This window comes from Ursus arctos, unplaced genomic scaffold (genome assembly GCF_023065955.2).
Source record: "Ursus arctos isolate Adak ecotype North America unplaced genomic scaffold, UrsArc2.0 scaffold_22, whole genome shotgun sequence".
Taxonomy (NCBI): Eukaryota; Metazoa; Chordata; class Mammalia; order Carnivora; family Ursidae; genus Ursus; species Ursus arctos.
The window spans coordinates 13,500,031-13,617,511 of record NW_026622897.1 but is presented as its reverse complement, the minus strand read 5'-3'; the positions used below and the strand labels follow the sequence as shown (position 1 = coordinate 13,617,511).

The window sequence follows — 117,481 nt, the reverse complement described above, 5'->3', positions numbered from 1 at the left end:
AAGCACCTTCTCCAAAGGGACGCATGTTATCATATTTTATCCCGCTGTATAGATGCATCCATTTACTTCATCTGTCAGTGGACATCTCAGTAGGGGTAGTTTCCAGGGTTTGCTTTATAAACACATTGCCATGAATTTCTTTGGGCATGCTTCATTCTGAAGCCGTGATCTTCTAAGAGTAAATTTCAATAAGTAGGATGGTTTACATTTCTATTCCAAATGCTGAACTGTTTTTCAGAAGAGTTGAATTAACGTCTATACCTCAAACAATGTCCAAACAGTGTCTGCTGCCTTTTTCTGCAAAGAATGCTGAGGGAAGACGTGAGAGAGCGCACGTGAATGTATTCTCGTGTGAATACCTGTGTGTACGTGTGAGCTGCGCACATGTGTGGGGGTTTGTTTATTCATTCAACAAATGTTTCTGAGCATCTACCATGAGGCAGATGCGCAGGTAGGGATGTAACTGTGAGAAACTCTGCATGATCCTGTCTCTCCTGGGGTCAAACATACTTTTTTTTGAGAGAGAGCGAGTGAGCGGGAGTGCCCGCATGCACATGTGGGGTGGGGTGGGGCAGACAGAGAGAATCTCAAGCAGGCTCCATGGCCAGCGTGGAGCCTGATGTGGGGGTCCCCCTGGGACCATGACCTGATCTGATATCAGGAGTTGGATGCTTAACTGACTAAGCCACCCAAGGGCCCCTGAGACATACATTTTTTTTTAAACCTGCCATAACCACATAACGAAAAATTATATGAAGATATGGCCACTTAAAACTGGGCTCGGCCTTGGTCTAGTGATGGTGGCCAGGGTAGTAGAGGAAATCAGAGAAGGCTTCCTTGGAAAAGGGCTATTAGAGCTAAGGTCTGAGGGCTAAGGAGGCACTAACCAGACAAAGATTAGCAGGATGCGTGTTTCATTGGAGAGAAAGCTTTACAACTCTTTTTCTACCCTCAGTGGGAATCATCTAGCCAGGAGAATCTCCTGCCATTCCCCACATTCCTGCCTTTCCACCTCAATTCACTCTTCTCCCACCTCTTTTCCCTCCTGAGGGAGGAGGAGCACAGCTTGAAGCAGGAGGAGCACAGCTTGAAGAATGCAAAGAAGATGGGAGAGGTTGGAGCCCAGAGAGCGAGGCAGGAGAATGGGGCCCAAGGGTGCTGAAGAGGAGGCAGGACCTTGTGTCTGGTCGCATATATCCAAATGTGTCCGTGCCTTTGAGCACATGTGTGATGATATGAGAGCTGTTGGCGGTTGTATGAGGGTCCTGGTTCTCAAAGTGTGGACCCTTGACCAGAAGCATCGGCATCCCCCAGGGGGGTGGGGCCCGGCAGTGTGTGATTTACCCCCGGTGGTTGCGATTTGCACGTCACTTTGAGAAGTGCTCCTGGAGGATGTTTGTCTGAACGCACCTGTGTGAGAGAGGCTTTGGGGTATTTGACTTGCAGGTGGCGGTTTGCATGGAGGCATCCTCGTGGCAGAAAACTCACCCCGTCCTCTCAAAGCACTCCCAAGTCTAGGGCAGGCCCTCGGGGGCGCTTAGCAGGTAGTAAATGATGGTGATGATGATGATAGGCAGGTATGTCTCCAGCTGAGCCCCTATCCCTTACCAGCCCCTGGGCAGAGCAGCCACGAGGCGCCCTTCTTTTATCACAGACAGAAGTCTAATCTCAATGGTGCAGAAAGCAGGAAATTCACAATGGGAGAGCAAGAGAAATGGCCTATTCCGAGTGGAAAAATACCTCCTTGCACGGCCCCTAAGCAGATTGCCAGGGTGAACAGAACAATTTCCCGCCTGTCCTTGGCTAATGGCTCTGGTGTGTAGGGAGAGACAGAGAGGGCAGGTCAGGTGCCAGGGCCTTGGCCCCACACAGGGCAGGGGGTTGCGGGTGGCTGATGGCTGTGAGAGGGTGTCCTTGTGTCACAGGATCACGCATGGTGGTAGCCGTGGGGAGCAAGATCTCCTCGTGGGAAGAAGGGGCCAGAACGCCTGAAAGCCAAGCACTAAAGTTGCAACTTCACCAAAGGAAACCCCAAACGTGTACCCGATTTGCACCCAGATTTGTGTCCTGGCTCTGCCGCTTATCAACTCAGCGACTCTGGGGAAGTTGCTTCAGTTCTTTTGGGCTCAGTTTCACCTTCTCGGAAATGGGCATGATCGTAGGACCTGCATCGCAGGGCTGCTGTTTGGATTAAGTGAGGTGATGTATGTGGACTCATTAGCACCGTGCCAAGCACACAGGAAATGTTCACTTCACGTTGGCAGTGGCATTTGTGTTACTGGCTTGAAATGCAGTTCCTTGGCTCCACAACCTGGGCCAGCTCACTGAGTTCAACTGGGGTGATCAGGGTCCACCAGACACGGGGTGGGGGTGGGTCCGGTGGTGCTTGCTTCCCTCCTGGAGCACCCAGGGTCCTGATGATCTGTGAAGGTGTGGAGGTCAGAAGCAGGGGGCGTGTTACTTGGACCCTGGTGTTGCCACTGCATTGTGTCTCTGCACTCACTCTGACCCTCGGTCACTGTGGTCTGCTACAGGGTGGAGTTCACCATGAGGAGGGCCTCAGGGAAATGGGGGTAAGTAGCACCCGGTGCTCAAGGTGGTTGTGTGGTGATGGGTAACATTGCAACCTGCCTCATTCCATGCCTGGCATGTGGTAGGTCCGTAGTGGGTGTCTGTTAAAGATGAGAGTCTCTCCTGGGGCTGGTCAAAGTGGGTTTAGTTAGGACAGGGAAGTCAAGAAGGGAATATTGACTGAACGATTGCCATTGCTAGGCAGTGTGTACTTTCCGAGTGTTGGCTTGATCGGTCCCCACAAGGACCCTATGGAATTGAGAGTAGCATTAATACCATCTTCCCAGAGTGGAAACGGACACTCAGAGAAGTCAGTGACTCGTTCAAGACCAGCAGTCCTGGATTCTAATTCACCACTCCCCAGGCTCATCCTACCAGCCTCTTACTCCTTTTCCAAAGAACCTGTTCTTCAGGGCGGAAACTGCAGACAACCTTATCGATCTGTCGCTGAGCGAGAATTATTTGTCAAAGAAATAAATTTACCAACCTCACTCATTTCACCCACTCTGACCACAACGGTAGTTCTTCTGTCTGCTCAACCTTGACCTCTCCTACTACAAGCAAAATCCCTTCACTTTTGTTCAATCCTCAGCACAGAGCAGCTGGGAACACTTCAGTTACGTGCTCTGTGCAGCTCTTAGGAAAGAATGAGAAGCTAAAAATAAACTCGCTTGGGTTGTGTTTCTGGGGCCTCCTCTTGTGATAAAGGGGGGCTGGACTTCGAGAGGAGAAGGGGGGGAGAGCAGAATCCTGACCCCAGGTTCAGAAGCCTTAGCCTCACAGATAGAGTTTCTGGGGCCCGTTGTCTCCCAGGCCCCGGTCAGCTTTCTTAGCAGCCCAGGGGGGTGGGTGGGGGCTCAGGAAGTCTGTGTCATGGGCCCTCCCCTTTGGGCAGCTGCCAGTCCTGTCTCCCCTTTGCGGGTGGAGGAACCAGATAAGAAAACAGACCCTAGACGGAATCTTATAAATCGCTGTTCCTTCCCAGCAGGCCTTTCTGAACCTGCCAAGTAGATCACGCAGTTCCTCCTACATGTCTCATTCCAACCTCTGTGCCCGGGTTTGCTCCATTCCTGCTCTAGTCCTGCCCATCCTCTTCCTTCAAAGGTCAACTCTTTTAGGAAGGCAGCCCAGATTGTTTCCACCTCTTATTCTGATCTTTCTCTTACTCTGGATACTCTTGGTATGTCCACATTAATTGGGACATTAATAATTGGTACTCACGCGTACATGGCTTAGTTAATATTTTAAGATATTTCCCATGCATTTAAGAAAGTGTCTGCTTTTGTCCCTCTTCAGGACACAGACATCTTGAGAGATAGTTGGGCAGGGGAAAGAGTGGACCAGTACTCAGGAGACCTTGCTCTGGTCCGAGTAGGCCGTGAATAAGCTAGGTGACTTTGAGTCAGTCAGTTCCCTTCTCTGGGCCGTGGGCTCCCAATTTGCAAAACGCCCTCTAAGGCCTCATCCAGTTCAGATATCCCATGGGTCTGTTTAGGGCTCTGCACACAGAACTCTCTGGTGCCCTGTTCCTGCCAAGATGTGGCCTTATCTCTCTCACCACGTGTGTCCCTGGCCGGGTTCTTGCAGCTCAGATCACTTTGTGCTCTAGGGCTTCAGACCCACTGAGTCTGCGAGCCACGAATGAAACCGTCCACAGGAGAGGTCACTAGGAGGCTCAGCTCTTTCCCTGTCCCAGGCAGGTTCTGTTAAAAAGCTGATGCCCAGGTCCTATTCCTGGAGAATCAGATTCATGGGTCCGGGGTGGGGCCCAGTTACCTTGCTTGAGTCATTTGTGGTTGCGAAACAAAATGCTCCCAAACTTAATGGCTTAAAAAACAACCACCATTTTATTTACTCAAGATCTGAAGAGTAGGAGCTTGGCTGGAATGGGAATGTCCAGGGTGGCTTCAGTCCTTTCTCCACGTTTCTCTCTCTCTCTCCCTCTCCAGCAGGGTAGTCTGACTTCTTCTAAGGTGGCTGGCTTCCAAGCGGTGGTGTTCCAAACATGAACGGCAGAAGCTCCAACCCTTTTAAGGCCCCACCTAAAAAGTTATATGGTGATTGTTCTGCCTCTTTCTATCGCTCAAACTAAGGCCCATGGCCAGCCCGGACTGCGGGGAGGAGAGACGGTGCCATCTCGCAGTGGTAGGTGCTGCAGAAGAGCCCAGGAGATACGGCGAGGCCATCTTTGAAACACAACTTACCATCCTTTAAGAGCAGCCTCCGGGTGCCTCTGCTGTGGCCCATGTCCCCGGAAGCCGGCTTTCCATCTCTCCCTTTCTCTCGCCGGTCAGACAAGGCAGCTCGGACCTCACGGCGCTGGTCTGTGGGGACTTGTTCTTGATGCACATTGGTTTTCTCTGTCAATGTCACTCTGCTCTTTTGCATTATAAATACTGATCATCCACCGGTTGGCAAGTGTTGGGGAACAGGGGTTAAAAGCATAACAGAAGAAGAAAAAACTTAAAAACACCCCCGAACAAAACAAACAAAAAACGTAGACTAGATATTCTTCCTGTCTTCAAGTTACTCACCATCCAAGAGCACCCAACCCAGGTGATTGCCTGGGTCAAATCATGGCAACCCTCCTGTTGATGCCGGAGCTGAAGGTTCAGTTAAACTTAAGAAGACAATTATGGACTCCCTTTTAAACAATGTGTGGGGAAGGAGTTGTGTCAAGGACTATATAAATGTGTAATATTAGAGTGAATGGCCAGAATGGTGAGTGTTTTACGCCCATCGCCTCCCACCAGCCACATCTAAGGTTCCATGCAAGGCCTGAAAAATGAAAATCGATAGAGATAATGCTTTCAGTGGTGGACATCAAACATACCTTTGGTCTGAGAGGCAATTACATGAACAACAACATCAAAGAGAACGGAATGGTAGGAGGGTTTAGAGAGATGGAGAAGTCAATGAACCCAAGAGTCCATTATAAACAGACAAGAGAGGGAGTTTCCCACAACCACAAGTGGTCTGCTGACCTGCCTGGAGTCCGTCTTGGAAGCCCACTGCCATCAGACATGAGCCCCCTTCCCAAGCCAGGCCAGGCACAGCCCAAGGATGCCAAGCTTCTGGCTGTTGCTGTCTGCTCTTTGAGAGAAATGCAGCTTTACCTACAGGCGCTGAGTTTGCCCCGCATGGAATTGCCCTCCCCTCGTGGCAATTAGGCTTCAGCTTTCACACAAGACTCTCCGATGAAGTTCAGCCACCAGCCAGCCCCAAATCATTTTTGTCACTTCCCTCAACTCTAGCTTGGGCTTTGGGGTGGGGGGTGCAAAAGAGAAAAAGTGGATTCAAGTCTTTCTTGCCTGGAAGCTGACTGGGCTGGTGGGTTACTGTCTGGTTGCAGGGCTGGTCAAAAGACTGAACAGAGGTGCTTGCTGGGTCCCTATGGTTCCTGGTGGCTCAAACACTCAGCTACAGCCTCTGTTCTGAGCTGGATCCAGTGGGCTGGAAGAAAAGTATATGATGATAAACAGGTGCCTCTCCCCACAAACATTGGCTCCAGGCACTGTGGGAGGGGTGGGGAGTTCAGACGCCTGCTTATGCTAACAGGCTGTCAGCTTCTCTGTGCATGGGAAAAGCAGAAACACGAAGCTATTCTGGTCTTGTCTAGGGAGCCATTATGTATTGCATTTCCAGCATCATTATCTCCAAAGGGCAACCTTTCTCGTTTCTCCCATTTGCATTCACTGGGAAAAGGCAAATGGGTGCGTATTTGCGGAGTGGAAAGGCTGGGGGGAGGAGTGGTCATGTGCTCAATTTGGACAAGCAGCAGCTCTGGAAGAGGCGTGCTCATAATTAGAGATTGGCACCTTGAGGTGACACTTCACGCTTACACGGCAAGTTTAAGTTAATCAGGCAGAATTAGTTCTCCAGACTAATGGGACTGGGGTGGATTTTTCACTTAGAAACAAATCTCATGCATGCTCGGGCATGCCTTGTTTCCTGACATATGCTACAGTTTTCCTGTGGGAAGACAGGGTGAAATTTTATTTCAGACCTCCCCCACTTGGCCTGCCTTTGCTTTCCTCCCTTCTCAAAATCCAGATCCGCTATAAAGGTGGCTAAGGAAGGGGGACCCTGGGGGACTGGCTCCAGGAAGGGAGGTGCTGGGGTTGGCGTGTGTCAGGTGTGCGCTCATGTAAATGGCAGGGAGAGGTCTTCTAGGCGGGGAAGCTTTGCTCGTGCTGAATTTCTGCTTTCTCATGATGCAAGGCTGTCCTGCCTAGCTCTTCCACCCTATTGGAACCAGTGAGGAGTGTGTTGGCTGCGTGGTAGAGAAAACCAGCTACGGTTTCTGTAACGGGAGCTGAATTTTCTCAGGTGACAAGAACTCTGGAATGCAAGATGGCTGCTTTGCCTCCAGGCATCACATTCATATTTCTGACAAAAAAAAGGATGAGGAGGAAGAGGAGGGGAAGTAGGAGGAAGAAGAGGAGGGGAAGGAAAGAGAGGAGGGGTAGCAAAGGAGGGGGAGGAGGAGGAAGAAGAGGGAGAAGAAAAGTGCAAAGGGCAAAAGTCACATGTCTTTCTTAGAATTCTTACTCAATAGAATTCTGTTGCCATCGTCTTGGCCAGAACTGGGTCACATGGACACCCCTAGTAAGTCTGGAGAATGAGTAGTTTGAGCACATTGCAGCTCTGTTAGTAAAAAGTGCCAGAAAGGGAAAAGAAAACCGAGCAAATCTAGGGAACCAGTGGTGCCTGCCACCACCTAGTCCCCGCAGCTCCCTACACTGTCGAAGAGGTCCTGCTTTTCAACGCCCAACGTCGTGTCAGGGTCTCCTGCTCTTCCTCTGCAGGTGATCTGGCCCCGGAGCCCCCGGGAGGCTCACCACTCATCTCACCTCTCCCTGTGACCTCAGCAACACTGCTACTTCATCCTTTCATCTTGGGAAGAGAGAACAAAGCAGATGCATCACGCACAGGTATGCAGGCCCCGGGGTACGGGTGCATGAGATTGCTGAGAGAGCAAGGAAGAAAGTGCTCAAGAGGAGTCTGGGAAGGTTCGCTGGGACACGGCCACGCAGGGTCTTGTGAGCTACAATCCCCTTGAATTCAAGTAGTTATAGACGGGTCACCAGGCAAGACACTGGGGTTTACAAACGGAGTGAGAGGCCAGGCTGCCCCCAGAGACATCCCATTCCATTAAGGCCGCACGCAGGCAGTTATATGTAGTAAAGACCAGACGATGATACACACCGTTATAAATGTCGAGGCACCACACCGTTCATGACAGCACGGACAAGACAGCCTTAATTTCAATAAGGTGATGTTTGAATTTAGCTTTGCAGAGTAGGCAGGACTCTCACAAGGGGAGAAGGGAAAGAGGGGATGTTTTAAGCAGAGAAACTCTTTGAACAAAGATTGGAGGAAGGCAAGCAGGCAACATATTCGGATCATTGTGAGTGGCCCTCTTGGGCTGGGGGACAGCATTTGCAAGGATTGGGGTGACAGGGGTGGGGATGGGATGGGGAAGGCAGAACAAAGAGTGGGGTCAGATGAAGCACAGAAGGTGGGTGGGTACTAGCTTGTAAAGACTGAACGTTGTATAAAGAAGTCGGACTCTAGTGTCTGAAGGTTTGAGTCACATCTGAGCTGCGGAAAATACCAGAGTTGATAGCTGGGGGTGGGGAGACCGAGGCCGAGTCTCCAGCAGGAGTCTGGCAGCAGAGAGCCTGATCTAGAACAGAAGTGGTGGGGGGAGAAGGGTGAGGACGGTACACGCTTTCCCGGGGTGAGTGACGGGGTGGGGGCAGTGTCATTAGGGCTTCAAGAAAGACACAAGAGGGGAAGCGCCTTTGGGGTGTGGGAAGGGTTGGATGATGGATTTGGCATGGGCGGTGCTGGGTCCCTGGGCATTACTCCTCTGGGTCTCTGGTGGTGAGGACCAGGCTGGAAAGTGTGGGGCCATCAGCCCTAAGTGGATGGTAAAAGCATGGTTCTGGATTGGATGGTCCAGGAACTGTGTAAAGCGACAAAGGGCCCCACCCAAGCTGTTTGAGGGAGAAGACAGGGGTTCAAGAAAGACAGGCCAGGGAGGGCGGAAGGAACCAGGTTCAAGGAGCAGGTTTGGAAGTGAGCAAGCTCTTTCAGACAAGGAGTTAGGAAACGGTTCTGTCCTGGGGTTTGGGGGCTCAGCATTCGGCTGGGGGACAGGGAGGAAGTACATTCACAAAGCAAAGTGAGGGTGAATGGGTTGAAAGCAGCAGTTGGTGGCCAGGAGCGGCTCTGACTCTTCAGTCTGCACCCCCAGATGAAATGGTACCCCGCAAGCCACCTTGGAGGGTTATCTGCTGGGAGAGGTAGGGGTTTCTCCCCAAAACTCCTGGTCTTGCCCCTTTAATTTTCTCTGCTGGCCCCCCACTTCTAGTCAGTCGGGCTGCAGCGCTGTGCCCTGGGGCGCTGACCTGCCGGAAAGGCTATTTTTGCTGCAGTGCCTGGGGCCGAGAAAGTGCTATCCACATGGGGCTTTAGTATTTAGTAGCACAGTAGTAACAAAGTAGTTACTTTAGCTCAGCACAAGCTTTACAGCATGGGGCCGTCCCTTGTGCTCCCAACAGTTAGGCTGTCCTTCTAAGCCCTAGGTCTTTTCATAGCTCCGATTCTGGATGCGTGGGGAGTGTTTTAGAAACGGTTTCTGGCCTTTCTTGTCCTATTTCCGCCATGGCTGGGCACCCCCGCCCCAGCTCGCTCTCTCTTTGCTCCCAGGGCCTTTAGAGAAGCCACGCTCTCTTCATTTGGGGGCCAGGCCCATTTCGCAGCTTCACATGAGCACTGCTCTCCTCACAGCCCCTGACCCCTCACTGTGGGGTCCCCCTACATCCCAAGCCAGCCACTCCCCAGTTCTTGCTTGCAACAGTTTTCCTAATGCCCTTCAGTGGCTTCCCATTGTCCTGAGGATAAAAGCTGGATTCCCCCAGGAACTACCAGGCTTGTCTTGTCTGGCATCTGTTTCCTACCCCAGCCTGTCTCCCCTGCTCAAGGGCCACAGTGGCTTCTTCCATGCCATGCTCCTTCTACCTCAGGGCCTTTGCATGTGTGGCTTCTCTTCCTACATCGGAATCATTTTCCAATCCTACCTGTCACTCCAATTCCTGGCTCCTTCACCTCATCCCTTTAACACCTCCTGACCCTTTGGCTCGCTTTTCAAATGCTACATCCTCAGGGCTCTGAACCAGGTTTTAATTACACACGTCTTTGTAGGACTAGTTGATAAATATCCGTCTTGCTTGTTAGCCATAAGGGACTATGTCTTTCTTTTCACTGTTGTACCCTTTAGCTTGGCCCAGGGCTCAGTGCAGAGGGGCTCCTCACATCAGTAAATGTACTGAAAGAATAAGGAGCAGCTAGCGACCTTTTCTTACCCACACCCACATTTCATGGGGGCTAGGTGCGCTGCTTCTCCCCCGAGAAGGGAGATGCCACTCTCCCCAGAACAAGCTTGTGTGGACTTCATGGCGGTGCCAACCCCAGACTTCTTCATCGGTGCTCCTGGGGGAGCTGTGAAGAAGCACAGTTCGAGAGGCGAGTCATGGGTCTCCCTCTAGTGATCGTAGCTCCTGTTCTCCCTTTGCAGCCCTTATGCTGGTCTGCAGAGCCCGCAGCTGCTCCCGGGAAGTAATTTCGTCAAACACCGTGGAATTCTCTGACAGGAAAGGGGCTGCTACTCCGGGTGACTCGGCTTTGGAGTTCCTTTTTTCACAAACAGGCTAGCAAAGCCTGGGTTTGATGTGTCCCCAACTAGGAGGAACTCCAAAGAGCAGCACAGAGAAATGGCCCAAAGGCAACACTCAAGGTCATCTGGGAGGGATTAATCTGCTTGCCCAAGGATGTGGGCCTACCAAGTCATATGGTTTCATCTCTCTGATGCCTAGCTCAAAAGAAGAGGGAGGACAGCTGTCACCAAGTCTTCACTTGTGGAGGAAAAGGCAGGGACAGAAAGGTGACTCGGTTTGGGACTGGCAAGATTGGAGCCAGGCGTAGAGCTTTCACTTTCAGAGGCACCCACAGAACCATGTCCAACTTTGTGCGAGGTCCTGTGCTCAAGGGGTCAGAACTGTCGTCCCCGTTGGTCTCCCCTAGACGGGGCTACCCACTTGTTCTCAGGAGCCACTTATGGCTTCCAAATCTGTGCAAAGCCTTTTTGAATTCATGACTATTTCCTGCCTTGGGGTTTTGAGACCTGATCATTTGTTAAAATAATCAAATCATCTCGGGTTAGAGCTAGAAGTGGCCTTAGGATTATCTAGTCTCCTTCTTTTTGCAAATAAATACTGAGGCTGAGGGGTGGGGGTGTTAGAAATAGGGCTGGGTCTCTTCCTGGCGGTACCCCTCGTCCTGTCTGCCCCCATCCTGGCTCAGGCTGGGCAGCCTGTGGCAGGCAGCATGGCTTCCTGGCTATGAACCCACTGGCCGGCCTTTGCTGTGTTTTTGTGGTCTCTGCCAGGCCCTGATTCGGCCCCTTCCCGCAAGCCCTGCTTCATTCCGTGGCAGCCGGTTTGTTGAGCACTCACTCTGAACTCCTGGGCTCAGCCTCCCAGGAGGTGAGTGTTCCACAGCCATTGTCACCTGTGAGGAAACTGAGGCTCAAGAGCGTCCTTTAGCCATTGGCTCAAGGTTACATCCCAGGTAGAGGTGCAGAGCTAGGATTTACATCTTGAAATTCAGCTGTCATCTTAAATTTGGAGGCTGAGGTTGGGGTGGCAGCAGGATCGTGGCCCGGCAGGGCCAGGAAAGGGGGTTCGGGGCAGCACACCTGCCAGTCGAGGGAGTGCCCCGCCGCGCGCCCCTCACCAGGCTCTAGCTGGAAACGACAACTTCAACCAGAGCGCGCTCACGCGCCCACGACACAGCCATTCATGCTTCGGGTACACATTCCCCTTAATTGCCAAGCCTCCCAATTAACGTGGGTTGCTGTGTCTGGTGCTGGGTTATTTTCCCGTTCCCCTCCGTTTACTATTTCAGAGAGACACTAGCTCTGTCACTGTGTGTGTCTCGCTGCCTTCCCACCCTCCCCAGAGGAAAACCAAAAGGCAGCAGCTGGTGGCAAAGCCCGAGCGCGGGCCCGCCCCCTCGGCGGGCTCCTGTTGCTCCTGGCGCGCGCCCGCCCTTGGAGAGGCGCCCTCCCTCACCCCCCAGGAGCCGGGAGCCGAGGGGCTGCGCGCGCGACGCGGGCCGGTGACACCGCGGCCGCCTGGGCCCCCCCTTCCCGCCCCAGCTCGGCCCGGCCGAGCCCCGCCCCCCTCTCCCACACGCGCCGGCCGCGCAGCTCCCGCCCGCCCGCGCGCCCCAGCCCTGCGCAGGAGGGGAGGCGGGAAACACGCGAGAGCCTCGCCCACCGCCCTGCCCCCAGCCCCGCCACTCCCAGGCTCCTCGGACTCGGCGCGTCCTCTGGGGATTGTCTCCGAGGGGCCCGCGCTGCGCAGGTAAGCGGCGGCGCGGGGCGGGGGGTGGGCAAAGTTGGGCTCCTCTTCCGAGGAGGGCGCGAGGCCGGGGTGGGGACCGGTCGCCGCGCCCGGAGCGGCCGGGTTTTGTTTGTTTCTGTAGGTGTGAGCGGCCCTCGCGGACTCGCGGCGGCCTGGGGGCGGCGGAAACGCGCGGGGGCCCGTAAACACCGAGGTGGTCGTCGGAAGAGGAGCGCGGCCTCCTTGGGGAGGATGGTCGTGGCGGTAGGGGCGAAGCTGGTGGCCGGCAGCGCACTCGCCGCTGCCTGAAGCTTGGGGCTTCGGTGTTTGGGAGAAAGGGAAGGGGCAGCTCCCACCCTGTATCCAGCGGGAGTTTCCCCTTTGTTACTGGGAGGCTGTGGACACTTGAGTGGAGCGTGGGCATGTGAAGACGGGGAGGTGGCTGGATGCGAGCGTAGACACACCAGCAACACAAAATGGGGCGGCTGGTTTGGTGCTTGGGGGGGCATGGGGGCTGGGGCTGGGCGGTGGACAAGAGGATGGGGGGAAAGGTAAAGAAGGGCTGGGGTTCCAGAGCATGGGATTCATGACAGTGTCTGCATTGGTGTTTTTTTTTTTTTTTTTTCCTCCTTCTTGTTTATCCAGCCCTGTTTTCTTCCAGGGGGCCTTCCTCATCCCCCATTCTCCCCTTTCCTCATGCCCAGCCCCTTTCCCCAGCAGGGCTGGCCCTGGCAGAACCTCCCCCATTGTGTCTCCCTGGGCTTCTGTGGACAGTTGGAAGAGTGGCCGGGCTCCTGGCGCTTGTTTCTGGCTCTTACAAGTGGTGGCTGGTTAGAGAAAGCATCCGAGGGTGGGAGCAGCCACGCTGGAGAAATGGGCCTGGTCAGGCCCCTGCTGCCAACCCTCAGACATGGGGGGCTGGCTGCTGTGCCTTCTGTCCACCAACTTGGCCTCTGTCTCCACTTTCTTTGTCTCCTGGGCGTTGTGCTCTCTAGCTGGGCCTGGGTTTCCAGGTTTGGAGATGGATCAGTGGGCAGCCCATGTCCTCTATGCAAGGACCCCCACCCCGGGGGTCCAGCGCCCTCATATTGTGTATGTGTGGATGTGTGTGTCTGTTTCTGCAACTTAGCCTTTTGCACGTGACCTCCCTGGTAGTTGCCATGGAAACTCCTCTTCAATTCCCAGCCTCCCTTCCTTTTTCCTGCCCATTCCTCACCTCCATATCTCCTCCCCTCCCCCAACATGGTTGCCTGGATACTGGTTATCCTTGGCTTCTCTGGTGGGAGACCCTGGACAGCTAGCTCCCACGTGGGACTGAGGTGGCTGCGTACCCCCTCCAGTCCTCCTGACTGCACGTCACAAACTGCCCCTAACACCGAGACACATATACACGCATACCATGTTACACACGCTCCCACACACACACACAGCACGCATTCTGTTGTGCCACACACTCCATCAGCACGCTGCACATACATGTATATCCTACCAGGTACACTACATGCACGCCAAATTCACTGCACACAGACCACAAGGGAACATAGCACGCTCAGTGCCACGCACACCGCCCCACCATCCCGCTGTGTGCGCTCTCACACACACCAACCATAACACACACACACACACACACACGACTTCTAAATAGGTCTCGAGCTGGAAGAGAGGGCGGTTTTCTCCCTCATGTAGCTCTGTGCTGGCGAGTGTGTGTAGGGAAAAGCTCAGGAGGGCCAGAAGGAAGACATCTCCCCAGGAACCCTGTGGAAGCAGGTAGAGAGAAATGCACTTCCAGATTCCCTCAAAGAGGAGTCCCTCTCCTAGGTCCTCGACTCAAGAGGCTCAACACAGACCAGAAATTCAACCCCTCCTCTGCTGCTTTCTCCCGGCCCTGACCCCGAGAAAGCCTGAGTCTCCTGGCCCGAGCTGGCCATCTCCTCTCAGCCCCCGAGTCTTCCTGGTTAACAGGATCTGGCAGCTCCGGGACCAGCAGAAGGCTCAGAGCCACCACACGGGAGGGAGGACAGGTTGTGGCTGAGCAAGAGAGCAAAGAGGGTGGGAGAGGGCAGGGAGAGGACAGAGTAGAGACGCCACTGGGAGGAGAGGGAAGCCAGGAAGAGCGGGAAGGAGAGGAGCTAGGCAGTAAGACGGTATGAGTTGGGTGATCTGCTCCTGTTGGGGGTCCGGCACCCCTTTCTCCTTTAGGCACATTTTCCTGCTTCCTGTGCATCTAGGAGAGGAAGCCGGTTTGCAAAGGGCTCCTGCATTTCTAGGGCTTTCCAAGACCCGTGGCTTCTGTGGTGTTCGGGTGGTAGACGCCAGAGGGTGGACTCACCTTCCTGGCCTCTGTGTGCTTTTTGGACTGATGGAGGGTGCATTTCACCCAATCATCCAATGAATTGTTCTAAGTACCTGCCAGGTGTTAATTGCTGGGGACACTCGGGCAAGGAAGAAGAGAATCCTAGGTTTCTCAGAGCCCAAGAGGCCTGGAGGGAACGTCCACTCAGGACATCGTGTAGCTGAGAAGACAGGCTCAGAAGTGATCATGCACCCAGTGGTGGCTGAGGCCTTCTGGCAGCTCAGCCAGGATTGGTGACACACACTCCCATCCCACGTCTCTTGTCTTCTTTTCTCTCTTGCCAGCAGTCCTCTGGGGACTGAGATGTCCCTTCCAAACGGGTGGGTGCCCAAGGTGGGTACCCTAGTGAGCAAAGAGCCTGCTCCATTATATTGACTGGGAGGGTGTGGGAAGGAGAGGGAGGGGAGAAAGAGCAGTTCCTTAGGCGCTGGAAGCTTCCCTCAGCCTCAGGTAAGCCAGCCCACCTGCATTGAGAGCACAGGCTCCCCTGCCCCCGAGCCCTGTCGGGCTTAGCTGTCTGCCATCTGGAGGGCAGACTGTGCCAGGCAGCCCCTAGGACTCACTGTCTAACAAATCACCCACCTGCCTCTGTCCCAGCGCCTGAGCGCCCCGGAGGAAGCAAAGCAGTCTTGACAGGCACCCCCCGGAGGCAGAGAGCCGGTGGCATAAAGGCTACAAGCCCGGAGGCACAGACCCAGGTTCTAGTCCTGGCTCTGCCCCGAGGGCAAGTGCATTCATTCCACACATATCCTTTTGGACGCAAACAGGGCTTTTCGGGGACGTCAGAAATGGTTTAGATTGATTTCAAGCAGGTGAAAGCCTCCACAATCTTAGACCTGCTGTTTCCACATCTGTCAATAAGGGGGTTAGATTCCATGATTTCTAAGGCAATTCTTCCTCTAATTTTTGTAGCTTATACAGTCTTGAAAGAGAGCCCTTTTCTCTCCAGGTGCCAAATGGTACTCATTATTTCGTAATGCAGGGCTGCCACTGAGCTGAGCAGGAAAGGGGCTGGTCTCTGGTTCCTTTGGAGAAAGCCTCCTGCTCCAGCCAGTCGGACAGGAGGTGCTCCAGAAGCTGAAACCTGGTTTTCTTCCTTCCGGCTGCGGGAGCCGGCCCCTCGTAGACACTGGTCTACCTGTCCTGTTGTGCCAGGATAAAAACAGGCTGGGAAGAGTGTTGAAAGAGCTGGCCTCTGGAGAGGAGGAGATCCAGGGTGACCAGTCATGGGTCTGTGAAGTGCTGGGGAGAGAGAGCCTTTGGCCAGCTAGTCAGTGGCCAGAGTTGCTGAGCGCGGCCCTCTGTCCATGATGAACAGCAGAGTGTCTCACGCCCAGACAAAAGCCTGGAACCAGGTTGGCAGTATCCTCTCGGCTCTGGAATAGGAGGGAGGAGGGAGGACCTTGACCTGGGGAAGTACGGAGTCAGCTTGGAGCCCGCACAGGAACATATTTGTTACAAAGATATTCAGGGCGGAAAGCCGGCAGGGGAAGGGACCATGTAGTCCAGGAAGGTGGCTAGGGCTCTGGGGACCAGGCTGGGCCATGGGAATGTGGCTGTTCCCGCTGCTCAGAATATCTGACTTGGGCCAGAGGGGGCTGAGAAGGAGGGATTTGGAATGAGAGTGACCCCCACACAGCCAGAGGGCAAAGCCAGGCCTTTGAAGAGACCAGAGGCCAAGGTCTTAAATTCATTCACGGCCTCCTTTTAACAAACGTCCACTGAGTCCCTGGAACGCATTGGGCTGGGTGGGCTTCTCAGGGCCCAGCGGGGCTGAGCCCTGCTGCTCAGCGGGACCGGCTGCTTTGCCCTGTCCCTTCCTCCCACCTAGACGGCACTCAGCAGGAAGGGCCTGGCACTCATGCACACGTGGGCTCACACACGCACATGCTTTCCCTTTCTGACACATACCTAACCTTCCATCCCTCGCCCACACACCCTCTCACCTCGCCCAGCCGCAGTCTCGCACCCAGGCCATTGTGACGGCCCCTTTCCTTGCTCTGTCAGCCCCGATCCACTTCCCCAGTGATCCTGCAGATGGGGTCCCGCTACATCACACCTCCCTCGGCTCTCCCTTGTCCATTAACAAGGACAGGTGCCGGGCACTGGTGCTCAGGCTCTCATAACCTGGCCAGAGCCATGCTCCCAGCACTGTCCCCAGATGGTCATCCCTGGCCTTGTATTTGCCTCCAGTCTGCCTGCACTCAGGCCCTGCCCGGAATGAGCCCTCACTCTGGCCCTGCTGAGCAGGGGCTGGTGGCCTTGGGAGACACACAGACTTGGGTTTTAATCTGGATTCTGATGCTTCCTACTTTTCTTAACTTTCTGAGCCTCGGTTTCCGTATCTGTCAGATGAGCGTGAGGATAATCAGGGTTGGCTCTGTAAGGTGCTTCGCGTGGTCCTGGCGTTTAGTGAACAGTAGATATTAGCTGCTCTGATGATAACGATGAGAGTAATGACATTATTATCATGAGACTGGAGTAACTATTATTACATCAGCCTTCGAGGCTCCTCTCAAGTGCTCATTCTTTCAAATAGTTTTTCCGAATTCCCAGCAAACAGAAATGCTTTCCTCCTGCCTGGCCTGCTGAACGCCCTGGTGATTCTTTCCCGAGAGTGCGCAGCTCACCGTGCGTGCATTTTACTGACTTGCACACGTGCCTTCTCCCCCCAACCTTCCTGACGTCTTCAAAGGCAAGGTCTGTCCCCCCCACGGTGCCCGGCATGGCGCTGGACACATGGAGAAAGTCCAATGGGCATGTGTGAACTGAGCATATGGGAAAAAGTCCTCACCCACCAGGAGGTGTGGAAAGCCCACTCGTCCCTCGGAGCTGTCACCCTGCCTGTCCCTCACACCCAGGTGCACACCACATGCTCCTAAGGCGTGTGCTCCTTTATGCCCGTGTGTCATCTCCGCGTGCCCAGTTTCTTTGGTAGAGTCCAGAAGACAAGAATTTGCCCCCATCTGAGGGCTGGAGGATAGGAAAGGTCTGACGTCAGTGGAGGGAAGGAAGCTGTTTCATCATACCATTTTGGTGACAGAGCCCCAGAGAGCCGAAATGAGGCAGTAGAAGAGAGCAGGGCGCTGAGGGAGGTTTTAAATTCTTTAAAAATCCTATGTAGAAGTTCAGGTTGTTCAGAGCTTGGATTGGCTTATAACTACAAGGGGAATGATCCCGCACGTCCATTCCCTGCATCCTTGACATTTCTTGAACAGCTACTGTGCTAAGTGTTAGAGCTCCAGAGATGCCTAGAATGTGCCTCTGCCCCCAAGGAGTTCATAGTCTGATGGGGGAGACACAGGCTAGTGATGGCAGGGCAGGACGTGGGAAGAGGTGGGGGCCTTGGCTCAGGGGGAGCAGGGGAAGGAGGGTGTGTGGCAGGAGGGAGGGACGGTGTGTTTCCTGCAGTGAAGGCAAACAAGGTTGGGTCCATCCTCCCTACGCGCACATGCACCCACCTTCACCGTCTGGAGCTAGGGCCAGTTCTAGGTGTGCAGGCCCGTGGGTCAGGGTTTGTCCCCAGGCCACTGCCACCGTGAAGCAAGACAGTGTGAATATATGCAAAGCACTCCGTGGGCTCAAACACGCAGGCCAGAGCTGTGCTGTCTAGGAGCCGTGCAAGGGGGCTGGCCAAGCAGCCTGGTCCTGTGGTCTGACTGTGGGTGGGGTGACGTGGGCCTGGCCCCAGGCCTCCGGCCCTGGCAGCTGCTCCGAGTTTCTGTTTCTGCCTCTGGGACTGCTTGTCTGGCCTCCCTTGAAGGGGCCTTTGTCAGCAGCCATGCGGAGTAGGTGATCCCGTGGCTGGCCTGACTCACTCACGTCTGCCCAGCCGGCTGGGGCTCTGGCCCGGGGCTTCTGTGCAGATTCCCCGGAACTGGATGGCGTTTCCCAGGGGGATGAGGCCCGGGCCCCCATGCTTGCCAGCAGCAGGCAGCAGCCCCGCTCCCTGACTCACTCTGGGCAGCGTGTGTCATCGGGCTGCGCCGGAGCCAGCCACACGGTCCTGCTGTGCCCACCTGCCTCGGAGGGCTGTTCGGAGCAGCCCGCGGGGTGAGGGCTGGCGTGGCGCCCCGAAGACCCCCGGCTAGCACTGACGGTGGGCTGACAGCAGGGCACCGTGCCCCCCGCTGGTGGATCAGCTTGGGGTCTTTCCAGAGAAACTTTTAGAAACTAGGCCTATGTGTGTGACTTATGAACTCTGTGTCTCCCTTTCTAAGGAAAGGGCCTTGTTTCTTTTCATGGTTGCTCCTTTTCATTTGACCACGTTCCTCTTCCACAGAAGGAACTCCACGTTAAAGACAAGGTGCCTCTGGGTTAAAAGAATAAGTCCTCTCTGCATGATAGAGGAGCTTTGTCCCTCCCACGCGCCCTGGGCAGCCAGACTGGATTGGGTCTGGGCTCTAGAGAAACAGCTTTGAGGCCTGGGGACCTGTGGAGCCACCAGCCTCCCAGCTGTGGGGGCACCGTCCTTCTCCATGAGAGAAGGAGGGTGGGGGGCAGACCGAGAGCTGGCGCCCCTCGGGGAGGCCCGCCTGAGGGCCCTGCAACGCAATGAGGGGGACCCAGTAGGAAGGAGCCACCCCGGGAGGGGTCAGCCTGATGGTCTGGGCCCGAGGTCCCTGCCACGCATGTAGGCTGTACAGCTGCCCTGGGGCAGTGCAGCGAACTCAGTAACATGTCGCAGCCCTGTGAGCCCCCTCGGGCCTGCTCCAGCATTGCCACCCTCTGCTCTCTCCTCGGTCCCAGGCTTTGAGTCCTCTTTGTTCATCAGCCCCTCTTTGGAACTTCGTAAAGGGGCCAGTCTTCCCAAGCTAGGTTATTCAACAGAGTAATTGGTGTTTAATGTTTATTTGAAGGGCACTTAAAATGCAAATCAAGGGAGAAGGTTGCGATTTTCTCTGGAGGCCACAGAGCCATCAGTGACCTCTGGCTGGACTCAAAGCACGTGCTTTAAATGCAGCTTTAAAAGCCTTTGCTGGATTTTGGCTCTGTGGTTCTGAACCGTGAAAGCCTAGCTCCTATTACAGGAGCGTTAGACGCCATGAACAGGGCACAGGGCTCCACACTGCTTGCCAGGAAGGTGAGCAGATGTGGGAGCAATGGGATGGGTCTGGGGGCTGTTTTGCTTTTAACCGAACTTAAAATTTTGTATTATTTTTTTTAACAGATTTGATTTTTGGGGGAACAGGGTTAGGGTTAGGGGTGCAGAACAATTATAGATTTGCAGAAGTATTGAGCAGATCGTACAGAGGGAGCCAACATAATCCCCCCTTTGCCCACCGGCTCTGGCTCCTTCTCTCTTTCTCTTCCCCATTTCCCACGAGAAGGAAGAGCATGAAGGGGCAGCTGAGGAAGGAGTTGGGGGGTGATAAAAGTCATAATAGCAACAGTTGATGCTTAAAGAGTAGTCCTGTTTGCCCGGCACAGAGCTCAGCTCTGACACGACAGCTCTTTTCTTTCTTTTCTATTCTTTTTTAAAAGATTTTATTTATTTATTTGACAGAGAGAGAGAGAGAGAGAGGGGGCACAAACAGGGGGAGGGGCAGAGGGAGAGGGAGAAGCACACCCCCGCCCGCCGAGCAGGGAGCCTGACATGGGGCTGGATCCTAGGAACCTGGGATCATGACCCTAGCGGAAGGCAGATGCTTAACAGACTGAGCCACCAAGGTGCCCCGTGACAGCTCTTTTCATTGCAAGCAGCAGAAACCCAACTCCATCTTGGTTAGACAAGGCAGGTATCCTATTCAGAGCCAAACTGCAGGATGGGCAGTGCTGGTGTGGGAGCTGGTAGGCCAGAGCACACCCAGCACCGACCCGCTCCCTTCTCCACACACCTCGTTCCCTGCCAGCTCTTCCCCTGTGGGCAGCTGGCTGACACCCCCACAGCCTCCCTGACCCCCACACCTCATGGCTTGGCAGCTTTGACCCTTCCTTCCTTGGTTCCTGTGATGGGATGGCCCCTGGAGGAACACTTGAAGTCTCAGACCCACTCCTTCTCACTAGGACACCTAGAGGGTTGGGGTGGGGGAGGGTCCCTCTCCCCTCCAGAAGGAGATGACCTTCTCAGAAAGGAAGGGTGTCGGCAGACTGGCCATAATCGTCCATGCACAAAAGTGATTTCTCCTCATCCTCACGGCTCCTGAGATGCATATAATTATTCTTGTTCTATGCTTCAGAAGCAAAGGCTCCAAGACGTAGAGTAACTTGTTCAAGGCCACAAAACCACTGAGTGGCAGAGTGGCAGGATAGTAGAGTGGTTTAGAGCAAGGACTCTGGAGCCAGATTGCTTGGGTTTAAATCCAGGCTCTGCTGCTTTCCAGCTCTGGGACTTTGGGCCAGTTACTTCACGTTCCTGGCCTCAGTTTCTCCATCTGTCTAATGGGGATGATCCTCATCATGGCCACTTTCTAGAACTGCTGTAAGGGTTAAATGAGTTAGGATATTTAAACCACTGAGAGGAGTTCTTGGCGCAACACAAATGCACCCTAATCAGCTGTGAAATTCTGTAATCTGTTGAAAAAATCACCCTCCTGAGTAAACAGCTCTCTATCCAACAAGGGACTATAAATTCTCCCTCAAGGGCGAGCTGGCAGGCAGTGTCTACTCGCTGTATGAATATGGATGAAGCTCACGATGCTGGGGAGCTTGGTTGGTGGCGTTCACTCAGAGGCCCTCTGTTGAGGCCTCCTGTGCAGAGCTCAGCCCACTGGGCCAGGGTAGCAGCAAAGAACAGGGTGGCCGCTGCCTGGGGAGGTGGGCCCCCTTCTCCCTGGGCAGCTGCAGTGCAGGTGGCCCCCCGAGAGGATGTGAACCCTCCCCTGGGATGAGTCCTGGGTTTCCAGGAGGAAGCGGACCCTTCCGCCACCAGCAGGGAGGCTGACAAAGCTGAGTTGGAGTCTAGAATCCTGTCACTTGCCAGGGGATCACTCTTTCTCCACCTTAGATTCTTGGCCTTTAAAATGGGTTTGATGGTAATACATACCTCATAGGCTATTTGTCATGATTATTATTACCCCCTCTTATGCCAGTCCAGGCCCCTAGATTGGGCGTCAGATATGGGGTTCCCATCTCAGACTTTTTAGTTCCTCACATTTCCTTCGATGGAATTTATAGAAGGACTCCTATGTTCCAGGCACACCTTTGTCCCCAGCGCCAAACTCCCAGTTGCCAGCACCCTGCTCATTCCTACCATCGAGTTCACTGCTTATTACCACCTAGAAGACTCCCTTGTCTCCTCCACCTTCCCTTTCACACTCTGGTCAAGGCCGTGCTCCAGGGGATGTGCAGTGTGAGCGGGGCCTGGGCTGTGTATGTGCTTTAAGAAACTCCAGCCCTGAGCGTCCATCTTCAGGAGGTCCGTGTTCTGCAGCCCTCAGCTCCGGGCCCCCCTGGCTCGTGTGCGTGGACCCGGGGTAGAGGCCAACTGGCCTGGGACGGGGGGTGGGCCGGGCTGCACAGAGGCGTCTGGGCAGGGAGGCTGCAGTTAGCCTTGTAGGAGGAAGCCTCGTGGCCATAGGAGGAAGGGGGTTCTGAGCAGCTTTCCAGAAGGGGCCGAAGAGAATCAAGAATGCAGCATGTGTTTTACAGAAGCAGATGATGAAATTCATGGCTCTGGGTCACTGTGGTTGGGGAGCTTCAAGGTCAGAGTTCAGGGCATCCATTTGGGGGTTTGAGGCCACCGTGTGGTCCTGGCCTGTTCCCAGGTCACTGGTCCCAGGGGACATGAGATGAGGGGCAAACACCCCATCCTAAAAACAGAGAAGGAGCCAGAGCTGGGTTCAGCAGGAAGGAGTGCTGAAAAGTGCCCTCTGAGCTCTTCCAGACACAGCTGTCAAGCAGGTGATGACCATCCTTTTGCTCTTTGCTTTCTCTTTATTCTGGTACATAAAACCCCAAGCAAAGGGAGCTTTAGGCCAAAGCATCCAAGGCGGGAAGCAGGAAGGTGATGAGCAGTCAGACAGGAAAGGGTCTCTGTGTGTGAGGGGAGGCGGTGGTTTGTCTGGGGGCTGAGGATGCCTGGTTACCCCGGCGTGGATGGGGAAGCAGGGAGACATTGGCTGTGGAAGGGGGTGCCAGAGAAGATCAAGAACATTCCAGCCTTTCCAGCTGAGGCATTATCATACCTAACTTCTCATAAAGGTACAGCACATTCCAGAGCCAAACCCCAGACTTAGGCAATATCTGCTGGCTTGTGTCGGCCACTTCCCCAGCCCCATTCATCAGCACGTGTAACCCGGAAATAGTGGTCCCACTCGTGAGTGCACGCACGGCCCTTTCAGAGTCCCAGGCTGGGGAGGCCTGGAAAGGCTGCCGGGGCCTGTCCCCTGTCTCCAAAAGGATCTTGACACAAAAAGACCAGACAACCTGGTCCTGTTTTCCTGCCAAATGGTAAGACTTAGGAATCAGTGTCTTAGGCACATGGAGAACCCATGTCTCCATCAGTAAATCAGACCGATTTGTTGGTGATGTTTTTTAGTCCTAGACCTTTTCTCTTTTTAGTCCATAGCTGGCCTCAGACTATTCAGATCTATGCCACCTGTACCAAGCTCAGCCACATGGCATGGCCAGCATAATTGGAAAGGACTTTCTGTTGCTGTTTTTCTCTTTTTTTTTTTTTTTGCCCTCCTGTTTTTTGCCCTCCCATTGAGAGACTAAGAGTTGGGCTCCGAGCCTTCTGTAGGTCCTCTCTGGATTGATGTCACTGCTCGCCTTCCAGAAGCCACCAGGGACCCCCTGAATGTCTCTGGTCAAAGGTGGTCTTCCACTGGAGAGCCGAGGAGCCTGTCAGGTGCTTTCCTCCTACCCCCTCATTGCCCTGGTTGCCCCCATTCCCGCCGGTGCCCTGTCTTCTTCCCTGCTGCCTTCATGGCCTCCCGTCCTGCAAGCCTGGCCTGCCCACCTCCCAGTCCCGCACACCAGAGCCCCAGACAGCTGTGTGCCCTGACAAGCTGCGTGAATCGGCTGTTGGGCCCTCAGTCTCCTCAAATAAAAAGTAAGAGCTTTCATCTCCCATCATTCCAACCCTGGCGTGCTGTGATTCCAGCTCCATCTGGTAAACCTCACATCTTGGTTTTATCCTATTTATACACAGAGCAGTCTTCTTTTACCGGGTTTCTTTATTGCAGATTTGGATACATCCCAGGCTGAATCTTTGTCCCCGGGCATACAGTAACAGTCAAGGGTAACCAGTGCCGAAACAATGGGGCCCAGGCGTTCTGTGACCCCATCAAGGGTCCCTTCCCTCATGTCCTGTCTGGAGAGGGTGGAGGGAGGGGCTCGTCTTTCTTTGGGGATCCTGCCAGGACCCAGGGCTTGGTGAGCCCCCTGGGCCTGTTTTCGATGGGCTGAGCCTGAAGGAAGGCGAGCAGGTGAGATGCACGGGATGGATGGGGTGCGAGGCTTGAAGGGCGGAGGGACAGAGGGATGAGCATGAGATAATCAAGCCCCACTGTAATTTGGAACCCGTGCCCTTGAGGGAGGTTGTTTCGGAGTTATTTTCACAATAGAACTGGGTTTCTGATCTACCTCACGGCTGCATAGAATCCAAACTAATAGAGCGTGTGGTTATATCATCAACTAGTGGCTGCTTTTTCTGAGCAGCTTTTACCCAGCAATTATGCAAAATTATGTGACTCAGAATGGAAAGATCATCGCCAGAGAGACTCTTCTGATTGCTTTCTCCCGCACATGCAGATAGCAACTGTGCAAAAGGCAGGAAGCTCGGGGAACACAGCTAACATGGAAGGGCTGCTGCCACCGGAAATGCCAGCCGTTGACCAATGTAGAGATAACAGAACATGGAGAGGAGGGGAAGAGAAACGAGTGGGAACCTGAGTTCTTTCTCATGCGATGCCACAGAGGAAGCAAACTGTGGCTGGTCCCATTTTTCTGCTGGGAAGGATGGCCTAAAGGATCTAGAATTTCGGAGCTGGGGAGCGGCAGAGCGATGAGGCTCCGGAGCCTCACGATGAGGACGTCTCCCGAGCCCTGGTCCGGAGAGCCAGGTCCTCAGGCACCCCCACACCGGGGCCTGGGGCCTCCCGTGCACATGGAGTCTCATGTGGCTTCCTGAACCCCCTCTTCCAGAGATCCCTCTCTCCTCTCTTCCATTTACTGCTTAGACTCTGTGGCCTGGAAACAAGACTTGTCACTTCTGTAGCCTCTTAACCTCCCCTCCTAGGGCACCCACCCTTAGCTAGTCCCAGGCAGCCCTGCTTCCTTTCTGGGACAGAGGAATGTGTGGTAACTGGGAGGGCTGGGGAGGCTGTGGGACACCAGGGACGATTGTGTGGGAGGGAGGGGAGGCCCAGATGCGGTTTCTTGGTGCAGCAGTGAGAGGAGAACATTGTGTGTCTTTTCAGAGGCTCCGTATGTGTGTTTGGCCACTTGACTCAGGGGCAATGCCACTGGTACCAACACGACTTTCAAAAATGGGTGTAGGGGCCAAGAGGCACCGTGAGGAGGCCTGTGCCGAGGTGTGGCTGGCGTAGGCCAGGCCTGGGCAGCAGCTTGGACGAGCAGGGAGTTGGTGACTTTCCAAATCTGTAACAGTATTTCTTTGAGCACACTGTAACTCGATCAGAAATGCTTTCTTCAGAACACAAAGACTGGTCTTTACTCTTCAGCTTGGCATTCGAGATCCTCCACCATCTGACTCATCAGAATTCTCACCATCCACCCCTCATGCTTTGCTCAACAGGATTGGTCAGTGTTTGGAAGGTAGCTTACTCTAGAAATGGCAAATACTTGGCAGATTGCTGTCCCAGCCCCCTCCTGTGCTGCACAAGCATTACTAATGGCTGAGGCCCTCTCTCCCGATGGACCTCATTCAGAGCCCTTCTGAGGTAGCCCCTTCAGGCCGCCACCATGGAATGAAGTGCCTTGAGGGTCAGCTTGAACTGATCTTAGAACTTGAACTGAGTACGATTTGTTTTCCCTGCCTCCCGTTTTCCCTTCTCACTGCCTTGGCTCATGCTATTTCCTCTGCCAGAAAGCCTTCAGGTTCCTCTATTCTTGCCCCTGTCCACCAAAAATCCCATCCTCCTTTCAAGGTCCAACTGAAATGGTCAGCTCCTCCATGGGAACGTCCCATGTTCCCTGTTGTATTCCCTGCTTCCCCTTTCCCTGCCCCCACGGACTCTCCTTTGTAGTCTCTATCTCTCCATCTCCCTCTTGTGAAGCTCTCTCTACTTTTGCCGATGTACCAGAGTGCATCGCTCTTCCGGTCGTTGGAAGCTGAGGCTGTGTCTTGTTTACCTATTTATCCCTTGCAGAGCCCAGAAGAGTGTGGCCCTTTCTAGGATTCGGTGTGTTTGACTAGTGCCCTGGAATCCTTGACATATCTTTCCTGCTCCAAGGAGGGGCCAAAAACCCCTCTCCTGGCTAGCAGCCAGTCCCCGCTGCTGTCCCCGTTCAAGGGGAGGGCATTACACTAGGGCTGGGATACTAGAGGTGGGTCAAAATTACTAGGATCACCCCTGAGTCGGTCCACCGGAAGAGTGAAATGAAAACATTTTCAGATACACAAAAACCGAGTTTGTAACTAATAAGATTTTCATTAAGGAAAATTCTGGAAAGATGTTCTTCAAGAAAGAAAATGATAAATGGCTAAGATTCAAAAAGAATCATGAAGAAATCAGTAAGTACGTTGTATTAGATACTTCACGCGGCATAACAAATGAGCCCCAAACGAGAGCATTCGTTATCTAGTACAGTTTCCGAGGTCAGGAATGAGGGAGCAGCTTGGCTGCGTGGTTCTGCTCTGAGTCACTAACGAGGCTGTCAGCCAGGGGGGCAATCATGTGGAAGCTGGAGGATCTGCCTCGGAGCTCACTTACGTGGTTCGTGGCAGGTCTGCTTCCTAGCAGGCTTTTGAGCTGGGGTCCTCAGTTCTCTGCCACGTGGGCCTCTCCACAGGGATGCCTGAGTATCCTTAAGGCATGGCAGGTGATTTTTCCCTAAGAACAAGCAATCCGAGAGAGAGAGAGAGAGAGAGAAGAGAGAGAGGGTAAAGAAAGCCATGGTGCCTTTTGTAATCCAATATTGGAAGTGACGTTTCAATCCCACTGTGTTTTATTGGCCGCGCGGTGCAGTGTGGAAGGGGACAACACAAGGCTCTCAATACGGGGGGTGCCGGGGACCATACTGGAGGCTGGCTACCACACACGTGGGTAAATCTACACAAACGTGTTTCCATGAAACGTACATACTAATACCTATGTCATAGAATTTTAAAAAGACTGAAAGTTTTGTAATAATAGCATACATATTAGGAGGAAGGTGATTTGTATTTTTGTATTTTTCAGGAAGGGTATTTTGCCTAGTAACTCTAATACCTTTTTAACGTTAGACTTTTTAAGCCTTTGTTAAGTCAAATACTGTCTTAGTCAGCTTGGACTGCTGTAACAGGGTATCATAGACGAGATGACTTATAAATAACAGAAATTTATTTCTCACAGTTCTAGAGGCTGGAAGTCTAAGGTCAAGGAAGTCCAAGACCAAGTCCAGTTTGCTGGCAAATTTAGTGTCTGATGAGAGCCTGCTTCCTGATTCACAGATGACCATCTCCTCACCGAGGCCCTGCTTGGTGGGAGAGGTGAGAGAGCTCTCTTTTATAAGGGCACTAATGCCATTCATGGGGGCTCCCCCTCATGACCTAATCACCTCCCAAAGGCCCATCTCTAAATACATCACATTGCAGATTAGGTTTCAATACCTGAATCTGGGGGACACAAACATTCAGTCTATAGCAAACACACATGATACAATTCCAAAGGTAACCATTAAACGACTAGAAATAGCTTGTATCATTTCTCAGCCAGGAGAGGGAGATAGTGAATAAGAAAAAAAAATCAAAAAGTAAAAAGAAAAACAAATCAGACCAAATGTATCAGTAGTCACAATAAAATTAAATGGGATAAACTTGGCAGTTAATAGAAGTTATCAGGTGGAATTTAAAAAAATGTAGGTTTTTGCTGTTTATAAGATGATAAAATGCACATACATCACATAAGGACACAGGAAGGTAGAAAGTGAAACCGAATTTAAAACAGAGAGAGGATCACTATATAATCCTAAAAGATCCAACTCACAGGACAATATAACAATTTTAAACTCTGTTAGAATAGTATCAGATTGTAAGAAACACAGGGATAAAGATATAAAGCCTTCCTCACAGAGGTAGCTTTTAAAGCACGTAGCTCCATTTTTGATAGCCCAAACAGTCAAAAAGAATAAGAAAATATATAGAAACTGAAACAATACAGTTAATCTTAATATAATGGGCACATAGAACTTTCTTCCCAAGAATGAATTCACAGTCATCTAATAAATGGAATATAATTTTAAAAATAACTAACCATATAATAGGTTGATAAATTTTGAGGCATCTGTATCCTCAGACCATATTCTCTGTCCACAGTGCACTTTAGTTAGAAGTCGATTACAAAAGTAAACCAAAAAATCACTATGCTTTTGGGCTTTTAACATACATACTGCTTAGTAATGCTTGGATCAAATAAGAAATTATAGTACAAATTTAAAATACTAAAACCTATATGATAATCCAAAAACCACATTTCAAAGCTCATGTGTTGGGGTGAAAGTGACACTTCAAGGTTTATAGGCTTCGATAACAAGAAAGGCTCATTATTTATGATTAATTAGGTATCCATCGTAAGAAGATAAATATAAAGAAAGAATAAATAATACAATAAAGTCAAAGAACCCATAAGGGCAAAATGAAGGACAATTTTAAAACACAGTAAAGAGGATCAGCAAAACCAAGAGCAGTTTCTTTTTTTTTTTTTAATTTTTTATTATGTTAGTCACCATACAGTACATCCTAAGTTTTTGATGTAAAGTTCCATGATTCATTACTTGCGTATAACACCCAGTGCACCATACAATACGTGCCCTCCTTACTACCCATCACCAGTCTATCCCATTCCCCTACCCCCTCCCCTCTGAAGCCTTCAGTTTGTTTCTCAGAGTCCATAGTCTCTCATGGTTCATTCCCCCTTCTTTTTACCCCCCCTTCTTCCCTTTCTTCTCCTACCGATCTTCCTAGTTCTTATGTTCCATAAATGAGTGAAACCATATGATAATTGTCTTTCTCTGCTTGACTTATTTCACTTAGCATTATCTCCTCCAGTCCCGTCCATGTTGCTGCAAATGTTGTGAAATCGTTCTTTTTGATGGCTGAGTAATATTCCATTGTATATATGGACCACAGCTTCTTAATCCAGTCATCTGTTGAAGGGCATCTCGGCTCCTTCCATGATTTGGCAGTTGTGGACAATGCTGCTATGAACATTGGGGTGCATATGGCCCTTCTCTTCACTACGTCTGTATCTTTGGGGTAAATACGCAGTAGTGCAATGGCTGGGTCATAGGGGAGCCCAAGAGCAGGCTCTTGAAAAGACACAACATAGGTGTGCCTCTAGTGGGGATGATGATGGAGAGAGAGTCGTCACAAATGGACGATGTTAGGAATGCAAAAATAGACATAACCACAGATCCAACAGAAATTAGTGGTTTCTAAGGATAAATAGAAAATATAAACAACTTTATGGCAATAAGTTTGAAAGAAGAGAAGAGTAAATTGCTATAAAAAGTATACTCACTAAATATGTTCAAGAAGAGAAATCTGAGGAGTGTCATGGCCATTAATGAATTGAAAAGGCAATTGAAAATCCTCCCGCGAAGGAAAGAGTAAGACGATTTCACAGTTTAGTTCTACCAGACGTTCAAAGCACAGATTATTTTAGTCTTCTGCAAACTCATCCAGGGAATAGCAACAGAGGAAATACTTGTTCTGTGAGGCCAGGACCACCATGCTACCTAAACCAGGCAAGGCCGATACAATAAAATAAAAATTGCAGCCCAGTTTTACTCACGCACATAAATGCAAAAATCCTAAACAAAATCTCAGCAAACCAAATCCATCAATTTACTAAGAAGACAATACATTGGTTTTATCCCAACAGTGCAGGGAGGATTTGACATTAGATAATCCATGCACGTAATTTATTTTCGTTGATAGATTAAAGGTTAAAAGCTATCGATGTGGAACACTCATTTGTAATTAATGTAAAACAGAAACATCTTGGAAAACCAGGATTAGAGGGGAAGTTAAAAACATTAGAAGAAATCTCTTTAAAATCCGTAATTCCCTTCTTTTGATGGTCGAATAACATTTCGTTGTACATACGCCACATTTCCCTTATCATTCCTCACCATGCACACTACAGGTAATCATGTGAGGTGGTGAAGGTGCTAACTCCCCTTATTGTGGCAATATTTTGCGGCATAAACATGCACTAAATAAATCATTGCACCTTAAACCTGACACATTGTTAGGTGTTACATCACAGTAAAGCTGGGAAAAATTAAAAATAAACACACACAAAAATGAAGTACAAGTAAAAAATAAAACCAGTGACAAGACTGCATGTGTGTGATTGTATGTGACCAGTGTTCCTGCTTTTATTCTACATTTTACGTGAAGGCCTGGCAGGACATAAGACGAGAAATAAAAATCAACAGGGTAAGCGTCGGCAAAGAGGAAACAGCACCGTATCATTTACAGATGATATGTCGGCAGAGAAAACCCAAAGAAATCTGCAGGTAAATTATTGGAAATAATAAGAGCGTTTAGTGAGATTATTGGATTTAAGATCAATATGTACAAATCAATTGCCTTTCTCTGTACCAGCAAAAATTAGAAAACACACGCAAGGGATAGCATTTAAAATAGCAAGAAGTAGAAGGCACCCGGGAATAGATCTAATAGATGGTGTGCAAGACCGATACGAAAGCATTTATAAAACCGTTAAAAGACATTAAAAAGGACGTGAACCGGCGAGAAGATGTGTTTATCGGTGAGGAGACTCAAGATTACACAAATACCGTTTCTCCCTGGGTGTTTCTACACATAGATCCCTTGCCATGGCAATGAGAACCCCAGCAGCATTAGATGGATTTGACAGGCTGATTCTAAAATTTCTATCTAAGAGCAAAAGACCAAAAATAGGATATTCCTGAAGGAAGAGGGGAAGAGGAAGAGAAGGAAGAGGAAAACGAAGAGAGGAATTTCTTCTACCACGTGGGAAGATTCCTATCAGGCTGTACCAGTTGAGACACGGACTGTCATGCAGGAGCAGACAAACGGACCAATAGCAGAGACAGACAGACCTGAGTAGAAACCGGGTATGTGAGGAAGTGGCAGGACACATGCGGAGGAAAGGGGGGATGGATTGCCAACAAAGAGTGCCAGGACAGCTGGTAAAAACCAGATCCCTACCTCATGCCTTATGTGGACACCAGTTCTGGGTGGAATAAAGATTTCCATGTAAAAGACAAAGCTGTAAAACATCAGAAGAAAATTCTTCCTGACTCAGGCAAAGAATATCTTCCACTAGACACACACACACACACAAATCATCGCATTCAGTTACATTAGAATGAAGACATTCTGGGCGTGGAAAGACAGCAACCAAAGATGAAAAGACAAGCCGCTAATGGGGAGGAGACATTTGCAGTCCTTAATGATAAAGATCTTGTACCCAGAATAATAAACAGATAATACTAATCATGTCAACCCACTTGAAAAAATGAGCCAAGGACGTGAAAGACACATGGAAGAAAGAGGAATGGCAAATAGAAGCCCAGCTCTGTTACTCAGTGATCAAATTACGACCATACTTTGCCCCTCTAGATTGGCGGAAATCATGCAGTCTGGCAACGTCAAGTATTGTAGGAATGCAGAGTAGTAGGGACAGTCGTGCAGCTGGTGGGATGTGGACACGGGCATGACCACTTGGGAAAACAGTTTGCAAGTATTCCGTAAGCTGGACGATTTGCGTACTGTATAGTCCAATGACCTCACTCCTCAGCCTGTCTCTAGAGCATACATCTTCCTACTGAAGAGGGACCCCCACACGGGCCTAACCATTTTATTTTAAAAAGGGAAACTATAGGGACACCTGGGTGGCTCAGTTGGTGAAGCGACAGCCTTCAGCTCAGATCATGATCCCAGGGTCCTGGGATGGAGTCCTGCGTTGGGCTCCCTGCTCAGCGGGGAGTCTGCTTCTCCCTCTCCCTCTGCTGTTCCCCCTGCTTGTGTGCACTCTCTCTCTGTCAAAAAAAATAAAGTCTTTTTAAAAAATTAAAATTAAATAAACAGGGAAACTACAGAAAATATCAGCGGTCATCATTCAACATAAGGTTAAGTATTGTTTTGTGGTGGTGTTGCTGGTATATGTGAATATATATTTTCACCAGGTTCCAACGTAGAAAGTATTTCATATGAAAATGATGGCCCCGGGGTGCGTGCAGAAAAATGTTCATGGCTGGATTATTTACAATCACACAAAATGGGAAAAAGGAAAAAAGATATCAACTGACAGGAACACGGACAGGATAATTAACCTGCATAATGGGGAACTACACAACTTCGGAAATGCATAGACTATGGTTACATGTCATAATGGATGAATCTTAGAAACACGATGTGAACCAAAAAAGCCAGTCCCGGAAGACTGTAAACAACATAATGCCATAATTACAAAGCTCAAAACAGCTCCTGTAAGCACCATCTTTTTACCCCGTGCACAATAAGTAGGTTTTTAAGGAGAAGAGCAGGACGGATAGCCGTACGATGGAATATTACTCAGCCGTAAAAAGGAATGAAGTTCTGACACACGCCGCCACATCGATGAACCTTGGAAACCTGATGCTCAGTGAAAGAAGCCAGACGCCGAAGGCCACATATTGTACGATTCTTTTACATGAAGTATCCAGAATAGGCGAATCCACAGAGACAGAGAGTAGATCAGGGGTTGTCGGAGCCTGGTGCGGGGCGTGGGAAGGGCAGAATGGGAGTGACTGCTGACGGGGAGGGGGTTTCTTTTTGGGGTGATGAACGTGTTCTGGAGTTAGTGATGGTGGTTGTGCAATTTTGTGAATATACTAAAAAGCACTGAAGTGTAATGAGTTTCATGGTATGTGAATTATATGTTAATTTTTTAAAATGTCTTTGGGGCACCTGGGTGATTAAGCGTCCGACTCTTGGTTTTGGCTCAGGTCATGATCTCAGGATCCTGGGATTGAACCCCATGTGGGGCTCTGCGCTCAGCGGGGAGTCTGCTTCTCCCTCTCCCTCTGCCCCTCCCCCTGCTTGCATGCTTTCTCTCTCTCAAATAAATACATAAATAAATCTTTTTTAAAAAATGTCTTTGAAGGAGAATAAAGGAGTGATGACAAATGTATGGGTGTCTGTTGTCCAGGATACTGCTCACCTGTGGGAGTGAGGCAGGGGAATGGGCTGGAGGAAAGTACAGGTGTACTGTTGGAGGAAATGTAGCAGGTGTTTGTAAAGGTCTTGTTCTTACGTGTGGGTGTTCTTCTTATTACTATGCTTCATTAGGTGTGTGCTTCATATATTTTTATACCTATAAAATCTGTAAAATGGAAAAGAGTTACAAATATTAGATGAGATGGCATTAGAAGCAATGTACTGCCTTTTGATACACACTTCCCGATCGGCCCTCTCCGTTCCAGCCTGTGCCTCAGCAGGGCTCTGTCTGCAGCAAATTCTGACCTCTGGTGGCTGAGAGGTGCACTGCACCTGGGGCTGCTTGCGTGGGGCTGGAGAAAGTCAAGGGGCGATCCCTCAGAGCAAGCATGGTCCTGGCCTCTTGATACTGGTCCAGGGGTCAGGCCACTGCCAGTGTCACCCCCTGGATAAAGGGCGGACAGCCTTGTGCTTTCCCGGTTTCAGTTTTTACCCCGCTTTTCCTTGCTGGCCCTTCACCCCCCTTCCTTAAGCCCAGTCATGAGGTGTGTGTAACTCCACTGAAATCTATCTCCGGAAGGGACCACCTGGCCATCTTCTGCCTCCATCCAGATGGCCCATCCTGGAGCCCCTGGCCCCAGAGACAGGGGCGTGATGAGCTCATGAGCAGAAGTCCAGGGAAGGAGAGGTCAGGATGCTGAGGCTCTGAGAGCCAGTGTCCGTGCTGCCTTTGTTTGACCAAACCGTCTTTCTGGAGGGTTAGGACCTGAAGCCTGTGGGAAGAGTTGACTTGGGCACTTTAGAGGTGAGGGTGTCAGGGGTAACTGACGGGAGAGCTGTCAGATTCTCAGGGTTTACCATATGGAGACCAGTAAGCTGTAAGACTCCCGCCCCGTGGGCTGGCTGGGCTAGAGACGCATTCGCTTACCTGCCCCACTTAATCTCACGGCAGAAGGACTTCTGCGGGTGGGTGTTGGCTGTGGGGAACCGGGCCAGAAAGTCCCAGACATCTTAGTGGACTGGAGGTGGCCACAGAATGATGGCCTGGAGAGGAGGGCGCAGTGGAGTCATTACCAAAGCCCTTGGGGTTTTCTGGCTTCCGCGTCAGAGAAGCAGTGTGGTGGAGGGCTTCCCGAGCTGGGCGAGGGCCTGGCCTCTGCTGTCACTGTCATCAGTGTCATTTATCCTCTGTAGGCTCAGGTTCTTCACTTCAAAACGGGTCGGTCCTTGAGCCTGTTGATGGCGTGGTTCCGTTGTAGTCATTGAACTAATGCACGCAGGGCTCTGTGTAAGTTCAGTAAATCACAGCTGCTCCCGCTCTGCTGCTTGGACTCTCACCGTGGGGGAGTACTCAGAGCTGGGAACGCGACTGAGCCCCCGGTCAGGAGGACGGCTGGGGCCGGGAGTCTCCTGGGCAGAGAATGACTCTTCCTCCCCCGTCCCCAGACACCATGGAGGTGGTGCTGATCTTTCTCTGCAGCCTGCTGGCTCCCACCGCCCTGGCTGGTGGTAAGTACCCCTCTGGGTCCTGGCCCTTGGGACCGTAGGGCTGGGGAGCTCTCAGAGTCTACATGTCTGGTCAGTGGCTCCCGCGTCCTCACTTCAGTCAGCAGAGAAGGTGCTGGAAGGCAGCAGGCATTCACAGACCCTACACCAGCCTGCCCACCTCTCCCTACAGGGCCCAGCAGGCTCTGCTTTAAGCCGTCAAGCCCTCCAGGTCCCTGCAGACTTTTGGCCTGAACCTTGGGAGCCAGTCCTCTAGATTCTGGCCTGGTGCAAGTCATGTGTCCTTCCTTCCTTCTCAGCTTCCCTGCGTGTAAGGAGAGGGTGACAGACCTTGCCTTGGGGGATGTTGTGACCGTACAAAGGGTGTGGATGTGCTGTGGTGGCAGAATCTCACTGGGGCTCTGACAGTATCCCCTTGGGCTCTCAGGCTGGCCCTCGCAGGCCGGCCCACCCCTCCGTGCTTCCCCAGGCACCTCTGCCTAATGGGCTGTCCTCCCCAGGAGTCCCTTTATGGGAAGTGAGGCTTGTGACGCTTGGGGAAGATTCGGGAACCAGAGGTGTCGCTGTCTCTCTCTTGCCCACACTTGTTTATTTTTTCAGCAGCTGAGCAGGAGAAAGAAAAGGACCCTTTTCATTATGGTGAGCAGTGATGGGAACCCCGGGTGGGGAGGGGGAGGTGCAGCCCCGCCCCGGGGAGGGCAAGCCACTTTCCTCCCCACCTTCCTTCCCTTCCATCTCTGCCCCTTGCTCCTTTGGCAGACTACCAGACGCTGAGGATTGGGGGATTGGTGTTTGCCGTGGTGCTCTTCTCGGTGGGGATTCTCCTGATCCTGAGTAAGTTTGTCTGTTCCCTGTCCGCTCTGTAAGAGGGGTATCTGCGGCTGCTAAGCAGGAGGAGAACGGTGTCAGAGCCCAGCCATGCTCTCCCCGGGAGAGGGAAGGAGACTGTCCGTCTCCCTGTTATCTCTACGACCTAATGCAGCACGGGGCACATCGTAAGTGCTCAGTAAAACGGTGAAGAATGAACAAAAGAAATGCGTGATGGAAAGCAGCGGGTAATAAGAAGGGGCAGGGTGGCTCTCCCGGTGCTGTGTCCAGGAGGCGTAAGTGAGGGAGTCCCAGGAGACAGGGGCTGTCCCCAGAGTGGTCCCAGAGCTGTGCCCTGTGTTTGTTTTTCCCACATGAGCCTGGGCTGCATGGAGCCCTGTGCATTTGTCTGATCAAGCAGACTGTGGTAGGGGTGTCATCGAAGCCATCAAATGTTGAACCTTGGCCTCAGAAGAACCCTACTCCGACAGAGGATTGCTGCACATAGCTGGGCTTTTTATGTAGTCCCACGTGGCAGCTGTGCTGTGGTCAAGCCGGGAGCATGACCTTGAGCTCCAGCCGGGAGCATGACCTTGGATGGTTTCTTTGCCTTTCAGGTCGCAGGTGCAAGTGCAGCTTCAATCAGAAGCCCCGGTAAGGGTGCCGTGTCTGTGGACATCTGGGGTGACACTGGGAGGGGACAGGGAGGGCCCCCTGGTGTGTGAGCCCCAGTGAGTGTTCTTTTGGATTCTTATGCCGGAAAGAGGCCGTGTGTGTTGGGAGTAGAGGAGATGTTTTGAGGATTGCCAGGCACATCCTGGGGCAAAGGAGAGGTCAGAATGTCAAGGGTTAACCCCTCCTCTCCTCTGATGTGTATAGGGGAGGGGATGTAGGCAAGAAGGTGCTGGACCCTTGTCTGGAGGCCCTTGAGACAGTTGGGCTTGGGAGAGGGGAAGCAGAGGGCCTCAGAGCCTCTCGGGAAGTCCATCTCCTCTCCATAGGACCTGGGACACTGTCCCTGCTTGTCACCTGTTCATGGGGCTCTTTGGCTGAGTAGAAGCTTGGGCTCCCTGTCATTCACCCTGCCACCCATAAAGGACATACCCCATTAGTCCACTACAAAAATCAGGGGTAGCACTGGACCTTAGAAGTCCAAAGTCTGGCAGGACACACCCCAAGCCCCCAGGCGGCCCTAAGCCACTCCTTCCAAGCAATCCGCTGTCTCGCTGTCTCGGAGGCCAGCACTGAAGGGTGCCTGTAAGTTCCCCTGACACTGCACCCTTCCATCCCAACTTCTACCCCTGCCCCATGCGCCCCTTGGTGGAGAGAGCTTCAGCCCTCCAGTGACTCGGAGGGGACGGACCCTGCCGTGCGCAGCGAGGAGAGTGGGTTTGCCCTGCAGACCTCTAATGGAAGGGCTGTGTCTCTTCCTCTTGCAGGGCTCCGGGGGATGAGGAGGCCCAGGTGGAGAACCTCATCACTGCAAATGGTAACTGTCATGACCGCCAGCCCGGGTGGAATAGAAGTAATTGGGCAGGGGTGTCCTTGTATAGCTCAGGGAGGGGTGGCTGCCAGACACCATGGCCTCCCTAGAGCTCACCAGATGTGCTCCGTGTCTGTGCCAGGAAAGAGGTCTCCAGGGCCTCTGCTCTGCCTTGCTCCCTCCCCTCCACCAAACAGGCCACGGCTGGTGACGGCCACGGTGAATAGGGCACGCCGCTTTATGTTGGGCATGACCCCAGGTGCTTCGTAGACCCCACTTCATGTGCACACAGCCTGGTGGTGTAGACATCGCTAACCGCATTTTAGAGCTGAGCGACCCAGAAAAGTTAAGGAATGTGCCAAATTCCTATAACCAGCGAGTAGCGGGGCAAGGAGTCGCGCCTGCGTCTGTCTGACTCGAAATCCTGCCGGGTCGCCTCTTGGCTGCGCGGTTCAGACTCCGCCTGCCGTCAGGCCTGGCGCGGACGCTGCAGGGGCTGGCTCGCCGGGCCGAGGGGTCCGTTCATCACACTGTTCTGTTTCTTTCTAGCAACGGAGCCCCAGAAAGCAGAGAACTGAAGTGTAGCCCTCAGGTAGGAGGTAAGATTCTGTGTGGCCCCGTCACGGTTCCTTCCTCAGAGAAGAGCAGCGGGCACAGCTTTTATGAGGAGCCACGCTCTGAGGGCAGTGAGACAGATGGACCGACAGCCGAGATGCCCCGCACATGCGCAGGAAACGGTTGGGAAATGGGGCCTCTGCACACCCCGGTGGTCAAGTGAATGGGGTGTCATCTTTGCCATCATGTGGGCGGGACTTGGGAGCGAATTACAGTCCGTGAAATGCTCCCGAAATCCAAGTAGCATAAAGAGAATGGCTTGTAGTGATGATTCAGAAAGGATCTTAGGGCCCCGTTAAAAAAAATGAACATTTATAGTGAACTTCCGAAGGTACACAGCACGAGGGAGAACAGTGTCTCACCCCCCCCAGGCCCGGCGGCCTCCGTGCACAGCCTGTACGGGCGCTGTGTTTCGCATTGGCTCCCGTCGTTCTTTGCAGGGACACGGGAGAGTCGCAACTGTCGAATGCCTTCCTTTCCCAAAATGCTGCCACACACAGACTCGCTCGCGCCTGCCCGAAGAGGCAGGGCAGGTGGGGTTGAGCCCCATTTCATAGATAAAGAAACTGAGGTCACGGAGAACAGCCAGACCGATAGTGAGCGACTGGCGGAACTTGAAGCTGGCCCTTTAGCTTCTGGCCGTTTCCACCACACCCCTCTGTGTCTGTGCCTGGGTCCCTTTATGGCCTCTCCGGAATACACTGGGACCTGGGGGGCACGGGGGTCAGTCTCCTGTCACTCACGTCTGCCTCACGTAAGGCATGGTGGACAGGTCTATGACTCTATCCTAAATTGTGAGTGAAGAGATTCCTGGTACCGAAGTGCCTGGTACACCAGCTTTCACCGTGAGCGCAATTACACGGCGTACTTGCGTAGCATGTGAATTTTTTCCTAAGCGCTGTGTTGTCATCACGACAGCCCCATGGGTGGGCGGAACAGGGCTCATCAGTCCATCTTCTAGATGGGGCTCAGAAAGGTCAGTGACTGCCCACGCGCGAGGTGGCTGGAGACGCCAATCCAGGAGGCAGGTGTCCAGGCTGGTGGCTTGGTGGTCTGTCCGTTCGTGGAGGCTGCCAGGTCCCATCTTGGGAGAGATGTGGGGAGGCTCAAGGGGAGGCATGAGCTAGCAGTTGTCGTGTCTCTTTTTTTTTTAACTTGGACTTCCTCAGAAACCTTGTTCTCTTAGCTCTTGGGACTGTGAGCCATGACTGGGGGTGTCCTGACACAGAAACCCTGGGTTTAACAATTTTCTTTCCACGTCTCCCAGGTTCCAGCCCCGCTCACAGAAGCACTCCCCTGAGGGCCCCCTATTCTGCTGTCCCCACCTCCTTTCCCTGCATCTCGGGCTCGTCCTCCTCGTGTCCCCAGGAACGTGGTGCTCAGAGCGGGTCCCATCCTGCAGGCTTCAGGGGGAATGGGGGCTGCCCTAAAGGCAGGGAGACCGAGGGAAAGATTCCTGGAAGGAACCCAAGTTGTGTTGTTTTTTTTTTTAAGATTTTATTTATTTATTCGACAGAGACAGAGACAGCCAGCGAGAGAGGGAACACAAGCAGGGGGAGTGGGAGAGAAAGAAGCAGGCTCCTAGCGGAGGAGCCTGATGTGGGGCTCGATCCCGTAACGCTGGGATCACGCCCTGAGCCGAAGGCAGACGCTTAACCGCTGTGCCACCCAGGCGCCCCCCAAGTTGTGTTTTAATTTAAATTCTCTCCCCCTTTAGCCTCCAGAATCTGAAGGGAGCTGCTCGAACCTTTAGATGCAAATGTTGATGCTTAAGAACGCCGGCCACCTCGGCAGCACATCTTTCCCCAGGAGAAGCCAAGAACCTGTGTGTCCCCTGCTCCCTCCCTGTCCCCGGAACACGGTCCACAACTTACTGATGCAACTAACACCCGCCTCCCTGCCCCCAGCCTGCGGTCTCGTCCACCTCCTGTGACGTGTCTGTGTGTGTGATGACTGTGGTCTCTGTGGCTGCTTGTTTGTGGGTGATGTTGTACTTTAGTGACCCCGGACTCACTTTCCCCGGCAGGGGCTGAGTCATGGCACCGTCGGCCCCTCCTTGCTCCCCTGTGCCCCCCCCATCATCTCCCACTCCCGGGAGTCTGCTTTTTCCCTTGAGAGACCAGTCCCTTCTCTTGATTGAGGGGTGGGTGTAGGTGGGGGTAGGGGGCATGGGTGGGGGTCGCCTGTTGTCTCGGGACTTGGGAAGGTTTACATCACCTTTGTGCTCATTCATGGCCTCTCTTCACTTCCTTCACAAGAGCCTGGCTTCTGTATTCTAGCCCTGACCCAGGTCTGATCTGGGGTCTCTTGGCAACGGGAGGTTCACAGCAAGGAGCTGGTGAGCCCAGCTTTGCCTCCAGGCAGGCTCTGCCCCGTCCATGGCCATTTCCTCTTGGGGCTTCCAGCACGGAGTCCTCATCTGCCCCGCACCATGGCAGAGCAGCCCGGGATTCCGGGCCCGGGGCTTCTACTCTGCCCCTTGGGGAATGTGCCCCTTGCATATCTTCTCAGCAATAACCCCATGGGCTCTGGAACCCTGCTCCTCTGCCCCTTCTTCCCTGCTTCTGAAACTCCCAGCTACAGCCCAGCTCTTCTGGACTCAGACTCCTGTCCCTGAATGAGGTCTCTGGGAGGCGAGGGCTGAGGGGACCCATTCCGTTGGGGCCAGCACTGTGGGGAGGGGCAGCCGGGAGTGCAGGGCTCCTTTGCTTCTCTGCCGCCGTGCCCTTGGTCAGGCAGCAGCGATGGCTCCCACACCCTTCGCTCCGCCTGTCGCTGGTTAGACGGCAGGTGCAGCAGCTGGCTGCGGGTTAGAGACCGGGCAGGTGCGCACAGCCCTCTGCGGAGGGAACAGCAAGAGGTCGAGGGTCATAAAGAATGGAGAGTCCAGCCAGACCCCGCCCGTCCCACCCATCGTGTTCTTGTGGAAACTACAAACCGCGCCGCTGTGACTGGGACTGCTGTTCTCCATGTTGTGATCTGTCCTCTACCAGCAAAAGGAATAAAACACATTTGTTTCCTAGTGGCTCTGAAGTGCTTTCCTTTGTGTCAAGGAGCTGGAGTATTTGTAGGGCCTGTGGTGCTTGTAGGGCCAAAGGGACTCTGTCCTTGCCACCGAGAGGTGGCAGCTGAAGAGGCAGTCAGGTGTGTGTGTGGGCAGCGGCTCCTCCCCTTCCTCCTCCCCTTCCTCCTCCCGCCTCCCCCTGCTCCTGGGGCCTTGGGCCCAGCTCTGCCCCATGGCAGGCCCTGTACTTTATACATGGCCTACACAGAAGCAGAGAGTCCTCGTGGCCCCACTGAGGGCATGCTGGCCTAGAACCAAAGGTTCTAACCTCTCCTTTGGTCAATTCTGGGACCGCTACCTAAGGACTTGGCAAAGAGGGTGTGGGTGTGTCACTTGGGTTATGATCGGAGCCCTTACTTACCCTTTCATCTCTCTCCAAACCCAAATACCCCCTCCTCTGTGCAGCCTTCCTGGACTTCAGGTAGAATGAGTCTCTTGTTTTCTGTGCTCCGGTCACACGGGGTCCTGCCGGTAGCTTCACATTTAACGCTGCGTACCTCGGCTCCGAACTCTGGAGGCCGGGTAGATAATGTCCATCGGTGAACCCGCTGTCATCACATGAGAGATGGCGCATAGGGGCCAGGGGTCACCGGCAGTGTCCTCCCAAAGACTTTCTGGTTCAGTCTTTGGGCAAGGACTGTTGGCCAAATGAGCCCGGCTGCGAGCTGATCCTCGGGCAGGTCGGTGTGCGCCCCCTTCTCTCTGCATCTTGGGTGTTTTTATCGTGAGACACCGTTCCGGGGGCAAGGCTAAGTCCTGTTCTCACGTAACTTCATGGCCCGCCCCCCAAATCTTCAAAGAGTCTGTCTAGGTTCTGTGAATTGTTTAGACTGCAGAATGGGCCAGTGCCGGTCCTGAGGGTCTTGGGTTTCCAAGTACCCCCGGCCACCCCGGGGACATGCAGGGCGCCCGTCCTACTTCTGCAACTGCCCTGCCCTCTGTCCCCCAGGTCTTTGAGAAAACGGAGGCTTGTCATCGAGATCTAGCTCAGTACTGTCAGCTCCATGATTGTGGGGGTTAAAAAATCTCTGGTCGCTCCTCAAGCTTGTGAGTAGAGCTACTGACCACCGTCGGGACACTCGCGGGTCAGGGGCTTTGCAAGGCTGGCGGCAGTTTCCGAGCGTGGCCAGCAGAAGACCCTCAGAGGCCCCAGGAATGCAAAAGATTGGGGGTACTTCCCTATATTCGTTATTAAAAATAAAGCATTAAACTCTAAAGTAAGTGCGAGGAAATCTAAAGGGGGAGATCTTGAGTTTTCTCGTAGTGATCATGTTCATAATAGAGAATGATGTGACCAGCTCCAGCACAGACAGAAGAGTTTTCCCTCCTGTGAACCTCGGCACCCACTTCTGCCTCCTGCTAACCCAGCCTTATCTCTGAGGTAGCTAGCATAGTCACACTTCTGATAAATTTGTGGCTGGTCTAGGTCGCACAGCTGCCTGCTGGAGGGGCTAGGAACCGGGCCCAGGCTGTCTGTCTCCACAGTTCCCTCTGGCACGGCCGTGTGGCCTGGTTTCCCTCTGCAGGGGAGCGCTGGCGTCCAGACGAAGGGAGAGGATCCCCTGGCTTGGTGTGACCACATCTGGAGCCTGGCTGGCCCTTCAGGACATACATGGTGAGACTATGCTCTGGCTCTTGTGGCCTGGAGATAGGCCACCTAATGAGGAGTCACTGATGATCAAAATTATGGCAATATTATTATTATTTATTAATATTATTATTAATATTAATCACTATTAATAGCTAAATAAAGCAGCTAATCTGTGCCAAACCCTGGGCTGACCACATCCCGCAGATCAACCTATTCAGAACTCACAACACTGCCTGATGGTATCTCAATTTTACAGATAAGGAAACCATGGCTCGGTGGGACTGGCCCGAGTTTGCACTCTTGGGGACAAAGCCAAGGTCCAGCCCAGGCCCATCCAGCTCCAAGCCTGTCTCCCTCTGCACAGCAGAGGAAAGGACGTAGACCCATCAAGTGCACGTAAGAGGAGGCAGAATTTGGCCTCGTTTGGGGGAGTCCTTGGTTCCCACAGCTGTGATAATCCCAAATTGGAGTGAGCTCCCCATCACTGGAAGTATTCAAGCTGATGGGACCCTCTGGCCAAGATGGACTATGAGAATCTACCCAGGTCCAAGCTCAAATTGAGGAACAACCCCCCCCACTCCACCCCACTACCCCCACACATAATGGGCAAGCTCCTTATCCCTCTCTGGTCTAGGGCTGTAGAGCCAGGGAAGAAGAATCCAGAATCCAGGCACGGATTGCTCTTTAATGCGTGTCTTCCCTCTGGACCAGCACTTCATGCTGGGTGGGACCATGTCCGTCCACCCCCGGCCCCCCCGCAGGTGACTGCTATCTGTAATGTGGTTGGATGTAGGACCTGTAAGTTGGTTATGTAGGAAAGCTGGTATGTCCTGCCACTTCCCGGAAGGGAATGCTGAGTCCCCGGGTCTCAGACAGCGATCCCAGGTGCCCTGCGCACTTTACCTTCCAACTCCTGCCCCCTCCCCATGAATCCCCCTCCGGAGACTTCCAAGTCTATCTGCATGGAGGTGTTTGTGTTTACTTAACGCCACATAAAAATAGGTCAATCTACCTTCTGGGCCCCTGGGCTGGGGCCCTCCCACCACTCTGGGTTTTTTTGCAGGTTGTGGATTGGAACTTGCCAAATTGTTCTTGGAAGAGAGTCAGAGGCAGAGCACAAGCAGCAGGGAAGGTGGGGTGCGTGAGGGGGCTGCCAGGCTGAGGCACACGCCAAGGTCACCCGGCTCTTTTCTTTCCTTCCTCTGGGGAGGAGGGCTCTGCCCTCCCAGTGACCGTGGGCTGGCAGGGATGGCCGGGCTGGGGTGGGGGGCTGTCCGGCTCTATCTGGTTCACCCCACCTTGTCCTTGGCTGCTCTGCCTCACTCTGGGTCCAGAGAGAGAGAGAGAGAGATCAGGTGTGTTCGCCTGAGCCAGGGGAGGAGCTTTGGGAATACCTGTCTCCAGGCCACAGAGAGGAGGAATGCCACCTCCCCCATCAGTGTGATTCACTGCTGTCACAGCGGAACTCCAGGGGGGCCGCCTCGGCCAGCTCAAGCCAACCGGCGGTTGATTTTACGGAGTCGGCCCCAGCCTGGGGCCCGCTTGCACAATCACGGGGCGCGTGCCAAGGCAGCGACGCAGAGCAGGTGATGCTGGATCGGATGTCGTGGAAGACGTGGGCTGGTAGGGGGAGGGCTCCCTGCACCGTCCGGGGCAGTGGGCTCCTGCCTCAGAGCCAGGCTTGGAGGGAGGCTGGTGGAGGAGAAGGAGGCTTGGGACATTTGCTGGTCTCCCCTTCTCTCTAGCTGTGCGAGCTCAGGCACACCCCAGCATCTCTGTCACTTTCTTGGCAAAATGTAGTCCTTCCTAGCCATAGGGTGAGCTGGGCTCCCGTGTAACCCTAGGAAAGCCACTTAAGCCTCAGTTTCCTTACCTGTGCGATGGGTCCATCGAAACCTTTCCTGTTCCTTCACAAGGTCAAAGTGATACAGTGGATGTGAAAACACTGACACTTCTACATGCAGATGTTATGTTATTAATGTTTATATTACCATTCATTTCCTTATGCGTCCTTCCTTTGAGAGCGGGGTGCCCCTTCTGTCTGTCAGACCTGGGTTCAAGTTCTGCCTCACCTATGTCACAGTGCGGTTCCCTCCCCTGGAAGATGGGTATCACAACGCCGGCTTGGCCGCATCCCTGGAAGGAACGAAGCAGCTCAAGGAAGCCAAAGCTATTTGGAACTCTCGAGAACCATGAAATGGATGGAACTGTTAGCAAGCGAGGATTTCTGGGTACCGGACTTTGAGCAGACACAGACATTTACCAGACACCCTGAGCTGAGTTCTTGCGATAGGCCAGACTCGGCCATCTGTGAAATGACAAAGACGGTTATAAAGTCAGAAGTGAGCCATTTGGGCCACACCAGTATCATCCAGAAGGTCACCGAGGAAAGGCAGGGGCAGAGAGGGCGGGCTTGCTCCTGGAGGGGGCGGGGCCTGGAGCGGCTTTTCAGAGGTGAGGGGCACGTGGGTGCTAGGAGGTGAAGGCCCACAGCTGGAGAGAATAGCCCCCCTTCTGGTTCAAGCTCAGACAGGAGTTCTGAGAAAAGTCAAGAATGCATTTCTCTCCAGGGTATTCACTGGGGGAGAGGTGGGTCAAACAGGTTCGCCCTTGTCAGCAGCTGTAGAAACAGAAGAGGACGTCCCCATCCCCTGCCAGCTCAGGGAGCAGAAAGCCTCGGTGACCTTGACTCTCGCAGTACATTGCCCTTTGGCAGCTCCCAGGACCTGTGTGCCCCACGGCTCAGGTCATCTTGAAGCCAACACTTAAGGAACGGACCCTCCAGGACCCACCTCCCCTGGCCTCGCCTTATAAGACCCCGGTGACCCTGGCATTGGTAGCGACAGCAGGAGACAGGAGCCAACACTCCTTGGGGTTTGGGACCTCTGGGCAGCACAGATGGGCTCTGGGAGCTGCCCCCTTCCCTGCTGAGGGGCCATGCATGCCATGCAGCTGCAGGCCGACCCCGGCCAGGAATCAGGGCTTTCTAGGGGCTTCTGGCTTCTTCCCAGCTGCAAGCCAACACCCCAGGAGGCTTGTGGGGGACCTGGAGTCCAAGTCTGTGGGTGCTGACGTGCAGCCCCAGACCCGCAGGGCTGGCGGAGCTGGAGCACCCCCTCCTGGGAGGGCTGCAGGTGAGGGCCTTGGCCTCGTGGATAACTTTCGAGCACCGAGCAGACAGTGCGTAGCTGATGTTCCAGCATGCCGTCCCCCGATCCCAGCAACCCCAAAGCGACCACCCAGACCATTGCCCTGAGACTGAAGATTCAGGGGACAAGTGGAATGCTGCTCGGGGAAGACAGGGGAGACTGAGGCATGGCAATTGAGGACAGTGTCCCACTGGGTATGACAGTGCTGGAAGAGGGACTGGGATTGGGGCTACCTCTCCATACGTCCCAAAGGTCTCCTTGGTCTGTGGGTCTTGGGAGGAAACCAGTGGATGGCTGGGTGGTCCTCTTTGGCTCCAGCCTGGAATACTCAGACAAAGGGAGGACGGCTGGGGGTGGGGGGTGTCTTTCCCTGCCCTATAGCCTTTCTGGGACAGCAGAGTAACACCCCGACCCCATTTGGCCCCAGATCCTGAGAAAGACTAAAAGAATCACAGCCAGACCCCAGCAGTGCCCACAGTGCTGCGCAGATGTGGGGTGGGGGGAGAGGAGGGCTGGGGGTGTGGGGTGGGTGGGTGGGAGGCTGGCAGACATTGTGCTGAGTGTCGGGGAGGAGAAGATGCTCTGGGAGCCTGTTTTAGAGATCACCTTGGCAAGGGACCGAGCCCAGGGAAGGGATTACAGTGAGGGTCCTTGCCTTCTAAAAGGCCATCTCAGGTGAGGATAATGAAGTCAACATTTATTAGGACCTTCTTTGGCCAGGCTTTTTACCTACATCATCTCAGTTCCCACGAGAACCACGCAAGGTAGGTGCTTCATTCCATTTACAGATGGAAGAAGGAGACCCAGAGAGGTGACCTTCCCCAGCATCACAGCGTCCACAGCGAAGAGTCGGGGCGCAAAGGAGCTTTAGTGTGGCACGTCGGTCCCACAGGGTGCCCCCGCATGGAGGGACACATGGGAGGAGAGGCTCTCCTGGGTGGCTCGCTGGGCATCGTGGGCTGCAGGCTGAAGGAGCCGGGGCCTCTCTGTTGGAGAGCAGGGCATCTCTGAGACAGGGGCTCTCTTGTCCCCAGCGTCAGCCAGGCTGATGACCTCAGCTGGAGGTAGACAATAAGGGGTCTGAGGGAGGACTTGGGTGTGAGCAAGAGAGAGTAGACCTTCTTGACTCTTAGCCCCAGGCTTCCCCTGAAAGGAGGAATAAATGCTTTCATGAAAATTGCCGCAGGTCTCTGGGTGAAGGGCCGGCGGGGCGTAGAGGGTGGAGATGGGGAACTCCTCAAGAAGGGCTCTGGGGGAGCCGTTGTCGACCACCCACTCTCTCCGTGGGGGCAATCTAGTTCCTGCTACCTATTATAGGGCAGGGGATTTCAGGGGAAGAGGATACATTAGGCAGATTCTGGGCCTCCCTGTGCCACTAGAGAAATGACTTCACTTCTAGGATGCATTCATTTGTTTAACAAAACTGGGGGTCCACCATGGGCCAGGTCCTGTTCTAGACACTGGGAATCTACGAATGAACGCAACGAAAATCCTTGCTTTCCTGGAGAAAAAACCAAAACAAAAAACAAACCGAGAAGGGATTTGAAACATTGCAGAAAGTGGGTGTGAACATTGGGGTGCCAGGAAGGGTCTTGTGAGTCAATCAATGAAGAGAGACGTGAGCAAGTTTAGCCAGGAAGTTCTCTGGAGGAAGTGTTTGGGAAGAGGGAAGAGCCAGTGCAAAGGTCCTGAGGCAGGAACATGCCTGGAAGGTTAGAAGACCATCAGGGAGACCAGTATGGCTGGAGCAGAGAGAAGGGGCAGGAAGGTTGGAGACAAGGTCAAAGATGTCATTGGGCCGGATTAAGAAGTGTCATATAGGACACAGAAAGGACTTTGGTTTATACTCTGAGCCCTCAAAGGTTTGGAGCAGGAGAGTGAACCCTTTATAAGCGATGGGGATGGGTAGGATAACTTTGGACGCCCTTTCCAGTTAACCAGTCCATGACACAGGGTCTCCATTTGGGATCAAGATGCCCTCCTTTGCAGCAATAGGGGCTGGTGGGGAACAGAATGTGTGTGGATGTGTGTGTTTGCAGGAGGCTGTGAGGGGGGTTTTGGCTGAGATCTTCACCTTTCTGAACCACTGATATGTTTGGACCAGGTAACTTCTAAAGTGTCACCGAGCCCCAAGATTTCCGAATCTCTTCATTGGAGAATTTCTGCTCGGCAGCCCTGAGCTGTCTGAACGTGCAGGTTTCCGCTTGGCAACATGTGACCAGGCCGCGTGGTGTGAGCAGCTTGGCCACCGGGCAGGGCCTTCAGGACAGACCCCAGCCCCTCCAGGCCTGCCCTTCTACATTTCCAGAGCGTCTTCCAGCCAGAAGGTGGCTCTTGGGGGTGTCATTAGTCATCCCCGCGGGGCAGGAGATTCTGCTAAGGAGGGACGGAGAGGCAAGTTGTCCCCTGACTGGAGCTGGAGGTCAGAGACTGGGGCCCGAACCAGCACCTCCCAAAACCTGCTTTTCAGTGTGCATTCCAGGGTGGCCGAGCAGGGCGGCCCGCCAAGTCATGGAGGGAGATCCTGTGCTCCGGAGTGAACCACACCCAGCCTGCGTGTTGCGACCTTGCTCCAGGCTGTCAGAGGCCCCAGTGTCTGGGGAACAGAGACTTGGCTGAGCCAAGGCAGGAGGCCGCACCTCCCCGGAACCCAAGCGCTGTCTTCCGGCCGGCCCCCTCTGGCACCAACCAGCAGCCCTCAGAGGCCTCGTTAGGCCGCTCCTGTCTCCGGCTGGGCTGCTGAGCTGCCCGAGGTAAGTCACTGGGGGCTGCGGGAGGGGTCCCAGGTGAGGGTGGGTTGGCTGCCATGGAGCTGCTCCACACCAGTGCCCCCTCCTGGCCCCCAGCTGCTTCCCATCTCGGCGCTACCACCTGCAGCAGCTGCCTCGGGCTCCCTGCCAGGCCTGAAAAGCACCCCTGCCCCGCCCAGGGCAGCTGCGGGGGGGGGGGGTGTTTGTGTGTGTGTGTGTGCTGTCATTCTGTCCCATCTCAGGGGACACCTGTGACAGATGAGACCTGGAGGCAGGGATACATCAGGGCGGAGGCCCTACTGGGCTAGGTGATGGAGGTACAGCTGAGTAAAGGCTTGAGGGGGCCACAAATGGCCCTCAGCATCTCCCTCCATCACCCTTAGGGTGACCTTTGCAGGCGCCCCCGGAGGACACTGGCTGTGGCATCTCTCCAGTGGCTGTGGCTTGCTTTGCTGTGGCTCCCAACTTCCCCAGTCCTCCGGTGGAAGTCAGAGATTCTCTGACGTGGACCCTGGCTCCAGCCCATCCCTGCTGGCAGGCAGGCACGAGGTGAGGGCTCCCTCCCCGGCCCCTCCTCCCCGACTCTGTCCCTTCCTGCCGGCTGAGGTGTGGAGGGAGGTAGTCTGCACTTTCCAGCCGGGCCCTTGGCAATCAGTGCCTCGCCGCTCTCTGCCTCCGAGGACACAGCCAGCGGCTCCTGCCATGGACAGGTGGTACCTGGGTGAGTCTCCCGACACCCATGCCCCCATCTGCTCACACTCGGACTCGGGTGTGGACCTCCTCACTTTCAGGCACACGCACCTGCCCCCCAGAAGTGCAGGGAACGCCGAAGCAAGGGCAGGCAGGATTTCGAAACAAGGGCGTCTCAAGGTGGAGTCCTGGACGTGTGGTGATCTCTGCCCTGAGCACCTCTGAGCTGCAGGGGCCAGGAAGACAGCTTGTCCCACAGCCGCCTTTTCTGTCTGTCCGTCTATCCACCTGTCCATCTGCAGGAATTCCAAAGCCAGGCTGCTGGGTTCAAATCTTGTTTTCCCTACTCCCTCGCTGCCTGAGAGCTGGCAAGCTGTTGAACTTCTCTGTGCCTCCGTGTCCCCATCTATAAAACGGGGGTGCTGATGACGGCTTGCTTATGTCAGGATTGTTGTGATGATTACGTGGCTTAATTTTGGTTAGGTGCTCAGAGCAGGGCCTTGCATGTAGAGTGAAAAGGGCAGATAACAACTTGTTTTTCCTATTTACCCTTTTGTCTGCCACCATCTCTCCCTCTCCCGCCATCTATCTATCATCTGTCTATCCTCTATCTAAATGTCCCACCTGTTTTTATATCCATTATTGCAGGTAGCATCCCACAGTAGCTTACAAAGAGAGACAAAATGCACTAAGATAGCAAGAGAATGAGTAGTAGGGGCTCCCGTGTCCTGTGTGGAGAGTGACGGGAACACAGCTTTGGGGGTCTGGCTTTCCAGCCCTGGTTTCGTCACTAACAGGGTGTTGCAGGCAAATCCCTCAAGCTCCTTGGCCTCAATCTTCTTGCTCTGCCCAGCGGGGCTCATGGCCCTGCCCGGCGCCTCCAGGGGTCATTGTGGGGGCAACCGGTCAGCCTCAGCTTCTTCACCTGTAGAATGGAGCAAACACGGGTTCAGCGGGACCGCGCGGATAAAGAACCCGACAAGGGGCACCTGGACGGTGCAGTCAGTGAAGCGTCTGACTCTTGGTTTCTGCTCAGGTAGTGACCTCAGGGTTGTGGGATCGGGCCCTGCGTGGGCTCCGTGCTCACAGGGAGTCTGCTTGGGATTCTCTCTCCCTCTCCCTCTGCCCCTGGCTCACACACGCTTGCTTTCTCTCTCTCAAAAGAAATAAATAAATCTTAAAAATAAATAAAGACCCTGATCCACGGCCAGCCCCTACTAAGCATTAGCTGTGTTATAATGGTCTCATGAATATTCATCGCTCGGCTCTGAAAGCAGAGAGTGGAATGGGTGTCACGGCTCCTGGTCTGCAGGGCCACGGCCATGACATTCTCTCTCCATCTCACCCCCAAGCTGATTTTTGCTGGAGGGTGGTTGGCTTTCCTGTGTCCAACAGTTAATGTTCAACAAAAGGTTAATGCCCTTTGCCAGCCGAGACATATAGGACATTAACAATAGTGACACCTGCCGTGTGCCAGGCCGCGTGCCCTACCCTTCACGTGCATTACCTCCCTTCTCTGCACAGCTCCCTGAGGTGGGGAGTGGTCCCATTTTACAGACAAGAAGACTGAGGCACAGGGAGGTTCAGTAACTCGACAGAGGCCATCGACGTAGCAAATGGAGGAGCCAGGAAATTAACTCAAACCTTGATCCCCTGCAGCCACTCCAGGGGGATTAACAGATGGATTCGTGCCCTTTGGAAGCACCAGCCCATCCTTGGTGGACACTGACTGCTGGCTGTGGGCCCTTGGCTACCATTGAGCAGTAGCGTCTTCTGAGTTCTGCTCAGCCAGGAATATGAGCACCCATGGAGCACCCAGCCCGGGGGTCCCTGAGGCGAAAGAGGCCACCGCAGAGTGGGGAGGCAGCCTCGGAGGTGTGGGAAAGCACCTGACTCCTAAAGCCGAAAGCCTGCCCGTCCAGCCTCCACCTTGCCCCTCGCCGGCTGTGTGACCTGGGGACTGGGCCCTTCCCTCTCTGTGCCTCGGATGCCGCATCTATAAAATGGGAAATAACACAAGGCACAAGGGGATACTTGGTAGGAAAGCGCTTTGTGAGTCAGAAAAGCTAGCCCGTCTCCGGGTGGTAGGCTTGGCCCCTTCCTGATGGCGCCGACAGCGCAGCGCGGCAGACTGGCACGGGAGCCGCTAGGCTGTAGAAGGAAAATGCCAGAGGCAGCAGGGAAAGAGAGATTCGTCAGGGATGACTGGAGCCTTTCTGACAGAGGTGTGAGCTGCTGGATGCAGCCCCGATGGATGGAGGAAACGACAGGAACGGGGCAGCTCAGGCCTGGAGGCGTGAACGCGCACGGTGGGCTCGGGGTGGGCGGTGAGATGGCAGCGGGGCAGGCGCCTGGGGATGGCCTCAGGGAAGTCCTGGGTGCCAGGTGGGCAGCTGCTGGGGTTGGGAGCGTCTGTGGGACCCCCGACCCGGCTCCTAAGCTCTGGTAGACACTGAATGTATTTTGAAAGTCCCGCTTCCCCCGTGCCCCAGCCCCAGCCACGGCTTCTCCGGCTGGTGGAAGAACACTGTGGCCTACCCGTCCCCAAACCTTCTCTGGAAATTTCCTTCGGGAGGGTTTGGAAACTCAGCCAGCTCCTCCCTGCCCCTGCCTGCCCGCGTACCTCCCCCTGCCTCCGAGGGAGCCCCTCTGCTCACACTAGGGCTTCTCTTGTGACTGGGGTAAATATTACCTGGCACTGTTAATGTTTAATGCCCCCACCTCATCCCCGGCCACCCCGCGGCCAGGCACTCTCCCCGGAGCAGAGGCAGGAGAGGGCAGTGGAGACCAGCCCAGGCTGCTGGGGGAATGGCAGGGTTGTCGACGGACGACGGTGAGTGTGTGTGTACGTGTGCGAAGCAGGAGGTGGCCTCTCCGTGGACCTCAAGCTGGACCCCTGGCACCCCTGCCTTCCAGAGACCGCAGCACCCCTCCACCAACCTTGCCAGCCTCCTAAGAGGATTTAAAACAAATGCTTTGGAAAGGGGATCCTGCCTTAAGTCTGAAGGAATATGGCTTGGATGGCAGGCCTGGGGTGCCGGGTAGGAGCTGGGGGATGGGGGGGATGAGCTCCCGTCTTGACTTTCTGGCATGCACCTATCCTAGTTCAATGTATCTTTGCAGACTAGCTAAGCTCAGAGAAGGAGGTGGAGCGGGTCAGGCTGGCTTTGGGGTCAGAGCCCCCAAGTTTGGGACACCCCTCAGAAAGATCTTGTGATGGGGGTGACTCGGGCCTGGAGGCCAACAGGGGCCTCTGTTGACTATGTGAGCTTTGAGCCAGACCTAGACAAGATGAGGGCTTTGGGTGGGGGTGGGTTCAGCGAATGGCTCAAGACAAGGGACGAGGGAGGAGGTGGTTTCCTGGTGTGGTGAGGGGAGCTGCGAGTCTTGTCATGGCTCTGGGGCTAACTGCCCTTGTGACCTTGAACAAGACCTGAACTGCATCCGGGAGACAGCGCTGATGGGCTTCCACATGGGGAGAGGTTCCTGGGTCCCCATGGCCTCCCCCCACATAGGCCCAGGCACTGTCCCTTCCTGGCCAGGGAGGCTGCACTGGGGACAACTGGGCTCCCCAGGCCCCCACACCCCCCAGCACCCAGGGCACGGCTCAGCACAGCCTGGGAAGTGCCGACTTGTGCACTCCTTCTACCCCAGGCTCTGCCTCCTTAGTGCCGAGAAGGGGCCCTAGCAGGGCAGGAAAGAGGGGCCAGCCTCCACCATGGGAGCAAAACTCTGGCCAGGTGCCCTCGGGCCGCCCAAAGGCAAGTGTGCTCCGTTTCCAGGGCTGGAGGGCAGAGCGGTGACCTCTGGTGCCGAGCAGCAACGCCCTGGGTGGGCTAACGCCGCAGGAGGCAGGGGACTGCACCACACGTGGCCTTGAATGTCTCGCGCCTTCTGACCATCTGAGAGGCAATGTAGCAAAGGGATTAGGCACGTACATTCTTAGCAACGTATTGCCTGGGTTCAAATCCCAGCTCTCCCCTTTATGCTGTGTGACTGTGGGGGCGTTACCTAACCCCTCTGAGCCTCCAGCTTCTAGGGATTGTACTGGAATCATATTAATGCTTCATGGGGGTGCTTATGATGGTTAAATGAGCTAATGTTTTGTTACCCTTCACCTGGCATGTGGTAAACACTATATATTAATGTTTCTTAAAAGAATTTCCTTCCCCTTGAGGATGGAAACATAAGAGAGAAGAGTCTAGAAACCTGAGTCCAAGACCCAGTTCTGCCGGCAGCTATCCTAGGGGACTTTACACAGGTTCAGTTTTCTCCTTGGGTTCAGTGGAAGTGAAGGGCCTCCGCACTCTTTCATTCCACAAGCATTTCGATGCATCTTGCGGTTGATTAGTCACATGGAGAGAGGCCACCGATGAGTCCAATGGGGGAAATGTCTCCCATGGCCTTGCTTACGGTTGTAGGAGGCGAAGAAAGGACAGATCCAACCCTCCCAGAGTTGCCGGAGGCCCCCACAGGCAGCACAGCGCCCTCTTTGAATGCTTGGTGTTTGGTCCCAAGTTGACTGCATCCGAGGCGGCCCAGGACAGATGCCTCCCCCCCCCCCAGTGGTCTTAGCAGGCACCCCAGCCTCCTTTTGCCCACTTGGACCCTTGGGGCTGCTGGGAAGGGAAGGATGGGAGTTCCACTGTTTCCCTGGCTGGCTCACCCTGCCTCTGGCTCTCTCCTCAGGTGGCAGCCCCAAGGGGGATGTGGACCCGTTCTACTACGGTAAGGCTGGTGGGCCCCCGTCCCCACCCTTCCTGAGCCTGCCACCCACCCACAGACCCCTGGTTCCTGGCATCTCCTGGTTACATCCGCCATCTTCCCCTGGTAGCCTGGGGCTGCTGCTGGGGTGGGCTGTGGGAGCGGTGCCTGGGACCACCCATCCCACCTCCTTGCCCTCTCCTTCCTCAGACTATGAGACTGTCCGCAACGGGGGCCTCATCTTTGCTGCCCTGGCCTTCGTCGTGGGGCTCATTATCATCCTCAGTAAGTGGGGCTGTCGGAAGGGGCTGCTGCATGGGGCCACATCTCTTCTCAAAGCCACTGAGCACGGGTTCCCCAGGCGGGGGTGGGGGAAAGCCCTCTGACCCCCTTCCCAGATCCCAGAAGGGAAGTGAGTCTCTCTGCTCCCCTCCATTCCCCCAGGCAGGATGTGGGAACTGACGAACACCCTGAGGGACACAGGCTTCTTGGGACACCTCCCTGCTTGGCCCTTGGATGGCACACAAGTTCCCTTTTCCTCCAGTGCGCCCTCTGGTGGCCCTCGGAGGAGCTGCTGAGAGGGGAGCGCTGGCTGTGTCCAGCCCCCCCGGGACACCCCGGTGTACATGGGGTTCAGGCGAGGGGAGGGAACCAGCCTCCACCAGATACCTCCCTTGGCCAGATCCGGGCACTTTCCTTTCTTGGCACGAGCTACATCTCAGTCCATTTAATCGTCTCGGCAACACTGAGGGATGGCCACTGCTTGTCACAATTTACAGAGGGAAAGCGACCCACCGTGACAGGAGCCCGGGGGTCCACAGCCAATCAGAAGCAGATCTGAGTTCAGCTGGACCCAGGGGTGTCCACCGTCCCACCCCACCCCACCGACTGCTGGAAAGCGGGTGTGGCTGGGAGCCAGGGGCATTCGACCCCGCTGCTAGTTTACCGGGTGCGGCTCCCTAACTCCCTGGGCCTCGGTTTGCTTATCTGTTAAACAGGATGATCCTACTTACCTCATTAAGTCAGGGCTAACATCCAAATGGCAGCCAAGGAAGCACTCAGTACAGGCCTAGAGCGTTCTGGAGGAGAGAAGGGTCCTTGTGTCCCCCAGGCCGGCCGGCACACAGCAGGGCTGAGTGAACGCTTATTGACTTGGTTTGGTGCAACCAGAAGAAAAATACACAGAAACACAGCCACCTCTGCGTCCTGTGATTCTAACCCGTCCACGGTTGGTGCCGTTCCGTCCGCAGACACGGCTGCTCTCCCAGCCCAGCGGGAAGTGTCTCGCGGGCGGCACTGGGTGGTGGTCGAGCACGCAGGTGTGGGACGCACACAGGCCTGAGCAGCGATCGTGGCGCTGCACTTACAGTCCTCTTTGTCCAAGAGCGCACCGAGCAGCTAGTAGGTGCTCGGCCCTGTGCCGGGGGCACCACCATGGCCCAGGCTCGGCCACTGCTCTCCGTGTGCTCGCAGTCTACCAGGGAGCCACGGCAGTAAGAGTTTGCTGACTGACTGATGGATGGACTGACTGACCTAACACTTACGGCCTAGCCCCATATAAGGACAGAAAGGGGCAACTGTGGCTCTGGCGGGAGGGAGGGAGTAGAGGCTACAGGGCTGCGTCCTTCAGGGCAGAGAGGCTCTCCCCGAAAGCAAGAGGTTGCTGGAAACTCATCTCCTTTCTCTCTTCAAGGCAAAAGACTCCGCTGTGGGGGCAAAAAGAAGCACCGGTGAGTGCCTGCCCAGGGTCCCTGAGTGTGGTGGGGACACTGGGGGGAAAGGACATGGGTAAGCCAAGGATTTTGGTCTCCGAAGCTTGTGAGGAGGGGTCCTCAACCTCGGGGACCCTGAGACTCGCCACCTTCCCCTCTGACTTCTTCCCTGTCTTTTTCCCTCTCCCACCCCAGGCAAGTCGATGATGATGATCTGTAAGGACTGGTACGCTGGGGAGGCACAGGTGAGGGGGGAGCCAGGGGTGGCTGTGGAGAAATCAGGGAGAGCTTGGGACGGAGCCGGGAAGGATTTCAGCGTCTTCCAGCCACCAGCAAGGTGGTCTGTCCCCCAGCCTGGCTTTTCAAATGACGGCCAAGCGCCTGGTGTGGCGTGTGTGGCCAAGGGAGGGGGCAAAGAGAAAGGTGAGATGAATAAGGAATAAAAGAAAAATCCCTACTCTTGCCCCCACTGCAACCCAGATCCCTTCTTTGTCTTTTCAGAGTCAGCGGTGCCCCTGTTGCAGGGGGGCGTTGGGAAGCCTTCCCTGAGCGGTAGACCTTTGTCCCCAGCACTGCCAGGCCCTCAGGCTGAAGGAAGCACCAGGCTCCATGTGACTCCCGGGTTTGCATGGCCTCCTCCTATTCCCAGGCCGCCTCGTGTTAATAATAAAGCCAGCCTCAGAGACAGCTCCTTCCCTGGCCTGCCTTCCTCCCTCCTTCGCTCCCATCCCTGCCTTGACCCATTCGCCCTTCCGAGCGGGAGTACAATTCAGCCTGGTCTCTGGGTTTTTGATGAGTTGCTTGGGTGCCCGTGCGGACTGAAGCAGGAAGTTCAGTATCTCCACCTGTAGGCCTCTCCTTGCCCCCTGAATTGCCAGGAGCCCCGAGGACAGAGAACTCAGCCTGCCTTCCGAACGCCAGGCAGAGAAAGCCGGGAAGTGTGAAGGTCAATGACAATTGGGAGCTGCTTGGGTATCTGCTCGGGCCCTGGGTGCTGCTACTGGAGCTCTTTGCTGGGAGTTTCTGCACACGTGCCCTGAACAGCCAAAGTTGTTTGTGACCACATGTGCTCTGCCACCGCCCATGAGTGCCGGCGTGCTAGGATGGGTGGGTCCCGGGGCCTTGTGTGCACGTCAGCACGCACTCTCTCCTTACCCACCTCCTGATCCTGGTGCTAAGCTCAGGCCACTCCCTTTCCAGTCTTGGGGCTTGGGGACCCCCACTGCACCTGATCTCATCCACCTGTCTGGGCGCTGCCTTGGTTAATCCCAGGGCCAGGGAGTGGACAGGGAGGGTGCGGGCCTTGGTACCCTTTCCTCCAGCCCCGTCCACTCTGGCAGGCACCCACCCAATGGCAGCTGGAGCCACGACGGTGTCGGGCTGCCTCTCCACCCAGTGCCTGACTTTCTGAAGCCTGTGGCCCCCTTGCAGCGCCCTGGGAGCCCATCTTCCCTCTCCTGCTCTTCCCTGCGAAGGGATGGAGTGGCTGGATCATGGCGCCACCTAGTGTTCATGTTCCTCATCTGGGTCTGTAAGCCTGCCTGGGCAGGGAGGGGAGAACTTGGCAGGAGAACCCAGACAGCAGCAAGTTAGTGGAGGTTACAATGAACAGGAGAGGTCATGAGTTCAAGCCCCACGTTAGGTGTGGAGCCTACTTAGAATAAAAGTTTAAAAAAAATTTTTTTAAATTTAAAATGAATAGGGTATGTTTGGGGGCCAGAGGCAGAGTAGGCCACCGGTTCACTTGCAAATTCAGTTCTTTGTCTAAATCCACTGCCCCCAGGTCCTGAAGACCGCCAGCCCTCACAGAATCACAGAAGTCTCCAACACAGAATGTCCTTAGGGAGCAAAATAGACATGCTTCACTTCTCAGAAAGGGAAACTGAGACCCTGAGAAAGGCAGGGTCCAGGTGACACAGCTGGCCTGTATTAGGGCCAGAGCTAGAAACCAGGTCTTCAGCTCCCATTCCAGCATTCTTCTCACTGACACCTGGGGGTGGTGGGCAGATTCCCACTGACCCCCTGTGGGCTTGGGAAGTGGAGGGAAGAGAGAGAGGGCCTGGCTACTTACCTTGGGGCCAAGGTCTTTGCGACATCCTGCTCCAGACGTGGGCTCACCAAAGACAAGTAAAATGTGACAGGCCACACCCCTAAATAGAATTCAGTATTTCCACACACAAGATGAAGTGTGAACTTGACCTGTGATGGTGGGAGTAATGAACGGGAATGGGGTGGGTCCTACGAAGGCATTTTCCAGAGGACGTTCTCTCCTGAAGCTTCTTGGATGTAGCAGCAAGACAGACAGGAGGAGGGAGTGTTTCAGGTCTGTGGCCCAGAGTAGTGGAGAGGAGTTACAGTTCTAGAATGTTCTATACACAGACCTCTGAGGGTGCCAACGAGGAGGGGCATTCTAGCTGCCCCACAGGGGCAATGGGCCCAGGTGAACGACTCTGCTCTCCACCCCCGCTGCAAAGCCTCCACCTTGTGAAATGTGAGGCTCCATTGGGTCCCAGGTTACACACCCCAGAGAACCCAGGGTGCTGTTTGAACCAACAGACGCCCAGCATTCCCTCCAGACCTACTGAATGTGATTCTTGGGGTGGGTCCCAGGAAAGCTGATGCTTAACAAGCTCCCAGGTGGCCTGGGAGAGAAGCCAGGGCTGAGAACCACGGATCTAAGCGACATTCCGGGGTCTGTGACCTGTTTGTGGTTCAGGGCCTTTCTGAATACTTTCCCTTCCCTCCCCACAAATGTCACATGGACTGGGCACTACTGAACTTTCACTTCACTCTGGGATTTTTCACAATTCAGACACGAACTGGGTCATGAAGAACAACCAAGCCTGGGAATAATTGGATGAATGACTTTTGATCCCCCAAAAGCAACAACAAAAATCCCTTGTCCAAGGGACTCAATCCCCCTTCTCAACACCAGAGGGAGCATGTGCCTTAGTCTGATGCTTCTTTGTAATTTGGTGTTTTCAACTCCTTGTTTCCAGGGCCTGGGGCCCTTTGCGGACAGTAGGGCCTCTGGAATGGTCTGCTCGGTGCCCTGGTTTCCTGGGAAAGCTTTGAACTCTTCTCAGTCCGTTTGCACATCCCTCAGGCATATCGCTTGCCCTATTCTGGTGTGATTCTGGGCTGTGGCTCTCGAGCCCCCCCTCCTTCTGGCAGGCAGTGATCACATGCGGTCTGCACACCTTCCCCAGTGCTTGGGGTAACCACGAATAGTTGGAGCTAATCAATGTCATTGGCAGCACCTGGGAGCACCGATGTCCGTGGGGTGGCAGGTGGGAGAGGCGGGTTGATTGTACGAGCAGCTGTGCCCAATAGAGACTGGGCTTAACTGACGAGATGCTGGTCGTTTCACGCCACCCCCAGAAATTCGTTCTGGAGGCAAAGTTGCAAGTTATCGGCCCACTAGGTGGGCGCAGCTGGCTGTGATGAGGAGAGTGGGAGGCAGAGGGAGCAGATAGGCAGTGGAGACTCAGAGGGCCCCAGAAAACTTGACCTGCCTCACGGTCTGGGGAGAGGAGCGGACAGCGCCACCCTGCCCCAGTGGTGGCCTCGCCCCCGCTCCCTCAAGAGGATGCTTTCAGGGCATAAAAGGTATGTGCTGGCTTTGGATACTAGGGCATGGGGGTCTTCTCCTGAGCTCGCCCTACCCTGGCCTTTCCTCACAGCCCCCAAGCACGGGAAGAGCTGGGCACAAGGTCAGAGTGGGGCAGTATTAGCTGGTGACCCCTTCAGTTCGTGTCGCCCCTGTCCCAGGCTGGAGCGCCCGCTGCCTGATCTCCCCCAGCTTCTGTATACTCGGGTGTGGGGAGCTCACGTATGTGTGGGGTGGAGGGGCAGGAGAACCCCTCTTGGACACTCTGGCTGGGTGGGCTGTGGGGGGAAGCTCTTCTCCCTGCCCTTGGTTTCCCCAACAGAAGCACTGGAGGCTTGGACTGGATGGTCCCAGGATCCTACAGGTGTTGATCTCCTTTCCAGAGTGAGGACGCCCCTGCCACGGGCCTCTGATTTTTCTAAACTTTGGGAACTTGGGAGACTCTGTGTCATCCCCAGCAATCCCAAACTCTCCCGGGTTGAGCAAGGAGGGGGTGCTCTGGTCCTACCTCTATCAGAGAGAGTGGGGTCTCTGGGTGAACAGGGATGGAATGGGGGTGGGGGGCCCCTGTGAGGAGGGCCCGGAGCAGAGAGGAGAGCTGAGTCTTCCCCCAGAGGCTCCCCCTCCTCCTCCTGGCTCGGACCAGAGCTGCTCCTGGAGAAATGAATGGCCTCCCTGTTGCTCTGCGGCCCCAGGCAGCTGAGCTCTGAGCTGCAATTCAGCAGAGGGCTCAGGCGGCAGCGGCATGCCGGTTCTCCATCCTCCGCCTGACACACACAGGGCCAGGGGAGACCGGAGGCAGATGCCACCGCCGCCAGACCCTGTCCTGTCGTGGTGGTGAGTCCCTGGCTGGGAAGATGGATCAGGTTGGGCCTGGGAGCCAGGAGTGCCGCAGCCTCCATCCAGGGCCGCGAAAGGGCGGTACTGAGCCCTGGACTGGCCTGCGAGAGCCAGAGGGGCCCCCAAGTAACCCAGCCATGGAAGAACCCCCCCCACACACACACACCGCCTGGCTCAGCCTCAGTGCCCCCCTCCCAGACTGGGGACACTTACACTGAACGACTGAGGGCTTGGGAAGCCATCTGACTTAGAACTTGGAACCTGGGTGCCCAGGGCTTCAGCCCCGACACTGGAGGGGTTAGGGGAGTGGCAGGGGAGACCCGAGTAGGGGTTGTCCCCCCCAGTTGTGGATGGGCTTCGTGCCTGGATGGAGCTGCCTAGGGTGGGGTGGGGGGCAGCCCCCAAGCTCTGATTTGGTGGCTTATGTTTCCAGCTGGTTGGCCTGCCTGTTCCCACCCTGTGTGACCTCCCATAGTCCTGCTCCCCCAACCCCCAGAGGCGCCCAGGTTCTCCTGGCTGCTGTTTGCCTCTAGAGCTCTAAACTTGGTTCCCTTTCCAAGAAATTCTGTCACTTCCCCAAAGGGCTTCTTTGGTGTCGCTAGGAGGAATTCCCCAGGTGAGCGAGGCAGAGGAAGGGGAGAAGGGGTGGAAGTTCCGAGCTGGGGCGGCAGTTTGTGGGCCCAGGACACCCCCAGTGGTTCCGTGTAGCTGGAGCAGGAGAAGGTAGAGAATTGGCTTCACTGCCAGCTTTGCCCTCGGCCTGCTGTGTGACCTTGAGAAGGCCCTGGTCTGTCTCTGGGCTTGGCGAAACATTCCAGGTGTTGGCTTCCAGGTCAAGGGGCTGAGGGAAAGGGTCGGGGGGAGCTGTAGCTGATCCCTTGTTCCTTCCCGCCCCCAGGAGAAAGCGGGGTGTGTGTGCATGTGTGTGCACGTACACACACACACCGCAAACGCACACTTGCCTGGTAGTGAAGGCAGACAAAAAGACACACTCGACAAAGCATAGGAGAGGAGGCTGGCTTGGCCCCGAGCCAGGAGCATGTTGAATTCTCTCGTGGTCTTTGTTTCCTGAAAGGCCTATCAATCAGAAACAGAGTCGTGCCAAACCCAGCCTGCCTGGGAGTTAGCGGAGTGTCCTCTACTCTGAAGTAAATAATATTTCGGGTCTCCTGTCCATGGACCATATGCTCCCCACACCGTTAATAACATCATCAGGGAGTGGCCTCAGCCCTTATGCACCTGCCCAGGGCGTGAGTGGGATAGGCCTGGCTGGGCCTCAGCTACACCTGGACCCTTCCTGCCGGGTCCTCCCCAGCACCCCTGGAGACCTGCCGGGGGAACCCCCCCATCTCTCTGGATTCTGACCATCCCTTCATGTCTGCCTGCCCTACAGCCCCTGTCTGATGGGTCACCCACTGACCCCCAGAGCCCAGCCTGTCCCTGGCACATAGTAGGTGCTCAGTAAGTGTTTGCTGAAGGATCAGAGGAATGAATGAGCGGCAAGCGATGACCCGCAGCTGCCCACCCTCCCACCTCCCAAGGGGCAAGGAGAGCTGCTGGGCGTTGCCGTCTGTCTGGGTAGGTGGTGTGTGTGCGCTCGCTCAGGATGCCGTCCTGGGGACCTGCCCCGGGGACGGCCAGCATTTCTTCCTTGACATCGTGGTAAAGATCGTAGGCTTTGGAATCAGCCGGCCTGGCTTTGAGTCCTGGCTTCACTAATGGTGAACTGTTCGGGACTGGGGGCAAGTCCCTCCTGAGCCTCAGTTTCCCCAGTGGAGAGACAATTCCTCAGCCTTGGTGGTCCTTGCTCCCGACCAGTCCGTAATGAGCCGAGGTTCCTGCTGATGGTCCCTAAGGCTCTTTTAGCGCCAACACTCGATGCCGAGGCCCCTTCTTGGACCCCTCCAGGTCCCTCAGCCCCTTCCCTTTACTGCTTCAATGTTTGTTCTTCAGTGCAGTCTTCTCAGGACACTACGGGGGATCAAGAGGCAGGGGCCTCTGAGTCCACCCTCAGACCTGCCAGGTCCCAAGGAGAGGCGGGCAAACCAGAGGTCCCAGACCCAGACACCCCTTAGTGCCGCGTAGACCTGTCATGGCCCATTCTCGAGGATCTCCCACCCCCGGGCCCATGGCCAGCTCAGTGTGGGCTCCCCAGTTCCCCGAGACCAGCGGAGGGTGGTCTATGGCTCTGGCGCTGAGACCAGGGAGGGTTTGTGGAAAAAAGTGTCTGGGTTATAGGTTTTTCCCTTCGTGTGTGTGTTGTGTGTGTGAGGGTGTGTGCATGTGAGGGAGGCAGTGTGTTCCTAGTCCGTGTTGGAACTGGGGAGGAGCCCAGCGGGCCAGGAGGCGGGGAGGGACGGAGCAGAGGGTACAAGGATGTGGCCCCAGCATCCGGAGACCTGGGTAATGGGTTGGCTCCACCCTCCTCCCTGCAGGCCCCTCAGCTGAGTCAGGCCCCCGATGGGAGGACATCATTTGCTCATCCCTTCCAGTGATTCTTAGAGACCAACATGGAAACAGCTGGGGGCGGAGAGTGAGCCCAGGCTCCAGCTCGGCCTGTGAGGCACTGCCTGGGGTGAAGCAGGGCCAGCGGGGTGCGGGGGGAGCCCGGGCTGTGTCGGGGAGCACAGCATCCTGCAGCACCCCATGCCCTCCCATGGCACTAGGGGGAGGCAGATATCCAGATTCCCTGCGCGGAGGCTTGCAGATGAGGGGTCTGCAGGGCAGGGGAGACCACCCCGCGCTGGGAAGGCAGCCAGACGCCCCTCCAGAGAGCAGAGCCACACCCCAGAGGCCAGACAGAGGCGGGGGAGGCAGGCTCCATCCTTCCCAAAGTGCCCTCTCCAGGGAGTGGAGGGCCGATATTCTGGGCCACCTGGGTGGGACCCGTCTGCCCTCCCTGGAGCTCCGAGCAGAGCCCCTTCAGCCGATGAGGCAGGATTTCTCCTGACCCTGGGGACTCTGGGACAGACTCCTGATGTCGCCTCTCCCCAAATTTGAGGTAATTCCTGACAGTTTAGGAAGACTCACTCCCTTCTAGATCTGAGGTTTTCCCTCCTCCCAAACCGTGCAGTGAAAATGCTACGAAGCAGGAACAGTGCCGCGGAAGGGGCACCGGAAGTGAGGCCGCACGGTCTCGGGTTCGAAGCTTCCCTCTGCCGCTGACTAGCTGGGCGGCACTGTGCGAGCCCCTTCGTGCCTCTGAACCTCCCCTTCCTCTTCTGTAGAATGGGATTACAATTCTCAACTCATTAAAGAGATAGAATGAGATCATGTGTATAAACAAGCCATAAAGTACCTACGAAAATGCAGTGTGGGTTTGAGGGATGGAGCAAATGTCAACCAAGCCTTTCACGGAGTCGGGGCATACTTTTTCAGTCGTTCATTCAGCAAAATAGTGAAGTATTTGAACATCAGGTGATGGGCCAGGCACTGTGTTAGGCGTTTCGACAAGCTCAAGTGAAAGTTGCTTATGAAACCACAGAACCTAAAACCATTGAAGATTCTTCTAGTCCGGTGTTTCCCAGGTGACAGTCGCTGGTCCCATGCTAGGCTGCTTACATACACATTACCTGGGACCTGTAGAATCGAGATCCCTGGTTCTGTAGCCTGGGATTTCTCCGTCTCCTGGCCCCGCCTGTGTGCGTGTGCACACGCACGTGTGTGCAGTTGTGTACTTGAGCTTGGGAGCCCTTGATCTAGTTCAGCCCCTCGCTGAACAGTGGAATCTGAGCCCCACAGAGGGCAGATGTGCTCAGAGGACAGCATCCATCATTTTGTAGCTATATCACCTTTAGCAAGTCATTTGCTCCTTGAAGCCTCAGTGTCCTCGTCTGTAAAATGGGGTTATTGATGCCTGTCTCACTGTGGGGTCTTCTATGAGCATGCTTTGAAAGAGGCACAGTTCTGCTTTTTAACTCTGGGTACCTCCAGACTGACTTTTCTAAGGAGAAATCCCACAGGCTAAACTTTCTTCCACTTCCCCCAAGTCCAACTGGCTCTAATAGGGGAAAGATCATCCTCTCAACGGAGCAGCCCCCAACCTGCCTCCCTCCACTGTTTAAGGAGCTGGTCTTTGGGTGACACCTGCTGGCCATGGCAGGTACTGCACCCTTCCCTAGCCACAGATAAAACTTGCCCATCTCTTTATTTTTTATTTTTTAAATTTTAAAAAAGCTTTTCTAACTGATTTATGTAATCTCTACAGCCATGTAGGACTCGAAATCATGACCCTGAGATCAACACCCACACACTCTTCTGATGGAGCCAGCCAGGTGCCCCTTCCCCATCTCTTCGGACATTCATAGCCACACTGCCAGGTAGGTGTTTTGCTCCCGTTTTACAGATGAGGGAAGTGAGGCATGATACTCCCAGTTCATGAGAGGCACAGCGAATCTCTGACTGCGGACTGAATCCAGGTGCTCCAGCTACAACTCCTCCATACCTCTTGCTCTTAGTCTGGGTGGGGTGGAGAATCATTCCCTCTTAGGCAGAGGAGAGCACCTTGAATCATCTTGAAATAGGGACTGGGTTTAGGGGAATGGCCGGGGTTGGGGGTCAGATCTAGGCTGGCCAAGAAAGACTTGTTTTTGTGGTAACAACCCCACTAGGCAGGAGACCACCACATCCAGCTGTTTTCCATCTCCAAAGGAGCTAGACTGCTGGCAGGGGCTTCAGCTGTAGCAAGACAGTCTGAGGAGGGCCAGAAGGCCACTTGGCCAGGCTGTGAGGTGAGGGCTTTGGGACCGGCTGCCCAGTGAGCTGGTTGCATCTGTGCTCAGAGGGCGCAAGTTCAGCTGTTTTAGGCAGCGGCTGGCCTGAAGTCCAGTGCGTGTACATATACGTGGGTGGGGGGATAGGGGCTACCCGGCCTAAGCTACTTCTCCATAGGAACACATGCAGTGTAGTGATAATGAGGATTCAGCCTTATTTTTTAGAGATGCACGCTAAAAGATCTACAGATGAAATTACATAATCCATGCAATTTGCTTAAAAAAATCCTCGGTGTTGGGAAATGGTGGGAGGGGGTATGGGAATAAAAATGAAACAAGATTGGCCATGAGTCAACAATTGTAGCAGCGAGAAGATGGGTACGTGGCGATTCATTATACTATTCTCTCTACTTTGGATATGAAATTTTCTATATAAAAATCTTTTTAAAAATGTGACAGCAGAAACACTACCAACCACCTCCAGTGGCAATAGAACAGGATGAAGCCTCTGAAATCAGACTGTCCCGCTCAAGGCTTGGGCATCTGATGTTTACCAGCTGGGTGTGTTGGACAAGTTACTTAATTTCTCTGTGGCTCAGTCTCATTATCTGTGAAATGGGGATGATGAAAATTATACTGGTCGTATAGGATTTTTTCGAGGGTTAACTGAGATGACGCATCTACAGTACTTAGCATAGGGCTGGACCCGCAGCAAGTGTTCGATTATAATAATCATTATTATCAGGAGTTTGTGGCTCTGGTTATAATTTGCCAAAAGAGAAAGCTACCTTGGCTGACCCAGACAAGCAACTGACCAATTAAGTTCAGCTCCTAAGTTCTAACCAGTGAGTCTGGAAAGACACAGCCCTGGTCCCCTTGTGCTGGGTGTCTCAGATGGGTGGATGCACACCACAGAGACGGGCTCTCCTGAAACCCCACAGGGAGGCCCTCCTCCCAATGCCTGCTGTGTCCCTCTCCCTCCAGCTGGGCCCATCCAGGGTCTTCCCAACATCCCATCATGCGGGGTGCAAGCCCACCCACATTGTGCCTTGGTTTTCTCGACCACACCTTTCTCTGACCTTAAGGAGATCTTTTTACAGACTCATCAAATCTCAGCCCCAGAGGAGATGTTAGAAGTCGTCCAGCCCAATCCGTCTGACCCGGACCATGAACACCAGGGTAGACAAAGTACAGGACCTGGGAGTCAGGAGCCCAGGGGTTAAGCCCCGCCCGAGCCCTCAGGCCATGCGGCCAGGGATGTCCTTCATCCGCCTGGCCACCGTTTCCTCCTTTGTGACACAAGGTGCTTGTGGTAGAAGGTCTCCAGGCCCCTTCCCGCTCTGACCTTTTGACTTGGCGTGTGGACCCCCCTTTGTTGCTCTCTGCGGGTCGCCCCACTGGAGTGGAGCTCCCCCAGGGCAGCGGTTCCGTGTTGGGATTTCTAGAAACTCTGGGAGCTGCCTGGACGGGTACATGAGGCACAAACTTGCTGAAAGAATAAATAGACGGACAAGATGTGGGCGGTGGCCAGTGACGGGACAGAAGGGGGATGTGGGAAACAGATCTCCAAATACCTCATCCTGTGTCCATCCCTTGGAGGTTTGCCATGCCCGTTAGTGTTCCCAAGGCGCGGGGCACCTGTTTACCTTGGGTTATCCCAGGGTTTTCCAAACCTATTTGACCATAATTTAGTTTTTGCATATGACCTATTTCCTTCTCACGACACACTTGGGGGATGTGGTGTTAGATCTATTTGCCTTTTCAGCTGGTTTGTTTAAAATAAAGTCAAGTTCAGGAGCACCTGGGTGGCTCAGTGGGTTAAGTGCCAACTCTTGATTTTGGCTCAGGTCATGATCTTGGGGTTGTGGGATCGAACCCCACGTGGGGTTCTGTGCTCAGTGGGGAGTCTGCTTGAGATTCTCTCTCTCCCTCCGCCCCCGCTCTCTCTCTAAAATAAAATAAAATAAAATAAATAAAATAAAATAAAATAAAATCCAGTTTGGCAAAGATACTAAGCTCTCAATGCCATATGGCTGGAATTTGGGACCTTTTGCTCCCAATTCCTGCGTTCACAGCTGAAGTCGGCCAGCCTCTCTGGGGCTGAGTGAGGGCTTCAGGGGCAGGGATAGTCTTCACCAGTGGGTGTGTAAGTGGCACCATTTGACCCACGAGGTATTTCAGCCCCCAACATTCAGCAAGTGTGTCTAATCACACTCACCCCCCAGATCGTGCACATCAGGGCGGTGGGGCTGGGGAGACCGGCTCAGCCGTGATTCATGGCAAAGAGGCCCAGCTTTTGGCATGGCAGCCAAAAAAGCCGCCAAAGGCTCGGGCAACGCGAAAGCAGTTTAGAGACTTCTCAAGGGGGGTGATAGTTCCTGTCCTCCAGGCCGCTCACACTTCATCTGGAGTGTTGGGTCCATTTTGTTTTTAAGAGAGCTGTCGTCAAAGTTGAATATGTGTAAAAAGGGAGACCACGAGAGTGAAGGATCTGGAAATTATGTCGGAAAAGAGGAGGTTGACAGAACTGGGCTATTTAGCCTGGTGGAGGGAAGGCTTGGGGGGAGCCTGGGGTCGCTGTTCTCAGATATTTGAAAAGCTGTCATCGGGCAGAGATTGGGCGCATCCTGGGAACCCCAGAGGGCTAGGGCAGATCGGGTTGATAAAAGAGTGTGTACGTGGTCACAGGTAGTAAAATGAGCATGTACTTCTGTGTGGGGAGGGAGCCCCTTGTCTCTGGCGGCATTCAAGCAGGGACTGCATTAGCACCTGTCTGGTGTAAGGAGAGCCCATGAGTGTGAGATGGGCCTGGGTGAGGTGAGCTCTGAGGCACTGATGACCCCTTGCCGAGTCTATGGCTGTTGGGCTGATGTAACCTGCTGTCCCCACACAATGTCCTCGTTTACCTTCGCCATCCCAGACAGCCTCCCACCCACCGCTACGTCACCCTGGCTCTGTGACTTTGACCTCCTGCAAGTGGATTTCCCTCTTCAGAGTCTGGAGGGGCTCACTCGTGTCTTCCCCGGCTCTTGGGCTATGAGAGCTCTTGGGCTCAGTCCTCCATGTTGACGAGCCCCATCATGGCGACAGGAAGGATGTTGTCCACAGAGAGGGCGTAGAGGGGATTTGGGCAGCCCTAAGCAGTCTTCCATCCCCGGGATCCTCTGCTTTGTGGACTGACAGGTTGGGGCTGTCGTGAAATGGCCAGATTTCCCAGGAAGAGGACTTTCATCAAGTCAAGGTCATTGCCCTGGGCCCAGCCTTGGCTTCCCCTTCACCATGCAGGACCATCTCCTTGGGGACCTGTGGTGTTTTTGAGGACCTTCTGTGTGCATAGCACTGTAGAAACACATGAATTACTGTCTTATGTCTCTGAGGCAAAGGATTGTGGTGGGAAGAGCCCTAGGCCAGAGTCCAGAAAACCTGGTCCTAGGCCCAGCTCCACCTCCACTGTGTGGCCCGAGGGGAGCTCCTGGAATGGGTTCAGGTGTCAGGGGACCCACAACTTAGACCACTTGGTAGGACTTCTTGAAGGAAAACAGGACAAGATTATGGAACCCAAAATTAGGCACAAATGCGACTATTTCTTGAGAACAATAAAAAGAAATCGCAACAGATTACCAATCTTGAAACCACTCACAAATACTGCAAACATCACAAAACCTGGACAAATAGTAGTGTTACCTGCCCAACACACCTGTATAGTGCTTTTTTTAAAAAAATATTACTTATCACAATTTTACACAGACTAGCTTCTGGCTCGGTCCAAACATTTTGACCCTTTTTGGTGGAAAAGGGCCACCAGACCCTCGAGAAGGAAGGAGTGAGGAGCACAGCTCGCTTTCCAGGACGGAAAGTGCTCAACTACAAGTCGATGAACACATCTGTGTCTCGTGGGTCAGAAGAACAGTAGTAACTTGGTGCCAGCAAAGTTCACTCCCACTCACAGAATTTTCCTCCTTCATTTCCTCTTAGTTTGGATTCCTCCCCACCCCGCCCCGCCCCCACCCCCAGAGAGAAATGGGACCGTGAGCTTCAGCTCCACAGAATCTGGACTTCGGGGAATCCCTCTGGCTTCTCAGCCAGCCTGGGAGTCTCGAGCTGAGGGAGAACAGCAGGAGGGAGGCTGTGGTTATTTGGGGGACTCCAGGCTTGCTGGGGCTTCTGCAGCCCCTGACCAACCCTCCAGAGACAGTGACCTGAACGAGGGCAGTGGGACCCCAGAGACCCCAGCTGTGGGGGAGAAGGCTCTGGGCTTTGAGCTGTTTGTTCCAGTGAGCTTTGAACTATGACGTTACAAGCCAAACTGTCAAGACAGTGAGTGGTGCAACAGACCTGGACTTTCCCCTAGATCAGCGCATAGAATTTTGGTTTAAGGAAAGCCTGGGTAATTTAAGGACACATACTACCTTCTTATATAGACATCATTATTTATGAATTGCAATGATTCATCCCATCTCAAGAAGATAGAAATATTTTAGAGATATGTGCATGCATTTGAAGAAAAAACTGTTCATTTTGTGTGAGTTTTTTTGTGTTTGCTTCTGAGTATCTGGGTCTGAAAATTTGTATCTCTGTTTCTTTGCCTGCTTTTGTATGTGCGTACGCACACACCTCCCTACGTAGGATAGGTCTGCGGCAAGTGCGTATCTGTGCTCGCCTCATCCCTGGTGTTAGGAAGGGACCCTGGTCATCATTCCAGCTCAGTTCATTTGGTGAGAAAACTGAGGCCCAGAAAGCTAAAGTGACGTGCCCAAGATCACACAGCTGGCTAAGGCGGCAGGGATGGGATCAGAGCCCAGGATTTCTGATTCGTAGTCCAGGATTCTTTCTATAGCGTTAAAATCAATTACAAAAAAAAAGGGGGGGGAGATCCACATTTGTTTTTTCTCCTCTAGTCAATGAATTAGTACTAAGAAGGTCAATCCTGAATTAGCTATATAACCCCAAATGTTAAATTTTTAACACCGATCTGATTCAATATTGATTTCTTTTCTAAAAACCATATTTATAATGAAGTTGTTAAAGAATTTCAGAGCACATAGGAAGGCTTCGCTAAAATAATTATATGCCTTTGTTTTTGAAGAAAAGTATCCAAAATATATAAGCTGTTGTCTGAATTAAATAATAAACGCATCTGCTGTTTCTCATGATGGCTCTAGTCCTAATGTAACGTGGCAAAATAATACCCCCCAAATATCCATGATTGACCTGAATTGGAGAGGGTTCTCCTCCCAGTGCCTTCAGATAGCTGCTGCAGCGAGCATTGGTCACACACACACACACACACACACACACACTATCACCCAGTATCCTGATGTAACAAAATAGTGAAATTAATCACTGTTTTTAAATGGGTGGTGTATCCTTACTGGAAATGAATCCCACGCATTTGAGGCTTTTGTAAAAAAAAAAAAATAATAATAAAATTAAAGGCATCTGCATAGGTGCCAATGCAGAATTTTGGATTACATTCAAATTGCATTTGAGCACAGGTGTGCCTGCCGTGAAGTGTTTACGTTTACCTGTACACATGGATGTTCGCCCAGGCAACTGTGTTTGTTCTCACTTCGGTGTACATACATTTGTGTGTGGGTGCGAGGGCTTCTATTTAATTGGGGACCGTGAAGGAGTCGTCTCTTTTATCAAAATAAAAAAATAGTTCCTCCAAAATGTCAGCTGTGGGAGGAGAGTCCCAGGGTTCAAGGTGGGCGTGGGTGAGACGAGCTGCCCACTCTCCGTCCCCAAGATTCACTTTTTTCTTGGGCTCCCCTTGCTGGGACTCTTGCTGGCTCTGCCACACTAGTTCCGGATACACCTCCAGTGAAGAGGGGACTTCTGAACACGTTTGAGCCGGGCTGTCATTTCCAAAGATATTTTCCTAAATGCTAAAGAGGAACAAAAGCTAGACAATGGTCCTTCCCTTGCTGGTGACCTCCCCACACCCTTCCAGCCTCAAATGCACTTTCCTTCCATGTTCCTGTGACATCTGGCCGTGTCGTAGCATGGGATACAGGGTGTCATCCCGACATCTCCCCAATCAAGTGATTCTCTCCCCCACCCCTGAGCAGAGCCAGGAGCATTAGTGACAGGTGCTTATGATGTGGGGGCCACTGGGTTTGTCTTACTTCGTCCTCACACCAGCTCCCTCGGGTAGATGCTGGGGTGGTCCCCACTTTCCAGGTGAGGGAACCGTGGCTTGGCACAGGTCATTTCCCCGGGGGAACACAGCTAGTAAATGGCCGAGTTGGGCTGGGAACTCAGCTCTGAGTCCAAAGCCACATTCCTAACCATGACATTATAAAGCCTCCTTGTGCTAGAGAGCATCACTGAGTCTGCCCCACACCTGCCCACCCCCTGTTCCCACATCCATGCCTCCTTTTCAGGGGACAGCCAGACTGTAGTCACTGGCACAGTGAATGACCTCCTCCTGCAGGTAACACCTGGCCCTCTGTGCAGTGTTGTGGCCCCTTAAAGGTGGGCAGGTGTAACCAGCATAGAAGAAACATCCAGGTTATAGGACGCACTTCAGTAAATGGCAAAAGGAGGATCCCCTTCTCTCCTTCCAGCATGGGGGGCATAGGCAGCTCTGGTACAGCCCTGGGCCCACTTGGGACCTGTCCCCTTCCAGCAGATGGCAGCCCCTTTCATCCTGTCTGACCGAGCAGGTTATTTTAGGCCTGGCCTGGGCAGGTGCTCTGGGGCAATAGGCTTAGTTTTAAATAACTGGATTCTTCTCAGCGACTGTCTCCTTTAGAAGGGAAGGGACATGACAGAAGAATGAGCCCAGCAGGCTGGGGGCAGTGAGGGAAGGAAGCTAAGCCAGAAGAGTGGAGACATCTGGGCTCTGTCACTGCCTGCGTGACCTCAGGCAGCTCCATTGCTTCCCAGCTCTGGGCCTCAGTTGCTCTTCTATAAGGCCGTGGGTTAGCCTGGGTCATTTCAAACACCTGTTGCAGTTGGCCCCGTGTCTCTGTTCTCTGCCTGTTCACAGAGGGTGAAATCCCCCAGGAAAAAGCGTCCACTTCAGGGGGGTGACTGACATCATGAGGCTGAGAACCAGGGAGGCATCTGCTCCCGAGCCAGGAGACGTGGGTTCGAGGGTCGCTCACTTGTGATACCAACTGGGTGACCTTGAACAAGCTAAGCATCGATTTTCTCACCTGTTTTCATTTTTTTTAAATATATCACTACACATAGCATTATTAATTTCTTTTTTTTTTTAAGATTTATTTATTTGACAGAGAGAGAGAGACAGCGAGAGAGGGAACACAAGCAGGGGGAGTGGGAGAGGAAGAAGCAGGCTCCAGCGGAGCAGGGAGCCCGATGTGGGGCTCGATCCCAGCACCCTGGGATCACGCCCTGAGCCGAAGGCAGACGCTTAACGACTGAGCTACCCAGGCACCCCTTCTCACCTGTTTTCAAAGGGGCCCAAAACTTCAAAGGATAGTGTGAAGTTTATGCATAGTAATCGCAGGTGAGAGTCCTTTAAATTCTTAAAGCACGCTACAGGAAAAGTGAATGTACCTGGCAGTTCCTCCAAAAGTTAAAAAAAAAACACAAAAAAAACAAGGACCATATGACCCAGCCGTTCCACTATCAGGTATAAATCCAGAAGAGTTGAAAGCAGGGTCTCCAAGAGATATTTTTGCATGCCCGTGTTCATTGCAGTGTTAGTCACCATAGCCAAAAGGTGGAAACAACCCAAATGTCCATTGACAAATAAATGGATAAATAGAATGTGGTCTGTGCCTGCAATGAAATATTATTCAGCCAAGAAAAGGAAGGAAGGGCACAGGCGACAACATGGATGAACCTTGAAGACATCACGCTAAGTGAAATAAGCCAGACACAAAAGGACAGATTTTGTCTGATCCCACTTACATGAGGTACCTGGGAGAGGCAAATTCAGAGAGAAAACTAGTGATTACCATGGGTTGGGGGGAGGGGAGAGTGGGACTTGTTGTTTAGTGGATACAAAGTTTCTGTTTGGATGATGAAAAAGTTCTGGAAAGGGGTAGTGGTGATGGTTGTACAACATGGTGAAGGCCCGTGATGCTGCTGAACCAAATACTCAAAAATGATTAAAATGGTACATTTGTTATGTATATTTTAACATTAAAAAAAGCAAATGTACACTTTAATAAAAATTTTAGTTAAGATGTCTGGAGCTATCTTGGCAAAACTGGGAACGAGGAGTCCTACTTCTTCGGTCTGAACTTAAGTAAGACATTTTGAGGAAGTACATTTTCTTCCTCAGTCATAGGGAGCTAACAGTGTTCTCTCTACCTCCCTCGCTCCCTCATGCTCCCCCTCTCCCTGCACACCCCTGAGAAGCGGGCCAAAGCCAAGTGGCCAGAGCAATTGAGGTGACCTCCATTATCCTTGAAGAGAGGAGGTCCCGCCCTGACTCCTATTCCATTCTCCGGGCTACTGTGGACCCCGTCTCTGAATCCTGGGTGGGCCCTTTTTCAGGAATTACCAGCATAAGGAGAGCTTTCTAACCATAGCAACCTTGTCACAGCAGACCTGACTGCCGTGCCTTTGTCCCCAGGGCCAAACCTGTGCCTGGCACACAGCAGGTCGTCAGCATTCATTTTGTCACTGAGATGCCCTCGCTTGAGCCCTGTTCAAGTCCACGCCAACTTTGTGCAGGTTGGTATAAGGAATAAACCAATTTCTGCTTGGTGAGAAAGCTGTGGGGGTGGGGTAGGTGAAGATAAAGGAGGAAGACCCATGAGGTAGAGCAGATATTAAACTCTTTATTGTAAATAATTGTTTAACTCAGCACAATGTGCCAAGTGCTGAAGACAACCCGCCGGGGAGCTGGGGGTGGCTGGACTCAGCTGAGGCTCCCCAGGTGGCAGGCTTGCAGAACTAGGGGGGGTTGGGGCATGCAGCTTTGAGCTTTGGGGTGGGGAGTAGCTCGGGGGGCTGCCAAAGGCGCTTGATCTGGATTTTATTAGGAGCGTCCATGGGTAAACTGAGTCAGAAAGCGTCAGGAAGCATTGGCCCCAGGTGACCGAGCCAGCTGGGGGACACAGGGCCTCCATGGCCCGAGCATGGCGGGCTCTTGGCACACGTATGACACATGTCTGTGTGCGACCACAGGCTCCGAGCCGGCGGGTGGCAGGGACCCCTCGCTTTTTGGACGGCGAACCCCGGGCCAGGGCCGGATGGCCCGGATCCCCGGCCCTGTCCCTGGGCTCGTGGGGCTGGGGGCCGGCTGCGCTCCGGGCTGGCGCTGGCGCTCACCACCCGGGGTGCCGCGGGGGGGCGGGGAGAAAGGCCGCCTAGCCCAGCCCCGCGGATGACAGGAGCCAGGGAGCCGAGGAGGGAGGAGCCGCCGCCGCCGAGCGCTGGGCTGAGGAGCAGAAAGAGCGGGGCGCGGAGTGCGGGCGGCTGGGAGCGCGCTGATCGGGGGAGAGGCGCTGCCGCACGGCCGGCCACAGGACCACCTCCCCGGAGAATAGGGCCTCTTTATGGCATGTGGCTGGTAACTTTCCTCCTGCTCCTGGACTCTTTACACAAAGGTGAGCCCCGCGCGGGCGTCAGGGCGGCGGAGGCGGCGGGGCCGGGGTGCGCTCGGGTGGCGGTGAGGCGGGGTGCCCGGCGGGCTCCGGGTGCCCGGCGGGCTCCGGGTGCCCGGGGGACCGACCTCGGTGCCTGGCCCCGGGTGGGGCGCAGCGGGGGCGGGGCAGGCGCTCGGAGAGAGGTCAGGTGAGAGTGTGCCCTGGACCGCTCGGCCGGTCACCCGCGCCGGCCGTGTTGGGGCGCGCCCGAAGAGGTGGTGGTGGACTAACCCCTCGTCTCCCCGCCCCCGGCCCGGCCGCAGCTCTGCCCCGGACCCCTCCCCCAGCCCCTTGCCCGCTTCTTGCGGCTTGGCGGCGCTGGGACCCCGGGGTGCCCTCCTAGTGGAGGGGTCCTCAGGCCGTGACTGTTCTCCCGGGAGTCCTCGCCTATTCGGGCCTCGGACTCCGCGGCGTACTCCTCCTCCGCCGCCCTGCGCCCCTCCGCCGCCTTGGACCCCCCGCGCCGCACCGCATGGCGCTCATCCGCGCCTTGGCTGGAGGCAGGGCGAGGAGAGCAGGGGGTTCCGGGAGCTGGGGTCCCTCGAATGGCAAGTTTGTTCTCCAGACCCAGAGGTCGCCTCCCCCCTCCCCAGCCCCGCCTCACTCCCCCCCCCCCCCGCCCCGGGCACTAGCCCCGGCTTCGCTGCGCCGCCCGGGCCACCTCGGGCAGCGCGCCCCAAGGTGCGAGACTCTCCGCTTCCGCGCCGGGTCAGCCGGACATGGGGACCGTCTTCAGTTTGTGGGGGGAGGCGTGTCGCTTTCCCCGGAGAGAAGGCGTTGCTAGGGGTGGGTCCAGGTGTCCAGCATGTCCAGACCTGCTGCTGGGGCGCTGCGCGCCTGATCCTCGAGGTAGCCGGGACTGGGGGGTGGTGGTGGAAGGGGGCAGACATTTCCGACCAGAGTCACCTGGCCATTGAGTCGGGACCAGGCTGTCGCTGGCGTTAGGGCTTCCAGACTATCGCAGAGGACGTGCCCCCGGGCGCGCAGATGGCGGGAGATGAGGCGGCCGAACTCCGAGCCCTTGCGCAGCGGAGCACACACGCTCGTACCAGCTCAGCTTTACCTGTTCAGCCCTCTAACTTTTCTCCTTCGCGCCCTGGGGGCGGCTTCTCCCCCCCCTTGCCCCGCCGGTGGCCCTGGCCGAGCCTCAGCTCTTGACCCCTAGGCGATGGGGGAAGGGCAATCCAGCGGAGGGTTGGCGCTCGGGGAGGGGTCTAGTTTTTCCGGGCCGATGCCCCCAGGGGTCTGGAGTCTGCAACCTGCCGGAGCTGACTGCAGTATCTCGAGGCTTGGGGTGGGGGAGGAGGGTGACCCTTATTTTATTTGTAAATATCTCCCGGTTAAGGCCGGACTGAAGGCCAAGATACAGCTGGGGTTTGCCTAGAGATCGGGGTGCGGGGCGAGAGGTGGCCTCTGAATCGTGGACAAAGTAGTTGAGTTTCTCAGACCCAATGGGGCCAACTGGGTGACAGGCCAAGGCTGGTCTAGGTTGGTTAACCCCTTGTCCCCTTCACAGCACCCTCTCCTCCCACTTTAGCGGAGCAGGAAGGCTGTCTCCTCTTCAAACCTCCCACCCCCCTCCCCACACCCCAGTCTCCCTCTCCCCAGGCTCTTCCTGCCTCCCTCCGCCCCCGCAGGCTGGCTCGACTCGCAGCTTTAATTACATTAATATTAAAAATACATAAGGTGAGGAGCGGCAGCTTTCTCTCTCGCTAGTTCTCTCTCCGCCCCCCACCCCCTTTCCATTTTGTCAGGCGAGAAAGCGCAGGCCGGAGCTTCTGCTATACTCTTGCCCAGCTTTGTCCTCGGGCCCTGCACTCCCCACAGTCCCCCTCCTTGCAGAGTAGCCCATTCCCCAGGAGTGGCTGTCCCTTAGCAAATACCTGAAGGACACAGCCCTCCCCCTTCCAGAAGCCAGGCATTAATAAATGAAGCCCACGCTATTTGATAGGGAGGAAGCAGATGGGGGGGCGCCGGGTGGAGAAAGGCCCAGAAGGCGACAGGACAGCCTGAGGGGCAAAACCCTTTCCAACTTGAGAAGGAAGTTGCCACTGGCCTGGGGCCTGTGGGTAGCCTGCAGGTGCCAGGTGAGGCGGTGTCTCGGTGGCCTTTTGGTCTGCAGAGCCCTCGCGGCCCTGCCATTCAGAGGCTCCAGCATCTGTGTTGGGCGCCAGGGCGACTCGCCAGACAGGCCTTTCTTTTCCTTCGTGCCTTAATTGGGTCTTAGGTGCCAGGCTAGTCCCCGGGGCCTGTTCTGCTTGGGGTGGCATGGAGGTGGGGGCTGACAGAGGCAGCTGGGGGAAGATGTGACGCGGGGAGCGTGGGGACGATGGGGTTTGGTGTATTTTCTCTCTCGTTGCCAGTCACCCCCACGGCACCAAGGAAAATGTAAATGTGAATGTTCGAGCCTGTTACAGAAAACAATATCCTCTTGCAATAATTTGTACGTCCATCTGTGAGGAGCGGGAGGAGGCAGAGAGAAGAAAACAAGATGGGTAGAGCGTCCTCTGGATGGAATTAAGCAGTTATTGAATGTGTTTTAAGCTTCTGTTATTTCCATTCCTCTCGAAATACCTTTTTTTTTTTTTTTTTTTTTTTGATGAAGCCTGAGCTCAGACCGATTCCCCAGAACTGAACTGGGAAGGTGTTTTAACAATCGGTTATCGAGTCTCCAATAACTGGCTTATTATTGCCAAACCCATCCAGGTTCGGGCAGCTGGACGGACCCCAGTGAGGCTCTCTCCGTTGCTGCATCCAGCGGGCCAGCATCTGTGTTGCCTGCATTTGCATTTTTACTGTGTAAAAGAACAAGCTTCCGCGGCACTAAAATTCCTGTTTTCTAAAAGCCAAAATAATGGGTTACATTGATTTTTTCGTTTCCCACCCCAGCCTCTCGGACGGGGACTCATGGTTCTTCTCTCTTGAGAAGACCGAATTAAAAGGCTTCGTCAAGCCATTAAGAAAATCTCTAACACTCCGTTTGGTGTCTAATTAGAAGTGAGGGGGGGAGACAGTGGGGGAAGGTGTGTTGAAAATCTTGAAATGGCAGACACAACTTCGGGGAAGCAGGTGAAGGACCTGTGAGCCTGGGGAGGGGTAGGTGGGCAGGGAGGCCCCGGCTGCTAGAATAACGTGGGGGAGAATGGAATTGCCATCATGACCGACAAACCTTTCAGATGCTTCGTATTTCTGGGCATCAAAGTCAGCTGCCTCTAATATATCTCTGCCGCAGCACGGGGAGCTCAATTAGACACAAAAAGCAAGTAAGCAGTTGACCCAAAGGCAGCGCTTAAGTTGAGCAGATCCCAGGAGACTGGCTGGAGAGGCTTGTTTTTCTTAGACTGAGGAACGGGGAGGAGGTGGGCAAGGGAATGGGCGTTTGGCCCAGCAATGCTTTGCTAAACAAGCCAGGCCCCACACAGGCAGACTGGGAGCCCCCAGACGGCGGGTGGGAGTCTGCCGAGAGCACCTCTTGGACTGTTGGCCTTTGACAGAGGGGTGCAGACCTCAAGCCCCATTGGCCGTCTCCGTGTCTTCAGGAACTCCACCCCTGTCACTTGCTCGGTCCCCTACTCGGCCTGGTGAAGGTAGATTTTATTTGTGGATGAACTGAAGGGGAGGGTGGATGTTCAGAGAGCTTTTCTTTTCAGGGGCGGGGATACCAGGCTGAGAGATTCTTCCCTCCCACGTGATCTTGGAAGAGGTGTTTCTTGGAGACATTTGAAGCAGTCAAGAGGAAGAACCCCCAGCTCTCAATGTGCTTTCTCAGCCCTTACCCAGTAGATCTAGCCGGGACCCAGGTGCCTGAATGGGGTGAGCCACAGGCAGCAGCGGTGGCAGGGTGCCAGGAACCCAAGGGCAGGCCCTAGATTTGCATATGATTTGCATACAGATTTGCATGCTGACCTAGCCAGGCCAAGAGCCTGGCCCTCTCTGTGTGAGTAGCCTCTTGATTTCTGCCTCAGTAGCCGCCACTTTTTCCTTGCATGGCATGGGGGTGGGGCAGGAGTGGGAAGAAGGGCTGGTGTTTTTGGTAGTGCTCTCTCTTGCCTCTGAGTTTGAGGCCTACAGGGGCTCCGCGCTGAACACACCTGGTTAGACAGCCCTGGAACTTGCTGTTGGGGTAAGACGAGTGGTGATGGGCAGAGATACCCTAAGGAAGACCAAATGGGGGTGTGGGTTGTCCCTCTTGTGCTGCAGGGAGAAGAGGGTTGAAGAGCGGGGGCATGCCTGCCGTGGGACTCCAGAGCCAACACCAGATTTCTGGAGAGTGTGTCCTCCGAATGGAGGGAGCTGTGGCTTCTGGCTGTGGTTGGAAGTGGGAAAAGCAGCAACCGATGGGCAGAGGTGTGGCGGGAGGTCTGTGGGCTTCCAGCTTTGGAGCCGGCCGCGGTCTCGGAGAGACGAGGGAAGGGCCCCTGGGCTGCTTATTCTAACATTGCTGAGGCCTCTTCAGCAGGAAGGCGGGCGCGGGGGTCGCAGAGGGAAATTCTGGAGTATTGCTTGAGGAGCAAACATTCAGGGCAGCTGGAGTGCTCCTTCCCAGGGAGCCAGGTGGGACGCCTGCAGTGGGAATGTGGCTTCGGGAATGGTTTTGTCTGCATTTCCGGGGCAGGAGCAAATCCAGCCCTGGCAGGTGCGGCTCCAAGGCCTCCCAGGAGTTTTTTTCTGCATATTTAATGGTCCTCCCCTGGCGAAGGGTGGGGCCTGGGGGCCGGCTGGAGGTAGAGAGGGGAGGGCCAGCAGGCAGAGCTTCCAGTTCCTCCATCCCCAGTTCTTTCAATGAGAGCCTTTTATATTTGGAGTTGTAAAGAAAAATAAAAAAGATCGCAACTCGCTGGTGTGGTGGAAGTTTGGAGTCAAAGCAAACCTTTCATTCTTATCCCCGCTCCGCACTTACTAGGTATGTGACTTTGGGTCTCTCTGAGCCTTTCTCCAGCTATTTAATTGGGGTTAAAGGTGATAATACACATAAAGTAGCCAGAATGTAGCTGGAACTCAATAAATGCTAGACCTCTTCTTCTTTTCCTGCGCTGCTCCCACCTTCCTCTCTGCCCATACCTCCGAATAGATCATCAGGTCCTGTCCTGAGTAGTTGAATCAATCAGCTGGAGTTTTGGCCAAGCCAACTGGCTTAGACTTGTAGCAGTAAGACTGTGTGGTGGCCAAGACAGGGGACATTGCTGCTTCCTTCTGTCGCCTAGCCCAGTAGCCAGCAGGACCCATCCTCAGCGAGATGGCTGAGGCCATGCAGGCACCTGGGTGAACCCGGGGGAAACCAACACACTCCCTTTCCCCAACCAAAGCTAAGTCACCAGTGGAAAAGAGATGAGGGCAGAGGTTGGCTCTGGACTTGGATTTGAGGGTGAGGCAAAGGCTAGTCGCTCACTTGCCAAAGGAAGGCTGGGCTTGGTTAATAAATCTCTGTTGTGGTTGGACAGAGGAAGAACTATCCTGGGTTTAATGCCATAGCGCCTGTATTAATGGGCTACACAGGGTAAGCCCCCGTACCTTGTAGCTGGGTAGATTTCTGTGTCTCTCCCTGCTGGGAGGAGCCTCGCTGTTTTGCAGGTAGTTTTGTGTGTAGAGAACACCCCTGATAGCCCATAACCTTGGGGGTCCCTGGACCACTTCTCCCTCTATGACCCAGTCAGCCATAGAGAAGCGGCATATGATCCAGAGGTCCAGTGCCGCCCACAGCAGGCCCTTGGGTGCCGCAAGTGCAGGAGTGGCTGGGGGCACAACAGTGCGTGTGTCCTGTTTAACAGCTGTTGGCCCAGTGCTGCTTTCGCCTGAACAGCATTAGGCTTGGGTACCACCCCTGCTGTCCAGCTGCTACCCCCTCACCCGCTCAGCCCCCCTCCCCGTGCCCTTGCTCTCCCTGATGCGCGCAATGACAGTTTCCAAGGTCACCACCCTCTTCATTAAGAACAGAGTTATTCAAATGATGGTTGCATATCCATTATGCTGTGTGTGTGTTGGAAAGAACTCTGTGGACCTAGATGACAAACTCAGCCTAATTTAGGCAAGTTACCTAATAGTTCCTATACCTCTATTTCCTCATCTGTGAAATGGGGAAAATAACAGTGCCCTGACGGTTCCCTGGGGCACCTGTTACTACGTGTGTGCAGGAAGGATGAGGGGCCTATCGTTGTATATCATGTGACAATGCTTTGTAAACCAAACAGGGCAACCTATAAACACACATGTAAAAACCACAGTAAAACCACTTTTAGCCTTATAAATCCTTTGCTGAAACGTGAGGTATAATTACTGTCACTTCGTCATACAGGAACAGCAAAGGTCTCCCTGTGTGTGGCTGTCTCCCTGCTCCTTGGACCCCCCACACATGGAGCATTTTCCTAGCAACATGGGGAACAGCAGACGAGCACAGCCAGGCTGGCAGGAGTCCTCTTGGAGCGGACTTGGCAGTTGCCCCTGTGGCCCCAGGGTCCAGTGGGGGTAGGAAGTACCTACCTCTGCTCCCTCCCCAGGTCCTGAGATGCGGGTTTATTCTATAGTCCTCTGGACACACGTCTGCAAGGGTGATTCTCACTGCTGGGAATCCGCAGTCCTTCATGGGGAGAGCTAGGCTTAGAGTCCTACCTGGTGTGACCTCATTTGAGGTGACAGCCGGTACCGGAATCCAGGCCCTGGGAATGAGGCTGAGTCGGGGTTATGGCCACCTTGCTTGTGGGATGGCTTCCCAGAGCCATGGGGTCTAAGGGTCTCGGGTCTCAGGACCTGCTTTGGGGGTGTGAGAGAGAGATCTGATGACTGCCACGGGCAAAAGCTCTCCAGGTTGGAAGGCACCTTTGAGGACACAGAACCTGTCCCCTAATCAGATGGCTGACACCCCCCCCCCCCCAGGACAGCTTTCCCTCTAGAAGCTGTTCTTCCTCCCTCTGGTACTTTCGGCCGCAAGAAACACCCCCCTGAAGGCAGCCCATTCTGACCGCACAGTTCTGACCCTTACAGAGCTCATCCTCAGAATCTGCCAAGTGGTCTGACTCTTGGGCCTTCTAACACTGGTCCTGGTTCTGCCTTTGAGGCCACAGGGATGCAGGTGAAGCCCTTTTCCACGTGACGACTATTTGCAGACAGATGTCTGCCCCCCACCCCCGGAGGCCGCTCCTATAGGCATCCAGCACCCCTGGTTCCTCTACTCCCTCATCAGTGTCTTGTCCTTTCTCCACGAGGCCCCACCTTTTCCACGTTGCGGGACTCTACAAGTGGGGTGGTCAGAACTGAAAGAGCAGGAGAGACACGGGTCTACTCCCAGTCGGGACTGGGGTGAATTACTCTGCCTCTCGGGGCCTCAGGCTCCCCATCTGTAAATGAAGGAGATTGGACAAAATAATCTCTTAAATCCCTCAAGCGTTAACAATCTAAATCTAGGACTCTAGGGACAACTGTGCTGTCTGAGCCGACTCCCTGGAAAGACCTTCTGGCCATAAGGGGCCTTCCCTTCCCAGGGCCTGTCTACCGGGGCTGGGAGATTAAAGAGTCTGTTTGGCTGTCAGCTGTTGGCTCATAACTCCTGGAGCGGGTGGTGAGGGGCCTTGTAGGTGGAGGGAGGACTTATCTTTACTGGGTCTTACAGGTTTCTGGTTGCCAGTTATAGGACCTATGTTTGTGCTGAGAATCTTTAAAAACAAAACCAAAAAACCCTCTGTTTCTGATGGGGAGGTGAGGGTGTTTGGAGCCGTGCTGCTCATCGGGGCAGGACTGCTTCCCCAGGGAGTTTGCAGATGGAGACTTTCTGGTCATCTCCAGGACTAGGGTAGGGGCTGCTGGCATTTAGTTGCGAGATGGGTGGGAGGGTGTCCTAGGGATAAAATGTGGGAAGCCTGGGACAGTCCCAAGTAAACAGGAGATGTCATACCCCAAATTGCTCTCCTTCACCAGAAACACCCCTCAATGTGTGTTCATACGCTGGAGACCGTCTGAGTCTAGAATGTAGTGTGCCCATTGAGAAATGCAGCCGAGGCTAGGTGTGTGAACGAACCGAGGACATTACTTGACCTAACATCCTGTTTTCTTTTTTTTTTAGTTTCAGAGGTAGAATTTAGTGATTCCTCAGTTGCATATAACACCCAGTGCTCATTCCATCCACTAACGTCCTGTTTTCTTATCTGTAAGATGGGATCTTGCACAGTAGCTACATTAGAGGTCGTCGTAGGGGTTCAATGAACCGTAATGCAAGGCAAGGGCTGCTCACAGGGCCTGGCACAAAATAAATGCCAAAAAGAAATGGCGATGGTGACGGTAAGTGGTAAAGCAGGTGTGCTAGGTTTGGGGGGAGCGTGGGCCTTGGTCCTGGCTGCTCCATCTTGTCCCGGGACAAGGACCAACTCTGATTGCCTGTAAATGCTCTGACACTGTCTGGGGAGACTTGACCTTTTCCTCCCCAGGGCCTAGACACAGAATGGCTCAAAGGTGCGAACACACAAGGTTTTCTGATGCAGGAGCCAGACCCTGTCTCGTGGGTCCTGACTCGGGTTTTGGATGGACAGGGTGGTTGAGCCAAGGTCTCACTGGTGGATCTCCTCTGGACTCAGTTTTTCCAACTGTGGGATAGGAACAATCAGAACGAGGGCAAATAATATATCTTGTGTGAAAACCTTTGTGTGCAAATGCAGCGGGGTCATGAACCGGGCAAATTAACCCCAGAAACTCACCAGGCCAGATCTGCATAAAAAACACTCCGCGTGAGGCCTGGGGGCAGCGGCCTGTGGCTATCGCAATGCTTTGCTGCTGTTGATCCCACCGCTATTATTTTATTAACTCGATCGCCAAATTAAGTTAATTAACGTGGTGCTGAGGTCCTGTCAGCCAAGCCCATGAAAACTGGCTATTGGTGGAAAAGGTGATACTGAAGTCCGGTGTGGCAAATGCACTTCTCTCTAGGGAGCGTTACTCCGACTTGTAGGCAGAGGACCGCATGCTTCAGAAATTGTTTCCCGGCCCTCGGTGAACCTGGTAGGTAAGGATCTGCATTTTTAATCAGCCCTCCAGCTGATTACACATCCTAACATCCGAGAACGGTCTTAAGTAATAGTTGTTGCTGTGCTGTAGGTGAGAGGGGAGTATTTGTGGTGCGATATTTACCCCACAAATACCACTTGCCTGTTAAGATAATACTTGTAACAATAGCAACAAATACTTACGTGCTGCTAGGCATTTCAGAGATACCAGAAACTACCTTTTACATGAATGCATCCAACCTAACAACCCTTGAGGTCACCCCCGTTTGGTGGGTGGGGGGAACTAAGGCAGACAGAGGTGACGTTTTCTTGCCTGAGGCTGCGTTGCTTGTAGGCGGTAGAGCAGGGATTCATACCTGGGGAGCCTGGCTCCAGAGCCTGTCTGGACCTTGAACCACTGTGTGAAGTGCCGGGTGCCGTGCGAGGCCCAGGGGTAGAGTGGTGAGCGGGACAGGGAGCTCACAGCCCTACGGGGGAGCCCTGCCCACTCCTCCTGCCCCTGCGGCCCTGGGGACCCACTTGCTGTGCCCAGGCGTGGACACCCCTTGCCAGCTCTTGCCCATCTCTGGGGGGGCAGGTTCCAGGTCCAGCCCTGACAGATGCTCCTGGCTGAGAAGTTCAGGGAATGAGATGAGTAAATATTGTAAAGGAAGAGAACAAAATGACTCACTTCTCCCAGTGGAGGTGGCAAGGTGTTAATATTTCGGTCCCCTTGGGTTGTCATTTATGATGACTGGGGACGATGACGTGGGAATAATTCGGTATACACCTAGAAGGAAGCCTCAGTGGGCCAGACACCCCCAGCCCAGCCCAGGCCGGCGGGGTGGGGGCCCATGGGTGTCAAATACACGGGGTGTCAAGTTTCCTTCGCCAAACTAATCCAGATGGCCAGACGGCGGGAGGGCCAGCGCTCGAGTTGACGTGATGGATATTTACGTTTCAGTGGTGACCCTGGGGGCAGCCCAAATGCCTGGGGGCGATTTCTGGTTTAAAAATATTGCGCTGCTATTTCTATGCTTCTAATCTCCCAGCGATTTGGAGCCTGTTTTCTGAAACATGGCATCGGGGTGGTGTTCCACGTTAAACGGTAGAGAAGATTAAATGGGTTTAAGTCTGGGCGTCTGTCACATCACATCCAAGCCCATAACTTCCATTTTCTATTAAAAATCCATTTCCCCCTTTGACCAGAAGAAGCTTTGCTGTTGATCTGAACGTCTCTCTCTTTATTTATGAAGTGTTTCCCCCTCCTCTTGTTCTGTCTGTAAATATGCCTGCTTCTGTCTGCAGAGAAGAAAGGGCTGGGGCTGGGGGTGGGGTGAGGTGAGGGGGAGCAGCTGAGATTTGAGGGAGAAGTAGGAGTTTCCTGTGTGAAGAGGGTGGTTTCCAAACTGGGACTGGCTTCCAGAGAAGAAGGGGGGGGGCTTCCTAAGGCCCCAAACTTTGAACTCTCCGGCATGACGACAGAAAACACTCGGGCTTGGGACCAGACAGACCCTGACTGAATGTTGGCTCTGTCTCCTGCTAGCTGTACAATCTCCCCGTGAGCCTCTTTTTCCTTACCGGTAAAATGAGACTAACAGGACCACCTTGAACCTTTGTGTGAGGGTTAAATGAGAGAATGCCCTGGAAGCAAGCAAGCAAGCAAGCAAGCCTAGTGCCAGGCATGCAGCAGGTGCTCAATCAATGTGAGTCTCCTCTCATTTGAGAACTTGGACCGTTAGCTAAGCCACTAAGCCTTCAGGGAAGTAAGTGTAAGGTCAGAATGAAGTTAGGCATAGGGCTGCAAGAACTGGCATGAACTCAGTCGCCGAGCCTGCAAACCCCCTATTGTCTTCCACCACTGAGGGGCCGACATGCCAATCCAGCTGTTTCTGCTTCTTCTCCCCAAGCCCAGACAGCACTACTGCCTGAAAGGTCTCTGTGGGGTCCCCCAAACATGCTGGCCCCATGGCTGCCACAGAGGCCGTGTTCAGGCCGGCCTCTCTTGGGGGGTGCCTTCATTTGGGTCTTCCTTCGAGGCTCAGCTGGAGTCCCCGTCCCCAAAGCTGTCCCCGGGCTGTGAGTAACTCACATGTCCCCTCAGGGGGCGCTCCTCGGAACTGGTGCTTTCCATGCACATTGCCCTGGGCTCTGGGTTAGACCTTTCTGCTCTCCATGTCCTTTACAAGCGCCTGGAAGGTGGTGTCCGGCGCCCACGGCTGTGGCTCTCTTGAGTATGTGCCTGGTGCTCTGTAACTGTCTCCTGAAAGAACAGGTCTTTCCTGGTCCCCGGGGTCGGAAGGGACCTGGGGAAGGAGAGCCTTGAAGGGTGCAGGAGTCAGCTGAGAGGAGTAGGGAGGAAAGAGGGTCTTGAAATCTGCAGGGCTGCAGAGTGGTGCTGTGCCCTGGTCACCCTTTGCTGTAGGCACCCTGGACCGCTTGGGGATCACTGAGTCGTGAACAGTAGTCCTGTCTCTCCTACTCACACGTCCTCTTTGTGGTGAACCACGTTCTTCCACATTCTCTTTTCCCTGCTCTGCAGTCCTGGAGGGCAGGTAAGATGGTGCAGTCCCTCCCTTTTGAGAATGAGGACGTGGAGGCTTAGAAAGGCTAGTGGCTTGCCTGAGGTCACACAGCAGGTCCAGGTGAGCCCCAGGAAGGAAGGCAGCTCATTAGACTCCTACCAGGCCTCTGTCTATTGTATACTTCTGTGCTCCTCTTAGAGCTTGCTGCAGCTTTGTCCCTGCTCTGAAGATTCAAACAGGGGCCTGAGAGGGAGGGAACCCCCCCTCCCATAGAGGCCATTGCCAGACTCCATGAGGTTGGAGTGAGGCCCTCGCTACTGCCCGTTTTATGGCTGGGTGACAACATACCATTGCTGCCGTGGCCACTCACTGTCACCCTTGCACCAACCTTCATCGTGGCACGTGGCAGGATTTGAGATACTTGGTGGTCAGTGCCTCAGTTTCCCCTTTATAGATTTGCTCACTCCTTCCTCTTGGCAGGTGGGGTGAGGCTAAATTAATGTTTATTAGAGGGCTTCTGCATTCTGGGCTGACAGGTGCCTTGTGATGGTAAAGTATGAGCCCGACGTAAGTGCAAAATGCTATTGTTTTACACCTGAGGGTGATGTTTCATATGGCAATGCACTGTCAGAGCCGTAAGCAGAAATGAATGGTTAGTCTCATCCTCCCCAGCTCCCCCAGACTCAGACAGCAGCTCACATCCCAGGGTGGGAGAAATATGAGGCTACTCACCTTTTGCTATAAATCTGCTGTTTCATCAGCCCTGACAGGTGGCTGGACAATCCCAGTCAATTCATCAATTAAATCTACCCATTTGTAGTTGCTGAGAACCCTGTGTCCTTGGCTCTGGCAGGATCCACGGCTCAGAGTGCAGGAAGGCCGTTCTCATCATGGCCGGGGCTCCTGCTGGGAGCGGAGGCAGCCTGGGGAATGGGGCCCAGCTCATAGGTGGGGGTGGGGCACAGATTTCTAGCTGGGAGAGCGAGAGACTAGGACTGTGTGTTTGGGGTGGGGTTGAGATGGAAGGAAGGGTGGGGAGGCGTACCCAGCCTGGAAAACCAGATTTTGCGGTTTGTCTTTAGCGTGGTTCACACAATAGAGTGGCTCCATCCCTGGGCCTTGAAGTAAAGCCATGCCGGCTCCGTCCCAGCACCCGGACTTACGCTGTATTAGTTTGGAGAAGTTAGTGAACTTTGAGTCTTAATTTCCTTATCTGTGAGGTCAAAATAACATTAATATCATCCCCTAGGGAGCCATGAAGATTAAGCGAGAGAACCTCTAGAATGGGTCTAGCTCCAAGCCTGGCCTATAGTTAACAGGGAAAGCCGTGGTATCTGTTTTAATTGCTGGCGGTATCACACATCATAAATATTTTCTTACCCTGTTCTTGAATCTGATAATTCCTGAATTCCTCTCTGTCAGGAATCTTTGTCAGCTCCCCAAGTCCATTTGTCAGGCACAACGTAGAGTCTTTCTGTACCTTGATGGATTTTGGTTCGCCCAATCCATAAAGCTGCCATGGAGAGGGTGTCTGATTAACTAGGTTGTCTCAGGAAGCATCCAGAACCCCAGAGTGATGTCCCTGTTCCCACAGGCTAAGCATTGTCTGAAATGTCGAGTTCAACAGTGACCCCTCCCCCGAGGAGCGTGTGTGTATCTGTGTGTGCAGAGAGATTAATCCTGTACTTGGCCATCTAAATATGGATGTTGGTGGCCAGGTGATGTCTGAGGAAGGTGAAAACCCCCTTTTATTATTGCAATGGTTACAATCACCTAATTGTATAGAAGTGAGACTCCAGGCTTAGATTGCCTGTGTCTGCATCCCTGACCCCTCACTCGCTGGCTGTGTGGTCTTGGGTAAATTGCTTTGATCTCTCAGTGCCTTACTTCCCTCATCTGCAAGCTGGGATGATAGTAGTCCCTACCACGTAGGGTTGTTGGAACGTTAAAAGAAGTCGTGTAAGTAAAGTGCTTACAACAGTGCCTGGCATGTAGAAGATGCTTCTCAAATATTTATTGAATGAATCTCAATAAGGTGAGCAGGCCCATGGAAAGGGAGCCTGGGAAATTTGGGTCCTAAGGGAAGCCTTCCTAAGCCTCCTTTGCTGACCCGTGCAATGCTGTGATTTCATGATCTCGGAGAAAACCCTAGCCACTGTGAGTTAGGGTCCCCCTCAGAAGATGCGCCACTTTCTTGCTTCTCAGAGCAGGCTTGCTCACCCACCAACACAGGGACTGTCACCAGGGGAGGCAGTGTGGGGAGGAGGAGGGAAAGGTGAGACCGCTGCCTCCCCAAGAGCCTTTCAGCCGCTAAGGGTGCGGTGCCTGGTGGGAACAGCAAATGCATTTGCTGCCAGGAGGCTGCCCCTGACACCCCAGCAAGGAGCCCATGAATGTGTTTTCCAGCACTGCTGCTAATGGCTTCATCATGGCTTTTTATGAGATGATGTGAATTGCTCTGACCAATGAGGCTTAATGGCGTCCCTCAACGAGCTGCCCAGTGTATTCTCCCTGGAGGCTCTGCTCAGAGTTAAGCCGAGAATATTAATACAGTCCGGATGCAGGCCTTCCTCCTTCTCATAAAGTTGTGGAAATTGAGGTCAAGTTGGGTCCCCTGCAACGTTCTTTAAATAAGCAGCCGAGTGGTTTGTTTGCTCCTTGATCTTCCTGGGGGAGAGGGAGGGGCTTGCAGCTGGAGACCTGGGACTGGGCCCTCTCTTCTTCCGGACTATCCCCACTGGTTCCGAGGTGGCCCTTCTCAAGGAAGCAGGCTCCTTAGCAGGGAGGTAGGGCCTGATTCCACCATTCAGGGCTGTGGCCAATCAGGCAGGAGAGGCCACGTGCCGGTGTGAGAGTTGCAGACAGCTGTCCTCGCGGTTGGGTGGTCCTGCCCCAGTCAGGCGGCTGCAGTCCTGAGCATGTTGTCCCGCGTGACAGGGTGCTGTGATGGGAACGTGTCAGAGAGTCAGAGATGCGTGAGGTCTTTGCAGCCCTGTCCATTCTGTCCCCCCCATTGCCCCCCCTCCGGGGGGGGCATTTTATAAGCAAAGGAGCCGAGGAACAGAGAGAGGAAGTGTCACCACGGTCAGTCCGTGTCAGGGCCAGGTTTAGAACCTGGGTGGGTCTCTTGCTTCCCGACCCAGATCTTACCCAGCCACAGTACCGCTGGTCTTCATTGGGCCCTCTGGGGCTGGGCCTTTCCCAGACGGCCTCCACAGGTGGAAGCCTGCTCTCCGGGTCTCCTGTAGTTTTCCCTGCTCCAGGCGAGCACCCTCCTTCCTCTTGCAGCATGGTCTTGAGACCCTTCACCTTTCACCTATGGTGTGATAGAACGGGCACAAGGAGCCTCACTAGGAGTGATGGGTTCAAATTCCAGTTCTGTAGCTTATCAGCTGGGTGATCTCTGGCACCTGCCATAACAATTCTCAGCCTATACAAGGGAATGATTTAGAAAAAAAAAAAAAAAAAAGAGGTGATGCCAGCTCCTCTCGAGGTTGTGCGGATGAAGGGAGGTAATGGTTGTGAACCTACCTGCCTGTAGCAGATGCCGGATAAATGCTTATTATCTGAGCAATTTCAGTGTCTCTCCTAATGTCAAGAGTGGATACCAATGGTGGATCATGGCTTCAGACCCTTCGACCTAGCAGAGTGATGGCCAGTCTCTTCTCCGTGGGCTTGGCTTGGCACGGGAAGTGACTTGTTTTTAATTTTGCCATTCTCGTGCTAGGCTGGAAGCTTCTATGGGGCAGTAACTGTCTCCTATCTACCTGTGCCGGTGGCTGGGGTATAGTCAGCGCTCAGTAGGTGCTTCCTGAGTGACTGGTGTTTGAACTGTGAATGGGGGTGGGGCGAATGCCTCAGTGGCCTGGGAGGTTATTCCCAGAACGCGACTAACCCAGCCTCTCCTCTCCCTTTCCCGGCAGCTCGCCCTGAAGATGTCGGCACCAGCCTCTACTTTGTAAATGACTCCTTGCAGCAGGTGACCTTTTCCAGCTCCGTGGGGGTGGTGGTGCCCTGCCCGGCCGCGGGCTCCCCCAGCGCGGCCCTTCGATGGTACCTGGCTACAGGGGACGACATCTACGACGTGCCACACATCCGGCACGTCCACGCCAACGGGACGCTGCAGCTCTACCCCTTCTCCCCCTCCGCCTTCAATAGCTTTATCCACGACAATGACTACTTCTGCACCGCGGAGAATGCGGCCGGCAAGATCCGGAGCCCCAACATCCGCGTCAAAGCAGGTAAGGGCCCAGCCACCTGCTCCCTGCGGGGGAGCGGGCTGAGCCCCTCCTCTGAGGATACGGGTGTGCGGTGCTCAGGGGAGGGGCGTGGAGGAAGTCCGGCTCTCAAGGAGAGTTTTCTAGTGCTTTGGAATCTGAGCTCCCCGCTTAGCGCGTGTCCTTGGTCAAAGAGAACACTTCTGCGAGCCCGCACTTTCTCCTCCGCGAGGCTGACGCTGCCCCGTTCACCGCTCCGTGCGATGCTTAACCGAGCTAGCGCTCCTTCAGATCCCCTGTTCACGTCAGTGCTTGGTTCCTGGAAAACACACCCAGTGAGGCTCTTTCTCTCACAAACCCTTTAGAAAAGTGTGCATGTTACAAGTAGATAGCTTGGTGAATTTTCACCGTCTTTAATATCCAGATCAAATGCACGATATCAGCCCCTCAGAAGCCCCCTCATGCTCTTCTCGGTCACCATTCCCCCGGGGGAAGCCATTGTCCTGACTTCTAACAAAACAGATGTTTGCCTATTTTTGTACTTCGTATCAATGGAGTCCTACAGTATGTATTCTCTTGGACCCCTAGATCACTATTATGTTTGTGGGATTTACCCCTTCTGTACATCATTGAAGGGGGTTGTTCATTGTCATGGCTGTGTAGTTGTTCTATTGTTCAACTCTACCATGTTTATTTACCCATTCCGCTGTTGATGGGTCTTTGAGTATACTCTATCTTGTGAGAACGGGAATTTAGGTAAAGTTCATGATGGAACATTTAAGCAGTGAAGGATTTTGGTCTTTGGAAGGGTCGGTGGAGGCAAGGAAGTAAGGGTTTTTCAGCTGTTGTCTTTAAAGAAAATAGAAAATCTCATTTCTCAGGGTTAGGTCAGGAGTCAAGGGAATGGCTTGGATCAGTTCCTCTTAATTAGGATGTCATGATACACTGGTGTGTCATTTGTAAGGTGTGCCTTACATAGTAATAAAGCACTGAAGTTTGGGGAACGATTTTCTTAGAAGAGCTTTTTGGGTGGAGAGGACAGGTAGTGTTTTAGCTAGCCCGCTGCGATGGCATCAGGTTTGGGGGTGCCATCTTTCCTGGTGGATCTGTGGGGTGGAGAATAGTAGGTTCCGGGGAAGGCCTCCCGACCTGCCTGCCAAGTGACAGATCCTGCAAGATCTCTGACTCCTAGGGTCCTTCTGCCTCAGGAATGCCTCTCATGGGTCCAAGGTTCCAAGAAGCTAGGAACGGGTATATACGGGGGGGTGAAGTGGTATGGCGCTCTTAATTAAAGAGCTGGTCTTCATCCTATTGGCTTGCCTGGGGGGAGATGTGAGCTCTTAGAACCCAGCACCACGCTCAGGGTATCTCTCCTGGGGCTCCCCATGGAACTTCTTTTCAGGAGTAGGTCCTTTGCACTGTTCCCCTCGCACTACCTGGTGCTGGGCTGGGAGGCCTGAGGCCGGGGTTTGGTACAACTCTGGCCTCCAGCGCCTGGAGGATTGGGCTGGGAGGAAGTAATGTCCTGTTTCCTGTTACATGCCTGTTACTGGGTTAGGATGCAGTTTCCACAATAATCCTATAAGTGTTTCTTACAAATGAGGGACTAAGACGTGGAGAGGTTAAGTGGCTTGCCCAAGGGCATGTGGCCCAATGGGTCAGAGGCGTAGCTGTAATGACAAGCAGCATTTCTGCAGTGCTTCCCTGGGCCAGGCCTTCGACATGCTGTTATCTTCCTTGTTGTGTCCTTTTACAAATAAGGAAACCGAGGCTCCAAAGGCTAACCAGCTCTGGCGCAGGGTCACGCAGAAGCTCAGAGGAGGAGGGAGGGCCTGCTTGCTTGCTTCCTCACCGCTGGCCTCTGCTGGCTCCCTGGGACCCCCCCAGGGGGTGTGCCCACAAACCCCAGGTTTTTCTCCTCTTCCACTTTGCTTCCCTCCTGTGTTCATTCCCCTTGGCCTCCTGCGTGCTCTCCTCCCATCCACGGGCAGTGCCCTGCCCACACCCACTGAAGGCCAGACCGCTGCCCCAGGACATGGGCAGAGAGGCTCTCCTCTCCTCTCCCCCTTCTCCGCCTGTCCTCCACCTCTACACCCCAGCTGTATCTCTTCCCCGGCACAATCACCACACGGGGGCAGGGAAAGAAGAAAGGCCTGGGGAGGCTAGGCAGGGCTGGCCTGACTGGAGACACAGCCAATTAAGTGGCTCTTGATGAAGCCAGAGGGGCTGCAGGTGCACAGCCAGAGGGCCGCTGGGCCCTGAGCATCACCCTGGCAACCGTGGCTGGGAGAGCAGGAGGGCACGCTGCCCAGGTGCCTGCTGAGGGACAAGGTCGGGAGGCAGTGGGATCTCAATGCACCAGCTCTGCTTGGCAGAGAAGGGGTAGAAGGATGGAGGGACCCCAGAAGAGGCCAAGCAGAGAAGGACGAGGGAGAGGCAGGGGCCGGCCCCTGGGCCCCACCCCCAAGGCCCAGCCAGCGCACCCATGGGACCTGACATGTAGAATGGCTGCAGGGGACAGTGCCCCCCAAACCAGCCCTGGGACTGAGGCAGGGGCCTCCCTGCACACACTGCAGGGAAGGAAGAGCCAGGTGTTAGAGGCAGGGGCAGGGCTGGGGGTCAGGCTGTAGGCAGTGTCAGGAGGTAGGAGGAAGCAGTAAGGATACTTTGTTTTGGAGAATCTTGGAGACCGTCCAATTTCAGAGACAATCACAGTTTTAAATATTCTCTTCCATCGTCCTTATAAACCACCAAGCCCTTCCAGAAAGTTCCATGTGTCAACTACGTTTTTTCCCAGGCCACCTTTCACACTGAAGTGGCATGAAAGTCTGTGGTTAGATCATGTGTCACAGTTTTTATTTTTGGCAAATTATGGTCACCATGCCCCCAACTATGGTCACCCTGGGCCCAGGAATAATGTAGGAAATCAAGCGTGGTTTCCTTAGAGGAATTCTATCATGTTTCCTTGTTACCTCCCTGTCCTCTTGCTGGATGTGATCCCAGTGCAGGACTTAGGTGTTGCCCTCAGGCCCCACCAATCCAATGGTTTGTTAAATACTCACTGAAATTGGACAGGTTCGAAGTTGGACTTCGAACTTGCAGGGGGAGACTGGTTATTTCTGAGGGAGCGTGGGCTGTCTAGTGGAGCAGGGAGGAGTCTGCTCAGGCAGGAGTAAGATCATGGCAGGAACTTCTGGGCTTGTTAAATGGAAGGTGGGGGAGGAGGTGATGGGGGGTGAGGCCTGGGGCTGCAGAGGGAGCTGAGCCGGCTCTCTGTTCCCCTCTTGGGCCCCCACCGCGTCCCAGCCTTGTGACACCCCCCTTTTCCCCACCCTCTCATCTTTCTGCAGTTTTCAGGGAACCCTACACCGTCCGGGTGGAGGATCAAAGGTCAATGCGTGGAAACGTGGCCGTCTTCAAGTGCCTCATCCCCTCTTCAGTGCAGGAATATGTTAGCGTTGTGTCCTGGGAGAAGGACACGGTCTCCATCATCCCAGGTAAGGCAGGCCTGTGGGGCCGCAGCGGGCAGGGGTGCTGCGGGGAGGGGTGGGGGGGAGAGATGAAGCAGAGGTGCTGAGTTGGTTGTTGAGTTGAGCTCTTGAGGTTGGTTCTGGTGACTGATTCGTTCTTAGTGTTCCAGTGATGCTTTGGCCCAGAAGCATCTTCGGTCTTGACTTGGTACGTCTTTGTGCGGGGCAGTGAAAACCCAGGTGCCGGTGGCCTCTGCTGGGTGTGCGAATGTCCCGTCCGACACAGGATGGGTCCTACTCCCCCAAGAGAGTGAGGTCCCCATCCTTCCTGGCTCCTGGGTCTTGCTTGCCCTTGCTCTTTGTGATGGGAGGTGAGGCTGGAAGCCACTTCACTGTGAAGGGCGGTGGAGGGGGCGGGGGAGCTAGGAGCCGGCTGTGGTCTGCGTTCCCGCATGGAATGACTAGAGCAATGAGCACGGGCTCCTCAGAGGACCAGACTGAGTTTCACGCATACGGGACTTTTTTTTTTTCATGAGTTTGAAGACCCCATTAGGACTCTAGCTGGCCTCGCCCTTGCCTGGCGCTGGGGGAAGAGGTTACTGCCATGTCATGGGTTCACCTTGTTGGAGCAAGCCTTCCGCTACTCGTTCCCTTTCACTTCAAAAGGAAATCAGGTCTGGAAACCTTGAGGTCCTCAAAAATACCTCTTGGCCTCCGGTTACAAAATGGTACGTTTCCCCCTCCCCCGCTGCAGCAGCATCGCTGCCTTCGTCCGGCACCTCGCGCGGGCTCTCCTGCTTTTTCTTCCTTTCTCCGCTGAGGACCTTGGTTTTTCCTTTTGGTGAAATGGAGGCACTCGGCCACATGCTGAGTGCCCCTGTGACATTGATATCCCATCGTTGGTCTTATGACATGATTCCAGCTGCCAGGTTTTCAGGTTAGTTAGGGGAAGCAGACGTCTACACGTGACACCTGTAAAGCCGGGGTTCTACATCCTGCTACAGATTTGAGCCCCGGGGGAGCTCTTTGAAAAACACTGGTGCTTGGGACCAGCCCCAGATCAGTATCTCAGTGGGAGAAGCTGTGCCTCAGTATTTTTCAAGCTCTTTCCGTGGTTCCGACGCCTAGCTAGGAGAAGACCCGACGCCTAGGCATATTCACCGCTAACACGGCAGGCTACTCTTCCTGAGACATTAATTTGTGTTTTGCTTCTGGTACTTTTTCCTTCTCTCAGTTCCAAGCAGATGGCCAGGCCATTATGTTTCCCGGCCTCAGAGCTCCTAGCAGGACAGGAATCCGAATCTACTTGAAGACAGCTGCTCTTCCTGCCTTTGGTAAAACCATAAGCTAATAGGAAAGGTTAGGATGGGTGTTCTGGCTGGGGGAGAGAGCCTGTGAGGACAGGGAACACACAGGAGACGAGCGGATCCCAGGGATGGGGATGGGACTGTAGGCCGCTTAGTGGGTGCAGCTGGAGGAAGCGGTTGGACCCCACAATGGGTGGCTGTGTGTGGCTCCACGGGGTCTGGGACGGGGGCCAGGGTTCTCGTGTCCAAAGGAGGCACGAGGTACACAGCCAAGACCCAAAGGGATCATGCAGGCAGGGACAACTGGCTGGTGAGAGACCCCAGACCGTGACACATCCCTGGGGGGGGATTGAATGTCCTGTTTGTCCAACAGATTGAAGGTGCTTTACAGAATGTAAAGAAATGTGGTATTTCTTAGACACTTGAGTTTATAGACTGAGGGTTATACTCATCAAAATATCATTAATTAATATTAGTAGTATTAAATAACAATTATTATCTGAGCGCTTACCGTATGCCAGGCACTGGCTAAGAAACTTTCATGTATGATCTCATTATATCCTCATAAAAATCCGTAAGTGTATCTTTTCCCTCTACTTTACAGAAGTGGAAACTGAGGCTCACAGAAGTCAAGTCACTTCTTCTGGGTAATGGATCTATAAAGCAGGGGGCCAGGGCTTGAATTCAGGCCTGTTCTATCAACCTGTGCACTCACCCCACGCAGAACTGCTTCTTTGCACCTGTCCAGATATGTCCAGCAGAGCGTTACTCCGAGGCTTTAAATGTGTGCTCTTGACAAGGAGGGCCTTGGCCTCAGGAAGGGGAAAAAAGTTAACGTTGGATTTTAGGGGAGGCTTTGTGAAATCCTGGTGAGTGTAGGGATGAAGAGTCTGGACCCTGGGACCAGACTGCCTGGGTTGAGACTCCACTGTTTGACCAGCTGGGCAAGCCGTTTGCCCCACGGTGCCTCAGTTTCCCCAACTGTAATACAATGGGGATGATGACTGCCCTACTTTCTAGGGTTTAAGAAGTTAATCTATGTGAAATGTTCCGAACGCTGCCTGGCACACTGAGGACAGCTGTGGCAGTGATGCTGACGATGGGGCAGAAGAGTGCAATCCCTTCGTCCTGTGGTTTCCAGTTGCGGCGTATCCGTTTCTACTATGTCATAGGCTCTGTGTCCCGCATGAGACTGAGTTTTCCAGGGTGGGAACTGGTTGGTTTTCATCCACACATCCCTGGCTTCTGACACACCCCCTTCCATGTGCAGGGCAGGTGCTCATTCAATGTTCCAGGGGAGCACGAATGGATGGTTGGAAGTGTTCTGAAGGAATGTGGGAACCGTATTGATGTAAGGGTGAGCGCCTTGGGCGTGGGGCGGTAGGAAGTCCTGCTCAGATGGGAGAGAAGGCAGGTTTACCTGACTCCTATGCATCGGAGCTGGAGGCAGTGAGCTTCCCCAAAGCGACTCTTGAAGTTGGCGCTTCAGGGCTGTCTTTGATGTCAAGACACGGCTGGTGGCCCCAAAGGGCATAATTATCAGGAAGTGGGCCTGATGCTAATCGGCAGGGCTCTGATAAACTTTGGTTCTGTAGCACCCCTTCCTTTCCTTTAGCTTTGGAGAATTTTCCTCCCCTGCCCAGCCCTCCAGCACCACCCATAATCATTCTAGATCCTTCTACAGCCATGGTTTAGATCCAGGGGCAGACTTTCCAAAGCACATGAATCCAACTAACACGTTCCCAGAGGAATCCGTGAGAACCAGAGATTGGAGTTTGCTTCCTCCAGGCTCTGTAGATGAGAGGCCAGAACTTGGGCCCACATGCTGCATGCTTTAATTTTGGAAAATGCAAATTGTTTATTGTTTTTTTTTTTCCCCATAAAAATAGGATTCTCTGCCATCCATACTCACACTGTACCCAGTGTGTGTGTGTGTGTGTGTGTGTGTGTGTGTGTGTGTGTGTGTGTGTTTGTCTGGGGGAAGATTTAATGATTAGATTGCCTTGGAGTTTAGGAAGGATCAAGGAGCCCTTTATTTCCCCCTGATGCCTTAGGGTCGGCTTCTGGAGCAAAGAGAAAGCGTTGACTTTGATCCCTGGATGTGCAGGTCTGGGTCAGATCCCTAACAGACCACAGGGCCAACAGGAGCAGGTGCTGGGGAGCAGGAGGAGGAATGGGGAGGCCGTGAGGGTCACTTAGGGCCCCAGGAGACATCTCCCTGGGGAGAGCAGATGCCCTGCGAGGAGGGGCCCCATGGGGTGGGTGCCCTGCGAATGAGGCCTCTCTCTCAGGGTGTTTGGGAGGACGTAAGGGCTTGGTGCCTAAACGAGCTGCATGAGTTGGGTGTTTGTCCACAGGCTCGCCTTCCCAGCTGCCCACGCTTGTGGGCAAGTGAGCCTCCTGCTGGAACTCTAAGCAGCTTTCTGACGGTGCTTTCCCCAGGCAGAGGCTGGAGAGACCAAAATGCAACCTTTCCCGGAGTGGTACTTCTCCCCAGAGCTACCTACTACACCTGCCCCTTCCTTCCCCGCCTTCCCTTCCTCCAGGCTGATCCTCTTCCTTCCGTTGGGCCATTTAAAGACGTAGGAGCACGGAGCCTCTCGCCTATGATCTGGCAGACTCCTACCCTTTCCTTCTCTCCTGGGGGCCTTGGTCTCGAGGAGAACTGGCTCTCGGAGTGGGTGGGGTGGGGGAAAGAGGGCAAAGGGCTGTGCACAAACATAAATAAAAATTAAGGCCTCCAGTGGAGCCGAGATGTGGTTTAATTTCCCATCCGCATGATCACCATTACAATGCGTGTTATTGGATATAAAGATAAATCCGGCCCTGTTCCTAATAGCTTTTAATTTCCACCAGACCTGATTATATCGATGCGGGCTCCTTGTGGGAGTTTCCCAGCATGCTCTTCACCAGCATCCCGACTGGCTATCTTGGCCCCAGAGGGGAGTTTTGGACACTGCTCAGATGCAGGCCAGATGTGTCCGCTGGTGCTCTGGAAGACGAGCTCCCTTGTCTAAGAGGATGGGGCTCTGGAACGCTGGGCTGTCATCAGGCCCTGGCTGGGCTGGGAGCACTGTGCATTGGGGGAAGGGAGAAGCAGGGGCAAGGCGGAGTCTGGTCAGAGGGCTCCTTCCTGGCTAGCGGGCAGTGCTCCTGGACTGTAGCCCATCTTTGCTCAGGGAGAGAGTCTGTGAGCCCACCTCCCTGATTGTCCCCAGGGTGCCAAGTTGTCCCTGGGTTTTTATACCTCTTTTCATTTGATCCTGCTGTCTCCTCTGTACCTGTCCCCTCCTCTCCTTCTTGATACCTTACTCCTTTTTTGTCCTTTAAACTTGGTCCGTCCACGTGTGTCCCCTTCCAGGAGACCTTGCATAAGCCTGCCGACAGAACTTACTGCTCCTTCGTTTCCATTCCTGGCGCGCTCCCGTCATTTCCTCTTCTGCGATAGGTGCTGGTTTCTGCTGTCTGCTGCGGGGGGGTACCCAGCTGTATCTTTTCCATCTCTTTATCCCCAGGGCCCTTGTAGCACCTGTCACAGCATAATAATAATAAGATTAATGATAATATCTATCATGTATTGAGACCTAAATTATCTCTAATCCTCACAATAACCCTTTAAGAGAGATAACATTTTTTGTTTTGTTGGGGTTTTTCTCATTTTATAAATGAGGACACTGAAGCCTGGGGAAATTAAGCAACTTACCCAAGGTCACGCAGCTTGTAAAGCCTGCAGCCTGGGTTTGAACCGGCCTCCTCCAGGCGCCTCTGCTTCCTGCTGCCTCTCCAGAGCAGTCTCCTCATTGAGAATGGACTGTCCTCAGGTTCTCACAGGGGAGGAGGGCCCGTCCCTGTTTCCTGTGCCTGCCTGGGGACAGACACGTGTCACCAACCCTTGTACCGACCTCTGGCTGCGTGTTCAGTGACCAGAGGCTCTGGCTTTTCTGAAGGGCCACAGATCTCCAGCTGAAAGATCTGGGAACAAAACAGCCATTCTAACAAGAAGGCTTTATTGGGCACTGGCTCTGTGTTTGGCCCAGTGGGAGACACAAAGACCGTCCTGATCTGGGAGTTTAGGATTCCATGCGTGTTGTCAGCTCTGATGGACAGAGATGAATAATCTCAACACAGTAAACAATTACATACGATCTTGGTTTGCTTTGGAATGCAGATTCAATGTATTAATTGCATTTTGCTCAGGCTGATGCTGAGACTACCTCAGATCCCATATGTCTACACCAACTTGGACGGGGGATGGTGCAGACAAGAACGAGCTGGGTGGTGCCTGGAAACCAGTTCGGCTGCATCTAGGCCACAAACGGATGGAGTCACAGACTGATAGAGCTGTAAGGGCCCTGCAGGTCGAGGGGCCTGGCCTCCACACTTACTGATAAACCCAGGTCCAGACCGATGTGCTCTCGGGCCCTCCTTCACCCCTTCTCTCCTGACATGCTCAGGGCTCATGATTTTAACTGCTCATGGGGTGCTTTGCTTTTACTATCAGACTTCTTTCTTTGTCTATCTAAATCCTACCCATCTTTCAAAGTCTGGTTAATACCACTTTTTCCATGATGTCTTTCCTGATTTCTGCTATGAATGGATTTAAAAATCACCCTGATTAACCTTCTTCGAGGGGATCCTTTTGTGAACTCCCTCTGGACGTTCTCGGTTTTTTGCTCAAGGCACTAACTGTGTTTTGTCCTGTAATATTTGAAATCTGTGTTATCCCCATTACAAGAATCTATAACCAGCAAGGGCAGGCGCCGTGTTTTATTCAGGTCCCTCTCCCCTCCAGTCTCATTGAAGATGATTAACGAAGACGACACAATGCCAGTCTCTCCCCCCACTGAACGGGAGGAAGGAGGAGGCCTCTGTAAGGTCACAAGGAAACTCCATGGTGTTACAGGGTTTAAGTCGGGTGGCCCTTGGTCTTTATTTCCCTGCGCTGCTCCAGCGTGACCCAGAGAGAGATGGCTTCTGTGGGGTCCCCTGTGAAGCTCTGATGTTTACATGTAAAATTGGGGCTCTCTGTGGGGCGCCTGGGTGGCTCAGTCAGTTAAGTGTCTGCCTTTGGCTCAGGTCATGATCCCAGGATCCTGGGATCGAGCTTCTCCCTCTGCCCCTTCCCCCGCTCATGCTCGCTCTCTCGTTCTCTCTCTCTCTCTCTCCCAAATCTTAAAATTTTTTTTAAAAAATTGGGGCTCTCTGCTCTCAACCGTTTAGGGCCACAGAGGAAAGGGGTTGGGATGGTCAGCCTGGGCTAATGTGAAGGGGATGATGCACTCAGGGCAAGTTAACAAATGGGGTTCGGGCCCCTGCTGGGTGATGGGCACGGGGTCCGGCCTCGCAGAGAAGTCGCACTTGCCCGTGACCTGCTTCCTCCCTTAGCAGCTCCAGAGTAGGGGCTGCCATATCTTCCCATGAAGAGGATGAGCTGCGATGCTTTCTGATGGCGGCCGGGCGAGGCATCATGAGAGGGAGGGAGGCCTGCCGTCCAGTCTGGGGCCCCAGGGGCAGAAAGCATGCTTTGGGTCGAGGGGCCGCAGGGGCAAAGGCAGGCAAGGTGGCGGAGGGTGGGGTGACCAGGAGGGCGGGTGAAGTGGTGAGAGCGGTCTGAGCAGGGTGCCAAGCCTTGAAGGGCCTGCCGGTTCTAGAAAGAAAACCAGGTTTGTGTGGAGGGGCAGCGTAATAATAATGACTCGTACTTATTAAATCCTTCCTCGGTTGCCAGGCTCTGTTCTAAGCATTTTGCGTGTTTAGCTCATTTGGTCTTCACGGCAGTCTGAGGAGGGGACTGTTACCCCGGTTTAGAGAGGAGCAAACTGAGCGCGGTGAAGCTAAGCGGACCGCCTCACGTTAGAAGGTGGCAGAGCCGTACTCACCCGTCCGTGCTCCCACTCTGCTGTTTGTGCTCCTAAGCACGACGCTCTATCACCTCGAGAAAACTTGACGCACAAACACGTATTTTAAAACCTGCAGCAAACCCACAAGGAGAAGACAGCCCTGTAGAAAATTGGTTACAGACGGGAGCAGACAGTTCACAGAAGAGGTGGGATGCGGTGGAAAGAAGGCAGGCTGTGGTCTGCTCGTCCTAACTGGTGTTTTTGAGCGAGTGACTTTCAAAGCCTCAGTTTATTCATCTGTGAAATGGGGATAATGAAACCTGCACATGGAATCCTTTCGATGGAAATCAGGCCTCTACAGAGATTTGAATTCTCAGGTGGAGAAGGAGTGGACTCAACACAGCAGGGAAATGCCCGCCCCGCTCCCCAGGTTCGGGATGTTGTCCAGCCTTGGGCCATGTTGGATGTCGGGTGACGGCAGAACGTGAGATCCTGAGAAGGCCGTATGGGACGAGGGCTAGATAGAGGGCCATTGTGGCATTTTTAACTCCAACAGTCCATGATGGTATCTGGGCAGAATGAGGGAAACAAATGACTGAGATATTGTATTCATCTCTGTATTCATTTGTGCCTTGCACGGTACCCGATGAGAATTATGTTGAGGGAAGGAATGAAGGCCTGTGGTTTGGTGCCAAAACATCCCTCCCACAAACCGCCCAGTCTAATCTCAACGTGCTCAAACCCTGATTCAGTAAGAACTAGTATCTCCACGACACCATCCGGTGTAGAAAGTGCTTTTGCACGATCTCATTTGCTCTTCACGGTAACCCCCATTACCTTCCCCACTTTACAGGCAAGGGAGCAGGTGCAGTGAGGCTTGGGGCCCTGTGGCAGGTACCTGGATGTCCTCTCACTGGATTCTCCTCTTCACTCTTTGAGGCGGGCCTGCCACCCCCATTCTTAGGTATAAAGGAAATGAGATTCAGAGAGGCCAAGCAATTCAGTCCAGGTCACACAGCGTCTTGGTGGCAGAGCCTTGTGTTTGGCCCTGGAGCCCAAGCTCTTTTCCTATAAGAGGCTTTTGCGCGTCCAGCCTGAGGGCTGTCTCAGGGACACTAGGCAATTACCACTTTCCTCACCAGGCAGTTGTCGCACAGCCGGCCATTAATTCTGTTGTCGTTGTTTGTTTATTGTCTGCTTTGATGGGGAGGGGCATCAGATTCAGACAGGCTTAACTGATTCCTTGGGGGCAGAGAGAAAATCCTACCTCCTCAAGCCATAAACCACCCTTCGCAGGTTCGAGATGACAGGGAGACGTTCAGAAGCAGCAGAGGAATTCTCTCCCTTGTCGCAGGGCCTGAATCGAGATGATAATCACGGTGGTGATCATGGCTAGTAAGAAAGGCAGTGATTGAGTTATTGAGTGATTGAGCCCTTAGGTGATCGGTGTTTTTCATGCGTCATTGTGTTTAATCCGCACGAGCGTCTTCTGTAGCGGCTGGCCTTACAAGCTCCATTTTGCAGATGAGGAACCTGAGGCAGAGTGAGCTCGGTCACCTGCTCCAGGCCACAGGGTGAGGGGCTGGGCCCAGAGCCTTTGATGGCAGTTCTTGAGATGACTTGGGCCCCCTCTCAAACTGCACCCGGTGGTCTCTGCCCCCTTCCCTCTGTATAGAGCTCTCGGATTTATAAAGCCCGTTTATAGGCATCATTTTATTAGCTCTTTCAATTTCATCTGAGGGGGCTATGCTCTTAACCTCGCCTCACAGACAGGGAAACCGAGGCTCAGGGGCATCGAGAGGCCTGCCCAAGGTCACGCAGCCAGGAAGAGGGGGGCACAGGAACTCCGGTGGGATGCCTGCAGCTCAGGAGCCCGTGAGGCCCCACCCAGACCGCGTGCCCGCAGCTCCCCGGTCCCCCTTCCAATCCCCCGGCAGGCAGGCTGCTCTGCTGTTGCACGCCAGTTGGTTGGTTCCAGAACCATCAGCCACGGCTCCGCAGTCGAGCAAAATAGTCTGTGTTCACAGGTGCCTCCGGCAGTGTATGCATGTGTCGTGTTTTGCTTTTCCATTTAGTTCATGGCAGGTGCCGCATTTCCAGAGCACCCACTGGGTGAATTTCCACAGATTTAAGACAATTGCAGGCGAACGCTCTGCCCCGAGATCATGCCAGGGCAGTGGACGTGGAGCAAGCGGCATTGTTTGGTTAAGTTGGCACTTCTGTAAGTTACCCTGAAATCAGAGCGGGATTCTTTATAGAAGGTTATCCTACACATAAATCATCATTAGACTACCTCATTTTTGTTTAATGCCTACCTAACTGTGCTGTAGTCTAAAAATGTGTGTTTAGTGAAGTCAAGGGTTGCAGGGAAATTATAGGGTTTTCAAAAACCCATTTGCTTTGCTGGTGTTCACATCAGAATCAATCTTGCCTTTCGTCCTCAATCTCATTGCAAACATGCAGCATTGCTCGCCGAATTCTGGCATTTAATGTAGGGTAGCATTTATTCAGAAGAAGCCAGCGGTGCTTACAGAATGGGAGATAGACGGCATTCCTGCCAAGCCTGTGGTTTTGAGCTCTGTTGCGTGTCAATGAGACCTCACGGCCAGGACGTGCGCCGCGTGGGGACAGGGCTGCGGTCGCAAGCCGGGGCCTGCGCCGGGCAGCAGTGGAAGGAGAGCCCGCACCTGTGACACCACAGGCCTCACTGCGCCCCCAGCACAGAGTAGGTCATCTGACGCGGTTTGCTGAATGCCTACCATGGAGGCTTAAGGGGGGGCGGTGACTGACCCTTGGATTTGGAAGTGTGTGGCTCTGTGGCTGCTAGTCCTCACGCACCCTGTGAAGGCCTCAGATCAGCAGGGCTTGCTGGGAGCCTCTTCTCGGGGGAGTGAAGCTACAGAGCAAAGCTGAAAGGATGTAGGCTCTGGCCTGGTGAGACCTGCTCCACTTACTCGCCATGGGACCCTAGGGTCCTTTTATCTCTCCGAGTCTTCCTTTCAGCGGCTGTGCACATGAGCAGTTGGGTACTTTTTCTAGATGGAGAAAATAGATTTTCCGTGGGTAGTTAACGTGTTTCTAGATAGATCTGTTTTGGGGGTGTTTTTGTTTGTTGGTTTGTTTTTATGTATAGATGCCCTATACGTAGGTTGTCAACTTTGTTTTGTGCTGATCGGACACAGGGTAACTGTTGCAGGATTCGTCCCCTCCTCCAGGCCTGGAAGGTCTCCACAAGGAGTGAGCAAGTAGGTGGGAACATCCAGGGGTGAGCATATCGGAGCCGACCTGGGGTCTCATTACACTGGGGGTCACTTGGCCTTCCGGGCTGAGTGCATAAGGCCAGGATATCGAGGAGGCAGGGGCAGGGTATTTCTCCAGAAGGCGTAAGTCCAAACCCTAATAGTATGCTGGCTTTTGTAGTCCAGCAGACATCTTACTGTGTGCGGAACCCTCAGGAGCTCAAACATGTGCCTTTGTCAGCCGAAGCCTGCCTTTCTCAGTGGAGCGCTGAGCTGGTGGAACCAGGAACAGCCTTCTGCACCCGGAGTGGCGGTGGGGGCTCAGAGGCTGGTGCCTCTAAGTTGAAAGCATTTTCCTCTCACACCTAGAGACTTCTCCCCTCCGTGTCAGGGTCAGAACACACCTGGACACCCACGTCTTTGGGAACATGGACTCCGCTGGAAGCCTAGAGAGTCTGCTGTGGAGCAGATGACAGAGTGGAAGACGGGAGCCTGTGACAGTGAGTGGCGGTGGGAGTGGCAAGTGGAGTCTGGGCTTTGAGTTCAGCTACCCAAGGGCGTTGGAGTCGGCTGGGTATCGGATGACCTTCGTCCCCTGTGTGGTGGTCTGCTGGGTGCTCTGAGACTTTGTCAAGTGAAGGAATCCCTTCCAAGAGCGTATGGCTGGGACCCTCTCCACCACCCCTCGGAGTGGGACGCAGAAAGGAAAAGGCTCGTGTCTAGATACCGCAGAGCCTGTTGTCACTGACACAAGCCTAGCGAGGCCGTGCTGCCCAGGGCCTGCGCCCAGCAAAAGGCATGGGCTTCATCAGGTGGTAGTGACAATGGCCTCTCTCACGTTGGCTTCATCCCCTGAATCTGTCTAAATGGCTGTATTGGCATAAGCAACAATCAGTGGTTGAATTTTCGGTTCATTATTTAATTGAGCAAATGTTTTTTGAGTGCTGCCTGTGTGCAAAGATGCTGTTATGTAGACAGTGATTCCCAAGGGTCTTTGCTCGAGGCTCTCAAGGGATTTGAAGAAATTCCTCCTTCTACACACTGAAGAAACTCATTTTAATTAAAATGTATACGTGTGTATGTGTACAAATAGTACGCAGGATATAATTCGTGCGTATTGACTGTGTACATATACGTACTCACACTCGGTTTTTGAGGTTTTATTTGCTTTCCAGTTTAACACACAGTGTATTAGTTTCCGGTGCACAATATAGTGATTCAACACCTGCCGCTCAGTGAGTGTCCCCTTGATCCCCTCCTCCCACCCCTCCCCTCTGGGGACCAGCAGTTTGCTCTCTAGAGTTAATAGTCTGTTTCTTGGTTTGCCTCTCTCTCTCTCTGTGTCCCTTTGCTTGTTTTGTTTCTTAAATTCTGCATATGAGGGAAATCATACGGTATTTGTCTTTCTCTGACTGACTTATTTCACTTAGCATCGTGCTCTCCAGCTCCATCCATGTCGTTACAAATGGCAGGATTTCATTCTTTCTTATGGCTGAGTATTATGCCATCGTGTGTGTGTGTGTGTGTGTGTGTGTGTGTGTGTGTACATGTGTATACGTATATCTATGATATATATATCTCTCTCTCACCTCTACCCGTTCATCTATCGCTGGACTCTTGGGCTGTTTCCAGAAGTTGGCTGTTGCAGATAATGCTGCTATAAACATCGGGGTCCGTGTCTCCCTTCAAAGGAGTATTTTTGTATCCTTTGGGTAAGTACCTAGTAGTGTGATGGCTGGATCATCGGGTACATCTATTTTTCGCTTTCTGAGGAACCTCCGTACCATTGCCCAGAGTGGACGTACCAGTTTGCATTCCCACCAACGGTGCTAAGAGAGGTCTCCTCTCTCCACATCCTCGTCGACACCTGTTGTTTCTTGTGTTGTTGATTTTAGCCAGTCTGACAGGCGTGAGGGGATCCCTCTTGGTGGTTTTGACTTGCGTTGCCCTGACGGGTGCTGGTGAACATCTTCTCACGTGTTCACACTCACAGTGTTTGTCTCTGGAAAGAGGAGACTCCCTCACCTGGGTAGACCCCCAGAAGCACCCCAGGGCAGAGACCCAAGGCAGCCACCTTGGCCCGCTATCTGTGGGGAAGGGCGTCAGCATAGAAGCATCAGAGTCAGAAGTGTGTCTGGGCGAGCGTACAGATCTTGGCCTTTTCTCCTGAACAGAGGACAGCCCCCTGTTCCCCTCTTCGTGTTCTGGGCAAGACTGAGGTGAACTAGATGCTCTGAGTTTTGTGGACAGCCTTGGATCAATCCCTATTGGATGAGGACTGTGAGGTGTGGCTATAGGAACGGCGGACAGAGGCCCGGTGGTTGCAGCCACCCTGAGAGGCTTGCTGCCTAATAGACAGGTTGAGTTGGGACACAGCTGCCCCGGCATGAGGCGGAGTGTGATTAGGGCCCAGGAGAGGCACAGCCTCTGGGGGCCGGGGGGCGGGGGGGGAGCCCTGTCTTGTGTGGTGAGAGCAGGCACCACGTAAGAAGCGGCATTTCCCATGGGTCCTGGAGAATGGATTGTTCCGGCAGGCTGGGTGCCTGCAGGGGAGAGTGTTCTAGACCTGTGGGCTCTCAGCTTCAGTCGCCTGGGGAGCTTTTGAAAAACACTGTCCAGGCACACCCCAAACAATTAAATCCGGGTCCCTGGAGGGTAGCACCCAGTCATCTAGGTGACAGCCCCTAGGTGGTTCTGGTGAGCAGCTTGGTTGCCAGCCCCTGGCTCTGCATACAGGAGGCCTTGGGGGTAAAGTCCTGGGGCCCTGGGAACAAAGGCTGCGTGCTTTTCGGGGAAGCGGCCTGGTTTGGCTGGAGCTCAGGATACATTCAAGGGTGGGGAGTAATTGAGGCTCTACTGAACTAAATGTAATTAAAGGGTAGTGGGGAGCCACTGAAGGTTTTGAGCGGGGCGAATGATCAGACTTTGGGGAGTTGGTCTTCAGCGACTAAGGAGGTTCCCAGAAACAGGAAGACCATCTGTCTCTGTCTCTTAGAGTCTAAGTCTACCCTTGAATTTCCCAGGAGTTATCACTGGGCATCCTTCAGGCAGGCAGGCCGGCCTCAGAGTTTAAGCAGTATAGGGATTAAAGACAAGTGAAACAGTCTTTCTTTTTATAATATTAGTGAGTTAAATTCGTATTGTGCTTTTACAGTTCATAGCACACTTTATATACGTTATACTTTGACTCTCATAAGGTTTCTGGGTGGCATGGAAGGGTCATTCCCATTTCAGATGCGCAAACAGGGGCTCCGAGAGCTTCGGTGACTTTACTCTGCTCCCCCGTCAGTCCCTCCTATACTCGGGGATGCACCACGGGCCAACGTGTATTCAGCTTCTGAACGGTGGGCCAGATGTGGAGCCATCACTGTCACAGATATGACTTCACGTCTGAAAGAATATCTTTTCTGTTTCCCATGGTCTGTGGCCCGTGATGCATGGGCAGAGACTTGGCCACACCAGCAGTTACACAAGTGGGTAAATACAGTGATCATATGAGGAGACTGGGAAGGGCTTGCCCGAGGCCCGGTAGTAGAGTCAGAGTGGGAGGTGAGGCCACGCTGTGCGGAGAGCCTGGGCGCTGCACCTGCCTGCACGGAATCTGGAGGGGAGGGCGAGGAGAGAACCCACAGCACTTGGCATGTGCCAGGCACGGTGTGAATGACTTTGTACAGACGACCTTGTGTAGCCCTCCCAATATCGTGATGAGGGGGCGGGGATTCCTAGCCTCATTTTACAGATGAAGAAAACGAAGCACATAGGAAGTATCTCACTCAAGGCCACACGGTTGGTAAGGAGTGGAGCAGGGACGCCGTCCCAAGTCCTGTGGTGCCAAGGCCTGCTCTGCACCTCTTCACCATCCTTCTGGGTCTCCTGGGTCCCAGGTCCAGGGTCTTCCTCCGGACTGGGCTAGCAGGACTCCTCCTGCCACATAAAATAAGGCGACGAAAGTTAGGCTTCGTTCTGGGTGCAGGGTGTCCAGGTATGAGGTCTCACTCTGAATGTGCAGGGGGAGTGTCCAAGTGTGAGACCACCATCCCGGCTGAGAGTCCCAGCGCCCGGGCACGATCTCTTTAACACCTCTCTGCTCTTTGCCATTCCCTCTTTTATATGGATAGCTTGTCTGACTGTCACCAGCTCCCCCGGAGCGTGATGGAGACTGGGCCAGGAAGCCGGGGAGGGGCCCAGGTCTCCTGTTCCAGCTCTGTCATGATCAGATTTCATGTCCCTTCCCTGGATGTCCATTTCCTCACCTGTAAGTGAAGGGGCTGGAAGAGATGATTCCCTACACCCCTTTCACCTTGGTTCAGTTTAACATACTCTTTGAGCCCCATGTGCCCCACATCATCCTGGGCACCGGGGGCACGGTGTCAGGTCCGTGTCCTGTTGGGGAGACGGACATGTCAAGAAAACAGCTCCAGCATGTAGGTTCCTTAAAGAACCTCTTGCATATGGGCAAGACAGGAATTGTCATGGCAACTGTGTTTGTGATGGCAAAAAATTGGAAACCAATATGGATAAATTAAATCGCTTAGATTTCTGCAATGAAATACTATACTGCAGGGGAAATGCATGACGCAGAGCTTTACAAATCAGCCCGGACATGTCACGAAAGAAATGTCGAGTGCGAAATAAAAGCAAATCGCAGAAGGATGCGTACATTATGGTACCATGTGTGTAAAGTTTGAAAACATGCAAAGCAGTCCCCTACATTGTTTCTGGATACGTACATATGTAGCAAAAGTATAAAAACATGCATGAGGACGGTAAACACCATATTTAGGGTAGCGCTTACCTCTGAGGGAGGAGGCAACGGCTCTCACTGAGGGAAATACAACTGTTTGCAGAATGTCTTATTTCTTAAAATGTTTCTTCTTAAAAAGATCTGAAGAACATATAGCCAAAATAAACATGGATGATTTTATATTATGTTTACCCTTTTCTATAAGCGTGATAGATTTCATTAAAAAAGCACCCGTTTTAACACAATTTACGTGAAAGGCGGGGAGCAGGGTGGGGTCACTGTTTGGCTGGCAGTTTGGGTCCCCCGGTGTTGTTCCAGGGTGGGGGGTCTGGGAATGCAGAGAGAGCGGGTTGTTGGCGAGTGTGGGATTTGGGGGGCTGATCCCAGGGCGTCTTTGTTGGTGGAGCTGGCGAGAAGCAGGTGCACGGACCCCCATGTCAGTGATGCCGTCCACAACCTGTTTCCTGCCCCCTCTGCCCGGGGCCACCTCACCGGGGCAGGCTTGGTGCTAAGAACTGATAATAACAACGGTCGAACTGGTATAAATATAAGAGGAGGAGAGACGTGTCTGCCTCGGGATCCCCTTTTAATCTGTTTCCCGGTTTAATGAGAGTCTGGAGACCCAGCAGAAGGCCACTGAAAATGAAGAAGCCCGGATATTCATGGGGCTGTGAGGCCCCTTGCTCTGCTATTCTCCTCAGAGCTGGGAACCGAGGACTGTCCTGGCAGCCTCCCGTCTGTCCTTCTGTCCTGAGGGGCAGTAAGTCAGTATCAGAGGCAGCTGGGGAGGGACAAGTGACTCAGGAATGGGGCAGAGGCCCCGGATAATTACCTGCTTGGAGAGATTTACTCCCAATTCCAGCTCAAATGACAAGAGAAAGCTGGTGAGCCCAGGTCACAGGCGACCAGGAAAGCCGAGAGGGAAAGCCGATCTCCCGGTGCTCCTGGGGGCCCCCTTGGGAGAACAGAGGGTGTGCTGTGCAGGGGGCGGGCCCGGCAGGGCTCACCAGCTGCTGCCACCTCCTGCACCTCTCCCAACACCTCCTTTTTCCTCAATTTATCCTGCAACAGCGATTTCCCTCAGCCTCCCTTTCTCTAGTCCCCCAGCCTCTTGCATCCCCAGGTTCTCAGCGGACACACGCGGATGGTAGAACTGGTAGATGGTCGGGGCGGGAAGGGCCTTGGAAACCGTGGAGCCTGTTCTATAGATGCCCTTTGTGGCCTTGACTGGGCCTGGCATCCGGGCCCTACTACCTGATGAGGGAGGCAGTCTCTTTCTCAGTCGGGTAGATTTGTGTCGAGGTCCTCCAGGGTCGGGAAGTATCGCCAGAGTTACAAAGAACGGAGAATTAGCGTGCGTACCAGCATGTGTGTGTGTGTGCGTGTGCGTGCAAGACAGAGTTTCTACCTCTTTTTGTCCTAAGTAGATATAGAACAGACATGTTCCTGAAAAGCGACGTATCAAATCTCCTCCCCAATGGGGGAGTACTCTTTTTAGGGAAACCTTGAGGTGATCTTGGCAAGCCCGTGACTAGTGGGGCAGCTCCCACACCACTGATGGAAATACACACTAGTGCGACCTTTCAGAGAAATCGTTTGGCATCGTGAAGCCATCGGAGCCCGTACACTTCGGGCTCACTCCTTGAGAAGTAATCAAAGATGGCAGTAAAGATTTCTATTTATGGCGATGTTATTTCCAATAGTGAAAAAAAATGTAAAAAGGTCCTAAATACCCAATAATAGGGGGATGAGTAAATACTGTATGGGTACAATAATATAATGAAATATTCCAATGTGTTTTTAATTACATGAGAAAAAGATCATAATATCTCCAGTGGAAAATACATTTTATCTAGGTAATAGGGTTCCAACTGTATAAAAAAGATACAAGTATACATCTTGTAGATGAAAGTCTTGAAGGAATTGCTTCCAGGCTGTTAAGGATTGTTGTGGTTATCGCTGGGCAGTGAGATTAGGAATGATTTCTGTTTTCTTTCTTACCGTTTTCTAAATTTTGCAGGTCTGTGTTGAGGAGATTAAACACCAAGTGGTATGAGAATGGGAAAGGCCATACTTTTGCCTTTGCAGTGCGGGTACCTTGCAAAGTTGCAGCTACTCCTGTTTTTCTAGCAACTTCCTCTTTTACAAAGTTCCTTCTTCTGTTGGGCTGAAATGTACTCTCATGAAATTTGCCCCTCAGGTCCTCCTCCAGCGCCCTCCCCACTCCTGGACTGATACAGAAGGAGTTTTCCTTCTTGCCTTGGGGTACCCGACGTTAGCTGGAGACAGACCTCATCCTGTCCTACACTTCCTACCCTGGGTCCCTTTTCTCCCAGCTTGAGCAGGCCATTTCTACAGCCGTCCCTTCTAGGATTCAATCTGATGTCATCCTGGGTGCCCCTCTGGTCATGTTCCAGTTTGTCAGCATCTTTCTCCAAACCCCGGCCGGAGAGACGCCCCACAGCACAGATGGTATGAGCAGAGGGCTCCGTGAGACTCCAGCTCCTCCGAGGCCGGAACATGCTGTTTCTCCCAGGACAGCTGGGATCAGGTTTTTCTCAGCCATCCTGTGGTTCCGGCTCCTTCTGAGCTTACTGGCACTCAGTAGCTCTGGGCTCTGAATTTCTCAACTTCCCCATTTCTAAAATAAGAACCATAATATTTTTCTATAACCCAGATATTGATAGGATGGCCCCCACTTCTTAAAAGCTACGAAATCGCCTCTCATCTCAATTCCATATCCTTGGAAATGCCCTGTGTCTTCCCCAAGGTATCTATGGCCTCCAGGAAGGGTCCGGTCTCATAGCCATCCCTGGCTGCGGTTTCTCAGAAATGCCAAATTCTTGTTCTTTGCTCTGTGTTTCAGGGACGCTGCTTTTTCTTTGTCTTGATGCAGAGCAAACGTGGCTTCAACCTCCTTCTTGATTATCCCCTAAATCCCACCCTCGCCTGGGCCCACATGTCTCCTGCAGACCTTCCTGAGGGCCTTGGGGAGATGGGACAGCATGGCCCCAGAAAGGCATCCCTATCCCTGGGAGTTCATTGGGACCCGCCGTGTTGAGTGGCCTTCCTCCCTGTCCCCAGCTCTGAGCAGGGGCTGTCAATTCCTCTCCGAGAGGAGCCCAGCCCTGCTTCTCTCCCTCCCACTTCCCAAATTAACCTCCCTAACGGGGAGAATTCAGAGATCATTTGGATCTTTCACACAATTTCGGGGAGCGTTGATGTCGATGAGTATTAATATATTTAATAGAAAATCCGTAGTGGTGTACTTTCCTCTCCTCCTCTCTAATTTTTTTTAAAGATTTATTTATTTATTTGAGAGACAGTGAGAGAGCTGGGGCAGGGTCAGAGAGAGAGGGAGAAAGAATCTCAAGCAGACTTTCTGCTGAGCGCGGAGCCCGACGCGGGGCTTGATCCTATGACCCTGAGATCATGACCTGAGCCCAAACCAAGAGTCCCACGTTCAATCCACTGAGCCACCCAGGCGCCCTGAAGCATTGTTTCCTCTCTCCTCTGATGTTTTACCAAAGAGTGGGCTTCCCTCCTCCCGGGTGAAGGACCTGCCCTCCCCGCGGTGGACAGCGATGGAGGTGTAACAGGGACCCCAGGCACACTGGTGGGACGGGTGCAGTGCATGTCTCATCCCAGGGATGGGCTGGGGCCAGGCTGCCAGGCTGCCTTCCTCACTCAGCAGCAAGGCGGTGTCAGCCCTACCACTCGGGGGCCACCCCCCCCATGGGTGGGGAAACTTCATAATCTGATTTTGTGACTCCGTGAAGAGGAAATGTCAGAATTTCTTAAGAAGGTTAAAACAGAAGACTCCTTAAAATGGCTCGTTTTGCATTTCTGTCTGCAGTTTGGTGATAGTCACAAGGAGATGTTGTGTACTTGGAATTCCTGAGCCCCTGTGGGAATCTTCCAAAGGGCCAAAGCTCTGGTGGAGGAGAGAGAGAGCAAGCCAGAGGAGGCAGGAGGCAGGAGGCCAGGGCTTGGGTCTTGGCTGGGTCTCACCTTGGACTGAGTTACTTAACCTCTCAGAGCTTCCTCACCTATAAAATGGGGGCACTGATGGAGGTTATTATTGGCCTTGGGTCATTTCCTTGGCTAGCTCTCACCTCAGCCAGGAGCCAGGAACAGCTGCTGGATTTCACTGGGGATCTGCCTCCTTCCTTTAGGGAGATTCTTCCTTAAACCCTTTCTTCCCGTCATAGATGAGCGTTCTCATAGCCTACCTTCTCTATCCCTGGCCTTACGAGTGTTCTGTATTCCCTTGCAAGCCCTGGACAGGTCTTTTGGGGCTCCATGGAGAAAGAGAAACCAATCTCCAGGGCTGTCTGGTGACATAACTGCAAGCCATTGAAGGCTTTTGAAGCATTGTTTCCTGGGACCACAGATCTCGGAGTCTGGTGCCCTGGGGCGGTGCTTCCTGACTGTTCGTACTTCTCAGCACAGGTGGTGGTGGGAATCTGCCTGCCCCATCTCTGCACGTGGGTCACCCATTTCGGAGGCCGGATGAAACTCGGAATGTCATAGGTATAGGAAGGTAGCTGGAGGTTGTTGAGGGGGTCGGTTTGAAGCTGATGTCCTGTGGGCGAGGCGGTGCCGTGAAGGTACAGAGTGGCCCAGGTAGCTTCCCTGCAGCCCCTTCTCTTTTCCTCCCTCCCCCATCTCCCCATGACTCCTCCCGAGGGGACTTTAATTATAAAGTCACCGTGTCAAGAATAGCTTAAAAGGGGTGAGCTGGTTAGCTGTCACCATCGGCTTTCAACCCTCTCCTGCTGCTGCTGCTGGTGGAGAAGGATCCGTCATGGCCCGTGCTCCTTCCTTCATCTCCGTATGACAGCTGATGCGTGTTGAGCCATCTCTCCGCCCACCTACCCACCCGCCCATGCCCGCCTCTGCCCTCCCCATCTGGGCCCCGGGTCTCGGCCCATGATAAAGTCGTAGCGCAGGTGACAGTCAGAGGAAGCTTCCCGTCTCAAGGAGAACTTTCGACATGAAGGTGGGAAAGATCAAGGAGCCATGGCTGTGGAGGGGAGAGGATGACGGAGACAGAGTGATGGCAGTGAGGTGAATTAATTCCCTGGTGTCGGATTTAATGAAGGGCTGCCTCTGTGCCTCAGAAAGGCACATCATGGAGTGATCGGTGCTGGATGCGTGCACAGCTCCAATTAAGAGTTTCTGCATCACACAGGGGCAGGGCGCCTTTGAATCTCTAGACTCAGGGGGCTTTTCTGCCCCCTCCCCCTTCCTGGCTTGCACAGCCTAATCCCGAAGTCAGGGATCTTTGCTCCTCTTAAAGGGAAAGGACCACAGGATCTTTCTCAGCTGCTTCCGTTGTCTCGGGTGGTCCCGCCTTCCCCCGTCTCCCTTAGGTGTCCTTAGGTCAGACCTAAGGCTCCCCTTTGCACACAGTGCCTGTTTCACCTGGTCCCCAGTGAATGAATCCTGGAATCACAGAGCCTTAGTTACTGGGAGGGGACTCTCAGATAATCTGGTCCAGAGTCCTGTAATTAGCGACAGAGCTGGGACTAGAACCAGGCTCTCTAGAATAATCTCCCCCGCCTCCTGTGTCTCTTCTGGCAGCAGGCAGGGTGAGCGACAGCGGCTTCTAAGCCCCACGAAGTCATGGGCCTCAGCTGCCGTGTCAAGGTGATTCTCACGACCGTTGCTGAAAAGCGGCAGCTTAGCCGCGTATCGCACTTGACCGTCAACAACAGTGTACACACGTCGTCTCAGGTGGTTATTGTTGTGTCGCCGCTCAGGGAGACACTCCTGCCGCAGGGTCTGCGTCCCAGCTCAGTCACCAACTAATCCGTGACCTCGTGCAACTCCTAGCGCTTGACTTCTCGACGCCCACCTTTTCTCATTTGAGGATGGAGAATAATAAGACTTATTGCACAAGCTCGTAACGGAGTAGGCCCTCATTTGATAAATGAGGAACAAGGCTCGGAGGTGAAGTGACATGCCCCAAAACACGGTAGCAGCACACGCAAGGACTAGAACACAGGTCTCCTCACTCCCAAGCTGGTGCTCTTCTGCACCACATTTTGCTGGAATGACGTCACCCTTGTGCTTCTCCGTCATCATCGTCGTTGTCGTCTTCGTCGTCGTCATCTCAGCAACCACGTATTGAGCCTTTACTCATGCCAGGGACTATGCTAAATGTTTTATAGGTTTCATATCGTTTAAAGCTAACAACAACACTGTCGGGTAGGTTTTAAATTTATTCCCATTTTATGTCTGAGGAAACAGGCTTAGAGAGGTTGCATTGCCCCAGGTGGAGAGCTGATGAGTGGCCGGGCAGGATTCACAGCCAGGACTGCTCAACCCCCACGCCCGTATCACTCATGGTGTTCCCACCACCCCTGCCCCCACCGTCCTGGGGTCACAGCTCCCCTGGGACAGCTGTTCTCACTGGCTCACCACCCTGAGCATCCCAGGTGAGCTGGGGAGGGGCCTGCTTCGTGCCACCCCACCCACCCCTGACGTTAGCATTTGCAGTGTTTCCCCATAGTGACCAGAATAGGCCGCTGCTTTCTCATTGTCAGAGCGGGAAACTGAGACCCAGAGGAGGAAACCTTCCTCAGCAGCTCACACAGAGCCTCCAGCAGACCCCAGCATCCTGGTCCCCAGACCCTGTCATCTCCCCAGGCCACGCTCTGCTGCATGTCCTAGTCCCCGTGGGCAACTGAAAAGACACATTCTCTGGCCGATACTCAAAGAGGTCTTTTTTTGTCCCAGTGACCTGCTCGTGGCCCTTTTCTTCAAAGTGCGCTGGCCTGGAGGGGTCTGGGTGGAGCTCTCCTGTAGATCCGGCCTCCCCTCTTGTCCTCCGGGGCGCTTTCTCCTAACTCCCCATGGGGTAAAACACTGCAGAGAGGTACACTCAAAATTGAATGTGCCCCAACACCCTTCCTTTTTCTCGGTGGGACTACTAATGAGACCCTGACAGGAGCCACCGAGTAAATAAACACAAATTATTGTCCCACCCTGTCGGTTTGGGCTGACAGAGCGTTCGTTCCCCTTTTTGCTCAGCTGTGGCTTTAATAACGAGCTACTCTCAGCTTTTACAAGCGTTGAGTTCAGTTCCCTGAGGCTTCAGTAAAAGGGGCCTCCCAGAATCCGAGCTCAGAGTGCCTGTCTCCCCGACCCTGGAATTGGGACTCTTGATAGAAAGGAGAGAAGGCTCGGGTAAGGGAGGCAGACTCTGCCCTTCTGTAATATACTCTGGATCGTTTAAGTCAAACACACACAACACAACACAACACACACAACACACACACAACACACAACACACACACACAACACACACACACACACACACACACACACACACACACACACACACACACACACCCCCCGGCAGGGGTTTATGAACTGGTGATGTTAAATAACAATTAGGTCAATAATGCCTTTTCTGCAAAACCTTTTAATAAATGACATCCATTGATAATTAGCCCCTGTGAGAATCTCAGCCCACGGAAGCCCTGATGGAAAGTGGATCCAGACGCAGGCCCGGTGCTGGTGGTTGAAACTCCTTTTGGAGGAAAACCTCTTTTCTTGCTTAGCTGCACTTGGACAGGGCAGAGCTATGGCCCTGGGTCAATTTCTGCAATTTCTGTTGCCTTGACCTTGAACAAGGGCATTGTTTTTTGTCCCCCTGAGCCTCCATTTTCCTCCCCAGGTGGCTTCTAGGGTTGCCCAGGAAGCTGCGAGTTGAGGACATGTGGCTGGCTCTGTGGCTCAAGGCCGTCCTTGGCCCCAAAAACACCCTGGAAAGAGGAGCTCTTTCCTCCGCACGTCCATGGCTTCCCGAAGAGGTGGCGACTTCTCCTTTTGCCTGTCTTCCTGCCCAAGCCCAGAGATGGTGCCCAGGCATGTTACAGGGAGAAGTAGCTCGAGAGGGGTGAGAAACTGTCTGAAATGATTCCATCCTTCCCTGGAGACTTGGCGTGAATTTTATCTAATCACCATGGCAACAGATAAAAAAAAAAAGGAAAAAAAGGTGTGAGCATATCGCCTTTGCTGTGATAATTCAGATTTATATATTCAGATCAGATTGGAGTTGGAGATTTTTTTTTTTAAGGGAGCAGATGCGGCAGAAGGTGTGACTGCAAATAATGCAGCACGAATGTTTGATGATCCTGCCCTTTAAGAAGTGGGACGCAGTTTCCTGCAGTTTTTCCAGAATATAATTATTCCATCAAACCCATTGCCATGAGGACTCATTACGGGCCTGGATAATGCAGAGTCACGTCCGTGCCAACAACACGCCTGCGCACACGCAAACACACACAAACACGCATGCATGGGCGGCCCCGGCCCTGCCCTCAGCCTCTGGCCTCCCCCAGATGGAAACCTTGGAAAGCCCCAAAAAACACGAGGCCTAGACAGGGAGCCTGAGAAGGCGGAGGCTGAAGGCCGAGGTCCCCACCGCACAGACCCCGCCCTGGGAGGGAGCGTCACCCCCTCTGGTGCGAGGTGGCAGGACCGCCTCCCCTGCCGTCCAGCCCACGCGAGCCTGCTGCCATTTCGTAGAGCATAAGCCCTTGGAGGCCAGGGGCTGGGCTGCGTGGCCCTGTTGTACAGTCTCTCTCCAACCTGGCTCATGAAGTCAGGTATTTTCATCAAGTACGTGATTCTGCTCGTTTGCTCGAGGTACTCTCTGATCGGATCGGAACCGGTCTCCTGACTCCCAAGCCAGGCATTTTTCCTCTGGAGGCTTTACCTGGGGATTAGAATGAGCACAGAGGCTTACACTGTTTTCTTTTATCCGTCTCTCGCTTACCCCAGGGAAGACCGGCATGCATGCAACAGTCCGTGAACTTGGTGGAGGAGACACACCCAGCAGACACTCTGTCAATGTTTACCGGGCACTATTTACCCTTCTCTGCCCAACACATGTGGCCGCAGGTGCCGCCTTTGAGTAGCTGACAGTTTCTCTGAGGCTCTTGGTCTCAAGCCATTGAAAGTTCCCCCAGGGTGATCACCCTCATGATTTGCTATCCAGGGTAGGGACTGAAAGCGCTCCTCTCATTCAGCTAGAGGGGCGCAGTCCCCCTATACTGCCTCTACCCTGGGCCCAGCAAAGACACAGGTGTCTACCTGCCCAGACCAGCCCTTCCCACTCCCCTCGGTAAAGAGTAAGGGCAATGCCAGGACATGCAGCGTGACGGAACCAGGGGGCAAGGGGAGGGACTCCTAAGGGCTTCGGGGAGTCCCTGAGCATGGGGTCTCCTCAGTGCTGCCCCCACTTCTTGCAGAAAGATGAGTTCTCCATGTCCTCTCTCCTCTAGCACAGGTGCCCCTGAACCAACATTCCCCAGATGAGAAACCCAGGCCCAGAAGGGTCACATGGCTTGATGGGGGCAAAGGGAGAGTAACAGTACAGACTCCCAGCCTCTGAGCTGTCCGTCCTTGGTGCCTCTTGTCAGCCAGATCCAATCCTGATACATCACACAGTGGCCACAGACTTGTCGCCCTATGTGTCCATGTCCCCTGCTTGGGGTCCCCACTGGCCTGGGGGTCTGCGTCTTAGAGGACCACCAGAGTCAAGTTTGCACGGACTCCCGTCATCCCTTCTAACACCTCCTGTGGGTCAGTTCTTGGACTTCGCCTCAACTCTCTCGCTGCTGGAAGGAGAGCTTCTCGCATCTTCTGCTTTGTGTTGCGTGCCTGGGGCATTCCTGCAGACCTAGACCTACACTTCCCCGCCGTTCAGCGTAGCCTC

The 117,481-nt window shown here is 53.7% G+C and overlaps 3 protein-coding genes across 11 annotated transcripts; all 3 read left to right on the top strand.

The window, feature by feature from the left end:
* The first annotated feature begins 7,144 nt into the window (after positions 1–7,144).
* FXYD6 (FXYD domain containing ion transport regulator 6) lies at positions 7,145–40,068 on the top strand. 6 transcript variants are annotated; one of them, XM_044386610.2, is made up of 8 exons: positions 7,145–7,505; positions 34,082–34,144; positions 34,745–34,780; positions 34,901–34,975; positions 35,566–35,602; positions 36,388–36,437; positions 36,981–37,030; positions 38,764–40,068. In XM_044386610.2, the coding sequence occupies exons 2-7, from the start codon at positions 34,087–34,089 to the stop codon at positions 37,007–37,009; spliced, it is 285 nt and encodes a 94-aa protein (XP_044242545.1). In that variant the 5' UTR covers positions 7,145–7,505; positions 34,082–34,086; the 3' UTR covers positions 37,010–37,030; positions 38,764–40,068. The 6 variants fall into 6 exon arrangements, with proteins under 6 accessions (XP_044242545.1, XP_044242544.1, XP_057172727.1 ...); XM_044386609.3 differs by having other exon boundaries at positions 34,742–34,780; XM_026505666.4 differs by lacking the exon at positions 7,145–7,505 and adding an exon at positions 11,835–12,005 and having other exon boundaries at positions 34,742–34,780.
* An 8,110-nt stretch (positions 40,069–48,178) lies between these two features.
* Positions 48,179–55,417, top strand: FXYD2 (FXYD domain containing ion transport regulator 2). Of its 4 annotated transcripts, none has more exons than XM_057316748.1 (6): positions 48,179–48,321; positions 52,980–53,018; positions 53,205–53,279; positions 54,688–54,724; positions 54,902–54,951; positions 55,208–55,417. In XM_057316748.1, the coding sequence occupies exons 1-5, from the start codon at positions 48,303–48,305 to the stop codon at positions 54,924–54,926; spliced, it is 195 nt and encodes a 64-aa protein (XP_057172731.1). In that variant the 5' UTR covers positions 48,179–48,302; the 3' UTR covers positions 54,927–54,951; positions 55,208–55,417. The 4 variants fall into 4 exon arrangements, with proteins under 4 accessions (XP_057172731.1, XP_057172730.1, XP_057172729.1 ...); XM_057316747.1 differs by lacking the exon at positions 48,179–48,321 and adding an exon at positions 51,018–51,123; XM_057316746.1 differs by lacking the exon at positions 48,179–48,321 and adding an exon at positions 51,154–51,331 and having other exon boundaries at positions 54,902–54,932.
* A 17,761-nt stretch (positions 55,418–73,178) lies between these two features.
* On the top strand, positions 73,179–96,320 carry LOC130544594 (cell adhesion molecule DSCAML1-like). Its single transcript, XM_057316897.1, has 4 exons — positions 73,179–73,401; positions 88,855–89,172; positions 92,499–92,645; positions 96,283–96,320. The coding sequence occupies exons 1-4, from the start codon at positions 73,179–73,181 to the stop codon at positions 96,318–96,320; spliced, it is 726 nt and encodes a 241-aa protein (XP_057172880.1).
* The last annotated feature ends 21,161 nt before the right edge of the window (positions 96,321–117,481 follow it).

Coding starts and splice junctions, on each gene's coding strand:
- FXYD6 (XM_057316743.1), top strand. CDS start 34,087: ATGGAGGTGGTGCTGATCTTTCTCTGCAGCCTGCTGGCTCCCACCGCC. Junction 34,145..34,741: donor TCCCACCGCCCTGGCTGGTG/GTAAGTACCCCT, acceptor TTATTTTTTCAG/CAGCTGAGCAGGAGAAAGAA. Junction 34,976..35,565: donor GGGGATTCTCCTGATCCTGA/GTAAGTTTGTCT, acceptor TTTGCCTTTCAG/GTCGCAGGTGCAAGTGCAGC.
- FXYD2 (XM_057316746.1), top strand. CDS start 51,262: ATGCTTTGGAAAGGGGATCCTGCCTTAAGTCTGAAGGAATATGGCTTG. Junction 51,332..52,979: donor TGGCAGGCCTGGGGTGCCGG/GTAGGAGCTGGG, acceptor CTCTCTCCTCAG/GTGGCAGCCCCAAGGGGGAT. Junction 54,725..54,901: donor GGGGGCAAAAAGAAGCACCG/GTGAGTGCCTGC, acceptor CTCCCACCCCAG/GCAAGTCGATGATGATGATC.
- LOC130544594 (XM_057316897.1), top strand. CDS start 73,179: ATGACAGGAGCCAGGGAGCCGAGGAGGGAGGAGCCGCCGCCGCCGAGC. Junction 73,402..88,854: donor CCTGGACTCTTTACACAAAG/GTGAGCCCCGCG, acceptor CTTTCCCGGCAG/CTCGCCCTGAAGATGTCGGC. Junction 89,173..92,498: donor CAACATCCGCGTCAAAGCAG/GTAAGGGCCCAG, acceptor ATCTTTCTGCAG/TTTTCAGGGAACCCTACACC.